The sequence below is a fragment of the Dendropsophus ebraccatus genome, chromosome 8, assembly GCF_027789765.1.
Source record: "Dendropsophus ebraccatus isolate aDenEbr1 chromosome 8, aDenEbr1.pat, whole genome shotgun sequence".
In the NCBI taxonomy this organism is placed as follows: Eukaryota; Metazoa; Chordata; class Amphibia; order Anura; family Hylidae; genus Dendropsophus; species Dendropsophus ebraccatus.
In genome coordinates this window covers 80,311,956-80,456,134 of record NC_091461.1, presented here as the reverse complement: position 1 = coordinate 80,456,134, position 144,179 = coordinate 80,311,956, and the positions used below count along the sequence as shown (strand labels likewise).

The 144,179-nt window shown below is 45.8% G+C and overlaps 2 protein-coding genes and 1 non-coding gene across 6 annotated transcripts; 1 reads left to right on the top strand and 2 right to left on the bottom strand.

The window, feature by feature from the left end:
- Positions 1-16,381: 16,381 nt before the first annotated feature.
- TRNAE-CUC (transfer RNA glutamic acid (anticodon CUC)) lies at positions 16,382-16,453 on the bottom strand. Its single transcript has one exon. It is a non-coding gene; the product is annotated as a tRNA-Glu (tRNA).
- A 20,880-nt stretch (positions 16,454-37,333) lies between these two features.
- Positions 37,334-98,628, bottom strand: LOC138799483 (zinc finger protein 154-like). 2 transcript variants are annotated; one of them, XM_069980730.1, is made up of 7 exons: positions 98,590-98,628; positions 50,886-51,025; positions 49,231-49,413; positions 46,234-46,309; positions 46,060-46,157; positions 40,652-40,760; positions 37,334-39,573 (listed from the first exon to the last, which is right to left on the bottom strand). In XM_069980730.1, the coding sequence occupies exons 2-7, from the start codon at positions 50,961-50,963 to the stop codon at positions 38,636-38,638; spliced, it is 1,482 nt and encodes a 493-aa protein (XP_069836831.1). In that variant the 5' UTR covers positions 50,964-51,025; positions 98,590-98,628; the 3' UTR covers positions 37,334-38,635. The 2 variants fall into 2 exon arrangements, with proteins under 2 accessions (XP_069836831.1, XP_069836832.1); XM_069980731.1 differs by lacking the exon at positions 98,590-98,628 and adding an exon at positions 68,082-68,177.
- On the top strand, positions 96,182-131,903 carry LOC138799488 (gastrula zinc finger protein XlCGF66.1-like). Of its 3 annotated transcripts, none has more exons than XM_069980745.1 (6): positions 96,182-96,303; positions 124,909-125,039; positions 129,016-129,204; positions 129,290-129,413; positions 129,504-129,601; positions 131,496-131,903. In XM_069980745.1, exons 1-6 carry the CDS (start codon positions 96,183-96,185, stop codon positions 131,595-131,597), a joined length of 765 nt encoding a protein of 254 aa, XP_069836846.1. In that variant the 5' UTR covers position 96,182; the 3' UTR covers positions 131,598-131,903. The 3 variants fall into 3 exon arrangements, with proteins under 3 accessions (XP_069836846.1, XP_069836848.1, XP_069836847.1); XM_069980747.1 differs by lacking the exon at positions 96,182-96,303 and adding an exon at positions 109,912-110,021; XM_069980746.1 differs by lacking the exon at positions 96,182-96,303 and adding an exon at positions 110,239-110,282.
- The last annotated feature ends 12,276 nt before the right edge of the window (positions 131,904-144,179 follow it).

The following is a 144,179-nucleotide window of genomic DNA, read 5'->3' as shown; positions in this document are numbered from 1 at the left end:
TTCCTGACTCCGCCAGAGATGTCAGTAGAGAGCACTGTTTCTGAATGTAAACAAACACCACTTCCTGCAAGATATATAGTAGCTTATAAGGATGGGAAGACTTGAGAATTCATCTTGTTTGTATATTACCCTCAGTGTTTCTTGTTTGCAGAGGAACTACAATCACCAAAATATCTAGCACAAGTCATAATTGGAAAAAAAAAAAAAAAGTTCACTGATGGGATGTGAACCCTGGTCAGTGTGCATGGTAAACCTGTCACTTACCACTGCACTATAGTGGGAAGCTGATGAAGCAAGAGGGAAATAGTCTATAAAATAGATCTAATTCTGAATAAATAAATAAAAAAGGGATGGTGAACCAGGTGGTGATGATTTCTATTTGAAAGAAAAAAACACAGAAATAAGATGTGCAGAAGTCATCTGTGGCTGTTTCTGCTGCTGCCAAGAGTGCTCCCCCCAGCTGCTTCAGCTCTATGTACATGAAGGTTTCCCCTGACGGCTTCTCTGTGTGTGGGGAGGGGGGGAGGGGGTTAGGACGGCAGAGGAGATGATTTATGTGTCAGGGAACAGTGTTGTGTCACACAGAAATCATCTCCCCTGTCCTGACCTCCTCCCCTCCCCCCCAGCTGCTTCAGCTCTATGTACATGAAGGTTTCCCCTGACGGCTTCTCTGTGTGTGGGGAGGGGGGGAGGGGGGGTTAGGACGGCAGAGGAGATGATTTGTGTGTCAGGGAACAGTTGTGACAGAACCAAGTGTTGAAGCGATCAGAACTGCAGCAGCGCAGACAGCATTCTCCCCTCTCAGGATGACTCAGACTCACTCTGGGGATGAGGAGACACTGCCTGTGCTGCTGCCGAGAGTGTGATCTGCTGGGACCTGCCTGACAGAAATCAAGCCCCTCCGTCTTCACAAGTCCCCCTCACGCTTGATCTGCACAGGCTACTGTGTAGCCAATCAGGCTCAAGTACTCTGCAGCCAATAAGAAGAGGGAGAGGCTGGCACAGGCGCAGAAGAGCTCAGTGCAGCTGACGTCACCGAACCAGAAGCAGAGACAGGAGAAGCTTCCGGTCCGGAGAATGACAGGAAGACAGAAGATCTGAAGCAAGCAAGTCACGTGACCGTCCCAGAGATCTCCCAGAGCAGACATCTAATGACAGGTAAGTATATTAGAGAAGGGTTAACCTTGGTTAACCCTTTCCTAATACAAAAAATCATTTTTCCCTGGACAACCCCTTTAAGTAATGAATTTTCTAATGCATCCCTAGGAAGGAGTCTCCCCGGGAGGGTCCTGCCATACTCAAGGACAAAAATAAACTCACTGTGGTTGAGGGCAGTCCACCCTATATACTCCTGGGAGGGGGAGTGTCTTTCTATTGTTTATTTGGTTTACTATTAAAAATTCCTTTGTCCTGCCAAGCTCACAGGGGCGAGAATACCCCATTATTGTGCCGCTGTGGGACGTAAGGGAAATAGCTGTATACCTGTGTATACATGTTCAGGTCTCTGCTGAAACTACTAATAATAACAAATAATAATGACAATAGACTATATTGCCCTGCCTTGTGTTGCTGCTCAGTGAGTTCTTTTTTTTTTTTTCCCTTCACTTTTTAGAATCAAAATATAGCCAATTTGGCATGTCATATCAGTATGTTTTTGGGTGTAGGAGGAAACCCACGCAAACACAGAGAGAACATACAAACTCTTTGCAGATGTTTCCCTTGGTGGGATTTGAACCCAGGACCCCAGTGCTGCAAGGCTACTGTGCTAACCACTGAGCCAACGTGCTGCCTGTGTCAGAATTATTGTTCAATTATTGTTAATGCGGCTACGTGTGCGATTAACTGCTATATTGATTTAGCCCAATATCGCCCAGCCCTACCTCATAATCATGCTGTGTAATACTGCCCGCTCAGTGAAAAGCTCAGAGGAGAGGATACGCTCAGAGGAGAGGATACGGACTAGACATTTCAATACTGAATCAGAGTCAGGAACTCAGAGAAAAGGGAACATTCTAGACCCGAGGTGTCAGCAGTTGCAAAACTACAATTCCCATCATGCCAGGACAGGTATGTCCTGATGGGAAATGTAGTTTATAACAGGTGTCAGACTTTGGCCCTCAGCTGTGTTCTAGACATTACAGTACTAAACATGCTAGAATATATGCCCTCTCAGAGGAGAGGATACACCTGGTGGTGAGGATCTACTTATACCAGCCCCAGTCAATGCAGAAGCCATGAACCTACCAGGAGCCACTCCATTCTAGCTGCCTCACTACTGACCTGACTAGAATGGAGTTGATCCTGGTAGGTTCATGATTTTTGCACAAACGAGCAGGTGTAAGTAGGTCCTCCATACGCCAACTCCATTCTAGCTGTCTCACTGCTGAACTGACTAGAATGAAGTTGCTGTAAGGAGAACCTACCAAAAGCAACTCCATTCTAGCTGTCTCCCTCCTGAGCTGTCTAGAATGGAGTTGCTCCTGGTAGGTCCTCCCTACAGCAACTCCATTCTAGTCAGTTCACTAGTGAGGGGACTAGAATGGAGTGGCTCCTAGTAGGTCCTCCCTACAGCAACTCCATTCTAGTCAGTTCACTAGTGAGGGGACTAGAATGGAGTGGCTCCTGGTAGGTCCTCCTTACAGCAACTCCATTCTAGTCAGATCACTAGTGCGGGGCCTAGAATGGAGTGGCTCCTGGTAGGTCCTCCTTACTGCAACTCCATTCTAGTCAGATCACTAGTGAGGGGACTAGAATGGAGTGGCTCCTGATAGGTCCTCCTTACAGCAACTCCATTCTACTCAGATCACTAGTGAGGGGACTAGAATGGAGTGGCTCCTGATAGATCCTCCTTACAGCAACTCCATTCTAGTCAGATCACGAGTGAGGGGACTAGAATGGAGTGGCTCCTGGTAGGTCCTCCTTACTGCAACTCCATTCTAGTCAGATCATGAGTGAGGGGACTAGAATGGAGTGGCTCCTGATAGGTCCTCCCTACAGCAACTCCATTCTAGTCAGATCACTAGTGAGGGGACTAGAATGGAGTGGCTCCTGGTAAGTCTTCCCTACTGCAACTCCATTCTAGTCAGTTTACTAGTGAGGGGACTAGAATGGAGTGGCTCCTGGTAGGTCCTCCCTACAGCAACTCCATTCTAGTCAGATCAGCAGTGAGGCAGCTAGACTGAAGTGTCTCCTAGTAGGTCCTCCCTACAGCAACTCCATTCTAGTCAGGTCACTAGTGAGGGGCCTTGAATGGAGTGGCTCCTGGTAGGTCCTCCCTACAGCAACTCCATTCTAGTCAGTTTACTAGTGAGGGGACTAAAATGGAGTGGCTCCTGGTAGGTCCTCCCTACAGCAACTCCATTCTAGTCAGATCAGCAGTGAGGCAGCTAGAATGGAGTGGCTCCTAGTAGGTCCTCCCTACAGCAACTCCATTCTAGTCAGGTCACTAGTGAGGGGACTAGACTGGAGTGGCTCCTGGTAGGTCCTCCCTACAGCAACTCCATTCTAGTCAGGTCACTAGTGAGGGGACTAGACTGGAGTGGCTCCTGGTAGGTCCTCCCTACAGCAACTCCATTCTAGTCAGGTCACTAGTGAGGGGACTAGAATAGAGTGGCTCCTGGTAGGTCCTCCCTACAGCAACTCCATTCTAGTCAGATCACTAGTGTTGGGACTAGAATGGAGTGGCTCCTAGTAGGTCCTCCTTACTGCAACTCCATTCTAGTCAGATCACTAGTGTTGGGACTAGAATGGAGTGGCTCCTAGTAGGTCCTCCTTACTGCAACTCCATTCTAGTCAGGTCACTAGTGAGGGGACTAGAATGGAGTGGCTCCTGGTAGGTCCTCCTTACTGCAACTCCATTCTAGTCAGGTCAGCAGTGAGACAGCTAGACTGGAGTTGCTCCTGGTAGGTTCATGGCTTCTGCAATAACTGGAGCAGGTATAAGTAGGTCCTCCATACATCCACTCCATTCTAGCTGTCCCCATGATGAACTGACTAGAATGGAGTGGCTGCAAGGAGGACCACTTTTTACTGTACAGTTATATAAAATGTAATGCTGAGTGTTATTGAGGCATACTAGCAGAAATCACATAAAATAACTCAGAACATTTTCAGTTTTTAAAATGATGTATTCTTTCCATTTAGACGACTTTCAAAATACATTTTTTCTGAAAATGGACAAAAAGACCACCAGAATCACTGACAAAAACAGTAACACTGACACCAATGTTACAGAAAAACGGGTTGATTTGATAAAAAAAATATATAAAAATTAATACATATAAATTTACACTAAGTGGAATCTTACTCCATGTCTAGTCCAAATTATTGTGCAGCACTATTTATGAATGAGCTTCCAGAATAATGCACCTACTACAATAGAATCCTATAGGTCTTGTAAACAACTCCATTCTAGTCACTTCTGCGAAGACATGTCTAGAATGGAGTGGCTCCTAGTAGGTCCTCACTTCAGCAACTCCAATCTAGTCACCTCACTACTGAATCGTCTACATTGGAGTTGCTCCTGTGAGGTCCTCACTTCAGCAACTCCAATCTAGTCCCTCCACTAGTGAGTGAGCTAGAATGGAGTTGCTGAAGGGAGGACCTCACAGGAGCAACTCCATTCTAGACGCAACCCTGGTAGATGCCGGCTGAAACATAAGGACCTTTATGTCATGACCACATGGTTAGTCACATGTGTGGGAGGATTCCTGGACCAGGCTGAGGAGAGGGGTGCGGGGATTGTCAGCCTGTGTACCTGAACATATGAGGAAATAGAATTGATTTCATTTTTCTATTGACAATCAACTCATCTGCTGTACACTGTGCACCTTACACTCTGCTGTATACTGCATGGAATGTACATGGCGCAGAGCTGTGTCTGTATACTATGTACAGGATATAGAGCTGTATGTCTGTATACTATGTACAGGATATAGAGCTGTATGTCTGTATACCATGTCCAGGATATAGAGCTGTATGTCTGTATACTATGTCCAGGATATAGAGCTGTGTCTGTATACTATGTACAGGATATAGAGCTGTATGTCTGTATACTATGTCCAGGATATAGAGCTGTATGTCTGTATACTATGTCCAGGATATAGAGCTGTATGTATGTATACTATGTCCAGGATGCAGAGCTGTATGTCTGTATACTATGTCCAGGATATAGAGCTGTATGTCTGTATACTATTGTTAAGGTTAAATTTAGATGTTGACCCCTCTCTATGGAGAAAAAGTCAAAAAGCACGATTACTTACGGGCAGGGCCGGCACTAGGGGGGGGGCAAGCAGGGCAAATGCCCAGGGCCCCCATCCCCCAGGGGCCCCCTCCCGCAGTTCCAGTAGGAGAGCGTCCTGCAGCGTCTGGCAGTGATCCCTGGCTGCTGCTATCAGGGGTCACGCAGAGGCTGCAGGACGCTGCTTGGTGTCTGCTCCGTGTGTGTGTAGCTCCCCCTCCCTCCAGCTCCTCTTACTGCAGGTGACTTCCTCCTCTGGTGTGGAGCTGTCGGGACGATGGAGGAGAGGGCTTCCGGGGAGGATGACAGCCTGCTGCTAAGGAACATGAGGGGGGATGCACCACTACACCCAGCATGCTAGACAGAGTAAGTATACTGTATATGTAGTGTGTAATGTGTATGAATGTAAGTGTATAATGGATGAATGTAGTGTGTTACATGTCATGTGTGTAGTGTGTGGACTGGATGGTTCGTATCTGTATAATGTGTTTTCATGGATGTGTGAGTGTATATATATATATATTAGTGTGTGAGTTAGCACTGCTGACTCCCAAGTGTAGAAGTGAATACACTGTACATAGGAGCTGCAGCCATTCTCTGGCCTCATCAGTCCTATGTAATTGCTGCCGATGACCACTGAGGCCGCTGATTGGCTGCAGCTCCTATGTATATAAGGCAATACGGTGTATTTTATTGAGAAAAATAATAAGGTGGTATTCAGTCCTTAGGTGGTGGTCACTGTATGCTGGTAATATTGGTCTGTATATAGTGTATATATAGTCATTACTGCCATAGATTGACTGCCACATAATGACACTATATACAGACCAATATTACTGCCATACAGTGACCACCACATAATGACTATATACACTATATACAGACCAATAGTACAGCCATAGAGTGATCGCCACATAATATTGGTCTGGATACAGAGTCATTATGCAGTGGTCAATCTATGGCGGTAATATTGGTCTGTATATAGTGTGTATATAGAGTTATGTGGCGGTCACTCTATGGTGGTAATATTGGTCTGTATAAAGTGTCATTATGCAGTGGTCACTCTTTGGCATTAATATTGTTCTGTATATAGTGTATATATAGTCATTACTGCCATAGATTGACTACCACATAATGACACTATATACAGACCAATATTACCGCCATACAGTGACCACCACATAATGACTCTATATATACACTATATACAGACCAAAAGTACAGCCATAGAGTGACAGCCACATAATATTGGTCTGTATACAGTGTATAAAGAGTCATTCATTATACAGTGGAAAGTCTATAGAGGTAATATTGGTCTGTATATAGTGTATATAGAGTCATGCGGTGGTCACTCTATGGCAGTAATATTGGTCTGTATATAGTGTATATAGAGTCATTATGGGGCGGTCACTTTATGGTGGTAATATTGGTCTGTATATAGTGTATATATAGAGTCATTATGGGGCGGTCACTTTATGGTGGTAATATTGGCCTATATAGTAAAGTTTTCTTTAATAACGGTATGGAGGTAATATTTGGTCCTGATTATAGTGATTTTTTTATTTTATTTTTTTAAAGCAATTCATATAAATAGTTCTTGTGTTTACACCACTAGCGGCAGTCCTGGCATGTAGCGGCAGTCCTGGCATGTAGCGGCAGTCCTGGCATGTAGCGGCAGTCCCGGCATGTAGCGGCAGTCCCAGAATGTAGTGGCAGTCCTGGCATTTAGGGGCAGTCCTGACATGTAGCGGCAGTCCCAGAATGTAGGGGCAGTCCTGACATGTAGTGGCAGTCCCGGCATGTAGCGGCAGTCCCGGCATGTAGCGGCAGTCCCGGCATGTAGCGGCAGTCCCGGCATGTAGCGGCAGTCCCGGCATGTAGGGGCAGTCCCGACATGTAGGGGCAGTCCCGACATGTAGGGGCAGTCCCGACATGTAGGGGCAGTCCCGGCATGTAGCGGCAGTCCCAGAATGTATGGGCAGTCCTGGCATGTAGGGGCAGTCCTGGCATGTAGGGGCAGTCCTGGCATGTAGGGGCAGTCCTGGCATATAGCGGCAGTCCCGGCATATAGCGGCAGTCCCGGCATGTAACCTTCTGAACTGAGTAAGGGGCCTAATACATGGAGCGAAAATAGTCCGAATCAGGACGCTATCGCTCTGTGAGGACACTGGGGAACATGATCAGGTAGTATATATCACAGACACGGCCTGAGGACACCGGGGAACGTGATCAGGTAGTATATATCTTTCCCTTACGTCCTAAGCAGCAGCACATAATGGGGAAGATTCTATCTTCCTGCAATGATAGGACAGATGGTAACAAGCAATAAAGAGTTAATTGCCCCGCCTATAAGGCCCTATGCTGACCCAGCCTCCTTGTGTTTTTTTCTGTCCTTCTGTGGGACAGGTGGTAGGAGGAGAGCAGGGAGCAGGCCTATGTGTGTTTCTCTGCTCTCCTTCCAATAATTCTTCTTTTCCACATGGTCGTGTGGAGAGGGAGAGTTTTTTTGTATATGTATTTTGTTTTTATCCTGCTTTGTTGTGTACAGAGCAAAGATTTTATTTTTCTTAAGGAAGCAGCCGCCATCTCAGTGATCGCTCAGCTTCTATGCTCAGGTCAGTAAGTATTATGGCGCCATCCGCTGCCGGGCTGCACGTGGCTGCTAACCATGGCGCTTCCTGGTGTCTGTCCTCACTCTTCAGAGAGGTAAGTCATACTGCCTTTTTTGTGAGGAATTGTATGGTGCCTGTGCAGGCTCTCTGCCTGGAAACCTGACCTGTATTGCAGGAGGCCTGTGTGCAGGCTAATGGATATAAATTACATGATTCCGCTATGTGATCATGCAGTATGGGTCCTGCTATGTAATAATACAGTGAAAGCTATGGATCTGCTATATGTGTATGCTGCCTTAGATAAGAGCTGTTAGTTGTGCGGTCACTGAGCTGATTTCTTGCACTAGTTGCTGGTTGTGTATTGATTGCACCTGGTATCTTTCTTACACTGGCACTGCTTTTTCTTGTTGCATTGAAGCTATGAAACTGCATTGTGTGTACACAAACCTAGATTTGCTAGGTGTGTATTGGTGACACCTGATGTGTGATTCATTACACCTGAGTGTGATTCCTGGCTCTAGTACTGCGATTGAAGGATGCAGTGAAGTTGTGAGACTGCAGTGTGTGAACACAAGCCCAGAGTTGCTAGGTGAATATTGATTCCTTGCTCCAGTTCTGCTGTGGAAGGATACATTGTGTGAACACAAACCTAGAGTTGCTGTTATTGCACCTGACCTCTGATTCCTTGCTCTAACACTGCTGTGGAAAGATGCATTGTGTGAACACAAGCCTAGAGTAGCTTTTTATTGCACCTAATGTCTGATTCCTTGCTCTAGTTCTGCTGTGGAAAGATGCATTGTGTGAACACAAGCCTAGAGTTGCTATTTATTTTTATTTATTTTTTTATTTATTTTTTTTTTTAATTACACCTAATGTTTTATTCAGTACTGCAATTGAATGAGGCAGTAAAGTTATGAAACTTCGTTGTGTGAACACAACCCTAGGATTGCTAGTGGTGTATTGATTGCACCTTACATGTCAGCTATAGCTCTGCTTTTTGTTTGATGCAGTGCAGTTATGAGACTGCATTGTGTGAACACAACCCTAAAGTTCCTGGTTGTGTATTGAGCATCTGGGGTCTTTTCTAGCACGGTTACTGATATTTAATGTTGCATTGAAGCTATAAAACAGAGTTAAAAACTAGAGTTGCTACATGTATAGTACCGCTATTTTTAAAATAGTAAAACGAAGATATTGCAGGGTATGATCACAACTTTAGTTTCTAGTTGTGTACCGAGTATACCTGGTGGCTGTCTTACATTAGTTCTGCTATTGAAACAATGATCCATTGAAGCAAGGAGGCTGCATCGTGTGAACACAGCCTTAGAATTGTTAGTTGTGTATCAGCTGCTCTGAGGTATCTGGTTTTCTTGTACTACACAGCAGTCTGTTGCCTCTTTACCTGGCACAGGTTTATTTATCATTTTATCTCACTTAATGCAGGAATCTAATGCCCAAAGTTTCAGGGTGAGGAAACCTTTGGCAAAGCTCAGTCACTTATGTATGTTATCCTGCAAGATTCCACATCCAGATGGCAGTGGAATTTATTTTTGTTTGTAGATTGTATCTTCATTGTAACCCATTACAGAAGATGCTATATCTTAAGCAGATGGTGCTTACTTCTGAGTATGCGTGTCACTCCACATTTGGCTGCCTGGTCCGTGGCCCCTCCATGCTTGGAGAGGAGCATTAGACTTTGCCAGAGATGGATGTTCTTTCTAATAATACTCTATGTACCATGAGAATCCACCTGAATGGATTGGGGACACTCTGAGGAAGGACTCTTCCTTACAGAAAGGTACAATCTCTGCCCCAGTCTGAAAAGGAGAAGGAAATCCTCCCTTGTTCCCCATTCTATAGAAGTTTCCAGCATGGAAGGTACTGGAAGAAATGATGGATCCGTCACTAAAAGGGATCATCCATCTCAGAGGTCTTGTGGATGGGGGACAAAGAAGCTTGTGACTAAAGCTTCTCTGGCAGCAACCGTGGGTTTACCTTATGGTGCCATATTCTCGACAGTTTCCGATCCAAAGAAGGTAAGTTGTTGGTGAACGTCCATAGATCTACAGTTCTAAGCAAAGAAGGTTCCATATGGAGAACATATGCTCTGTGCTCCCCCTCCTAAAGGAGACTAACCATGCTAGTTGTGAAAGACACATATCTACATGTACCTGGCTACAGAGAAGACTGCATGTACCTAGCTACAGAGAAGACTGCATATTCCTTTGCATCTTTCTGAAATCACCTCCGCTCCCTTTACATTCACTAAGGTTACCTGCCGGGCCTGGAATGACATATATCTATCCTAAGATAAGAAGGGAAGTAGATGGGACACTCTTCTATGTTATGTCAGCTGTAGTCACCATCTGGAGAGAATCCAAGACCACCATTGTCTCCTTCCTGCACGAGTGATTGTTAATTATCAAAAACTTACAGTACTATATTTTCACCTACTCATAACCATTCCTGGGTCAGGATTCCTAGAACTCCCCATTGGTGTATCTTCACCCAATGATGATTGTCAGGTCTCATGACGTCTGCAAGCAACAAATTGAATAGGCAGGTTGGCGTATGTATCCCCTTGCAGCAGATGCTGTCAGTATGGGACCAAAGAATAAACAGCCTACATTGGGTTATGGTTTACACCCACAGATACAAGGGCCTCAACATTTTCTTCAGTCAGTGGCAGACCAATCTCACCCTCAAAGTGGGTGGAGGCAACCACCGATCTATCTAACAAAGGGTGAGACAGGCGAAGAAGACTTTGTTCCTAACAGAAGTGGCTGTCATCCAACATGTGAGAGATGAGTGCAGAAAGTGAGCTCCAGTCCACTTCAGCACATCAATCTATGGGGAAGCTATCGGAGTAAGATCGAGAACACATCTACAGTGGTGCATATCGATCTTCAGAGCTGCATGTGAACAGTAGCCTTACTGTTAAAAGCAGAAGCTGTTTTTTTGCATGGACCAAGAGATCTATCCAGCAACAAGGGAAGTCACAATGCCTTAATGTAAAAGGCTAAAGCCATTATATTACCCTGACAGAAGAATGGTCTCTGGACCAGGAGAAGTTCTGGTGAATCTCCAGATATTACAGCTACCCATTGGTCCCATGGCCATTTCGGGTAAAACCAGGGTGCGTGGTTTTAACTCCCTAAAAACTACTGTGGACAACAATCAGTAGAAGTCTTGTAAAAGACAATGCAGGATCAGTCTCATTAATCCTGAGAGCCACAGATTGGCCCAAGAGGTCATTGTGGTAATTGTTGTTCTCTCCTGAGGAATATGTCCAAAAGGACATTTTGGAGACTTCCCCAGATTCCTCACCTACTGCCCCATGAGGACGGATTATGTCTGGCAAATCACCAGATATTATGGCGACCTTTACGTGGACCTAATGGCCATTTCGGATAACGCCAGAATACGTGGTTTTTACTCCCTAAAACTGCTAGGGACGACAACCCGTAGTAGTCTTGTAAGGACAAGACTGAATCATGCCTCATTACTCCTAATAGCTCAAGAAGGCATGGTTGTTCTCTCCTGATGCATGTGTCCAAAAGGACATTTTGGAGACTTTCCCAGAATCCTCACTTACTGTCACAGAAGGGCAGATTGTGTCTGGGTCTGGACCACCTATGATTGACGGCCTGAAGATTGACAGGCCTGATGAGCTGAGGCTTTTTAGAATTGGTGGTAAACATGATTCTGCTATTAAGAGCAGAACCCACAAAGAGAACCTCCCCGAGGGTGAAGGAGGTTTTCTATCCTGGTGTGAAGAATCGGACTTCTCCCATATCACTGTCTATCAAGGCGATCCTTCGATTTCTCCAGGATGGGTTTGAGAATGGGCTGAAGCTGCGACCGTCAAAGTACATGTCTCTGCTCTTCCAGACAGCTGACTGTCAAAAAAAAAAAAAAAAAAAATCCCTAATACAAAGATTTATTAAAGCTACGCAAAGGATTAAAGCAACTGTAATGGATCCAACTCCCAGGTGGGATCCGGGACTCGTCCTTCATCACCTTGCACGGCTCCGTTTTGAGTTCTTATCTTTAGTTGAATTAAAATACCTGACCCTCAAGGTATGCTTCCTAGTAGCTATTACATCTGCTAAACGCAGGAGTATGTTCAGACATTAGGAGCCACTGAACCATATCTTGTTATCCTTCAGGACTTCGTCTTTTACCCTTAAGGTTCCTTCCTTATCCAACATTACTCCGCAGATTGAGTTACCTGTTTTTGCCTAAATTCCTCCAATGAGGAAGCGTTACAACGGCACTCTCTGGTTGTGGGCGGAGCCTTGGGCCTGCACTCTCTGGTTTAGTGAGAACCAGAGAAGTCAGAAGATTTTATCTGTATCTTTTTCAGGAAGGAACAGTGATTGGAAGTCCTCAAAAGCCACTTTATCCAGATGGATACGGCAGACTCTGTGTGTTACCAAGAGGTGAGAGTCCAAGTACCTGAATCCATTAAGGCCCTTACCACAAGGGCAATGTCTATATCCTGGGTGGAGGAGATGTGCATTCTCATTGATCAGATATACAAAACTGCATTGTGGTCTTCTTATACTTTTGGACATTAGAACCTCTGGGCAACCAATCTTGGTAAACCGGTTCTCATGACTGCTGTATGATTCTCCCACCCTTTATGTGATCTTGCTATATCCCCATTATGTGCTGCTGCTTAGGACGTAAGGGAAAGTGGAATTTTATACTCACCGTAAATTCTCTTTCCTGTAGTCCGAAGCAGCAGCACAAACTAACCCTCCCTATAAAAGTTTATGCATCATACCTTGAGTGTTTTGGCTTATGTTTTCCTAGATCGTTAGAAGTACACAAGGAGGCTGGGTCAGCATAGGGCCTTATAGGCGGGGCAATTAACTCTTTATTGCTTGTTACCATCTGTCCTATCATTGCAGGAAGATAGAATCTTCCCCATTATGTGCTGCTGCTTCGGACTACAGGAAAGAGAATTTACGGTGAGTATAAAATTCCACTTTATTGTTTACTATATACAGCAAGGATTGCACACACATCACTAATGATATACTGTATATATACACATAGGGGGAGATTTATCAAACATGGTGTAAAGTGAAACTGGCTCCGTTGCCCCTAGCAACCAATCAGATTCCACCATTCATTACTCACATTCTAAGATGGTGGAATCTGATTGGTTGCTAGGGGCAACTGAGCCAATTCTTCTTTACACCAGTTTGATAAATCTCCTCCATAGCTTTTGCTGCATCATAAAAGAGCCATGTAGTAGGCTCTCTAAGCGAGCTCCATTCTACCAGATTGGCGCTCACTTCTGCAGAATATCAGGCCGTGTAATACGGCCTTAAAAGTGGCCGTACACTTCCAATAACTGCTGGCTGAACAATCCTTCAGCTGACAATTATCTGTCCCATCCGGTCCTGTCCTCCCCATACACAGAAATTTGGCACATCTGAGTGTTTCTGTGTTCTCTATGAGAGGGGAAAGCCATAGCCATACAGATCTGATGGCGGCTTATCTCTCTGAGAACAAAGAGGTTGGGCGTTGATTTTCCATCAAGCTTGACCCCCTACGTCCACTGATATCATCTGTCAGAGGACTGTCCAGAGAGCCCCATACACCTTACGCTGATGGCCAAACCCACCAGGAGCAACAGGTACCACCAACAAAAGAGTAACATGTATGGGGACCTTAAATTGTTGCTAAAATATTTCAGCATTTGGGGCCCCACCTTCAACTTTGCCCAGGGCCACATCTAGTCTAAAACCGGCCCTGCTTACGGGTAATCTTGTTTTCAATAGCCCATGACAGCACCCCTGGAGAGGACCTCCCACCGCAGGACAGGAAACCTGAGAATATAAAAGCTTGACACACCTTTCCAGCCTCAGTTCAAACAAAAGTACTCCAGCGGAGGTAATAATCAACATAGGTAACATAAAACAATACTTTTAAACAATATTTCAGCAACATCCGGCTATATAGGGCAGGGTATGCATGAGGGGTGCTGTCATGGGCTATTGAAAACAAGATTACCCGTAAGTAATCGTGCTTTTACCCCAACGCCCTATGACAGCACCCCTGAAGATTTAGAATAGAAACTAAATTATTAGGGGGGGGACTACTGCTGACAGAACTTTTCTGCCGAAGGATAAATCAGAGATTGGCCTTAACTGTACCCTGTAGTGTCTAAAGAAGGTGTGGACAGAGCTCCAAGTGGCAGCTTTGCAAATTTGATCTAAGGTAGCTTCTGCCCTCTCTGCCCAGGATGTTGCCACTGATCTCGTGGAATGAGCTGTGAAGAATGAAGGGGGATCTTTATTCTTACTAGTGTAGGCTAGAGAGATTGACTGTTTAATCCATCTACTTTCAGAAGCTTTAGAAGCTGCTTTACCCTTATTAGGTCCTGAAAACTGAACTAACAGGTTCTCAGCTGACCTAAAATCCTTTGTCTTGTCTAAATATTCAAGGAGACATCTCCTGACGTCCAGAGTATGGAAAGACGCCTCCTTCTGGTTCTTAGGGTTGTTACAGAATGACGGCAAAATAATCTCCTGATTTTTATGAAACTAAGATACCACCTTCGGGAGAAAGGTAGGAAGTGTTTTCATAACTACCCTGTCATCTAATATCTGGGTGTAAGGGGGATGTGCAGACAGAGCCTGTATTTCACCTACCCGTCTGGCAGTTGTTATTGCCAGGAGGAATGCCATTTTCAATTTGAGCAACCTAATTGGGATGTCTTCTAGGGGCTCAAAGGGAGTCATAGTTAGAGCCTCCAGGACTAGGTTCAAGTCCCATTGAGGCACCAATGTCTTCTTGGGTGGATTAAGACGAGAAGCAGCAGTTATGAATCTCTTTACTAGGGTATTTTCTGCCAGCTTAAAATTCAAAAAGGAGCTTAGAGCCGACACTTGTACCTTCAAGGTATTCGGGCTTAAGTTCATGTCCATACCAGCCTGTAGGAAGTTGAGCACCAGAGGGATATTGGGCTGGTCTAACGGATCCTGTTTACCTTTGGAAAACCTCAAAAAGGCACGCCAGACTCTAAAATAGATGTTTGTAGTCACATCCTTCCTGCTTGCCAGGAGTGTATTGATTACGCTGTCAGAGAACCCTCTTCTTTTTAGGATGACCCGCTCAGCATCCATACTGTCAAGTGCAGATTCGGGGTATCCGGGTGCTGTACTGGGCCCTGCGACAGCAGATCTTTGGTGTTCGGAAGTACCCATGGCTGTTGTACTGACATCTTCCTCAGGCAGGTTATCCATGGCCTTCTGGGCCAGAATGGAGCTACCAGCAACGTCATTGCTTTGTCTTCCCGAATCTTCCTGATGACCTTTGGGATCAGACGGAATGGTGGGAAGGCATAACCTTTTTCCCTCCCCCAGTCAAGGGAGAAGGCATCTACTTTCATTGGATTGTCCAGGGGATTCAAGGAACAAAACCTGCTTAGTTTTTTGTTTCCTCTTGTTGCAAACAGGTCTATTGAAGGTGTGCCGAACCTCTTTAGTATTAGATGAAACACGCGATCATTTAATGACCACTCTGTCTGCTTTATCTGCACCCTGCTGAGAAAATCCGCGACCTTGTTTTCTTTTCCTTTCAGGTGTACTGCTGAGAGAGATGCCAAGTTTACTTCTGTTTCTTGACTTCCGGAAGGAAGGTCATCTGAAGTGTTGAGTCCAGCAGGTATCCTAGAAAAACACAACTGGGAGAAGGAATCAGGTTGGACTTTTTTAGGTTGATATTCCAGCCAAGCTGTCTTATTATAGCCGAAGCTTGTTGTATTTGGAGCATCAAGGTCTGAGATGAGTCTGCCACTAGAAGGAAGTCGTCCAAGTATGGAATAAGGACTATGTTCTTGGTCCTTATGAAGGCTGCCATATCCGCTACTACTTTTGTGAACACCCTTGGGGCTTGAGAGACCCCAAACGGGAGCGCTTTGTATTGGAAGTGGCACCACCGCCCCTTGATGTTTACTGCCAGCCTCAAATATTTTTGGTGTGAGGGATGGATAGGGACGTGATAGTACGCATCTTCTAAATCTATCGACGCCATCAGGCACCCTGGATAAAGAAGATGGATAGCTGATTTGAGAGTCTCCATACGAAATTTCTTGTATTTCAGGTGGACATTGAGTCCTTTTAGATTTATAATAACTCGATAAGTACTGTTCGGTTTCTTCACCAAGAACAGTGGGGAATAAAATCCCTTCCCCTGTTGATTCACAGGGACTGGGATTATCACATTTTTGTTTACTAAAGAAAGAACTTCTCTTTCTAATGCCAACTGTTTCTCTTGGTCTGACATTAATCTGGTGGGAAGATATCTGTCCGGGGGAAAGTTGTTGAACTCCAACAACAGACCCCAAGTCATGGTACTTAGAACCCAAGGACTGGAGGAAATTTCCTTCCAGGCTGGGACAAAATGGGACAGACGACCTCCCACCTGATGAATATCATTGTGACTCCTTGGGCTTGTCCCTTCCTGAGAAAAGGAAACCTTTTCCTGGGACCCTAAATTTTCTATTGGTTGGTTCCCTGACCGGGAATCGAACCCGGGCCGCGGCGGTGAGAGCACCGAATCCTAGCCACTAGACCACCAGGAACCCATGTTTTGCAATCCTCTTCTTTGAAAGGATACTTCCTTTTAAAGAAGCGTGGAATAAAAAACTTCCTATAAGGGTTCTCCCACTCCTTCTTTATTAGGGACTTAATATTAGCATGGAGAGAAAACGTACGGATCTTTTTAGGTCCTAGACCTTCATATAAGGCATCTTCTGCTGACTTAGGCTGTGTGACTTCTTCTATGTTCATAGACTGTCTTATTGCCTTAATAAGCTGATCCGTATCTTCAGCAGGGCATAATGTATTACTAGCAGAAGAGCCTTCTTCCTCCTCTTCTGCCTGCTGTTCTACTTCCCCTTCTTCTAAATCAACCCAGGTGACCGAAGGGACAGGGGTAGACTCGGTTTGAGTATCCGAGGAAAGGTTGCTCCTGCTGGGGGGTCAGACTTAGATGACCCAGAGAAGCTTTAACCCCTTAACGACCGCGGGCGTAAGTGTACGCCCCCAAAACCCGTGCCTTAACGCAAACGGGCGTACATTTACGCCCGCGGTTTCCCCGATCACTGCGTGTACACATGGCCTGCTATAATGTATAGCAGGCCATCCCTGCTTGTCGGCACGGGGGGGTGATTAACCCCTCCCGTGCTGACGATCGCCGCTATTGGCTGATCAATTCAGATCAGCATATGGCGGCGATCTGCAGCTTTCCGGGTCATCGGTGACCCGATGGCCCGGAAAGCAATGGCGGTCGGTGCTGTCCAAGGACGACACCGACCGCCATTACTGTTAAAAGTAACGGTGGCCACGGTGCCACGTCCTGATCGCGGCGATATAAGTACCCTTATGTCCAGAGCAGGTATTGACCCATACTCACCGGATCCAGCGTCCCGATCGCGTCTTCCGGGTTCCGAACGAGTCCTCGTCTTCGTCGGCGTCTTCGTCTTTTTCCGGCGGTTTCCATCGGTAATCATCGGCTCCAGCGTCGTCAAACTTCGGCTTTTTCCGGAATTGGCGTTCTACTGCCCCCTAGTGGCTGATAAGTGTATATAATACACATATCAGTAGCTATAGCGTTGAAGAAAGATTTTTATTTTTTTTTCTCTATTTTCCGCACCCTATCGCCGCTGAGTGCTGATCAGCATCGCACGTAAGTGCGCCGCTGATCAGCAACTCCTCCTTTTTGGCGTAGAGTGTTTTTTTCCTATATCCTACAGCCACGGTCTGCTTATAAGTGCCGCACATAAGTGGGGCATTTATCAGCAACTCCTTTCTTGGCGTAGTTTTTTTTTTTTATACTTAATGTTAAGAAAACATGTAAAAAACACCATTACACTACACGGAATAAAGTTTTACACTACACCACTACATACCCCATATACCAATCCCCGTATAAAGATGGCCCCCAGGGTGTTTTCGGTGTCGGACGCATACGCTATTATTGCCTCCGACACCGAAACAGCCAGTGAGGATGAATGGGGGGTCCTTCGTTCCTCCATTCATCCTCATCCTCATCATCCAATGACGTATCTGGGGGTAGCGTAGCGTACGCTGCCCCCCAGACACATCTTTTCCGCCAGTACCGTCCCAATAAGAAGAGATTACGGTATGGCGTGAAATTCTACAAACTCTGTGAGAGTACCTCAGGGTACACTTACAGATTTAGGGTACGTGCACACTGCGGAATGGAGAAGGATAACCCTTTGTGCATTCCGCAGCTGGCACCCACCGGCAGACTGATGTGGGCGTGCGTCTCCACCCGTGTCATAGACTGCATGTTATGCTTGGGCGGATTCCATCGGCCGTCCAAAGAATGAACACATTTGACGGATAGCAGAATCCGCCCGTGCATAGAATGGAGTCTATGACACGGACGGAGACGCGCGCCCGCATCAGTCTGCCGGTGGGTGCCAGCTGCGGAATGCACAAAGGGTTATCCTTCGCCATTCCGCAGTATGCACGTGCACTTAGAGTGTATGAAGGAAGGGACACCCGAATCCAGCCCCCAGATGCCCCCTCCCCCTCCATCCTCGGAGTTAGTGGGGAGATCGTTCGGGAACTGATCTTCCCACTGCTGGATAAAGGTTACCACCTGTACGGGGATACTTTTATACCAGCACCCCCTCTTCCGGTCCGTCACTGCCCGAGCTACTGTAGCTTGCGGCACGATCCGAACATATCAGAAGTAGTAATAGCGCCCTAATATTTAGCAGCCATGGAACGGACCCAGCGCTTCTGGATATGTAGGACCCCGTATCGCACCAGGACAACATTTTCCAGGTGACGTCCCCCACACTGGAAAACAGGAGACCCCAGAAGAAGTGCAGAGTGTGGTGTAACAGAGCCTGAAATGGCCTTAATGACAGAGACAAATTTTATGAATATGACCAGTGTCACTTTATTCATTAATAACTTCGGGATGCTTTTACCTATCTGGCTGATTCTGAGATTGTTTTCTCGTGACATATTGTACTTTACATTTCTGGTAAATTGGAGTCGATACTCATAACGAATCTTTATGAAAAAAAAACAAATAATGTGAAAAAATGTGAAAAACTGCATTTTTCCAACTTTGAAACTTTTTTGCGTATACAGAAAGTGGTTTTACCACATAAATTATATATTAAATAGCATTAGCAACATGTCTACTTTATGTTGGCAGCATTTATTAAACGATCTTTCATTTTTTTTAGACAATAGGAAGCTTAAAACATTAGCAGCAAATTTCCAAATTTTCAGTAAAATTTCAAAATCAGATATTTTTAGGGACCTGTTCAGGTTTAAAGTGTATTTGAGGGGCCTGTATGTTAGAAAGCCCCACAAAGCACCCCATTTCAGAAACTGCACCCCCCACACTCTGCAAAAGCATATCCAGAAAGTGTTTTAACCCTTTAGGGGAGTCACAGAAATAAAAGCTAAGTGTGTAAGAAATTTGAAAATTTAAATTTTCTGTGCAGAGATTTTATTGTAATCCAATATTTTTCATAATTATAAACCTATTACCAGAGAAATGCACCCCAATAATTATTGCCCCGTTTCTGCAATTAATAGAAATACCCCATATGTGGCCCTATTGCGCTATTTGATGCAACCACAAGCCTCTGATACAAAGGAGCGCCTAGTGAATTTCAACGCCTCCGTTATATTTGGTCATTTCTGACTGTACCACTTCAGGTTGGCAGAGGCTCTGGGGTGCCAAAACCTAAAAAACACTCCTAAAGGGACACCATTTAGAAAACTACACCCCTCAAGGAATGTAACAAGGGGTGCGGTGAGCATTTGGACCCCACAGGTGCTTCACAGATTTTCCGAACAATATGGCGTGAAAAAAGAAAAATTTATTTTTTACACTAAAACGTTGTTCTAGCCTTCAATTTTTCATTTTCTTAAAGGGATAAGAGGAAAAAAAAGACACAAAATGTGTAGCGCAGTTTCTCCCGAGTACGGAAATACCCCACATGTGGCGATAAAGTGCCAAGGGGGCGCAGGACGAGCCTCCAAAGGGAAGGAGCGCCAATTGGCTTTTGGAAGCTGAATTTCACTGGAAAGGATTTCAAGGGCCATGTCGCATTTACAGAGCCCTCGTGCTGCCAAGACACTGGAAACCCCCCACAAGTGATCCCATTCTGGAAACTACACCCCTCAAGGAATCTAACAAGGGGCACAGTGAGCATATGGACCCCACTGGTGACAGGCACAAATGTGGAACAATGTGACGTAAAAGTAAAAAATTTCATTTTTTCACTTTCATGGCACAAATGTGCCCGTCATCAAGGGGTCCATATCCTCACTGCACCCCTTGTTAGATTCCTTGAGGGGTGCAGTTTCCAGAATGGGGTCACTTGTGGGGGTTTTCCAGTGTTTTGGCAGCATGAGGGCTCTGTAAAAGCGACATGGCGTTCATCATCCATTCTAGCCAAATCCAACCTCCAAAATCCAAATGGCGCTCCTTCCCTTCGGAGGCTTGCCCTGCGCCCACATGGCGCTTTATGTCCACATGTGGGGTATTTACGGACTCGGGGGAAATTGCTCTACACATATTGTGTGTTTTTTTCTCTTTTAACCCCTTGTGAAAATGATAAATTCAAGGCTAAACCAACATTATAGTGTAAAAAATGTAATATTTCATTTTCACGCCACATTGTTCCACATTTGTGCCCGTCACCAGTGGGGTCCATATGCTCACTACACCCCTTGTTACATTCCCTGAGGGGTGTAGTTTCCATAATGGGGTCACTTGTGGGGGGTTTCAACTGTCTTGGCAACACAGAGGCCTTTTGAATGCAACATGGCCCCTCGAAATCCATTCCATCCAAATCCAGCCTTCAAAAACGAAATGGCGCTCCTTCCCTTCGGAGGCTTAACCTGCACCCGCATGGCGCTTTATGTCCACATGTGGGGTATTTCCGTACTCAGGGGAAATTGCTCTACACATTTAGTGTCTTTTAGCCCCTTGTGAAAATGAAAAAATCATGACAAGATTAATGATTTAGAGTAAAAATTTTACAAAAATTACACTAAATGTTGGTCTAGCCTTGATTTTTTCCATTTCCACAAGGGGTAAAAAAAGAAAATGAACACAAAACGTGTAGGGTAGTTTCCCCTGAGTACGAAAATACCCCATATGTGGGCATAATGTGCCATATGGGCACAGGGCAAGCCACCAAAGGGACAGAGTGCCATTTAGAGGCTGGAATGGAGGATGGAGGCCATGTCGCAATTACAAAGCTCCTGTGCTGCCAGGTCAGTAGAAACCCCCGACAAGTGACCCCATTCTGGAAACTACACCCCATAAGGAATCTTAACAAGGGGTGCAGTGAGGATATGGACCCCACTGGTGACAGTCACTTACGTAGAACATGTGCCGAGAAAATAAAAAATACCATTTTTTTCATTTTCACGTCCCAAATGTGGCCGTCACCAGGGGGCCATATCCCCGCTGCCCCCCTTGTTAGATTCCTTATGGGGTGTAGTTTCCAGAATGGGGTCACTTGTGGGGGGTTTCTACTGTCCTGGCCGCACAGAGGCTTTGTAATTGCATCATGGCATCCTCTAATGGGAATGGCGGCCATACCTACTTAGCTGGGGAAAAGGGACCATTATTAATTTATTTGGGGGTATTAGGCCAATTATTGGTTTATAAGGTTGAAAATGACAGGTGTCCATCAAACTCAATCTGTGTTGATCCAGAGGAAGGCAAAAAATCCTCGTGAGGCAGACGACAGTAGCCTCATCACAGGGGAAAAATTCCTTCCCGACTCCATAATGGCGATCAGAATAATCCCCGGATCAACGTGACCCCTGAAATAGGAATAAGGGACAGAATTTAGATAATGTAGAACCCCAGTGACGTGTGGTACGCCTTGAAGCGATCCAGTATGCAGAGGCCGGGGGGATCAGGACAGGTGTCACACTGGAAAATGGTGTCCTTCCTGATCCCCGTTACGCCACACTCTGCACTTCTTCTGGGGTCTCCCTTTCTCCAGTGTGGGGGACGTCACCTGGAAAATGTTGTCCTGGTGCGATACGGGGTCCTTCATATCCAGAAGCGCTGGGTCCGCTCCATGGCTGCTAAATATTAGGGCGCTATTACTACTTCTGATATGTTCGGATCGTGCCGCAAGCTACAGTAGCTCGGGCAGTGACGGACCGGAAGAGGGGGATGCTGGTATAAAAGTTATCCCCGTACAGGTGGTGACCTTTATCCAGCAGTGGGAAGATCAGTTCCCGGACGATCTTCCCACTTGTTCCGAGGATGGGGGGGCATCTGGGGGCATTTGGGGGCTGGATTCGGGTGTCCCTTCCTACATACACCCTAAGGGTACGTGCACACTGCGGAATCGCGACAGATAACCCTTCGTGCATTCCGCAGTTAGCACCCGCCGGCGGAGTGATGCAGGCACACATCTCCACACGTGTTATAGACTCCATTCTATGCACGGGCGGATTCCGCTCTCCGTCCAACGTATTCATTCTTTGGATGGACGACGGATTCCGCCCATGCATAGAATGGAGTCTATGACACGGGTAGAGACATGCGCCCGCATCAGTCCGCCGGCGGGTGCCAGCTGCGGAATGCACAAAGGGTTATCCTTCGCCATTCCGCAGTGTGCACGTACCCTAAATCTGTAAGTGTACCCTGAGGTACGCTCACAGAGTTTGGAGAATTTCACACCATACCGTGATCTCTTATTGGGACGGTACTGGCGGAAAAGACGTGTCTGGGGGGCAGCGTACGCTACGCTACCCCCAGACACGTCACCGGATGATGAGGATGAATGGAGGAAAGAAGGATCCCCCCATTCATCCTCACTGGCTGTTTCGGTGTCGGAGGCAATAATAACGTATCCCTCTGACGCCGAAAACACCCTGGGGGCCATCTTTATATAGGGATTGGTATATGGGGTATGTAGTGGTGTAGTGTCAAACTTTATTCAATGTAGTGTGGTGTAATGTAGTGTTTTTTACGTGTTTTTTTTACAGTAAGTATAAAAAAAAAACCTACGCCAACAAAGGAGTTGCTGATAAATGCCGCACTTATGTGCGGCACTTATCAGCAGACCGTGGCAGTAGGATATAGAAAAAAAAACACCCTACGCCAAAAAGGAGGAGTTGCTGATTAGCAGCGCACTTTCGTGCGATGCTGATCAACACTCAGCGGCGATAGGGTGCGGAAAATAGAAAGAAAAAAAATTTGGAAAAAAAAAAAAAAAAATTTTTCTACATTCTGAACATCCCTGTAGCTGCTGATAAGTGTATTACACATATCAGCCGCTAGAGGGCAGCAGAGCGCAAAATCCGGAAAATGACGAAAATGATGATGGAGCCGAAAATAGCCGAAAGAAGACGACGGGGACCGCCGGAAAGACCCGAAGACCGAACGGAATGACGGAGGACGCCGCGAACCCGGAAGACGCCGATCAGGACCCCGGGACAGGTGAGTAATGTACAAATACCTGCTCTGGACCCCTCCGCTACCTAGCTAAGGGGTCCAGGGCAGGTATTTATTATTTTGTGGGACTCTGATCGCCGTGCCACCTGCCCGATCGCCGTGAACGGCCGGCCGTTCACGGCGATCGGGCCGGTGGCACGGTGACCACCATTACTTTTTACAGTAATGGCGGTCGGTGCCGTCCTCGGACAGCACCGACCGCCATTTTTTTTCCGGGTCATCGAGTCACCGATGACCCGGAAAGGTTCCGATCGCCGCTATTGGCTGATCTGAATTGATCAGCCTATAGCGGCGATCGTAAGTACGGGGGGTGTTAACCACCCCCCGTGCCGAGAAGCTATGATGGCCTGCTATGATTTAGCTTCCCCGATCGCTGTGTGCGAACACGCAGCGATCGGGGAAACATCGGGCGTAAATTTACGCCCTGATGCGCCAAGTACCAGGGTGCGAGGGCGTAAGTTTACGCCCGATGTCGTTAAAGGGGTAATGGCAAATATTTGCTGTTATTTTAAAACAACGGCTGTTGTATTGAAATAATGGCAGTTATTTACTGTTATATGGCGGCCATCCACTCAATTTCAACATTGTGTGAACAGAGCCTTTCTGTGTTTTTAATCCACTCCTGGTTTTGGTTGCAATATGAGGACCACAATACTGACTGAAATATACGTAGTGTGAACCCAGCCTTACCCTGCATCCTGCAAACAGTATAAAAGATCACAAAAAAGTCAAGATGTGCTGGTTACATCGTAGTTAAAGGGGTTATCCAGCGAAAATCTTTTTCTATCAGATCAACTAGTGTCAGAAAGTTATAGATTTGTAATTTACTTCTATTTAAAAATCTCAAGTATTCCCATACTTATCAACTGCTGTATGTCCTGCAAAGCTATACAACTTTCTAAAATCAGTTGATTTAAAAGAAAAAGATTTTCGCTGCATAACCCCTTTAAGCATCAACAGGCAATGCCAAACAGCAGCTGCAAATGGCTATCAATCTATATGTTGCATAATCAGAGGTAAAAGTAGAAATATGAACTGATGGACAGATGTTATTGTGTTAACATGTATTATATATCTGGTAACATTATCATGACTCATAAACCTTTATTACAAGAGATGTGCAAAACAATGGGAGGTCTAAGCTGCATATGGAGGAGGAATGTCTCATCACAACTACAAGCAGGCGTTCTCTACTTTAGAAGTTTAGGCATGGAAGAATCTGCATCATCATCGGATTCAGGAAGCATTAAAGAGGATGTACCACCAGGTACATCCTCTTTAAGCTGAACCCACGTATCAAACGGCGCAGTCACGGGGAAGCCAATACCACGGTCTGTTTTTCGGACCGCGGCCCGGTTCCCGTACATGGCGGCGTTCTATGCACCAGAACCGGCCGGCGCTCAAGCACTGGAGGTAGGCCGGGCCGCCCCCAGTGGGAGGGAATTCCCTCCCCTGTATGACGCAGTTCCGTTAGAATGAATGAAGCATCCTCTTTTTTTTTTTTTTTTTTTTTTTAAATATATATTTATTTGGTTTTCCAATCGAAATTAAGAAAGAGAACACAAAAGGAAAATAGAGCAAACAGATTGCTGGGCACAGAACAAAGTAAATACATTTCCCGCATCCAGGTCCTTACAGGATCCCAAGTCCAAACATTACATATCATGGATTTGGAAGTCGCAAGAGGCCTAGGGACCCAGCTAGGTCTGCTTTGCAATACCACTCCGTGTATCTAAACGGCTTGACTATGTCTACTATGGCAGAGTGATCGAAATGAGTGACAATAAAGGTTTTCCATTTTCGAAAAAACTTCTGTGTTGATTTTTCTTTGTGTCTTTCTGTGTCAACTCTGTCAACGCCTAAATAAATCTTCAGCTGCTCGATCACCATGGGAATGTCAGGAGGGGAAGATGATAACCAGTTAAAAAGGAGACAACGGAGAGCCACCACAAGCACCACATGGACCAACTGGGGGGTGTAACATATTACCTCACTATTGTCAGGGGGCCTAGGCTGATGGAACAGGAGTGCCTGCGGGGTGAGGGGGAGCCTGACCTTCCAGTGAGTGTGAATGTAATCGGCTACCTGCTGCCAGAAGTGTGCTGTGGATGGGCAATTCCATATACTATGCCATAAGTTGGTCAGGGGAAGTTGGCACTTGGGACAGGCAGTGATTCTGTCTGGGAAAGAGGGGGAAGGTAGGATGTCAAAGCCATAAAGGGCGCAGTGGGCAAGTTTGAAATAAGATTCTCTCCACCTCTCATTGATGATGCATTTCCGAACTGTAGCCCATCCCGCCAGAATAGTGTCTGCAATGTCAGGGTCCTGAGTCCACCTCGCCCAAGTTTTAAAAAGTGAAGTTTTATCAGGTCTCTTAGCCTGCGTTTCATTCCGAATCGCGTTGTATAAGGAAGAAATAGAGGCTTTACGCGGTTCAGCGCCAATAATGTCATCAAGAGAATGAGAGCTGGCTTCTTTGGAGAGATCTAGTAGTCTCTTTTTGCAGAAATTGTAGACTTGCCCTGCGAACAGAGACCATTCAGGGGGGAAACTGTATTTGGTGCTAAGTTCAGCCGTAGTCAGCCACCTACGGTGTTCTCGGTCCATGAGATCCCCCGCCACTCTAGGACCCTGGCACGCCTCCCGTCGCAACCATGGAAGCGACTGTCCCTGCGGAAACTCTGGGTGATGCGTCAGGGGCATACGTTTAGACAAGAGAAAAGGGAGACCAAAGGCTTTGCGTATTTCCTTCCATGACACAATAGTGTCCCTCAGAAGGGCAGAGTGCTTGACGGCTGGGGGCAATTTGGCATAAGATGTGTGAAGAAGGGCCTTAACGTCCCACGGCCGCGCGAAGGCCTGTTCCAAGAGAGTGTTGGAAAAAAAGGAGGTGCCATGCACCCAGTCTAACACATTGCGAAAAAGGCAGGCTAGGTTGTAGCCCCGTATATTCGGGAAATTGAGGCCTCCTTCTGCCTTGCAGAGCATTAGCTTCGTAAGGGAAATTCTAGGGCGCCTTCCCCTCCAGAGAAACCGTGTAAATGATTTATTTAAGGCAGATACATCGTTGTGTTTGAGTAGGAAGGGGAGCGTCTGGAGGGGGTATAATAGACGGGAGAAACTAATCATCTTTATCAGATGGCTGCGTCCTGAGAGGGATAAGGGCAAAGTCTCCCAGTTTTTCAGCTCAGAAATTATTTTCTTAAAAAGAGGGGCGTAGTTCATAGTGTATAATGTGTCCGTCGTTTTACCTATATGCAGTCCCAAATACTTCACGGAGGAGGAGGCAACAGCAACTCCCTGTCGCCGGGCATGTTCTAGCCAATCCGGCCTGGCCGTGCCAATAGGGAGAATCTCGCTCTTCTGTACATTAATTTTATAGCCCGAGAAGCTGCCAAAGTACCCCAAAAAGTCCAGGATCCCCGGGAGGTGCGCATCCGGTTTGCCCAAGAAAAGTAAAAGGTCATCAGCAAACATGGTAAGCTTGACCTCCTGGGCACCGACATGCACGCCCTCAAAGACCGTCGACTGAGTGAGGTATCTAGCGAGTGGTTCGATGGCGAGATCGAAAAGGAGAGGAGACAGGGGGCAACCCTGTCTCGTCCCCTTCTCCAGCTTGATGGGAGTTGACAAGAGGCCTCTGGTGTGGATGCGTGCGGTGAGGTTTGAGTACAGGCCACCCAAGAAGGTGCGGAATGCCCCAGTGATGCCAAACCCGTCAAGCACCGAGCCCAGCCAGTCCCAGCGCACGTTATCAAATGCCTTCTCGGCGTCTAAAGTGAAATAGCAGGGCGTTCACCTGGCCGGGGTTGTTGCTGGACACGGTCTAGCACCAGGACCACCTTCCTAATGTTTGTTACTGCCGATCTAGTTCTCACAAAACCCACTTGATGGTCACCTATCAGGCTTGGCAACAGGTCAGCCAGTCTATCTGCCAGGATTTTCGAGATAAGTTTTACATCCTGGTTGATGAGAGATATCGGCCTATATGAGCCAGGGTCTAAGGGGTCCTTCCCTGGTTTCGGGAGAACCTTAATATGGGCCACTTTAGCAGTATTTGGAATAACACCAGTGCGCAATATGCCCGTAAAGTAGTCCGACAGTACTGGGGAGACTTGTGTGGCTAGAATTTTATAGAATTCACTCGGATACCCATCCGGGCCCGGGGACTTGCCATTATGCAGGGCCTTAATGGTCGCAGCTACCTCCGCCTCCGTGACATCTGCATTCAGGACATCCCTCTGCTCCTGAGCCAGGGACGGAAGAGACAAGTTATCTAAAAATCGGACACCCTCTGAGCAATCTGCTGTTTCAGAGCGATAGAGCTTCTTATAAAAGTCTTCCAGTATATCAACGATTTCCTGGGGTTGTTTGTGAGTCACCCCAGTGGGGCCTCGGAGTGCCAAAACATGGGTGGGGGGGACCCTGCCCTTAGCCAGTCCGGCTAGCAGCCTGCCCGCCTTATTGCCTTGCCTGAATAAATCCGTGTCATAATAGCTGCGATGCATGCGCTCCCTCCTGTCGATCCATAGCTCAAAAGCCGAACGAGCACTCTGCCATTTGAGTTTAGCAGCTGAGGAAGGGGATTTTAGGAAGTCAGAATATGTCTCGCGCAGCTGCTGGCTAGCCTTGACATATTCACGGTGGACCTTTTTTTTCATAGAGGTGTGGTAAGCTAACAACTTACCTCGGAGAACAGCCTTAGCTGTCTCCCAATATAAGGGTAGGTCATTTCTGTGTTCCCTGTTGTCAGACGCATACTCTAACCACCACCCTCTAAGTAGTTCATGAAATGCATCATCTTTTGTCAGGTAGGTGGGGAATCTCCAAAGAAAGTGGTCAGTTTTAGGGGAGGATGTGTGGAATTCTATAACAACTGGGGCATGGTCGGAAATGACCAAGTCCTTAATGTCCGCTGTGAGTAATCTGTCACAAATTTGTGGACTGGCTAGCAGATAATCTATCCGTGACCAGGAAGAGTGTGCGTGAGAAAAATGGGTAAAGTCCTGGTCATCTGGGTGCATAAGGCGCCAGCAATCATGTACAGCAGTAGCGGTCAGGACGTGTGGCAGGATCTTGTCCCTAGGTCTTGGTGTCCCAGTCAAGGGCACATGGCTACGTCTATCCACAGTCAAATCTAGCGTAGTGTTAAGGTCACCCCCAATCACCTTCCAAGGTATGGCATCTGCCTGAAGTTTGGTGATCACCCCGTCGAAGAAGGTTTTGTTCTCACCATTAGGGGCATAAACGTTGTAAATGCTATAGGTGTCTCCATTGTGTTCTAAAACCAGGTGTGATAGTCTCCCCTCCTCGTCACTGGAGTGAGAAAGTAGAGAGAAGGGAAATGATCTATGTATGAGAGTGATAACACCAGCTTTGCCGTTTAGAGCAGAAGACCCGAAGATGCGCCCAACCCACATTTTGCGCAACCTGAAGTAATCCTCAGTAGAGAGGTGCGTCTCCTGCAAAAGGGTAATGTCCGGCTGCAGGCGTTTAAGATGACGCAATACCTTAACACGCTTTCTGCGGTGATTTAAGACCTTTTACATTCCAGGTCAGGATCTTTATGGATCCAGAAGTCATCTGGGCAGCGGCAGCAGCGGTGAATCTTGCAGGGGAGCCATATAGGTTGAGAAGCAAGGTTGGCAAAATAGCAGGGTGGGCACATCACTTTGGGATAGGACACAATATCCACCACGAATCGGGAAATGGAAAACCGATCGAACCGGTGGTAGGCTAACACGTTCAGCAACACTCATAACAATAGAACATAACAGTTTCAACAACAATAGTAACAGAAACGGGTGAAATAAACCCTTCCCCCCTCCCCCACAGAGTGTCAGAGATGACCTTCGCATAACACTCAGTAATAGGGTTAGGAACCTCCTTTTTTCAGGGATATAGTACAGGAGATCCACCACATCCCACCCGGCGTATGTTATAAAGCGGCAGTCTCAGGATATACAGGCCCCCGGTAAGGTCCTCCATCAGCTATGCCCAGGAATTAAGGTTCTAGACGGTCACATTTGATCGCATAGCTATCAGCACGTGTATAGAATGTGGTTAACTCAAATTAAGACTACACAAGAGGGTAAAGAAGGGGCGACAAACATTTTACAACAAAGAAGGTTCCTTAATACTCCCTTCTACCAATAATGAGACTGGAGACCCCTCCCTCCCTGTTAAACAAGAGAAATACACTATCCCTATTTTCACCCCTGGGGTAGGAAAAACAGAGTACATAGTCCCTGAGAAGTAGGTATACATTACTCTGGATCTCAGTCAGGAGACGGTGATCTCTCGCTGTCCGTGCGACGAGCGAAGGATCGCCTGCGCTTCTTTCGGTCGAGCTGCGACTTAGGGTTATCAAACCGGTCTCTGCTGCGGGTTGTGGACGTGCGGGCCTCCATCGGCGATATTGAGCGGCTGCGTTGCTGTCGCTGTGAAGAACGAGGCGTGTCTGGGTCCAGGTGCAGGGCTGAGGCTGCTTCCTCCGGGGTCACATAGGTCGAGGTGGAGCCATCATTATGGAAGATTCGTAGTGTCGCTGGGTACTGTAGCTGGAACCGTTTGTTGGCCTTGTAGAGAGACGAGCAAATGGTGCTGAAAGCCCTCCTTCGCTTAGTGACATCTACAGAGAAGTCTTCAAAAAGGAGGATGCGCATTCGGTGCAGGGTGAGTGGCTCGCGCCGTTTACGAAAAGCGCGCAATAATTCTGTTTTGTCATTATAGTCCAGTAATCTGAAGATCACTTGCCTCGGTCTCTGTGGTGTGTTATCTTTCTGCTTGGGATCTTGTGAGGGCCCCAGCCTATGTGCCCTTTCCACCCTACACGGGTGTTGGAGACCCAGCGCTTTGGGGAGATCGCGCTCACAGAAGCGCTGCAGTTCCGCAGGCAATATTTTTTCACTGACTCCCACCAGCCGTAGGTTGTTGCGGCGGGAGCGATTTTCTAAGTCTTCAAGTTTATCTCCTGTTTTGGTCATATCTGCCTCTAAAGCCACAAGCCTGTCTTCCATATCTTTTTTATCATTTTCCAGGGAGAGGACTCTGGTCTCCAGTTCAGTTATACGTGTGGTGTGGTCAGAGAGCTCTGACTGCAAGTGGTGCAGTGCGGCTTTAATGGCAGTTTCCACTGACTTCTGGATTTCCGGCGCCATTAGCCGGGCTACCTCCATGGCTAGCTGTCTGTGGTCAAAAACCCCGCAGAAGAGATGGGAGGCTGATCAGGGGGCACTGACTGTGTGCCTGCAGCATGCGGGGTACCTGTCACGTCTCTAGTACTCACAGGCTGGGAGCAGGGTACAGCGTCCTGTGTGAGCGGAGCTTGAGTGTCCATAGCCGGATCAGCGGGCGCCATATTTGCAGCGGCGTGCCGCGCGTCCCCCTGTCCCGCCGCCAAGGGTTGCTGGCGGGGAATACCTTTCTGGACAAACTTGTCCATTCTCCGTGGCAGCCGGGACCCAGTGCTATAGCGGAGGCTGCCGGTCAGTCGTCCCAGAGGGACGGTTATCGCTGTTCGGGTCGGCGTGTGCGGGAGCTCCTGCCTGGCGCTGCTTACATCCCCGCGCCGGAACCGGAAGTCCCGAAGCATCCTCTTTAAGGGGAATGTATTCCTATAGATGTATATACCGATTAGATACAGAAAGATGTTCTGGCCCTTGTGGCCAGAATGAAAAAGGCAAGATTTCAGGATTATTTTATATTGTATATTCTTAAATGTAAAATGAGAAAGCACATCACTAAAAGTTCTTAAAAAATGTTTAACAAAAGAACTTTAAATAAATGGTCATACTGTAATGTTGGCGACATAATAAAACATCTTTTTTATTTTTTTCTATTTTTTTATTATTTAAAATAGTTTTATTGTAATTTTTTGTGCACTATTATGGAGGCAGTCATATTGCCTAAGCTTCTGCTATGCATTTAGAGAGGTTTTACAGCTGCCATGTGGACCATCGTAAACAGTCTGGAGCTGGCTCACTGACATCTCTTGGGGAATGTTCTGGGCATGCTGTGTGACCTATGCAGAGGTTGGTGTACAGGGAGGTGAAAAGGTAAATTGTGTTTCTCACCTACTGTATCCTGAACTGTCTATATTCTAGTGTCTTATTGTATTATAAAGTGTCTTACTGTATTAAAAAAATCATGTAGCTCAAAAAATCATGTAGCTCAATGTAATCTTGTAGCTTGCATTCTGGCTTTTCATTTTTTAGCAGATTCCATCTCCTTATCAACCACCGCGGACACTTTCGAAACAGTCTCTGCACTGATAGGCCAACAGGGACAGAGCCCCAGCCAGTGATTGGCTGAGCAGTCTATCACTGCAGAGAAAGGTTCAGACGTGTCAGTGTGGCTAAGGTCAGTAGGGTATCCCAGAGACAAGCCAAGAGGATACTGTGGTAGCGTGGACAGGTAAGTATAAAACATATTATTTTACCATGTTAAAGCAATGGCTGTACAGACATTGCTAATGATGTCTGTGCTGCCCTGCTTACATGATTATCAAGTTGTGTCATAGGCTTGGTAAGCTAGCTTTAATCTAGCAGATTGGTGCTCAGATTGGTGCTCATTACAGCAAATGTTGGGCTGTCTAGTAAGGCCTTGAAGAGGGCAGATGGTTAAAATTCCCTCTTCCCTGGAATGAATCCTGCTATTAGCGCCCCTCTTTTTGCCACCCTGTAGACAAAGCATTTCCCCCCCCCAACCTATGTACACTGACAAAAAAAGACATGACAGATTGTTGCAAAACTTGGCATGCAGTTACGTCTCAGGCAGATATGTGAACGATTATAATAAAATAATATAATAATTATAGGTGTGGTCTGATAAGACACTTGGACTAGCCACCAAGGAGTTTCCCCCACTGCGAAGACTCCCCAAGGCTCTGCCTGGACCCCTTTACCCACTTAGCAGAAAGAAATGAATGAAAAACCTGGACTGGTAAGGACTGGAACCATATTAAATTCTGTTTGGGATCCCATGACATTTGTGTTTGAGTACAGAAGCCTTGTGGTAAGTTTTTTAATCATAATTTTTAATGTGCACACTGCCTTAACTGCTGGTGTAATGACCACATATGACAGTCAGTCACCCCTAGTAGGCATATGAGGGACACTTAAGGGGACATTTATGAAAGTTACACCTGAGGCGTACACGAGGGAGAAGACACATGTTCGCAACTTCTCCGTGGCGTACGCCTGCCATAACGCACCAAGGCTGGGAAGAGGCGTGACCTCCTCCTGCGCCTGATTTATCAAGAGATGTAAATCACGATCCAAATCTACACCTGTTGGAAGCAGGCGTAGATTTGTTGTGCTGGGCGCACGGCGGGACGAATTAACTAAGAGGCGTGCGTCTCTTAGTAAATCTGGCCGGGGGAAGAGGCGTGGCCTAATTTAAGACCGCCGTACCAGAATGCCGGTCTTGATAATCCACCCCCCACAAGCTCATCAACAAATATAAAAAACCCATGTCTCTGAATGCAGAATTGGATGCTTTAGGTGTACACTGAGCAAATCGCCTGCCAATGAAGCAAGGCACTTTGTTTGATCGGCAAGTGGCTTATCAGGCTGTCTGGCTTTCAACTCTGTTGCGCTCCCTGACGCTCACCAGGTGCCGGGAAAAGCTAGATCCAGTCCTGGGGAACTTCTCCCAGTTTTTCTTCTTGTTTTAGTAGTCTAAATTTTTTTTTTTTTAATCATTTATTGCATCACTAACAGCTGTAGTTAACCACAATAGTTTCCTCCTATTTCTACTATTTTTTTTCCTCATAGGGGATGTGTTGTTCAGAAGATCTACTAAGGATGCTCTAAAAAATGTTTCAGGGTACAAACCCACACACCGTATACACAGCAGATACGCAGCAAAAACGCAGCAGATTTGAAGCAGATTTGGTGGTGCAGATTTGATGCTGTGTCCAGTTATTTAGATCTAATCTGCTGCGTGTTTGTTGCGTGTTTGTTGCGTATTTGCTGCGTATCGCAGCAGTAAATAAGCTGCGTATACGGTGTGTGGGTTTATACCCTCAGTGCACTTTTATTTCTGAAGGCATTGTCCCTGTCTATGTCACCAAGGTCCTCTCTTAGTTTTTGGAAGTAAGCCTTCTTGAAGTTTAATGTTTTGTAGCTCTTCTACTAAGCATTTTATTGAAGGAAAAATGAAAACTTATTGTGTTGTGGTTACAATTACCTAGATGACCCCCTACCTCTATCTTCTGTCTGGCCTATTGGTTAAAATCAGGTCCAGAAGTGCCTCCCCTCTTGTTGGTTCCTGTACTAGTTGGGAAAGGTAATTGTCTCTTATTATTTCCAAAACCTTAATTTTTTTGCTGGAGCTGCAGGTTTGTGCTTTCCAGTTTACATTGGGGTAGTTAAAGCCCCCCATAATAATGACTTCTTTCTGTTTTGCTGCCTCATCTTTTTGTCTTATTAGGAGATTCACTCATCTCCAGCTGGGGGCCTTGTGAAAAATAGCAAGCAAGCTATAACCCACTATCCTACACTCGCATTCACTCTCCCGGTTTTCCAGTCCTCTTGGCTTCTTCCTGGTTCTGGTGAAGTCAACAACATGCAGGAACTGACCCATTCAGCCAACCAGTGGCTGCGGTGATGTCACACTTCACTCACTGATTTACTGAGTGGGAGTTGACATGTAAATTGGAGGGGAGTGGAACGTAAGAATAGCTTGTTTGTTATGTTTACAGGATCCCCAGCCCTGGAGATCTTTGTTTTACCTGGACAACCCATTTAAAAGGCTTATCTTTTAGAATTTTTGGCCTATCCTTGGATAGAACATTTAAATTAGATTGCGGTGGTGTGACACTCGAAACTACAGATGATAAACTGCTAACAGTATTCAGGTATTCAAATGAATGGGGCAGTACAGTAGTACTTTCCATCACAGCTAATAAAAGTACAATAATTAAAGAAGATGCTGCAGCTCTTTCAACTCTGCAAGGGAGGTTTGACCCCTGCCAATCTGATATTGATGGTCACTCCAAGGATAAGCTATCAGCTTTAACAGGTCAGATAGCCCTCTTTAATGTTTTTTTAGAGGGGAATTTTGAGCTGCATTATCACAAGAATGAATTCTCTACTAATCCATAATTCCAAATTTATTCTGTTGTAGGGATGAGTGCCCACCGACCTGCTCAACAACTCACTATCCTGAAGTAACTTTCCCCAGTTTCTGTGCCTCTGCAGTTAAAGAAGCTGAAGATATGGAATAATGGCAATTTATTAACCCCTTCGCATCAGTAATATGTATATATACGTTCCTACTGGACATACCGCGTGCAGCGGTACCTCCGTCCTGTCGGTATCCATGTATAGAGTCTGCTGTCAGGCAGGCTCTATGCATAGATCGCCCATAACACTGATCTATGCTATGCAATGGCATAGCAAAGATCAGTATATGCAATCTAATGATTGCATATTTTACTGTGAATAAAAGTGTAAAAAAAAAAAAAAGTAATACAAAAAGTATTAAAAAAAAAACCCTTATAAAACCCCTCCCAATAAAATTTAAAAAAACCCTTGCCGATTATAAGAATATAAAGAAACATATTACATATCGAGCGTGCGGAATTGTCCGATCTATTAAAATATAACATTATTGTTCCCACACGGTGAACGGCGTAAACGGAAACAACAAAAATAAAACGCACCAGGATTGCTGATTTTATTAAATTATATATCACAAAAAAAATTAATAAAGAGAAATCAACATTTTTTTGTTACACCAATATGATATTAATAAAAACTAGAGATCATGGTGCAAAAAATTACACCCCAACCAGCCCTGTAGGTGGAAAAATAAAAGCGCTATGGCTAAGGCGGGAAGGAACATTGTATTAATTTGACCTGCACTTTTGTGCATCTGTCTTGAAGGGGTTAAAGTAGAAGTCTGGCCAAAATTTTTATTTAAGTTTAGTATTGCCTCCCAAAAGTTATACAAATCACCAATATACACTTATAACGGGAAATGCTTATAAAGGGCTTTTTTCCCTGCACTTAGTACTGCATCAAGGCTTCACTTCCTGGATAAAATGGTGGTCACGACCTGACTCCCAGAGCTGTGGCTGCTGGAGAGGAGGATGGCAGGGGGACACTGAGGGACACAGGGCACTGGAGGGACAATGAGCATCCCTCTGCCATCCTCCTCTCCAGCAGCCACAGCCCGCACAGCTCTGGGAGTCGGGTCGTGACATCACCATTTTATCCAGGAAGTGAAGCCTTGATGCACTTTATAAGCATTTCCCGTAATAAGTGTATATTGATGATTTGTATAACTTTTGGGGGGCAATACATTACTTAAAAATTTTCCCCAGATTTCTCCTTTAAGTGCCTTCTTAGTGTTGTACTTACACCACAACAAAACCCAAGGTTGGCTTCACACACAGCAATTTGCAGAAAAACGCTTTTCTAAGGCTTTTTTTGTGCGACAAAAACAAAAAAAGCCAGATGTAACAAAGTCTGTAAAGAAATTTTAAATAAGTTATGTACAAAGAGTCTTAGTTTGTGGCTCTTTTTTGGGTCAGTAAAGTATATTTCAAGGTACAACATGCTCTCAGTATTTTTACTTTAGGCTTCTCTATAGGATTTAAAATACACAAGGAAAAATTCATTCAGATAAAGCCAATGGAAAAAAAAGCACCATAAAATGCATGTTACATAAAAAAAAAATGTTTTAAATGTTTTCCATGCAGTATAAAACATCATTTCCATATCTTCACCTTTCTTATAAATCACACGATTATATTCCTGGATGGGCAGCCATTCCATTATTGCATTATTGTTTCTAGTGCCAACTAGATGTCGCCAAGTTTTCCCAGGCTAAGGGTACATTCACACTGAGAAAAATTGTAGGGAATTGGCAGAATCCCGCCTACATTAGTGTGTCTATGGGAGGGCTCACGCACATGTCAATTCTTTGAGCAGAGGTGCATGAGCCCTCCCATAGACACACTGTTTACTGAGGCAGGCCAATTTTGCTCAGTGTGAACATACCGCAATAGTAGAACTGCCTTGTTCAGTGGAGCAGGTATCACTAGCAATCAATACCTTTTTTTAATAATAATAAGTTACATTGCCAATTAGTACATATATATAACTGAATGGGAGAGTGTGCCCGCAGCAAACACCATGCATAATGGAGACACACATCGGTATACACTCATATATAATAAGTAGATTATGAAGACAGCATTTTTAATTGTTTGCAGTTTAGTTAAAGTCCATGGCTTCATATTAAGGCTATGTTCCCACACAGTATTTTTGCTCAGTATTTTGCAACTAAAACCAGGAGTGGATTAAAAACACAGAAAGGCTATGTTCACAAACTGTTGAAATTTAGTGGATGGCCATCATTTAATTGCAAATAATTGCCTTTAAAAAAAAAAACAAAAAAAAAACCCAACACTTTATTTGCCATTATCTACTAAATTTCAACAGTGTGTGAACATAGCCTTTGGCTTTGTAAAAACAACGGCAGCTGTTATGCAAACAATGGCCGTTATTTCTAAAACAATGGTTGTTGTTTGCACAACAGCAGTTATAAAATACGTCTGTTTTTACACAGTGTGATCACAGCCTGTGTTTTCAATCCACTTCTGGTTTTGAGCAAAAATACTGTGTGTGAACATAGCTTAAAGGAGTATTCCAATCACTGTATTCTTGGGATATGCCATTATTTTATGATCAGTGGGGTGACCTCTGGGCCCACAATGACACTGCACTCCCTACACCGGACACTGTGGCCACTCAATGTGTATGGGGAAGTGCAGAACAGCTCCATTCAAGTAAAAGAAGCCAGGATCTGTGGGTGTCAGAGGTCAGACACAAAAAAACAAAAAAAAAAAAATGATGGCCTATTCTAACGGTATTCTATAACTCTACTACATGGAAATATCTTTTTAAGGGTGCCATCGCACACAAATTTTTGTCTGGCATTTTTCATGCAAACCAACCCCCCCCCCCCCCCCCCCAAAAAAAAACCCCAAAAAAACAGCAATGCTGTGCAAGGCGGTTTGTTTTGTTTTTGTTTTTTCTTGCATTGGTGTTTTTTTCTGGATTTATTTTCTAGCTTTTTTTGACTTTATGTGTAAAATGATTTTTTTTGTAGTTGAGGAGTTTTTGCGTGCTGAACTTTTTTCCCTCTGCCATCACATGACCACAGCAATAGTGTGTTTGAGACAACCAGAACAATCCCATTCAAGTCTATGGTTAAAAAAAAAAAAAGGTCAAAGTTTGCCGAAAAAAAATGCCTCGGCCTGCTGCAATTTGGAAAAACTGCTACAGCGTTTTTCCAAGAAAGGGAACCAATCAATATGGATTCCTGGAGCACTGTATAAAGCTTCTGAGCAGCCCACGGCACATACTGGCCGCAGCTGCAGCAGAAGCTTTATACCAAGGGAATGATTGACAGGCAGATAGGCCCATTACTGGCCTCTCTGCCTGTAAACCATCCTCTCCAAGCACGCTGACAGGAAGACAGAGCGGTGACTGCACACAGGCGGGGAGCTGCCCAGATGACTACCTGCCCACCTCTGCCTCCTGTGTGCCTGGGTAATAAAGCTTTATTTTCTTTGGTATAAAACTTCTGCTGCAGCCGGTACGTGCCACGGGCTGCTCAAGAGCTTTATACAGTGCTGCAAGGATCCATATCAGCCCAATTGGGCTGACTGCTTCCCTTTAAGGCAGTGTGAAGTAAGCCTAAAGATAAAACTTTAAATATGTGTGGGACTGTTTTCTTCCACTGACCCCAATCTCCTTGAATTATGATTAGGAACTAGGCAAAAGCCATAACCGATTTTGGGAAAAAGAATTGAGGAATTAAGAAGCAGATCTGATAATGGTTATACATAGCAAATACAAGGTCCCAAGTATCTAAGACAAGTCCATCTTTGAGACGTCTAATCACTTGATTTACAGCCAGTAAGAAGCTGAATGTTACTATGTGTACTGTCTACTCAGCAAATGTTGTACTTGTTCTGCCAAAGGACTAAATGATTGTGGTCACCAAGTAGTTATCAAAACCATTTCCACTTTAAGTGAGGCCTGACAGCTAAGTCTCATGTCTCAGGAACCAAGTGGAGATTATTTGATTAATGTTCCGATGCAACACTGTAGTTGTGTATACTGATGCTTCCACAACAATCCTCCTTGGGAGGCCAAATGTAAAGTAAGATTCTTAAGAGGCCTTCTTGTGGATTCTGATGCACATTTCCTTAAGAAATAATGCTTTGGTTGTGTAAAATACTATGTTTTTTTTACTAGTCTACCGATGCTGCATGAACCTTTCGGTGTTTGTCGAGAATGGATTTTTGTGTAAAGCATTTCCCACAATGAGGGCAAGGAAAGGGCCTCTCGCCATTGTGGATCCTCTGATGCTGAATAAGAACAGATTTATATGTGAATGATCTCCCACACTCTAAACAGGGGTAAGGCTTCTCTCCCGTGTGAATTTTTTTATGTCGAATAAGATCCGACTGAAACCGAAAACATTTGCCACATTCAGGACACAAAAACGGCTTCTCTCCTGTATGAATCTTTTGATGTTGGGCAAGATGGGATTTCTGAGTAAAGGATTTTCCGCAATCAGAGCAGGTGTATGGTTTGTCACTGGAGTGGATCAGAAGATGTTCACCAAGAGATGATTTTTGGTTAAAACATTTCCCACACTCAGGACAGGAATATGGCTTCTCACCTGTGTGAATTCTCTGATGTTTAAAAAGAACAGATCTCTGTGCAAAACTTTTTCCACAATCCGTACAGGAAAACGGCTTTTCGCCATTGTGAATTCTCTGATGCTGAATAAGAACTGATTTATAGGTAAAACTTCTTCCACACTCGGTACATGTGAAGGGCTTTTCTCCTGTGTGAATTCTTTCATGTCGAATAAGATCCGATTTATAAGAAAAGCACTTCCCGCAGTAAGAACATGAAAACGGCTTTTCACCATTCAGGACTCTCTGATGAATGGACAAAGGCTTTGTTCTGCCACGGCCTGTGGTACCAGAGGTGCCTGTGCTTGACAAACACTGTTCAGGTTTATAGGGGGAGGGTGATGGGTATGCATTGTGGGCTGAGTGGATATGGATAATGGAATCTTCTCTTATTGAAACTTGTGTGGTTTCATCATCTTCTATTTTACACTGTGTACTTAAGGAAAACTGTTCCTTTGAGGTATCCCTGCTGCTGTGTGCATATGCTAAGGGAGGAAAAAAAATAAGATGTATAAATATGCATTATGTCAGTGTACAGGCATGGCAGCACGATAGGCTCAAAAAATAAGCAGACAACATAATGACTGCAGTAGTCTTGTTGGGCTCTAAACCGTCATGTACAACCTTCACATAACTTTGTGACGAACAGGATTTTAAAACAATGCAATAAAACACAAGTTTGTTTCTTAGTCACATTCAGGAAGAGTTTACACACGAAAACATTATTAACACAATAGATTAAGGTGTGCAAAATTCATATATACCACAGCCTTCTACATTAACAGCAACTTGCTCTCCAAAACTCTGAAACGGAGACCCTGTAATTTTAAGCTGTAAGCCACAGATGTACAAGTTATTTTAAGAAACTCTGTAATAAGTTTTATTAGGCAAAAAGCCCCTTTCTGTACACAAAAAGCTGTTTCCCAGCGCCCCCCTCACTTCTTATCTGCTTATTATCAGGCAAATCCGTCTTCATTACAGAGGAGCAGAGTGAGGACGGGTCTATTATAACCTATGAAGGGGGAGGGGCCAAGGGGGATTAGTGAGCAAGAAGAGCAGAGAAGCAGCCCAGCTGTTTGGAGCCTGTCTGGGCAAAACTGGATCAAAGGATCAAAACTGATGTACACCAATGTATCTGTTTTTCAATAAAAAAGAAAAAGGAATGCAAAAATACAGTGTGAACCCAGTCTAAGGATCAAAAAGCATCTTTTTTTTTAAGCATACATAAAAAAATGTGGTCAACTACGGTTTTGTGTACACAAAAAAAAACACATCGTTTTGATAATTTGTTTCCTTTTTTAATCCTTTTTTAGAGGGGAAATCAATGGAAAACGGATCAAAATGTATGCAGACAAAGACATCTGTTTTTTCATCCATTTTTTTGCATAAAATGTATGAAAAAAACTAATTGCAAAAACGCAGTGTGAACCCAGTCCCAAAGAAAGATTAAAAAATATATATACAATTTTACAAAGGGACTTGTAAATAGGGACGTGTAAAGAACATCAAAGTCAACTTAGTTTGCACCACAGACAAAAGGTGTAGAGTTGTGGAGTTTATTACCTGGGCTCATATCTGCAGGAATCTCCTCATCTGTACACACCTGGTCATCCCTCATATATGCCTCATCTTCATCTATAACTTCCACTTTAATATTAAGCAGGCCTTCATCCTGAACAACAATAAACATTGTCACACATACTATATTTTTGTTGAAAGAACACAAGGACTGAAGAAATACATAATTTATTTGCAGATTGCAGAGTTTAGTGTTAGTCCTGTTATTTCCTATTACTATAAAACTAGCAGTGTGTCTTTTCATTCTGTGTAGGTTCCTTTCTTACCATTGATGGCCTGGCATCTTATCTATATAACTTCTTGCTACTATATATTCTTCTGTAGCACGTATAATAAACATGTTCCACCTTGACAGGGTGGCAGAGTGGTTCTTCATGCGCATATATATATATATATATATATATATATATATATATATATATATATATATATTATATATATATACACACACACACACACACACACACACCAGGCCCGCTCCTGCCATGAGGCAGACTGAGGCTTCAGCCTCAGGCGGCAGCTCCTGTGTTCCTGCAGGGGGCGGCACAATCTTCTCTGCCACTGTCATTTTAGTGAAGTTTAACTTCACTAAAATGACAGCAGTCCCGACCCCTATCAGTGCTGAGTGCCTGGCCGCCCCCTGCCGCCCTCCCCAGGAACTGCCGGGCTAAGTCTCTCCGATGTGTGACGTCACCTGGCAGTCTTCCTGAGGATTGGGTAGGAGCCTGCACAGCCGGCCACAGCGGCTCCACATGCTGATCCCTCCTCCTCCCCAGTACTAGTGAGTATAACAACGAGGGAAAGGGGGGAGGCTGGTGGCTGAGGGTCATGATTGTTTGTAAGGGGGAAGGGGGAGGGTCTGGAGGGGGGGTCCCGACAATTGGGGGTGGGGGAGCAGGTCTCAGACCCAGGAGGGAGCCATGTGCCAGGTCTGTAGCTCTGGGATTACAACTGTGTGGTGCTCTGTGTGGATGTGTGAGCTACAGGCAGTGCAGTGTGCTTATAGGAGAGTGTGCACACTGAAGAAAGCACATAATCCGTCTTTGTGACAACAGACTGATAATAGCAGCAAACACAAGATTCGGCTCCTCCAGCAAGTTGTATCCTGTCAGTGTGTGCTCCCCCTCCTCCTGCCTGTGCTGGACTCCAGCCCCTTCATTACTATAGTGTACAGACTGGGGCACAGTGCTGGAGGTGGTGGTATATAGCAGCACATGTGATATATACTGTATATGTACAGACTGGGGCATAGTGCTGGAGGTGGTGGTATATACTGTATATGTACACTGGGGCATAGTGCTGGAGGTGGTGGTATATAGCAGCACATGTGATATATACTGTATATGTACACTGGGGCATAGTGCTGGAGGTGGTGGTATATAGCAGCACATGTGATATATACTGTATATGTACACTGGGGCATAGTGCTGGAGGTGGTGGTATATACTGTATATGTACACTGGGGCATAGTGCTGGAGGTGGTAGTATATAGCAGCACATGTGATATATACTGTATATGTACTCTGGGGCATAGTGCTGGAGGTGGTGGTATATACTGTATATGTACACTGGGGCATAGTGCTGGAGGTGGTAGTATATAGCAGCACATGTGATATATACTGTATATGTACACTGGGGCATAGTGCTGGAGGTGGTGGTATATACTGTATATGTACACTGGGGCATAGTGCTGGAGGTGGTAGTATATAGCAGCACATGTGATATATACTGTATATGTACTCTGGGGCATAGTGCTGGAGGTGGTGGTATAAAGCAGCACATGTGATATATACTGTATATGTACACTGGGGCATAGTGCTGGAGGTGGTGGTATATACTGTATATGTACACTGGGGCATAGTGCTGGAGGTGGTAGTATATAGCAGCACATGTGATATATACTGTATATGTACTCTGGGGCATAGTGCTGGAGGTGGTAGTATATAGCAGCACATGTGATATATACTGTATATGTACTCTGGGGCATAGTGCTGGAGGTGGTGGTATATACTGTATATGTACACTGGGGCATAGTGCTGGAGGTGGTGGTATATAGCAGCACATGTGATATATACTGTATATGTACTCTGGGGCATAGTGCTGGAGGTGGTGGTATATACTGTATATGTACACTGGGGCATAGTGCTGGAGGTGGTAGTATATAGCAGCACATGTGATATATACTGTATATGTACTCTGGGGCATAGTGCTGGAGGTGGTGGTATATACTGTATATGTACACTGGGGCATAGTGCTGGAGGTGGTGGTATATACTGTATATGTACACTGGGGCATAGTGCTGGAGGTGGTGGTATACAGTATATATCACATGTGCTGCTATATACCACCACCTCCAGCACTATGCCCCAGTGTACATATACAGTATATACCACCACCTCCAGCACTATGCCCCAGTGTACATATACAGTATATACCACCACCTCCAGCACTATGCCCCAGAGTACATATACAGTATATATCACATGTGCTGCTATATATGTACACTGGGGCATAGTGCTGGAGGTGGTGGTATATACTGTATATGTACACTGGGGCATAGTGCTGGAGGTGGTGGTATATAGCAGCACATGTGATATATACTGTATATGTACACTGGGGCATAGTGCTGGAGGTGGTGGTATATACTGTATATGTACTCTGGGGCATAGTGCTGGAGGTGGTGATATATACTGTATATGTACAGACTGGGGCATAGTGCTGGAGGTGGTGGTATATACTGTATATGTACACTGGGGCATAGTGCTGGAGGTGGTGGTATATAGCAGCACATGTGATATATACTGTATATGTACTCTGGGGCATAGTGCTGGAGGTGGTGGTATATAGCAGCACTTGTGATATATACTGTATATGTACTCTGGGGCATAGTGCTGGAGGTGGTGGTATATACTGTATATGTACACTGGGGCATAGTGCTGGAGGTGGTCGTATATAGCAGCACATGTGATATATACTGTATATGTACACTGGGGCATAGTGCTAGAGGTGGTGGTATATAGCAGCACATGTGATATATACTGTTTATGTACACTGGGGCATAGTGCTGGAGGTGCTGGTATATAGCAGCACATGTGATATATACTGTATATGTACTCTGGGGCATAGTGCCGGAGGTGGTGGTATATAGCAGCACATGTGATATATACTGTATATGTACAGACTGGGGCATAGTGTACATGTATATCCACTTGCGCTGCTATATATCACCTGAGAAGCTGAGGTGTGTATGATGAGGTCCTGCAGCAGCTGAGGTGTGTATGATGAGGTTCTGCAGCAGCTGAGGTGTGTATGATGAGGTTCTGCAGCGGCTGAGGTGTAGTATGAGGTCCTGCAGCAGATTGGGTGTAGTATGAGGTCCTGCAGCAGATTGGGTGTAGTATGATGTTCTGCCGCAGATGGGGTGTATGATGAGGTTCTGCAGACCATCATAATACACAATGTGAAAATAATTAATTTACCAATAGTACACAATTGATGAATTGATGGGGGGGGGGGGGGCGCCATTTATTTTTTTTGCCTCAGGCAGCAGAAAAGCTAGAAACGGCCCTGACACACACACATACACATATACACTCACCGGCCACTTTATTAGGTACACCTGTCCAACTGCACGTTACCACTTAATTTCTAATCAGCCAATCACATGGCGGCAACTCAGTGTATTTAATCATGTAGACATGGTCAAGACAATCTCCTGCAGTTCAAACCGAGCATCAGTATGGGGAAGAAAGGTGATTTGAGTGCCTTTGAACGTGGCATGGTTGTTGGTGCCAGAAGGGCTGGTCTGAGTATTTCAGAAACTGATGATCTACTGGGATTTTCACGCACAACCATCTCTAGGGTTTACAGAGAATGGTCTGAAAAAGAAAAAACATCCAGTGAGCGGCAGTTCTGTGGGCGGAAATGCCTTGTTGATGCCAGAGGTCAGAGGAGAATGGGCAGACTGGTTCGAGCTGATAGAAAGGCAACAGTGACTCAAATAGCTAACCGTTACAACCAAGGTAGGCAGAAGAGCATCTCTGAACGCACAGTACGTCCAACTTTGAAGCAGATAACAACAGCAGCAGAAGACCACACCGGGTGCCACTCCTTTCAGCTAAGAACAGGAAACTGAGGCTACAATTTGCACAAGCTCATCGAAATTGGACAGTAGAAGATTGGAAAAACGTTGCCTGGTCTGATGAGTCTCGATTTCTGCTGCGGCATTCGGATGGTCAGAATTTGGCGTCAACAAGATGAAAGAATGGATCCATCCTGCCTTGTATCAACGGTTCAGGCTGGTGGTGGTGGTGTCATGGTGTGGGGAATATTTTCTTGGCACTCTTTGGGCCCCTTGGTAATTATTGAATATCGTTGCAACGCCACAGCCTACCTATGTATTGTTGCTGACCATGTCCATCCCTTTATGACCACAATGTACCCAACATCTGATGGCTACTTTCAGCAGGATAATGCGCCATGTCATAAAGCTAGAATCATCTCAGACTGGTTTCTTGAACATGACAATGAGTTCACTGTACTCAAATGGCCTCCACAGTCACCAGATCTCAATCCAATAGAGCATCTTTGGGATGTGGTGGAACGGGAGATTCGCATCATGGATGTGCAGCCGACAAATCTGCGGCAACTGTGTGATGCCATCATGTCAATATGGACCAAAATCTCTGAGGAATGCTTCCAGCACCTTGTTGAATCTATGCCACGAAGAATTGAGGCAGTTCTGAAGGCAAAAGGGGGTCCAACCCGTTACTAGCATGGTGTACCTAATAAAGTGGCCGGTGAGTGTACATATACACATACATACACACACTCCTAATTTGGAGCAGACAACAGTTTGGTAAGATAGAAGACATACTCGCAGCAGGAAGTCACTGCTCCGGTGTGGCCTGTCGCAGCATACTAATTGGCTGAGCGGGACGTCCAGACGCTCCCCCCCCCCCCCCCCCTCCCCCCTCCGAAGCAAGCCAGAGCGTGGAGCAGGTAATGTATGCTCCAATTGGTGGGAAGTTAAGGGGGCTGTCACTTACATACTCTCAGACGGATGTCAATCCCGCTGCGAGTATGTCTTCTTATTGAAATTGACAGGCAAGTGATCCGCAGCGGAATTCGCTGTGTGAAATCCACTGCACATCAGTTACTTGTGAAACTGGCCGTAAGCACACTTACAGCAGTCACTCCATGTGCAACTGAGACAGACTTTTATAGAAAGTCAGTGGGACTATCTCCTGTCACGCACATAGAACAGAAAGAATCAGTGTTCATCTGTGCACTTCTCCCCCTATTTTCACCAATTAGTGGGGGTCTGAACAACCAGATGCCCACTGACAAGAACTTTTGACACGTACCCTTTAACTAACCTTCATTCTACCTACCTGATGTTCTTGAGGGTGGTCACTGTTTTCCTCAGTACAATCCTTGGAATACATGGGACTGGAACTTCTTTCTTGTGAATTCCTGTTACTGGATCCCTCTGGAAAAAACACACTCACAAAATGAATGACACTTAAAACCACTATCCTTTACAATCAATGCACATCTTATTTTACCTGATTTGATGGACTGGTGATTCTTAATTGTAGTCTCCTTGTACTGATCCTTGTGGTCTTCTAAATAATTCCATTTCTGAGTAAAAAAAAAAAAAAAAAAAAAGACATTAACATCATGACACAGAAAAGATACAGTCAATGATTTAGTTTTACTACATAAATAGTCAAAAACAATGGAACTGCTTTTGTAAAAGTAAAATAATGAACTTGGGGAAAAGAAATCCTCTGAGTACTATTATCTGAGTATCATATCAGTAGTTCAGTGTTAGCAGAGACTTCAGAAGGGAGGGATCTGAGGTAGTGAATTTTGGCAGTCTTGAAGTCATAAGTGCAGCCAGGCGGTAAGGAAAGCAAATGGCATGCTGGGCTGTATAGCTCGAGGTATAACCAGTAGGAAGAGGGAGATTGTGATCCCGCTGTACAGAGCTCTAGTCAGACCACATCTGGAATACTGTGTCCAGTTCTGGAGACCTCACCCACAAAAAGATATTGATATAATAGAATAGATTCAGAGATAGGTTACAAAAATGGTAGAAAGTGTGAAGCAGAAAAAAAAGAAGAAAAAAATCAGGAAAGATTTTAATCTGTATAGTCTGGAGGAAAGAAGGGAAAAGATAGAAACATTTAACCCCTTTGCCTCCACAGCCACTTTTGGTGTTACGCACCAGACCACATTTATGACATTTGGTACAAAATGGAATTTCAGGAATTTTTTTTTTTCAGATCAACTGGCATCAGAAAGCTATAAAGATTTGTAATTTACTTCTATTTAAAAATCTCAAGTCTTCCCTTACTTATCAGCTTCTGTTTAGCTTGTTTATTAATGATATTGAGAGTGGAATTAACAGCAATGTTTCTATCTTTGCAGATGACACCAAGCTTTGTAGTACAGTACAGTCTATGGAGGATGTGCAGATGTTACAGGATGACTTAGACACTCTGAGTGTTTGGGCGTCCACTTGGCAAATGAGGTTCAATGTGGATAAATGTAAAGTTATGCACCTGGGTACTAATAACCCACATGCATCATATGTCCTAGGGGGAGTTACACTGGGAGAGTCACTGATGGAGAAGGATCTGGATGTACTTGTAGGTAATAGACTACAGAACAGCACACAATGTCAGTCAGCTGCTTCTAAGGCCAGCAGGATATTGTCATGCATTAAAACAGGCATGGACTCACGGGACAGGGATATAATATTACAGCTTTATAAAGCTTTGGTGCAGCCTCATCTGGAGTATGCTGTTCAGTTTTGGAACCAGATTCATAAAAAGGATGTTCTAGAGCTGGAGAGGGTACAAAGACGGGCAACTAAACTAATAAGGGGAATGGAGCATCTTAGTTATGAGGAGAGATTAAAAGAATTACATTTGTTTAGTCTAGAGAAGAGACGTTTAAGGGGAGATATGATTAACTTATTTAAATATATAAATGGCCCCTACAAGAAATATGGGGAAAAGATGTTCCAGGTAAAACCCCCTCAAAGGACAAGGGGGCATTGCCTCCGTCTGGAGAAAAAAAGGTTCAATCTCTGGAGGCGACAAGCCTTCTTTACCATGAGAACTGTAAATCTGTGGAACAGTCTACCGCAGGATCTGGTCACAGTAAAAACAGGAGAGGGCTTCAAACAGGCTAACAAGTTCTTAGACCAAAATTAACCGTATTAACTATGTAACTATGTATGTCCTGCAGAAAGTGCTGTTTTCTTTCCATTCTGACACAGTGCTCTCTGCTGCCACCTCTGTCTGTGACATGGAGTGACCAGAGCAGAAAAGGAATTCTATGGAGATTTGCAACTTCTCTGGACAGTTCCTGACATGGAAAGTGCTGGGAGTAGAGATCATTTTGTCAGACTGGAAAGAACACACCACTTCCTGCAGAACATACAGCAGATGATAAGTACTGGAAGACTTGAGTTTTTTTAAAAGTAAATTACAAATCTATATAAGTTTATGAATCCAGTTGATTTGAAAGAAAACCTTTTCTACCAGAGTACCCCTCCAAACTTATCCAAGTGATTTCTTGTGTAACAAAGAGGGTTACACAATACAAATTAAATAATATTTCACACTTACAACATATTTACTTGAATATGTACAGTAACAAGAGGATGACAAGGAAGACTATCAGGATACAAGGGGTAGGAGAATATTAGTCACAGGGACAGGAGACAGGGATGACTGTTAGGTAAAGTAACAGTGGACATGGGTGACAATTAGATACAAGGTCAGAGGGGCAACTATAGGATACAGCTACAGGGCAGTGATGACGATTGGGAAGAAGGAAGGGCTAAATGTATATGTGCTTACTGTAACTGCACCGGCTATGCTGTTCTTTCCTGCCTCTGGAATCCTCCCACAGGAGTAAAGGGACCCGCCATATATTTGTGGGAAGAGGTTAATGTTACAGGCTCAAGAGGGAAGTGTATTTAGTAGGAAAAAGAACAAGGGGGCACAATCTGAGGCTAAGTGTGGGACAGATTAGAAGCAACACAAAATACTATTTTACTGAAAGAGTAGTAAATAGTTGGTACAAACTTCCAGCAGATGTGGTAGGTTAATCCACAGCAACTGAGTTTAAACAAGCCAGGAATCAACATATATCTGTCCTAAGCCAATAAAGTAAATAATGCAGGGTGGAATAGTTGGGGGGGGGGGGGGGGGGGGCGGGGGGCTTTTTCTTCTGACAATGTTTCTATTAGGGTTGGTCCGAACCTGCCGAGGTTCGGGTTCGTACAAACCTGAACTCTTGGCAATGATTCCCGCTGTCTGCCCGCTCCGTGGAGAGGGTGGATACAGCGGGAGGACCGCCTGGAAAACTGGGATACACCCTGTGACTATGGCTGTATCCCAGTTTTCCAGGCGGTCCTCCCGCTGTATCCACCCTCTTCACAGAGTGGACAGACAGCGGGAATCCTTGTCGAGAGTTCAGGTTTGTACGAACTCAAACCTCGGCAGGTTCGGACCATCCCTAGTTTCTATGTCTTCATTGCTCACCTTTCCAGTCAAAAGATGGATGATCTTGTATGTGAGTGCTAAGATCTTTTCATCATTGTTCCTCCCATGCATTAATGAGTGAGGCAGATGCACTGTTATGCGGTTCTGGGTCTTGCTCCATTGTCCAGATCCACGTTTGCTGTGTGAGACACCCTGATCGGTTTTCTTCATGATTATACAATCCTGTACATTGACACAAAGAAAAAAAAATCATCATCATGGGGTCCTTGTAAGTTGTGTTTGCTGAGCTGTACCAGGTTTTATGAAAAAAGCAAAGTCATGAAATTCCCAAAAGAGCCTTACTTTTTCAGTCGCAAGATTACAGCCCAAACTCAGGGTTAGTGCTATTTTGTTTAGAACCAAATATGGTCAATATAAATTGATTTTTTTTTTAACAGGTCTAGAGGATAAATCCTCAAATTTCTGATGGTCAACTGAGTAATATCCTAAACAAGCTTGGTATCCTGCACCTCACTGGAAAGGCCGCACTTATGGAAGCTCCCCAATCAGCCTATCCATGGAGAAATAACACAGATGCTATCTATATTGCTTTCCTCTCAATGAGATGCTGCTCACTGCAAAGGTAAATACTGTCAATGGGATGTAACAGTAGTATTATAGCCAACCAGTGTAAGGCCACCACTGATTTTATATACTATAATTTTTACATAACATATATACAGTACATGTATTAACTGTATTTTGACCCCTGGCCATATCTACACAGCAGCCCTTACACATACCATCACAATCTGTATACCACAATATGGTATACTATCTGATGAAGGGATATATACTTATCTCGAAAGGCATCATTGTTTTATGTACTTTTACCTACCTGAAACCTTTTATTGTTATTATTGGTTTTATTTGCTAATGAACTAGGTACTATACTACCTGGAGAACTCTTTTGCCACAGAGCCAGGATACTTTCCAGACCATTTTTCTCCCCTACCGTCTATTTGAAAGGGCTGATGACGCGGCCACGTCATCAGCTGCTCAGCCGCGATTGGCTGAGCACAGTTATGCTCAGCCAATCGCGGCTGAGCTTCGGATGACGCTGCAGAGGGCTGCCGACACTCGGGAAGATCCGCCGGCCTCCCGAAGAAGACGTCACTGCTGAGGATCGGAGACCGTGGACGACACGAGATGCGGTGAGTATAATGCACCACACTTCCGGGTCTAGCGTGGGTGGGGGGAAACACGGGGAAGGGGGCCATTCACAGACATAACATACATTACAAAGTTGTATAACTTTGTAATGTGTGTTATTCTGTGAATAATTTTTTATCGCCGGACAACCCCTTTAAGGCTAGGTTCACACTGCATTTTTGCAATCCGTTTTTTCAAAAAGCGGATTAAAAAAACGGATGCATTTGTGTGCATCCGTTTTGATCTGTTTTACCATTGACTTCCATTAAAAAAAAAAAAAAAAAACGGCTCAAAATGGATGCGTTTTTTTTTTTACGGACACAAAAACGTAGCTGACACTACTTTTGTGTCCGTTAAAAAAGAACAGATCTGTTTTGATCCGTTTTTTTACAATGGAAGTCAATGGAAAAACGGATCAAAACCGATGCACAAAAATGCATAAACGCAGTATGAACCTAGCCATAGTCACCAGTGATGCCTCTGTTCCATATACATATCCTCACCTCTCCAGTAAGGAGACTGATGATCTCCATGGTGAGGTCCAATATTCTCTCTGCCATTTGAGATTTATCAACTTCCATTCCAACTGTAGAAAGGTGGATGTAGATAGTTGTCCGTGATTGCTTCTATTCGTTCTAAAAACCTTCAGGAGAGAAATAAAAAATAAACAACGAGGTAGAAACTGTTAGAACTTCATCTACTGCTTGTCAGTGTGTGATAATAAACACAAGAAAGATGGCAGAATAAGAAACTTTCTAAAATATCTTACAGACAAAATGCTTACTTCTGTTACCTAGCATCTTCCATCTAAACCCCCTCCCATGCTACACTGTCATCTACCCTAAGAAGTTATCTGTCCTGTAGCTAGCTCAGCAATTAAACTACAGGACAGATACACTGACAGAGCTAAGAAACAGTCCAACTAGTAGAAGCAACTCGGCACTACAGCTCCTGTGTTAGTAGAAGTTGTATAGACACACTCAATACACGTCCGTGTGGTGCTCAATGATAGTTAGATGATATCCATAAATATATAGAATGAGAAAAAAGGTCAGGCACTCACCCATCAACGTGTCAATTTTCTTCTTTATTATTGTTCATAGAGAAATCATAAAAACGCAGGGAGAGGGAGCATGGCAAACAGGTCTCAGCGACGCACGTTTCGTGTCAAACAAACACTTCCTCTAGCTGATGATCATCAGCTAGAGGAAGTGTTTGTTTGACACGAAACGTGCGTCGCTGAGACCTGTTTGCCATGCTCCCTCTCCCTGCGTTTTTATGATTTCTCTATGAACAATAATAAAGAAGAAAATTGACACGTTGATGGGTGAGTGCCTGACCTTTTTTCTCATTCTATATATTGTGGACAGGTCACTGGTAAAGTGCTCGAGGGGATGTACATCTCACCCAGGTTAATACATAGCGTGAGATGGTGAGTCCAGGAGGCATCTGTGCTCAGCAGTGTTATGCTGCTGAGCTATTATTTATTATTGCCGGGCCTGGACTTACATGGAATGGCAGGTAGGTTTTGGTAGTGGGACTTGCCATTCCCTTCCCCCCGATCCAGGTCAGGTTTTGGGGTCAGGTGTTTCTGACCCTAATCAGCCTGACAAGGTAAAAGCCCTGCAGAGGATCCAGTGTTTGCTCTCAGCCAGGAGTGATCAGCCTGGGTGTCTGTTTGGGAGCAACCTGGGAATAAAGCCTCTGCTGGAGCATATATATACCCTGCGGTATCCAGGTGAAAGACGCACTGTGATAAGTGTTAGATAGGTGAGCTAACCTGTTAGTAAGCGCCCAGACGGGCAAGACCTTTTTGTTTGTTTTATTCTTAAATCACGGTGCTGCTGTATTTTGTTTGATGGACTGTTTATGCTGCAAATAAACGCCAAGCTGTTATTTTACAAGTCCAAGTCTGCTGTGAACTGTGTCCAAACACACCATCCCCCGGGAAGATCCCTACAATATTTAGAGCTAAGAAACATATCTGTAAGTAAAAATAAGGTGCTCAAAAACAGCATATCCAAGTGAAGTGTTTCTCCTTATTCACACCATGACGTTTCAGCATAGAAGCCTTTCTTAAGCTTGTATGCTGAAACGTCGCATGATGTTATTAAAGGGAAACACTTCGATTGGATGTACTGTCTCTAAATATATTAATCAGAATTCAGAAGGACCTTTCTGGGCTACTATATCCTCGGTGATAGCTCTGTAAGTAAGCAAATTCACCCAGGGCTTTATACACAATTACACAGTGCGTAGAAGTGCATGATCTCCTCCTCTGTGTACTAGGGATGCACGATGCAGCGAAATATCAATACTACTATCGATATTTCAAATGAAAAAACGGTTCAGTACCAGGATTTCCTGGTATCGATACTTTATGTTACGCTGCATAATAGCGCAGCTTAACATAAAGTACAGTGCAGAGAAACTGCGCTGTAACCGGCCGTGTTCTCTGCAGTACCGGTCAGGATGATCTTTTCAAAGACTGGCCGTTCCGTGACCGTCTCATACAGCTTGTGAACATGGCCTTAGGCCATAAAAAAACGGAAAATAGAAATTTTCCAATAATATATTTGTTTAGATTAACCCCTTAGTGACCGCCGATACGGCTTTTTACGGCGGTCACTAATGGTCCTTATTCTGCTGCCATCAGCTTTTTACGGCGATGGCAGAGAATAAGGCTGCGGGGCCGGGACGGCCCCCACCCCATCGCCCCGGCTACCGGAGGTAGCTGAGGGGTTGGGGCAGTGTGTGGGGTCCGTCCCGGCCCCCCCCCCCTTACCGACGATCGCCGCTATTAACGTTATAGCGGCGGCCGTCGGTAAAGGGGATTACCGATGCTGCCGCCGCCTTTCATCTCCCCCCGCCGTGAATCTACGGCGGGGGGAGATGAAATAAATGTCCCCCAGACCTCAGATCAGCCCCCCCTAGTAGGGCGATCTCTAACCCCCCTCCCCCGGCGGCCATCATTTCCAAGATGGCCGCCATCGCTGTGAACCGACTAATGTCGGTTCACAGCGATGGAAAAGTTAAAATGAATGAAAGCCCCATGCTCTCCGCCACCGGAGGTAGCGGAGAGCATGGGGCAGTGATCGAGGACCCCCTCTGTGGGGTCCCGGTACAAGCGATCAGCGGTATATACTATATACCGCTGATCGCTTGTACCATGTGCTCCCGGCACTTTTTATCCCCGTCACCGTCACCATAAATGATTGGTGACAGGGGATAAAAAGTGATGTCCCCCCACCCCCCAAGTCGCCCCCCCACCCCCCCTGTCACCCCCGTCCCCCAGTCACCCCCCTTCCCCATATACTCACCTGCTCCTGGAGCTCCGTCCTCCTCGACGTCCTGGCTGGTTATGAAGTGCGCATGCGCTTCACAACCAGCCAACTCTGAAAATTTAAAGTGACAGAGACCAATTTGGTCTCTGTCACTGAACTATGATTACTGTGATAGAAAATATCACAGTAATCATAGTAATACAGTGAAAATGAATGTATAAAGTACAAAAAGTGACAAACATACAAAAAAATAAAACATACACTTTTTATTATAGTAATAATTGCAGTTTACTCCCAAATTACCCCTAACCCCTCCCCAGATTACCCGTAACCACCGCACGTTGCCCGTAACCACCGCACGTTGCCCGTAACCACCGCACGTTGCCCGTAACCACCGCAAATTGCCAGTGACCCCCTCCCGATTGCCCGTAACCACCCCAAATTACATGTACTCACCCCAGATTACCTATAAGCACTTCAGTTTATCAGTAACAATCCCAGATTGTCTGTAACCCTTCCAGGTTGCACATAACCCCCCCCAGGTTCCCCGTAATCATGCCAGATTACATGTAACCCCCCCCCCAGATTGCACGTAACCACCGCGCGTTGCCTCTGCCCACGCCACGATGCCTCTGCCCACGCCACGTCGCCTCTGCCCACGCCACGTCGCCTCTGCCCACCGCACGTCGCCTCTGCCCACCGCACGTCGCCTCTGACCACCGCACGTCGCCTCTGACCACCGCACGTCGCCTCTGACCACCCCAAATTGCCAATGACCCCCTCCAGATTGCGGTGCCCATGCCAGATTACAGGTATCCACCCCAGATTGCCTATAAGAACTTCAGTTTATCCGTAACCACCCCACATTGCCTGTAACCACCCCACGTTGCCCGTAACCACCCCAGATTGTCTGTAAGCACTGCAGGTTGCCCGTAACCACCCCACGTTGCCTGTAACCACCCCAGGTTGCCGTAACCACAGCAGGTTGCCCGTGACCACCCCATGTTGTCCGTAACCACCCCAGATTACCTGTAACCACCTCAGGTTGCCCATAACCACCCCTGGTTGCCCGTAACCACCCCACATTACCTGTAATCTCATTTTTATTTTATTTTAGTAACTGCGCTATTCTAATAACCATTACTAGCTGCGGTTTTGCTCCTGTAAATTGGCGCTCCTTCCCTTCTGAGCCCTGCTGTGTGCCCATACAGTGGTTTATGCCCACATATGGGGTACCGTTGTACTCAGGAGAACCTGCGTTACAGATTTTGGGGTACGTTTTCTCTCCCGTTCCTCGTCAAATTGAGAAATTTCAAACTAAACCAACATATTATTGGAAAAATTAGAGTTTTTCATTTTTACTGGCCAATTTTGAATACTTTCCTCTAATACCTGTGGGGTAAAAATGGTCACCACACCCCAAGATGAATTCTTTGAGGGGTGCACTTTCCAAAATGGGGTGACTTTTGGGGGGAATCTATTCTGCTGACACTACAGGGGCTCTGCAAACGCACCTGGCGCTCAGAAACTTCTTCAGAAAAATCTGCACTCAAAATGCTAATTGGCGCTCCTTCCTTTCTGAGCCCGTCTGTGTGCCCATGCAGTGGTTTATGCCCACATATGGGGTACCGTTCTACTCAGGAGAACCTGCTTTACATATATTGGGGTGACATTTCTCTCCTGTTCCTCGAGAAATTGAGAAATTTCAAACTAAAGGAACATATTATTGGAAAAAATCGAGTTTTTCATTTTTACTGTCTACTTTTGAATACTTTCCTCAAACACCTGTGGGGTCAAAATGCTCACCACACCCCAAAATAAATTCTTTGAGGGGTGCACTTTCTAAAATGGGGTGACTTATTGGGAGATTTTACTCTGCGGACACTACAGGGGCTCTGCAAACGCACCTGGCGCTCGGAAACTTCTTCAGCAAAATCTGCATTGAAAAAGCTAATTGGCGCTCCTTTCTTCTGAGCCCTCCTGTGTGCCCATGCAGTGGTTTATGCCCACATATGAGGTACCTTTTCACTTAGGAGAACCTGCGTTACAAATTTTGTGGTACTTTTTTCCTCTTGTTCCTCATAAAATTGAGAAATTTCAAACTAAAAGAACATAATATTGGAAAAATTTGAGTTTTTCATTTTTACTGTCTTCTTTTGAATACTTTCCTCTAATACCTGTGGGGTCAAAATGGTCACCACACACCAAGATGAATACTTTGAGGGGTGCACTTTCCAAAATGGAGTGACTTATGGCGAGATTTTACTCCACTGGCACTACAGGGGCACTGCAAACGCACCTGGCGCTCGGAAACTTCTGCAGCAAAATCTGCATTGAAAAAGCTAATTGGCGCTCCTTCCCTTCTGAGCCCTCCTGTGTGCCCATGCAGTGGTTTATGCCCACATATGGGGTACCATTGTACTCAGGAGAACCTGCGTTACAAATTTTGGGGTACTTTTTTCCTCTTGTTCCTCGTGAAATTGAGAAATTTCAAACTAAACGAACATATTATTGGAAGAATTCGAGTTTTTCATTTTTACTGTCTTCTTTTGAATACTTTCCTGTAATACCTGTGGGGTCAAAATGGTCACCACACACCAATATGAATTCTTTGAGGGGTGTACTTTCCAAAATGGGGTGACTTATGGGGTTTTTTCTCTCTGCTGACACTACAGGGGCACTGCAAACGCACCTGGCGCTCAGAAACTTCTTCAGCAAAATTTGCATTGGAAAAGCTAATTGGCGCTCCCTTCCTTCTGAGCCCCGCTGTGTGCCCATACAGTGGTTTACGCCCACATATGGGGTACCGTTGTACTCAAGAGAACCTGCATTACAAATTTTGGGGTGCTTTTTGTCTCATATTCCTTTAGAAAATGAGAAACTTTAATCTAAACGTATATATTATTGGAAAATTAAAATTTTCCATTTTTTTACTGCCTAATTGTGAATACTTTCCTCCAGCCCCTGTAGGGTTAAAATGCTCATTATACCCCTAGATTAATTCTTTAAGGTGTGTAGTTTCCAAAATGGGGTCACTTATGGGGGTTTTCAGGATACCAGATTTCTAAATCCATTTAAAAAAAGAACTGGTCCCTAAAAAAATCTGTTTCACGAAAATGTGATAATTTGCTGATAAATTTCTAAGCCCCATAACACCCTAAAAAAGTAAAATATGTTTACCAAATTATGCCAGAATAAAGAAGACATATTGGTAATGTGACTTAGTAACTAATTTATGTGCTACGACTTTCTTTTTTTAGAAGCAGAGAATTTCAAAGTTCATAAAATGCTAATTTTTAAAATTTTTCATGATATTTTGATGTTTTTCACAAAAAACACACAAAGTAGTGACCAAATTTTGCCACTAACATAAAGTGCCATATGTCACGAAAAAACAATCTCGGAATCGCTAGCATACGTTAAAGCATCACTGAGCTATAAGAGCATAAAGTGAGACAGGTCAGATTTAGAAAAATTAGCCTGGTCATTAAGGCCCAAACTAGCTGCAGCACGAAGGGGTAAAAGAGTCACTGTCGTATTTTTTTTTTTTTTTTTGCAGAAATCAATAGTCCAGGCGATTTTAAGAAACTTTGTAATTGGGTTTATTAGCCAAATCTGCCATTATCTGCATGTAAAAAGCCTTTTCCCAGGTCCCCCCCTCCTTCCTCTTTTTCATCCACTCCAAAAAATCTGAAAATTGTGACTTGTTGCAGGAGACGTACCCTGTCTGCTCTAGGGAGAGGGGAGGGGGGAGGAGGAAGGAGGGAGTTAGCCGGCAGCAGAAAGCAAATAACAGAGGATTACAGGCACGGAGCTGGGTGACAGCTGTAATCTGAGCTCAGACAGGTCACTGGTGACTGTCACAGGAGATATCCTGTGAGGGATTTGTAGATTAACTCTTTGTTGTCCTGTTTTGGTCTTTTCTTTAGCTCTCTCCATAGGAGAACAATGAAGACAGGGGGGAGAGCTTCAAACTGCTTTTTCATGATAAAAATGCATTTTTCGGATAATAAACCCAATTACAAAGTTTCTTAAAATCGCCTGGACTATTGATTTCTGCAAAAAAAAATTTCACGACAGTAACACTTTAACCTCTTAAGGACCCATGACGTACCGGCACGTCATGGATCACTGTCACTTAAGGACCCATGACGTACCGGTACGTCAGCCCTTTAAACGGGCGCCGCGGCCGGCCGGGTCCCGATCGGGGGAGATAGCCTGCTATAATACATAGCAGGCCATCTCTCCCTGTCGGCATGGAGGGTTGTTAACCCCCCCCCATGCCGACGATCGCCGCTATTGGCTGATAAGCCCATAGCGGCGATCGGAACCTTTCCGGGCCATCGGTGGCCCGATGACCCGGAAAAAAATGGCGGTCGGTGCTGTCCGAGGACGGCACCGACCGCCATTACTGTAAAAAGTAATGGTGGTCACGGTACCACCGTCCCGATCGCCGTGAACGGCCGGCCGGCCGTTCACGGCGATCAAAGTCCCCACAAGTAATAAATACCTGGTCCGGACCCCTCAGCTAGGTAGCTGAGGGGTCCGGAGCAGGTATTTGTACATTACTCACCTGTCCCGGGGTCCTGATCGGCGTCTTCCGGGTTCCCGGCGTCATCTTCCTCTTGACGGGACTTCGGCTTCTTCCGTGAGTCCCGATCGTCTCTTTCCGGCTCCAGCGTCGTCTTTTTTCGTATTTTTCCGGCTCCAGCGTCGTCTATTTTCGGATCTTGCGCTCTGCTGCCCCCTAGCGGCTGATAAGTGTAATACACGTATCAGCCACTACAGGGATGTTCAGAATGTAGTAAAAAAAAATTTTTTTTTCCCAATTTTTTTTTTTTCTATTTTCCGCACCCTATCGCCGCTGAGTGTTGATCAGCATCGCACGAAAGTGCGCTGCTAATCAGCAACTCCTCCTTTTTGGCGTAGGGTGGTTTTTTTTTATATCCTACTGCCACGGTCTGCTGATAAGTGCCGAACATAAGTGCGGCATTTATCAGCAACACCATTTTTGGCGTAGGTTTTTTTTGTATACTTACTGTAAAAAACACGTAAAAAAACACTACATTACACCACACTACATTGAATAAAGTTTTACACTACACCACTACATACCCCATATACCAATCCCTATATAAAAGTGGCCCCCAGGGTGTTTTCGGTGTCGGACGCATACGTTATTATTGCCTCCGACACCGAAACAGCCAGTGAGGATGAATGGGGGGTCCTTTGTTCCTCCATTCATCCTCATCCTCCTCATCATCCAGTGACGTGTCTGGGAGTAGCGTAGCGTACGCTGCCCCCCAGACACGTCTTTTCCGCCAGTACCGTCCCAATAAGAGATGACGGTATGGCGTGAAATTCTACAAACTCTGTGAGAGTACCTCAGGGTACACTTACAGATTTAGGGTACGTGCACACTGCGGAATGGCGAAGGATAACCCTTTGTGCATTCCGCAGCTGGCACCCGCCGGCGGACTGATGCAGGAACACGTCTCCGCCCGTGTCATAGACTCTATCCTATGCATGGGCGGATTCCATCATCCGTCATTCCATCAACACGTTGGACGCAGAGCGGAATCCGCCCGTGCATAGAATGGAGTCTACGACACGGACGGAGACGTGCGCCTGCATCAGTCCGCCGGCGGGTGCCAACTGCGGAATGCACAAAGGGTTATCCTTCGCGATTCCGCAGTGTGCACGTACCCTTAGAGTGTATGAAGGAAGGGACACTCGAATCCAGCCCCCAGATGCCCCCTCCCCCCCCATCCTCGGAACAAGTGGGAAGATCGTCCGGGAACTGATCATCCCACTGCTGGATAAAGGTCACCACCTGTACGGGGATAACTTTTATACCAGCACCCCCTCTTCCGGTCCCTCGCTGCCCGAGCTACTGTAGCTTGCGGCACGATCCGAACATATCAGAAGCAGTAATAGAACCCTAATATTTAGCAGCCATGGAGCGGACCCAGCGCTTCTGGATATGAAGGACCCCGGATCGCACCAGGACAACATTTTCCAGGTGACGTCCCCCACACTGGAGAAAGGGAGACCCCAGAAGAAGTGCAGAGTGTGGGGTAACAGGGGGATCAGGAAGGACACCATTTTCCAGTGTGACACCTGTCCTGATCCCCCCGGCCTCTGCATACTGGATCGCTCCAAGGTGCACCACACGTCACTGGGTTTCTACATTATCTAAATTCTGTCCCTTATTCCTATTTCAGGGGTCACGTTGATCCAGGGATTATTCTGATCGCCAATATGGAGTCGGGAAGGAATTTTTCCCCTGTGATGAGGCTACTGTCGTCTGCCTCACGAGGGGTTTTTGCCTTCCTCTGGATCAACACAGGTTGAATTTGATGGACACCTGTCATTTTCCAACCTTATAAACTAATAATTGGCCTAATACCCCCAAATAAATTAGAATTGTCCCTTTTCCCCAGCTAAATAGGTATGGCCGCCATTCCCATTAGAGGATGCCATGATGCAATTACAAAGCCTCTGTGCGGCCAGGACAGTAGAAACCCCCCACAAGTGACCCCATTCTGGAAACTACACCCCATAAGGAATCTAACAAGTGGGGCAGCGGGTATATGGCCCCCTGGTGACGGCCACATTTGGGACGTGAAAATGAAAAAAATGGTATTTTTTATTTTCACGGCACATGTCCTACACATGTGCCCATCACTAGTGGGGTCCATATGCTCACTGCACCCCTTGTTAGATTCCTTATGGGGTGTAGTTTCCAGAATTGGGTCACTTGTCGGGGGTTTCTACTGTTCTGGCAGCACAGGAGCTTTGTAATTGCGACATGGCCTCCATCCCCCATTCCAGCCTCTAAATGGCGCTCTGTCCTTTTGGTGACTTGCCCTGTGCCCATATGGCAAATTATGTCCACATGTGGGGTATTTTCGTACTCAGGGGAAACTACCCTACACGTTTTGTGTTCATTTTCTTTTTTAACCCCTTGTGGAAATGGAAAAAAATCAAGGCTAGACCAACATTTAGTGTAATTTTTTTTAAATTTTTACTCTAAATCATTGATCTTGTCTTGATTTTTTCATTTTCACAAGGGGTTAAAAGATAAAAAAAAACACAATGTGTAGAGCAATTTCCCCTGAGTACGGAAATACCCCACATGTGGACATAAAGCGCCATGCGGGTGCAGTTTAAGCCTCCAAAGGGAAGGTGCGCCATTTGGTTTTTGAAGGCTGGATTTGGATGGAATGGATTTCGAGGGGCCATGTTGCATTCAAAAGGCCCCTGTGTTGCCAAGACAGTTAAACCCCCCACAAGTGACCCTATTATGGAAACTACACCCCTCAAGGAATGTAACAAGGGGTGTAGTCAGCATATGGACCCCACTGGTGACGGGCACAAATGTGGAACAATGTGGCGTGAAAATGAAATATTAAATTTTTTACACTATAATGTTGGTCTAGCCTTGAATTTATCATTTTCACAAGGGGTTAAAAGAGAAAAAAAAACACAAAATGTGTAGAGCAATTTCCCCCGAGTCCGTAAATACCCCACATGTGGACATAAAGCGCCATGTGGGTGCAGGGCAAGCCTCTGAAGGGAAGGAGCGCCATTTGGATTTTAGAGGTTGGATTTGGCTAGAATGGATGATGAACGCCATGTCGCATTTACAGAGCCCTTGTGCTGCCAAAACACTGTAAACCCCCCACAAGTGACCCCATTCTGGAAACTACACCCCTCAAGGAATCTAACAAGGGGTGCAGTGAGGATATGGACCCCTGGATGATGGGCACATTTGTGCCATGAAAGTGAAAAAATGAAAATTTTCACTTTCACGTCACATTTTTCCACATTTGTGCCCGTCACCAGTGGGGTCCATATGCTCACTGCACCCCTTGTTAGATTCCTTGAGGGGTGTAGTTTCCAGAATGGGGTCACTTGTGGGGGGTTTCCAGTGTCTTGGCAGCACGAGGGCTCTGTAAATGCGACATGGCCCTTGAAATCCATTCCAGTGAAATCCAGCTTCCAAAAGCCAATTGGCGCTCCTTCCCTTTGGAGGCTCGTCCTGCGCCCGCTTGGCACTTTATGTCCACATGTGGGGTATTTCCGTACTCGGGAGAAACTGCGCTACATGTTTTGTGTTTTTTTTTTCCTTTTATCCCTTTGTGAAAATGAAAAATTGAAGGCTAGAACAACATTTTAGTGTAAAAAATACTTTAGTCTTTTTTCAAGCCATATTGTTTGGAAAATCTGTGAAGCACCTGTGGGGTCCAGATGCTCACCGCACCCCTTGTTAGATTCCTTGAGGGGTGTAGTTTTCTAAATGGTGTCCCTTTAGGGGTGTTTTTTAGGTTTTGGCACCCCAGAGCCTCTGCCAACCTGAAGTGGTACAGTCAAAAATGACCAAAAATAACGGAGCCATTGAAATTCACTAGGCGCTCCCTTATATCTGAGGCTTGTGGTTGCGTCAAATAGCGCAATAGGGCCACATATGGGGTATTTCTATAAACTGCAGAAATGGGGCAATCAATATTGGGGTGCATTTCTCTGGTAATAGGTTTATAATTATGAAAAATATTGGATTACAATAAAATCTCTGCACAGAAAATTAAAATTTTCAAATTTCTTACACACTTAGCTTTTATTTCTGTGACTCCCCTAAAGGGTTAAAAAACTTTCTGGATGTGCTTTTGCAGAGTTTAGGGGGTGCAGTTTCTGAAATGGGGTGCTTCGTGAGGCTTTCTAACACACAGTCCCCTCAAATACACTTTAAACCTGAACAGTTCCCTAAAAATATCTGATTTTGAAATTTTACTGAAAATTTGGAAATTTGCTGCTAATGTTTTAAGCTTCCTATTGTCTAAAAAAAATGAAAGATAGTTTAATAAATGCCGCCAACATAAAGTAGACATGTTGCTAATGCTATTTAATATATAATTTATGTGGTATAACCATTTTCTGTATAAGCAGAAAAGTTTTAAAGTTGGAAAAATGCATTTTTTCACAATTTTTCACGCTATTTTGGGTTTTTTCATAAAGATTCGTTATAAGTATCGACTCCAATTTACAAGAAATGTGAAGTACAATATGTCACGAGAAAACAATCTCAGAATCAGCCGGATAGGTAAAAGCATCCCGAAGTTATTAATGAATAAAGTGACACTGGTCAAATTCATAAAATTTGCTCCGGTCCTTAAGGCCATTTCAGGCCCGGTCCTTAAGGGGTTAAAGTATCTCAATTTCACGAGGAACAGGGGAGAAAACTCACCCCAAAATCTGTAATGCAGTTTCTCCTGAGTACAATGGTACCCCATATATAAACCACTGTATGGGCACACAGCGGGGCTCAGAAAGAAAGGCAATTAGCATTTTCAGTGCAGATTTTTCTAAAGACGTTTCTGAGCATCAGGTGTGTTTGCAGTGCCCCTGTAGTGTCAGCAGAATAGAACACCCCCAAAAGTCATCCCATTTTGGAAAGTACACCCCTCAAAGAATACATCTTGGGGTGTTCAAAAGTAGACAGTAAAAATGAAACCATTGATTTTTTCCAATAATATGTTTGTTTAGTTTGAAATTTCTCAATTTCACTAGGAACAGGGGAGAAAACGCACCCCAAAATTTGTAAGGGAGGTTCTCCTGGGTACAATGGTACTCCATATATGGGTATAAACCACTGTATGGGCACACAGTCAGGCTCAGTGGGTGTTTACTGGCTATCTGGGGTGGTAATGGACAATCTTGGGGCATTTACTGGCTATCCAGTGTGGTGACAGGCAATCTGGGGTGGTTACGGGCAATCTGGTGTGGTTATGGGCAATCTGGGGGTGTTTACAGGCTATTTAGGGTGGTTACAGGCAATCTGGGGTGGTTACGTGCAATCTGGGGTGGTTATGGTCAGTCTGTGGCAATCTGGGGTGGTGACAGGCAATCTGAGCAGTTACAGGTAAACTGGAGTGGTTATGAGTAATCCGGGGCACTTGACTTTGGTGACAGGGGATAAAAAGTGCCGGCAGCATTTGGAACAAGCAATCAGCGGTATATAGTATATACCACTGACCGCTTGTACTGGGACCACACAGGGTGGTCCCAGATCTTGCCTCCTGCTCTTTGCCACCTCCGGTGGTGGAAAGAATGAGGCTTTGATCATTTTTAGGAACCCATCACTGTGAACAGAGTCTGTTCACAGTGATGGCGGCCGCCATCTTGGATCAGATGGCCGCTCAGGGAGGGGAGGGGTAATCCTGGGGACAGGGTGGGGGTACATGTTTTCACGGTGAGAAGAGATAAAAGCGTTCAGCTGCGCCGGCAATGCCCATTACCAGTGGCCACTGTTATTCTGTTAATCAGGGCTGTGGAGTCGGTAAGCCGCAGCTCCGACTCCAACTCCGACTCCTGAATTTTATCAGGACCGACTCAGACTCCCGACTCCTTCATAAATGGCCGGTCATATACCAGGGGAGTTATTTATCACACTGGCTCAGCAGCTTCTCCCTAATGTCCTACATGATCCTGGGGCGACTTCTGAGGGAATAAAGGAATACTGTATATACAGCAGATTCTCCTGTGTGTGCAGTGGATGCAGCCAGTCTCCAGTCTTCATGTCCTGAACAACTCACAACTAGACTAGATGGAGCAGGTGGTCTTTTCCTGCTGACAATCTTCTATGTTTCTAACCAAATATTCATCATACTTAAAGGGGAGAGTCCAGCGCTCCGTCATTCTCTATGAGCGTTGGACTCATCTCTCAGCGCGCGCGCCGGGCTGCAGCGGCTGAGATCTTCATCACCCGACCACCTCCAGAAGCGGGACCCGGCGGGATTAGGTAAGTATAGGGGGCTCTAACGGGGGGTCGGGAGCCTGTCACCCCGGCATGGGGGGTGACAGGTTCCCTTTAACCCCTTAGTGACCGCCGATACGGCTTTTTACGGCGGTCACTAAGGGTCCTTATTCTGCTGCCATCAGCTTTTTACGGGGATGGCAGAGAATAAGGCTGCGGGGCCGGGACAGCCCCCACCCCATCCCCCCAGCTACCGGAGGTAGCTGAGGGGTTGGGGCAGTGTGTGGGGTCCGTCCCGCCCCCCCTCCCCTTACCGACGATCGCCGCTATTAACGTTATAGCGGCAGCCGTCGGTAAAACGGATTACCGGTGCCGCCACCGCCGCCTTTCATCTCCCCCCCCGCCGTGAATCTACGCCGCCATCGCTGTGAACAGACTAATGTCTGTTCACAGCTATGGAAAAGTTAAAATGAATGAAAACCCCATGCTCTCCGCCACCGGAGGTAGCCGAGAGCATGGGGAAGTGATCGGGGATCCCCCTGTGGGGTCCCGGTACAAGCGATCAGCGGTATATACTATATACCGCTAATCGCTTGTGCCACGTGCATCCCGGCACTTTTTATCCCCTGTCATCATAAATGATTGGTGACAGGGGATAAAAGGTGATGTCCCCCCCAACCCCCAAGTCGCCCCCTACCCCCCCCCCCCCGTCACCCCTGTCCTCCAGTCACCCCCCTACCCCTTTTACATTACCTGATCCTGGAGCTCCTTCCTCCTCGACGACCTGTCTGGTTTTAAAGTGCGCATGCGCTCCACAATCAGCCAGCTCTGAAAATTTAAAGTGACAGAGACCAATTTGGTCTCTGTCATTGAACTATGATTACTGTGATAGAAAATATCACAGTAATCATAGTAATACAGTGAAAATGAATGTATAAAGTACAAAAAGTGACAAACATACAAAAAAATAAAACACACACTTTTTATTATAGTAATAATTGCAGTTTACTCCCAAATTACCCCTAACCCCCCCCAGATTACCCGTAACCACTGCACGTTGCCCATAACAACCGCACGTTGGCCGCAACCACCGCACGTTGGCCGCAACCACCGCACGTTGGCGTAACCACCATACGTTGCCCGTAACCACCGCACGTTGCCCGTAACCACCGCACGTTGCCCGTAACCACCCCAAATTGCCAGTGACCCCCTCCAGATTGCCCGTAACCCCCCCAGATTACCTATAAGCACTTCAGTTTATCAGTAACAATCCCAGATTGTCTGTAACCCTTCCAAGTTCCACGTAATCTCGCCAGATTACATGTAACCCCCCAGATTGCACGTAACCACCGCACGTTGCCTCTGACCACGCCACGATGCCTTTGACCACCGCACGTTGCCTCTGACACGCCACAATGCCTCTGACCACCGCACGTCGCCTCTGACCACCCCAAATTGCCAATGACCCCCTCCAGATTGCGGTGCCAATGCCAGATTACAGGTACCCACCCCAGATTGCCTATAAGAACTTCAGTTTATCCGTAACCACCCCACATTGCCCGTAACCACCCCACGTTGCCCGTAACCACCCCAGATTGTCTGTAAGCACTGCAGGTTGCCCATAACCACCCCACGTTGCCCGTATCCACCCCAGATTGTCTGTAAGCACTGCAGGTTGCCCGTAACCACCCCAGATTGTCTGCAAGCACTGCAGGTTGCCCGTAACCACCCCACGTTGCCCGTATCCACCCCAGATTGTCTGTAAGCACTGCAGGTTGCCCGTAACCACCCCACGTTGCCCGTAACCACCCCAGATTGTCTGTAAGCACAGCTGATTGCCCGTAACCAGCCCACGTTGCCTGTAACCAGCCCACGTTGCCTGTAACCACCACAGGTTGCCGTAACCACAGCAGGTTGCCCGTGACCACAGCAGGTTGCCCCTGACCACAGCAGGTTTCCCATGACCACAGCAGGTTGCCCGTGACCACGCCACGTCGCCTCTGACCACGCCACGTCGCCTCTGACCACGCCACGTCGCCTCTGACCACGCCACGTCGCCTCTGACCATGCCACGTCGCCTCTGACCACCACACGTTGCCTCTGACCACCCCAAATTGCCAATGACCCCCTCCAAATTGCGGTAACCATGCCAGATTACAGGAACCCACCCGAGATTACCTATAAGCACTTCAGTTTATCCGTAACCACCCCACATTGCCCGTAACCACCCCAGATTGTCTGTAAGCACTGCAGGTTGCCCATAACCACCACACGTTGCCCATAACCACCACACGTTGCCCGTAACCACCCCACGTTGCCTGTAACCACCCCACGTTGCCGTAACCACAGCAGGTTGCCCGTGACCACCCTATGTTGTCCGTAACGACCCCAGATTACCTGTAACCACCTCAGGTTGCCCATGAGGTACCGTTTTACTCAGAAGAACCTGCGTTACAGATTTTCTGAGCCCGGCTGTGTGCCCATGCAGTGGTTTATGCCCACATATGGAGTACCGTTCTACTCAGGAGAACCTGCGTTACATATATTGGGGTGACATTTCTCTCCTGTTCCTCGTGAAATTGAGAAATTTCAAACTAAAGGAACATATTATTGGAAGAATTCGAGTTTTTCATTTTTATTGTCTTCTTTTGAATACTTTCCTGTAATACCTGTGGGGTCAAAATGGTCACCACACACCAAGATGAATTCTTTGAGGGGTGCACTTTCCAAAATGGGGTGACTTATGGGGGTTTTTCTCTCTGCTGACACTACAGGGGCACTGCAAACGCACCTGGCGCTCAGAAACTTCTTCAGCAAAATCTGCATTGAAAAAGCTAATTGGCACTCCCTTCCTTCTGAGCCCGGCTGTGTGCCCATACAGTGGTTTACGCCCACATATGGGGTACCGTTGTACTCAAGAGAACATGCGTTACAAATTTTGGGGTGCTTTTTCTCTCATGTTCCTTTTGAAAATGAGAAACTTTAATCTAAACATATATATTATTGGAAAATTTTAATTTTCCATTTTTTTACTGCCTAATTGTGAATACTTTCCTCCAGCCCCTGTAGGGCTAAAATGCTCATTATACCCCTAGATTAATTCTTTAAGGTGTCTAGTTTCCAAAATGGGGTCACTTATGGGGGTTTTCAGGATACCAGACTTCTAAATCCATTTTAAAAAAGAACTGGTCCCTAAAAATATCAGTTTTGGAAACTTTCACGAAAATGTGATAATTTGCTGATAAATTTCTAAGCCCCATAACACCCTAAAAAAGTAAAATATGTTTACCAAATTATGCCAGAATAGAGGACATATTGGTAATGTGACTTAGTAACTAATTTATGTGCTACAACGTTCTTTTTTTAGAAGCAGAGAATTTCAAAGTTCATAAAATGCAAATTTTTTTAATTTTTCATGATATTTTGATGTTTTTCACAAAAAACACACAAAGTAGTGACCAAATTTTGCCACTAACATAAAGTGCCATATGTGACGAAAAAAAACAATCTCAGAATCGCTAGCATACGTTAAAGCATCACTGAGCTATAAGAGCATAAAGTGAGACAGGTCAGATTTTGAAAAATTAGCCTGGTCATTAAGGCCCAAACTAGCTGCAGCACGAAGGGGTTAAAGAAACACTGCTAACAATGCCAGATACCTGTGATATAGAGGTCAGCCATAGTGATATAGAGAGGGGTCACACATAGTGATATAGAGAGGGGTCACACAGTGATATAAAAGTCTGTCCTTCTGTCTGTCTGTCCCAAATGGACTTCCAAACGCTTGAACCGTTTGACCCCAAATTTGGCACACAGATACATTGGGTGCCCGGAAAGGTTTTAGCGAAGGTCCCGTCCCCGCCAGATGTACAGGAGGGGAGGGGGAGGGGAAAGAGCGCCCCATAAAGATGAATGGGAAAATTTCCTCACTGCAAACACAGGTGATATAATTAGCTGCAGCTTTGCCCAGTGAAAACGGCAGTTGGAGCCTTAGCAACCAATAGGATTACAGCTTTCATTTTCACAGGGAGTTGTGGTTGCTAGGTAAGCTGCCTCACAACATCCACAGTAATAACTGGTAGACCCCCTACTCCATCTATACAGTACATGTATATACAGGGCCCCCTACTCCATCTATACTGTACATGTATATACAGGGCCCCCTACTCCATCTATACTGTACATGTATATACAGGGCCCCCTACTCCATCTATACTGTACATGTATATACAGGGCCCCTACTCCATCTATACAGTACATGTATATACAGGACCCCCTACTCCATCTATACAGTACATGTATATACAGGGCACTACAGGTATACCAAACTGTGACTGGGTAACATTGCCACACCAGACCTGACCAATACAGCCATACTGTGCTCGATAACACTGCCAAACCAGACCTGACCAATACCGCCATACTGTGACTGGATAACACTGCCATACCAGACCTGACCAATACCGCCACACTGTGTCTGGATAACACCGCCATACTGGATCTGACCAATACTACCATACCGTGACTGGGTCACACCGCCACACCAGACCTGACCAATACAACCATACTGTGACTGACTGGATAACACCATCATATCAGACCTGACCAATACCGCCATATTGTGACTGGATAACACCGCTATACCAGACCTGACCAATACCACCATACCATGACTGGATAACACCGCCACACCAGAGTTGACCAATACTACCATACTATTACTGGGTAACACTGTCATAACACACCTGACCAATACCACCATACTATGACTGGAAAAAAATGCTATACCAGACCTGACCAATACCGCCATACTGTGACTGGATAACACTGCCAGACCTGACCAATACCGCCATACTATGACTGGATAACACTGCCATATCAGACCTGACCAATACTGCCATACTATGACTGGATAACACTGCCATACCACACCTGACCAATACCGCCATACTGTGACTGGATAACACCACTATACCAGACCTGACCAATACCGCCACATTGTGACTGGAGAACACCGCCACACCAGACCTGACCAATACTGCCATACTGTGACTGGATAACACCTCCATACCAGACATGACCAATACCGACACACTGTGACTAAATAACACTGCCATACCAGACCTGACCAATACCGCCATACTGTGACTGGGTAACACTGTCATAACACACCTGACCAATACCACCATACTATGACTGGAAAAAACTGCTATACCAGACCTCACCAATACCGCCATACTGTGACTGGATAACACTGCCAGACCTGACCAATACCACCATACTGTGACTGGATAACACCATCATATCAGACCTGACCAATACCGCCATACTGTGACTGGATAACACCGCTATACCAGACCTGACCAATAGCACCATACCATGACTGGATAACACTGCCACACCAGACCTGACCAATACTACCATACTGTGACTGGGTAACACTGTCATAACACACCTGACCAATACCACCATACTATGACTGGAAAAAACTGCTATACCAGACCTGAGCAATACCGCCATACTGTGACTGGATAACACTGCCAGACCTGACCAATACCGCCATACTATGACTGGATAACACTGCCATACCAGACCTGACCAATACTGCCATACTGTGACTGGATAACACTGCCATACCACACCTGACCAATACCGCCATACTGTGACTGGATAACACCACTATACCAGACCTGACCAATACCGCCACATTGTGACTAGAGAACACTGCCACACCAGACCTAACTAATACCGCCATACCAGACATGACCAATACCGACACACTGTGACTAAATAACACTGCCATACCAGACCTGACCAATACCGCCATACCCCCCTCGAAAAGACACCAGATTTTCTGGCAAGTCTGAACGGGGGGGTACTGCCCCTCTGCAAGGTGCTACCCTACACACCAGACCATGGGTGCCTAATGGTAAATTACGACCCTGCCGGTATACAGGACACTACAGGTATACAGGACCCCAAAACTATACAATACAGGTGCATGGGACCTCCACCAACTATATACTACAGGTATACAGGAACCCAAAACTATACACTACAGGTATACAGGACCTCCACCAACTATATACTACAGGTATACAGGACCCCAAACTATACACTACAGGTATACAGGCCCCCAAAACTATACACTACAGGTATACAGGAACTCCACCAACTCTATACTACAGGTATACAGCACCTTCACCAACTCTATACTACAGGTATATAGGACCCCAAACTATACACTACAGGTATACAGGACCTCCACCAACTCTATACTATAGTTATACAGGACCTTCAAACTATGCACTACAGGTATACAGGACCCCCGAACTATATACTACAGGTATACAAGACCTCCACCAACTATACATTACAGGTATACAGCACCAACTATATACTACAGGTATACAGGACCCCCAAACTATACAGTACAGGTATACAGGACCTTCACCAACTATACACTGCAGGTATACAGGACCTCCCTCAACTATACACTACAGGTATACAGCCCCCCAACTACACATTACAGGTATACAGGACCCCCCCAACTATACACTACAGATATGCGAGACCCCTAAAAACTATACATTGTGGGTATACAGAACACCTCCAACTATGCACTACAGGTATACACTAATTTCACTGATTAACTCAGATGAAACAATACCTTTAGCTTGGCCTCCTGGGCACCTTAGAACAAATCTAATTAACACACTGACACTTTATACCCGGGTAGCGCCGGGTACATTTTCTAGTCTATATAATAAAAATGAAAGTCTGTCTGTCTGTCTGTCTGTCCCAAATGGACTTCCAAACGCCTGAACCGTTTGACCCCAAATTTGGCACACAGATACATTGGGTGCCCGGGAAGGTTATTGCGAATGTCCCGTCCCCGCCAGATGTACAGGAGGGGAGGGGGAGGGGAAAGAGCGCCCCATAAAGATGAATGGGAAAATCTCCTCACTGCAAACACAGGTGATATAATTAGCTGCAGCAGACACGGCAGTTGAAGCCTTAGCAACCAATAGGATTACTGCTTTCATTTTCATAGGGAGTAATGGTTGCTAGGGAAGCTGCCTCACAACATCCACAGTAATAACTGGTAGACCCCCTACTCCATCTATACAGTACATGTACACAGGACCCCCTACTCCATCTATACTGTACATGTATATACAGGGCCCCCTACTCCATCTATACTGTACATGTATATACAGGGCCCCCTACTCAATCTATACAGTACATGTATACAGGACCTCCTACTCCATCTATACAGTACATGTATATACAGGGCACTACAGGTATACCAAACTGTGACTGGGTAACACTGCCACACCAGACCTGACCAATACCGCCATACTGTGCTGGATAACACTGTCATACCAGACCTGACCAATACCACCATACGGTGACTGGATAACACTGCCATACCAGACCTGACCAATACCACCATCCTATGCTGAATAACACTGTCATACCAGACCTGACCAATACCGCCATACTGTGTTGGATAATACTGTCATACCAGACCTGACCAATACCGCCATACTGTGACTGGATAACACTGCCATACCAGACCTGACCAATACCCCCATACTGTGCTGAATAACACTGTCATACCAGACATGACCAATACCGCCATACTGTGACTGGATAACACTGTCATAACACACCTAACCAATACCACCATACTATGACTGGAAAAATCTGCTATACCAGACCTGACCAATACCGCCATACTGTAACTGGATAACACTGTCATACCACACCTGACCAATACCGCCATACTGTGACTGGATAACACTGCCATACCAGACCTGACCAATACCGCCATACTATGACTGGATAACACTGCCATACCATACCAGACCTGACCAATACTGCCATACTGTGACTGGATAACACTGCCATACAACACCTGACCAATACCGCCATACTGTGACTGGAGAACACCGCCATACTAGACATGACCAATACCACCATACTGTGACTGGATAACACTGTCATACCAGACCTGACCAATACAGCCATACTGTGACTAAATAACACAGCTATACCAGACCTGACCAATACCGCCATACCCCCCTCGAAAAGACACCAGATTTTCTGGCAAGTCTGAACGGGAGGGTACTGCCCCTCTGCAAGGTGCTACCCTACGCACCAGACCATGGGTGCCTTATGGTAAATACGACCCTGCCGGTATACAGGACACTACAGGTATACAGGACCCCAAAACTATACACTACAGGTGCACGGGACCTCCACCAACTATATACTACAGGTATACAGGACCCCAAACTTTACACTACAGGTATATAGGACCCCAAACTATACACTACAGGTATACAGGACCTCCACCAACTATATACTACAGGTATACAGGACCCCAAACTATACACTACAGGTATACATGACCACAAAACAATACACTACAGGTATACAGGAACTCCACCAACTATATACTACAGGTATATAGGACCCCAAACTATACACTACAGGTATACAGGACCTACACCAACTCTATACTACAGGTATACAGCACCTTCACCAACTCTATACTACATGTATACAGGACCCCAAAGCTATATACTATAGGTATAAACGAACTCCACCAACTATATACTACAGGTATATAGGACCCCAAACTATACACTACAGGTATACAGGACCTCCAACAACTCTATACTACAGTTATATAGGACCCTCAAACTATGCACTACAGGTATACAGGACCCCCGAAATATATACTACAGGTATACAAGACCTCCACCAATTATACACTACAGGTATACAGGACCCTCAAACCATAAACTACAGGTATACAAGACCTCCACCAACTATACATTACAGGTATACAGCACCAACTATATACTACAGGTATGCAGGACCCCCGAACTATACAGTACAGGTATACAGGACCTTCACCAACTGTACACTGCAGGTATACAGGACCTCCCTCAACTATACACTACAGGTATACAGCCCCCCCCCCAACTACACATTACAGGTATACAGGACCCCCCCAACTATACACTATAGGTATACAGCCCCCCCAACTATGCACTACAGATATGCTAGACACCTAAAAACTATACATTGTGGGTATACAGAACCCCGCCAACTATGCACTACAGGTATATACTAATTCCACTGATTAACTCAGATGAAACAATACCTTTAGCTTGGCCTCCTGGGCACCTTAGAACAAATCTAATTAACACACTGACACTTTATACCCGGGCAGCGCTGGGTACATTTTCTAGTAATATATATTCACGAGCAAAACTTGTAAAATTCATATCAAAATTAAATTCTACATTTTTTAAAGATTTTTTTTAAACTGGAGTCGGTATATTTTTTTTTCCGACTCCAACTCCAGCCAAAACTAGCTCCGACTCCACAGCCCTGCGGTGTGGGGACCAACCGGGACTGACCCCACCACACTCTGCGGGCCTTACTGGCACCGATGCACTATTCTGTGCCATCTCCATAAAGAGCTGATGGCAGCAGAATAGAGCCCATTAGTGACTCCCGTAGAAATCCGTATCAGCGGTCACTAATAACATAATACATGTATTCTCTGGGTCATTATGGTTACGGCGATACTAAATTTGTGTAGTTTTTTTTTTAACTATTACCACTTTGGCGCAATGGAAACTATCTTCGTAGCAAAAACTGTCGCCACATTGCAAGATCCATATCATTCTTATCTTTTGCGCAACAGAGCTGGTTTTGGGCTTATTTTTTGCGGAAAGATGTGTAGTTTCTATTGATACCTAGTTTTACATATATTTAACTTTTTGATCTCATTTATGACGTATTTTCTTTTTTTTTAAATTCTTTATTTTTGGGATCAACAAGAGTGGAGGTGCGGGGACAACCCCCCCGCCTCCCGGAGACGTACAATGACAATCAAGACAGAGCGAGAAGAAAAATGAAAGAAACCATATTTGTTACCTAAATTAAACAATGTCCAATAGGAGACTCGAACTGTGTACACCAATCTGCATCGTGTTTATAGCAATGCCCCCTACAAGTGCCCTGTCACTATTACTATTCGTGATGGTCGTCCCCAGGTTAGGAGGCCCATCCCGACCCCCACCCCGGATCCACCAAGTTTTTCCAAATAGATTCCCTCCGAGGAGGGGCCCCCCTGTCCTTAAAGGAAGAACATAGGGGGAGAAGAGAAAGCATAGGTGCTAGACGGGGAGGGAAGAGAACAGTGAGAAGAGCAAGAAGGGTGGAGGAAGGAGGGAGGAAAGAAGGGAGGAGGGATGGGGATGGGAAAGGTAGGGGAATGGAGCGTAGCCTCTCCCGCCCCACCACCCAGGCAGGCCTAGTCCGAGTGGTCCAAAGCTATCGGCCAGACCGGGCATTTCGGGGGGGGGATCGTCTATCCAGTGTCTGGAGTGTCATCACTCACCAGCCTCAGATAATCATGGGAACCCCTAAATTCCAACCAAGCGAACCAGGTTGTTGTGAATTTGGCATTCTGTTCGTGAAGGGAAGATGTTAAGTCTTCCATGTGCATAATGTCATTCACCTTCGTTATCCACAAGGATGTCGGGGGTGCCGAGGGTTTCTTCCAAAGCAGTGGGATACAAGCTCTGGCAGCCATGACCAGAAATCTTAACAAGGACTTCTTGTAGAGATGAATGGGAAGCGGGCAATGATGCAGGAGGAAGAGTGCCGGAGAAAGCTCAAAGGAGGTCCCCGTCACCTTCTTGATTACCTGTCGGACCGTACTCCAGAAAGGAGATAAAACCGGACAGGACCAGAAGATGTGTAGGTGTGTACCAATGGCAGAGCCGCATCGCCAGCACAGAGGGTCAACATTCGGCCAGATAGCATGAAGCCTGGCTGGCACCCGGTACCAACGGGTAAGTATCTTGTACCCTGCTTCTTGGAAGTTGGAGCACACTGAGGACCTATGAACTAAGGTGAGTATTCTGTCCCGTTGGGGCTCGGACAGTGTAAGGTTCAAATCTGCCTCCCACTTAAGCAAAAAGTCAGGGGGGGGAAGGGTCAGGAGGAGAGATTAGCAAGGAGTAAGTCAATGACAAAGTATGCCGCAGCGGGCCTTCCTCTACACATAGGAGTTCAAAGGCAGTGTAAGAAGTCGCAAATGTTGAAGCCAAGGGGAGGGTGTGCAGGAAGTGACGGAGTTGATTAATGCGCCAGATCCCCAGTGCAGCCGGGGTCATCCACTCCGAACCCGAGCGGAAAGAGGTGATCCGGAACCTGCCCGCCCTCGCCCAGGAGCGGAAAACCGAGTCCTCCAGGCTCGCAGGGAAGGCGGGGTTGCCAAGCACCGGGAAACAGGCGGATCTGTGGGGGAGCAGAAAAGACCGACTCACGGAACACGCACACGCCTGGACAGTGGGCCCAATAGTAGGGTGGGAACGCAATGCTGGCAGATTGGGTGGGTGTAGCCAAGGAAGGCAGGCCAGTGGAATGGGCGTGAATGATTGCTCCACTGTAACCCAAGGTTTGCTATCAGCGTGTCTGCACCAATCCACTGCCCTGGTTAACAACGCTGCCCGATGGTACAGGCGGAAGTCTGGGAGTCCCACTCCCCCTTGTGATTTGGGTCTACACAGCATTGTCCGTTTTAGTCGGGCAGGTTTGTTATTCCAGATAAAGCGTATTTGTAGGGACGTGAGCGCCTTAAAAAAGGAGTTGGGAATGTTGACCGACACGCATTGGAATAGATAAAGGAGACGGGGTAACAAGGAAATTTTGAAAATGGCACATCTACCAAACCAGGAGAAGTACCCCCTGGTCCACACGGCACACTGTGACTGCAATTTGGATAACATTGGTGGAAAATTTAGGGAGTATAGCTTACGCAAGTCGGAAGGAAGCAAGATCCCTAGGTATTTAATCGCCTCTCTGGCCCATTTGAAACTAAAGGACTCGCGCAGCGCCACTACTGTTCTGTCTGGGAGCCCCACATTCATCGCCTCGGATTTAGCAAAATTTATCTTAAAGTTGGAAACATGGGCATATTCCTCCAGTTCCCTCATGAGGGAGGGGAGGGACACCGACGGGTTGGACACAAAAAACAGTAAATCATCTGCGTAGGCAGCAATTTTGTGAGTGTGTCCACCCACCGGTATCCCCCCACATCCACATTGGATCGTATGTGGCAAAGGAGTGGTTCTAGCGTAAGTATGAAGATGAGCGGGGAAAGCGGGCACCCCTGTCTGGTGCCGTTTTTAATGGGGAATTCATCAGACAGGAGGCCGTTCACCCTGACCCGTGCAGTAGGGCCACTATACAATGCCGAGACCCATTTCAGGAATTTTGGGCCCAGGCCCAAATATCGCAGGGACTCCACCATGAAGGACCAATTGACTCTATCAAACGCCTTCTCTGCGTCCGTAGACAATAGCATTAAAGGCATGTCAAGAGATTTGGCCCTATGGAGAAGAGCAATCGCCCTCATGGTGTTGTCCCTGGCTTCCCTTCCGGGCATGAAGCCCACCTGGTCAGGGTGAACGACCGTCCTCAGTGTCTGCGCCAGTCTAGAGGCAAGGATTTTTGTGAACAGTTTTAGGTCTACGTTGAGAAGGGAATTTGGGCGGTAATTACTACATAATGTGTTATCCTTTCCTTCCTTCGGAATGACTGATATGTGTGCACGTGTGGAGTCCATGGGCACCTCCCCCAGCTCGGAGACTGTGTTGAAGGCTTTAGTAAAAAAAGGGGCCAATTGGGACTGGAATCTCTTATAATAGGCTAGGGTGAACCCGTCAGGGCCAGGGGCCTTCCCTGTCTGGGTTTCTTTGATTGCCGAGATAAATTCCTCGGTAGAAATGGGTCTCTCAAGGGTCTCAGTTATCGACTCATCTAGTCGGGGCATTCCCGACTCAGTTAGATATCTTTTAATGCGGCCTGCAAAGTCACTACTCTCCGTAGCGGGATTGGCATCGTCCACTGAATAGAGCTTGGCATAGTACGCCCGAAACTCTCCTGCAATGCCGGAAGGGACGTGTATGGGGGTCTGGGACTCCGACCGTATTACCGGGACGTAGGAGCGAAGTTGTTGTGTGCGCAGCGCCCTGGCTAAAGCCCTCCCTGGTTTGTTGCCATGTTCATAGTAATAGCGTCTGCATTTAGAGAGGGTAGCCTTGGCATTGTGAATAAGATGTGCTCTGAGTTCTTCTCTTTTGGACAGAAGCTGTCCTTTAGAATCAGCTGACAGAGCACTCTTATGGGCTGTTTCCAGGACTTTCAGTTGAGCCAAGAGGCGTTCCGTTTTGAGCGACCTCTCTTTTTTCATCCGTGCCCCATGCTTCACCAATACTCCCCTGATAACACATTTGTGCGCTTCCCATACAGACATTGGGGAGACCTCAGGTGTGTCGTTTTCGGGAAAGTAGGAATCCAATCTAGTCTTAATCTCCTGCTGCACCACCACGTCCTGTAGTAACGAACCATTGAGACGCCACTGCCACTGTGGTGACCGTAGGAAAGGTAGCTCTAGAGACACAACCACTAAGGTGTGGTCTGAAAAAGTTATGCTATCTATGTGTGTCTGTAGAAGGAGCGGAAGGTTGCCGTGGCGCAGCAGGAAGTAGTCCAGCCTGGAATATGAGTCGTGGGGAGCGGAATAAAACGTGAAGTCTTTGTCAGCGGGATGGCAAATGCGCCAAACGTCGACTAGCCTGTGTTCATGTAGAGTCAGTCGGATCCGTCTTAGGGCAGACTTGCTTATGTGGGAGGACCCCGCGGAGGTATCTAGTCTGGGATCCAGGGCGATGTTCAGATCCCCCCCCAGCACTAAAGTCCCCTCAGCAAAGTCCTCTAGTGTGTCCAACATCCGTGTCAGGGCTGATCCCTTGTTTACATTGGGTAGATAGAGGGTGGCGAATGTGAAGGTGTGTGTCGCGATGCGGCCCTTAAGGAGCACCATCCTACCTGCATCATCACAAGAAGTCTCCATATGTTCCCACGGCAAATTTTTGGATATCAGAATACAGGAACCACATGCTTTGGGATTCGGTGAAAAACTGTGATACGAAAAAGGAAAGGAAGAGTTAGCGAAAGTGATTTGATTAGTGGCAGTAAGATGAGTCTCCTGTAAGAAGACCACCTGTAGCTTTTGTTTCCTCAGGAGGTTCATGAGGATAGATCTCTTCCCCGGGTCATGGAGACCTTTTACATTGAGGGTGCCCACTCTGAGAGGTGCGGCCGGAGAGGCCATCACTGGTGGGTGGGGGGTCGCAAGGGAAGAGGGGATAGGGGAGAATGTGAGGAGAGAGGAAGAGAAAGGAGGGGGCAAGAGAGGGGAAGGAGAAGAACGTAAGAGGGGGGGGGGTATAGAGGGAGAAGTAGGTCAGGGGAGAGGGAAAGAATAGAAAGAAAGAAGACTGAGAAGAGGGCTATGCCCAGAAGAAGTATCCACTAGGGGGCCCAAAAGGAACCCTAGATGGAGTTGAAAGTGAGGTGGTGGAAAACCATGGGGGAGGTCCGTGGCCAGGGACCGTCTTACTGAACCATAAAAACTCTGCCAGGATTAGGTCCGTCTTCCCCTTAAGGTCAGGGAGAAGCTGTCCCCAATTCCCGGCAGGGCACCATACTTAAACCTTGGGTCAACATCAATATGCTAATAACAACCAGAGGAAAGAACAATAAGTCACACTTAGGAGATCAGCTATGGGGGTGTTGGCAAGATGGGGGATAGGAGGGGACACAGGACACAGCATGACATAACATAACAGGGGGGTTGTAGCCACTCCGGGTAGGAGCGTTCCATGAGAAAGGCTTTTCTCGCGTCCTGAGGGGTGAGGGGGGAGGGGGGGGGGTACTGCTGGCCCTCGTCAACTCTAGGGGTGACACGGGAGGAGTCCCCGCCCCCTACATGGAACGGGCGTAGGGCACTGTCAGGCAGCTAGGTAGAAGTAATTAGGGAGGGGGCCGGATAACAGTCCCTGGGCTACAGTAGATAACACAGGGCAATACAATGTCCAAACCCCTTAAACCCTCTCAAGCCGTCCAATGACGCTGGTCACTTCCCGCGGATGGTCAGTTGCCCGAGTCCTCTCTAATCCCCGAGTAATGTGAAGCCGCCTGCCTCCCAAGCAGAGATCAGCTTCCAGCGGTTAGGCCTCCTGCGGGAGACCGACAGACAGGTCAGGGCCCATGGGAGCATCCCTTTGGGGAGATGAGGAGCTGTTTCGCCGGCGTCGGGTGCCCCCTCTAGTGCGGGATCTCTGTGGAGGGGCAGGAGCGCGGTCCACCGCGAGCCAGTTGGGACGGATACAGGTGGAATGTTAAGGAAGGTAAACAGACCCGGCAAGTCGTCAGGCGTACGGATGACGTAAGTGCGTTCCTCCCTCCGCACCACTACGTGAAATGGGTGGCCCCAGCGGTAGGAGGCGCTTTGCTCCCTGATACAAGCCAATAGGGGTTGAAGGAGTCATCTCATGTAAAGTGTCCTGGCTGAGATGTCCGGGAACAGTCTAATCACAGTGTCCTCAAACACAATGTCCCCCTCCATTTCCCTGGCAGCTTTAAGTACCGCTTCATTCTCAGTGAAATAGTGCAAGCGACATAAAATGTCTCTCGGGGTACCTGAGTCTTGTTGGTACCTGGCCACGCGGTGTACCCGGTCCACAGTGAACGTTGCTTCCGTGGGGCGCCCCGTAACCTGGTTGAACAGAGCAGTGACTCGGGGTAGAAGGTCCTCTCGGGGGCCCCTGTCCGGCAGACCCTTGATGCGGACATTGTTCCGCCTGCCCCGGTTCTCCTGTTCGTCCAGGAGCAATGTTAGGGTCTGTGCTTGGCGTCTCCCCTGCGCCGTCTCCGTTTCGAGCTCCGAGACCCGCGTGGTCAAAGCTGCAATGGCGTCCTCCGCGGCTGTTGTTCTGGCGGCCACGGCGTCAACCTCCTCACGCACCTCAGTCAGGGCCTGTCGTTGCGCCGCTTCTATACGCTGTACCACCGCGTCCAGGTCCCGTTTAGATGGCAGAGCCTGGATCAGGTTGCGGAGGAGCTGCAGCTCTGACTGGACCACACCGGCTGGTGAGTCCCGTTGCACCAGGGGCTGCGTCATTGAAGAGCTGGCCAGGAAGCTATTTAGCAAAAGATAACACGCACTATAATGCTCATGAGCACCCTCCACACTTCCGAACTCCACCAGTCCGGATAAAGCATCCAATGTATACAATATTAGTGAAGGAAAAAAAGTGATTTGCTCACCATGTAGCCGCCAACTTCGGGTAATGAAACCCACTGTGCTCCAATTATATGGAGCAATATACTCACAGAGTCGATATGACTGGAATCTTTTTTATTTTTTTCTCTTTAAAGTAAATGCAGCAAAAAGTTAATATGCTCACAGCTGATGTTTCTCTCAGACTCGGACGCCCAAATACGTCCTCCTCGCGGACGTTTCGGAGGATACAGACTCCTCCTTCCTCATGCGCGAGGACGTAAGGGAGAGGGCGGGATTATAATGAATCAACATTTAACCCTATAGATATCGCTAGTAAGTAGTATAACATACAATATAACACAATGCTACAAATTCATTATAATACGCATGAAAGTTTGGTGGGACTAAAGGTAATAACTATTCGTACTCTATATTTACAAAAATGCACTGAAGCTACATATTTCATTGAGTCCGTTAGGACTCAATGTTTCTAATTTGGAAATCCAATATGTCTCACAACGGAGTAACCGCTTGCGGTTCTCCTCTCTGTCTGCACACAGTTCAACCTGCTCCACAATTTGCCATCGTAAATCACAGATATTATGTCGGTTTTCGGAGAAGTGTCTCGCAACCGTTGTCTCACCAAACGGTCTCTGCTCTTCATTTTTTCTACTATCATGTTTAATGTCAAACTTACGTATAGCCATTTTATGTTCGTTGAGGCTAATTTTTATCGGGCGGCTCGTCTGTCCGACATACCCTAGTCCACAGGGACATTTTAGAAGATACACCACGTTTTTATCATTACATGTAAAAAAACCTTTCACTGGGTATTTAGTACCTTTTCTAGGATGGCTAATGTACTCCCCTTTTATGATGGCACTACAGTGTTGGCAGGATAGGCAACTAAATGTGCCTTTACGTTTACTAGCTAGAAATGTCTGTTTAGAAATTTTCTTTTTAGCTATATCGCCTCTAATTAATTTGTTACACAATGACTTATTTTTTCTATAGCAGAAAATCGGATTCTCTCTAAAGATGTTATTGTACTTCGGATCACTTTTTAGCAGATCCCAATGTTTCAAAACACTTTTTCTGATGATATCAGCATGTCGGTCATAAGTAGTACAGAATACCAATTTTTCTTTTTTGTCAGTTCTAGTATGTTTTTTCCTTATTTCATCTCTCTGTAATTTTCTTACTTCTTTTTCTGTTCTTTCAATCTCATTTTTATTATAACCCCTCTCTTCAAATTTCACCTTAATTTTCTCTGCATTTTTCTTATACTCGTTCTCAGTACTAGCTATACGTCTTGCTCTAATGAACTGTGATTTAGGTAAGCTTTTGAAGACATGGGGGGCATGTTGGCTTTCACGATGTAACATATTATTACGATCGGTTGGTTTGGAAAACATCGTTGTCTCAAACCCTGTTTCCTGTTTTATGATCTCTACATCCAAGAAATGGATTTTAACAGAGCTATATTCCAATGTAAATTTTATAGACTCGTGGCATTTATTCAAAGTCTCTACGAATGCCAATAAGGAAGATTCGTCCGACGTCCAGAGCAGGCACACGTCATCCAGAAAAAGTGTTTTGAAACATTGGGATCTGCTAAAAAGTGATCCGAAGTACAATAACATCTTTAGAGAGAATCCGATTTTCTGCTATAGAAAAAATAAGTCATTGTGTAACAAATTAATTAGAGGCGATATAGCTAAAAAGAAAATTTCTAAACAGACATTTCTAGCTAGTAAACGTAAAGGCACATTTAGTTGCCTATCCTGCCAACACTGTAGTGCCATCATAAAAGGGGAGTACATTAGCCATCCTAGAAAAGGTACTAAATACCCAGTGAAAGGTTTTTTTACATGTAATGATAAAAACGTGGTGTATCTTCTAAAATGTCCCTGTGGACTAGGGTATGTCGGACAGACGAGCCGCCCGATAAAAATTCGCCTCAACGAACATAAAATGGCTATACGTAAGTTTGACATTAAACATGATAGTAAAAAAAATGAAGAGCAGAGACCGTTTGGTGAGACAACGGTTGCGAGACACTTCTCCGAAAACCGACATAATATCTGTGATTTACGATGGCAAATTGTGGAGCAGGTTGAACTGTGTGCAGACAGAGAGGAGAACCGCAAGCGGTTACTCCGTTGTGAGACATATTGGATTTCCAAATTAGAAACATTGAGTCCTAACGGACTCAATGAAATATGTAGCTTCAGTGCATTTTTGTAAATATAGAGTATGAATAGTTATTACCTTTAGTCCCACCCAACTTTCATGCGTATTATAATGAATTTGTAGCATTGTGTTATATTGTATGTTATAATACTTACTAGCGATATCTATAGGGTTAAATGTTGATTCATTATAATCCCGCCCTCTCCCTTACGTCCTCGCGCATGAGGAAGGAGGAGTCTGTATCCTCCGAAACGTCCGCGAGGAGGACGTATTTGGGCGTCCGAGTCTGAGAGAAACATCAGCTGTGAGCATATTAACTTTTTGCTGCATTTACTTTAAAGAGAAAAAAATAAAAAAGATTCCAGTCATATCGACTCTGTGAGTATATTGCTCCATATAATTGGAGCACAGTGGGTTTCATTACCCGAAGTTGGCGGCTACATGGTGAGCAAATCACTTTTTTTCCTTCACTAATATTGTATACATTGGATGCTTTATCCGGACTGGTGGAGTTCGGAAGTGTGGAGGGTGCTCATGAGCATTATAGTGCGTGTTATCTTTTGCTAAATAGCTTGATTTCCACCCGTTTGTTGAAAAAACGCACTGGGACCATTGTTCAATGTGAACTATGTCTTTTGATGAAATCTCTAAGCTCACAGATAGTAAAGCTGATGTATTCTCATTCTCGGAAAGTGATCGTGCTAACATCCTCAGCCAGGCAACATCTGCAGGATTAACACTAGCTTCAGCTAGGGATAAATGCAAAACTGACTTTGTGAAATCATTGGAAAACCTAAAGAAAAAAGAACTAAGTCTTGTGTTGCACGCCTCCACACTTACTGAATACCTAAAAGTTCAGCGAATCCCAAGGGGGTTACGTTGCAAATTATTCCCCATTCTATTACATGACGATGTAGAGTATCATCAGAAATGGTATGCTCTTAATAATCAACATTCACTGGACTTAATGTTTCTCACAGTCCAGCGACTACAAGTCGCCATTGAAAAATCTAAAGAAGAAATTAGAGACGTAGAAGAAAAAATTAAACAGTCTAAAACTATACAAGAAAGTGGGAAAATACATGATGATTTGAACGTGGCCATTGATAAATTACGCAGTGTGATCTTACAAGGAAAAGTGTCTAAATTCGAACGCGATATGCGTGATTATTTACTTAATCGCGTATATACGTGGGCGGATGAACGTAGACAAATAAGACGGGACAGACAACAGAGAGGCGATAAACCGGGAGAGTCTACTGACTACTCATCAGAAACATCTGTGGAAACTAACAATAGATATAAACCAAAGAAAAGAGCGATTCGTTTTTTAGAGAAGACAACCTCAGGGGAGGAGACTACAGAGGATTCAGAGGGAATAACATCATCAGAAGGGACAATAGTTCCAAAGAATACCATAGGAAAAGGAAAAGAAAAACGCATTGTGAAAGAAAAAAAGAAAAAATAAACACTATGTGTTTTTCTAAAGAAAAAAATCTGGTCGTGAACTTATCGGACCGGACACTTAGTGATAATGAAATCAAAGTGTTAAATAAGGGTTTGGGGTTTGTCCCCACAAAGGACATTACCGAATTTGATTTTCAGGTTGACTTTTACAAATTTTGCAGGCAACTGCGTTTGAAAATCCATTTTTTTGATGTAAAGAGGTCTGAGAAAGGTTACACTTCTCCCCTAGATATAATACCTAGTGCCCTATACCAAAGAAGCTCCTTTGATCCTGTTGTACAGAATGATTCTTTAAACATGTTTGAACGGATGGTGTTGCAGGATGCCCATGTTTTATGGGATCATGCGATTGCCAAACAAGTTAATCTGACCAAAGATGAAATGGAAGCTTTGAATATTTTGCAGAATGACGCCTCCATAGTTATTAAAAGGGCAGACAAGGGAGGTGCGATTGTAGTTCAGAATCGCACCTCCTACGTCGCTGAAGCCCTACGCCAACTAGCAGATGTAAAAACATACCGTAAACTACCGGGGGATCCCACAATACGGTTTAAAACAGAGGTAGATTCCTTCATCAATGAAGGAGTGATAGGTGGCGTCATTCAGCAAAAAACAGCTGATGCCCTATATGTAGAGACCCCTCGTGTCCCTATTCTGTATCTCCTACCTAAGATACACAAGGACTGTAGCAGCCCACCCGGGCGGCCTATCGTTTCAGGCTCCGGGTCGCTGCTACAGTCCTTGTCAGTATATGTTGATTCCTTTTTACAAGAAATTGTGAAGAAATTGGACAGATGTCTCGTGGATACATGCCATTTCCTCAATGCGATGGAACAAATAAATAGTAAGGATGTCACTTACCTCTGCACACTTGATGTGCAGAGTTTATATACCAACATTCCGCAAGATGAGAGCATGGCATGTATCAGAGAACAACTAAACAAAGATATCAAGTGGAGTAATAATATGATAAATTTCCTTATGGGATTGCTAGAACTCGTCTTGAGTAAGAACTATTTTAGATTTGATGACGATTTTTTTCTGCAGACCCATGGCGTTTCCATGGGATCGTCGGTAGCCCCAAGTTTGGCCAACATCTTTATGCATGCCTTTGAGGAGACGTTTGTCGTCCCGACCATGCCCACGTCGTCCACGTGGCTGAGATACGTGGATGACGTGTGCCTGCTCTGGACGTCGGACGAATCTTCCTTATTGGCATTCGTAGAGACTTTGAATAAATGCCACGAGTCTATAAAATTTACATTGGAATATAGCTCTGTTAAAATCCATTTCTTGGATGTAGAGATCATAAAACAGGAAACAGGGTTTGAGACAACGATGTTTTCCAAACCAACCGATCGTAATAATATGTTACATCGTGAAAGCCAACATGCCCCCCATGTCTTCAAAAGCTTACCTAAATCACAGTTCATTAGAGCAAGACGTATAGCTAGTACTGAGAACGAGTATAAGAAAAATGCAGAGAAAATTAAGGTGAAATTTGAAGAGAGGGGTTATAATAAAAATGAGATTGAAAGAACAGAAAAAGAAGTAAGAAAATTACAGAGAGATGATCTAAGGAAAAAACATACTAGAACTGACAAAAAAGAAAAATTGGTATTCTGTACTACTTATGACCGACATGCTGATATCATCAGAAAAAGTGTTTTGAAACATTGGGATCTGCTAAAAAGTGATCCGAAGTACAATAACATCTTTAGAGAGAATCCGATTTTCTGCTATAGAAAAAATAAGTCATTGTGTAACAAATTAATTAGAGGCGATATAGCTAAAAAGAAAATTTCTAAACAGACATTTCTAGCTAGTAAACGTAAAGGCACATTTAGTTGCCTATCCTGCCAACACTGTAGTGCCATCATAAAAGGGGAGTACATTAGCCATCCTAGAAAAGGTACTAAATACCCAGTGAAAGGTTTTTTTTACATGTAATGATAAAAACGTGGTGTATCTTCTAAAATGTCCCTGTGGACTAGGGTATGTCGGACAGACGAGCCGCCCGATAAAAATTAGCCTCAACGAACATAAAATGGCTATACGTAAGTTTGACATTAAACATGATAGTAGAAAAAATGAAGAGCAGAGACCGTTTGGTGAGACAACGGTTGCGAGACACTTCTCCGAAAACCGACATAATATCTGTGATTTACGATGGCAAATTGTGGAGCAGGTTGAACTGTGTGCAGACAGAGAGGAGAACCACAAGCGGTTACTCCGTTGTGAGACATATTGGATTTCCAAATTAGAAACATTGAGTCCTAACGGACTCAATGAAATATGTAGCTTCAGTGCATTTTTGTAAATATAGAGTACGAATAGTTATTACCTTTAGTCCCACCCAACTTTCATGCGTATTATAATGAATTTGTAGCATTGTGTTATATTGTATGTTATACTACTTACTAGCGATATCTATAGGGTTAAATGTTGATTCATTATAATCCCGCCCTCTCCCTTACGTCCTCGCGCATGAGGAAGGAGGAGTCTGTATCCTCCGAAACGTCCGCGAGGAGGACGTATTTGGGCGTCCGAGTCTGAGAGAAACATCAGCTGTGAGCATATTAACTTTTTGCTGCATTTACTTTAAAGAGAAAAAAATAAAAAAGATTCCAGTCATATCGACTCTGTGAGTATATTGCTCCATATAATTGGAGCACAGTGGGTTTCATTACCCGAAGTTGGCGGCTACATGGTGAGCAAATCACTTTTTTTCCTTCACTAATATTGTATACACTGGCCAGGAAGCTCCCATCCTCTCCGAACGGGTCAGGGGGTGATCCCAGCATGGCCCCCGTGTCGCGATGCACCCCCACTTCTTCCACGCGGCCGGTTCCGCGCTGGTCTGTCGCTCTTTGCTGTGAGGAGGTTGTGGGCGCCATATTGCTCCCGGTCTCCGAGACTCCCGCCGGTCTGAAAAAGCGGTCTATGCTGCCGGAGGACGCCACCGAACGGGTCACTGGACGAAGAGGGCTGTCTACTGCAGTCTTCTGGCGGGTGGGCATCACATAAGAGTTAGGTAAGCCCCGGTTTTAAAGGCTGAAACGGCCACTGGCACGGAGCTCCTGCGAAGTACGTCTTCACAGCTCCATAGCTAAGCCACGCCCCATGACGTATTTTCTAAAGTGGATTGATAAAATACAGCTATTTTGGTACAGTTTTTAAATTTTTTTTTTTTTACTGCATGAGTCGTGCGATATAATTATTGATAGTTTTATAGATTAGGTCATAACGATCTGTTTTATGTAACGTTTTTTTGTGTATAGAGAATGTAATGCATTTTTATTATGGGGGGTATTTTGGTGCACTTTTTTTTTTTTTACTTTTACACTAGCGTACATTACTGTGCACTAATGTAAATACTGAACAGTGATCTCTGATCACTGATATAATACACTGCACTAATATTGTAGTGCAGTGTATTGTATTATGCATCATGCTGACAGGCAATGAGCTCAGCCATGCCTGTCAGCAAAGTGCATGGAGACAATCAGGGGACCGGACAGCGTCGCAGGACCTCCAATCACGCGAGTATCACACGGCAGCCACCGGAACCCATTAGATGCCGCTGTCATGATACAGCGGCATTTAACGGGTTAAACTATGCGGAGCGACTGTTAGATGGGAACCAGGTCGACTGTTTAAGGACCCTGAAGGTAGAGCCTTATTTGTTCAAGGATGGTTGGAGACACAGCCAGTGGTTATTATTGCACTATACCTGCCTCCCCCGGCGAACCTGCAACTTTTGCACGATGCCGCTAACTTTGCTGCAATGTATCCCCAATCTCTGTTTCTGTGCATGGGAGACTTTAATATGCTATGGGACGTCAGCCGTGACAAGCTATATCCATCCCAGCCTGCCCCTTCCCCCTCTCAACCCTCTCCCTTTCAACAGTTCACTGAGGAACTTGGCTGGATAGATTTGTGGCGATCCAGAGATCCGCATGCCTCTGAATATACCTGCCACACACCGGGTAGAAATTCCCTATCTAGATTGGATTATATGTTTGGAAATCCAGCTATCAATTCTGTTCTAGACTCCATCTCCCACCTGCCGAGAGGTATATCAGACCACTCACCTCTATTGGCGGATTTCAATATCTTGCCAGGTATGGCGAACAGAGGCCCGCGTAAAATACATCCTTTCTGGCTGTCTCTCATGCAGGAAAATGATAGAATACCTGATCAGCTACAGATGTTCTTAACTGATAACAGGCTTGATGATAATCACTCTGCTTTTTGGGACTCCCTGAAGGCATACCTTCGGGGCTGTATCCAATCCTCTATATCTTACATCAAAAGAGAGACAGCCAGACAGGAGGATGACCTCGCTTCTCGCTGTAGGCATAGGGAGGAGATATTTATTGCCCAACCCACAGATAGTAACAGACTGGAGTGGTTACAGGCTGGTAGAACCTATATGTCACACCTCCATGATAAAACTAAACCAAGAATGTTCTTTCTTTCCCAAAAATACTTTGAACTGGGTAACCAATCAAGTAGCCTCCTTGCTCAGCTAATCCATCGCAATAGTGCCTCTCCAGCAGTACTCAAAATACGATCCTCCCAGGGTACGATCCTGACCGCTAGTGTGGATATAGTGAGCAGATTTGCATCCTTTTATTCTGACCTTTACACCTCTCATCTTGTACCCTCTACAGAGGAAATAGCCCAATTCCTGTCTAACATCCCGTTACCTGAGCTTACGGAGGAGACCCGAACCCAGCTTGATGCTCCCATTACGCTGGAGGAATTGCAGGAGGCACTGAAGGCGACGGCGAGAGGTAAGGCCTCAGGTCCGGATGCAATCCCTATAGAGGTGTATGCCCAATACTCCGATCACCTTCTGCCCGCCTTCCTAAAGGTCCTTAACGCATCTCTGGAGTTAGGTAGGCTTCCCGATTCTTGCTTTAACGCTAACATAGTGCTCATTTTGAAGCCAGATAAAGATCCACTTGATTGTGGCTCATACTGCCCAATCTCGTTGGTGAATTCTGACTATAAATTGCTCACTAAAGTGCTAGCACTCCGCCTTAACAAAATAGTTCCACATCTCATTCACAGCAACCAATCAGGTTTTGTGCCTGGCAGGAGCACTTCAGATAACTTGCGTCGTGCTCAGATAGTCACACAGCTTGGAGTGTCTCTTGGGCGGGACTGGGCCTTGGCCTCGCTGGACGCGGCCAAGGCCTTTGATTCGGTCGAGTGGCCATTTTTAGTGGAGGTGCTACGGAGATTCCGATTTGGTGACACTTTTATCTCTTGGGTCTCTATATTGTACCATCACCCTGAAGCATCCATTGCTCTGAATGGCTTGCTTTCCCCGTCCTTTCGGCTGGGGCGCGGGACGAGACAGGGCTGCCCCCTGTCCCCCCTCCTCTTTATCCTCTCCATGGAACCCCTGGCAGCCCTACTCCGGAGGGATGGTGACCTGTCTGGTATTCCACATTCCCTGGGAGAGGAGCGAGTTAGCCTGTACGCTGACGATCTATTGTTGACATTGTCAGACCCTGATAGATCTTTACCCAGAGCCATCACTATTATTAATGACTACGGCCGCTATTCCGGTCTGACCATTAATTGGTCTAAGTCTGCTCTCATGTACCTTAGTCCTACTAGAGATGGCCTGGAGGGCTCAATGGTGGCGGGATTGAAGGTGATCCGCACATTTAAATACTTGGGCATACACATATGTAAAACACCCTCGGAGACTATAACCCTGAATGTGGATCCTCTTCTGATCCATTTTAGGGACAAATTCCGGATCTGGGGCTCGCTGCCTCTCTCTGTCGCCGGACGGATAAATTTGGTTAAAATGGTTACCCTCCCTAAGTGTCTTTATGATCTGCAACATGTTTTTGTTCCACTAACCCAATTGTTTTTTAAATCCTTACACTCGGCTGTAACTTCCTTTATTTGGGGACCATCCCGCTCCAAGCTCCAACTAGCTAGGCTGCAAAGGCCAAAAGACTTAGCAGGCATGGCCCTACCCGATATTTTCCTATATTATCTTGCAGGCCAGCTTAAATACCTGGCGCAATGGACCCACGTTGACCCCCCTACCCCCCCTGAGGTGATGCTCCTTGACTCTTTCCCTCCCCCTTCACTATGGTCGCTTCTCACGGCTGACGTCCTCCCAAGGGCAGACTACCTTCCTGTGCACAAAACGGCCCGTAAGGTCTGGTCCCTTGCTCGTACTACCATTCAGTACGTTGATATCCCGTCCGAGTCCGGTCTCTGGCAGAACTCATTGCTTACACATTTATGTGGTCTCCCTGATTGCCAGTTTTGGTCACGGTTGGGGGTCAACACCCTAGCAGACGTCTTTGTAGATGACACAGTGGTCTCCTTTGAATATTTGCGAGACAAGCATGAAATTCCACACTCTCAGTTCTACCGCTTTTTGCAACTCAGGCATGCATTGAATGCCCAGTTTGCTCCACCAAGAGCTCGGATTTCCTCCTATCCACTCATAGGCATCATCAGATCCCAGGGTCCGGGAGGCCTGGTTTCCTTTCTGTATGATTATCTAATTCGTGCTAAAGCCCATAATCATCCTCTCCCCTCTCTGGGACAATGGAAAACGTATATTCCCTCTCTTACTGACGAGGATTGTGAAGAACTGTTGGAATCCCACTTACATGTCTCCCCCGCAGTAAATAACAAAATGACCCAACTCTATTTTATACACCAAAGTTACCTTACACCCGTCAGACTGTGTAGAATGGGTAGGATTCCAGAGCCAACTTGCCCTAAATGTACCCATCTACCAGCAGATTTCTGGCATATGGTCTGGGCCTGCCCCCACATACATAGTTTTTGGAAAGAGGTGACGGACCTACTATCAGAGGTGGTTCAAACACCTGTCCCGTTAGATCCCGCTATTTGTTTACTTGGGCTTCTAGATGAGGAGACCTGGCCTCACCATACCCGTATATGTATAAGGGAATCGCTATTTATGGCACGTAAGAGTATTGCCCTGAGGTGGATGGACAGACGACCCCCTAAAACTAGAATGTGGATATCATTGGTTAATAAAATAGTGGAATATGAAAGAGTGGTGTTCACTCATAGGAAATGCCTCAAGAAACATGATAAGGTATGGGGTTTGTGGAGTGCCTCTCCACTCACTATGACTTCTGACCATGAAGGGAGGTCCTAATTGACAGTTTATTATTGTTTTTTCTGTGACTGGGTACTGGTCCCTGTTGGACCGTTAAGTTGGATTTTGTTATCCTATTGATGTATGTAACATGATACCACACTGTTATCTTTCACCGTGTTCATGCCTTTATGCTTACACTTGTGATTCTGTGGCACTCATTCTAATAAACTGAGTTTAAAAAAAAAAAAACTATGCGGAGCGGAGAATCTTCCACTCCGGGTAGTTTCAGGGGGAGATCAGCTGTCACATGCCCTGCGGCGGCAGAGCATTCCGATACATCCGCCGTTAAAAGGTGTATGTATCCGAATAAAGCCCATTATGTGAATGAGCCCAGTACTGTAGTCCTAAATATTCATGAGAAGCAGAAAACTCCGCCCACTAGCTGCTGATTGGCAGTTATCTATATGTTGCAGTGAAATGACAGAATCAGGTATTTATTCAAATCGCTGAAAATGATGAAATGACCATGCCATTCTATCATTTCCCTGAAGAAAGTCAGGGATTTGATCAAATCCCTGATCCCTTTAAGGGAAATCATGGAATGAATTCTATGATTTCTCCTGCAGCATAAAATTTGCTTACTGTATCGCCTCCCTGCTCCCCCAGCCTGTTGGCTTTGCTCCCTGTCCGCATCTGCCGCCATGCCTGCCGCGAAGGAGTTACAGCGACATCTTGGTCCTCCTCGCAGTCCGCTTGCTGCTGTGGTGCCTGCTGGGAGGTGACAGGATGCCGGTGCACTATCATGGGCCCTCCTGCTACTGCTCCTGCTGTGGTGCCTGCCAGGAGGTATGTCGCAGGGGGAAATGGAACGGCTTGGTCATTTTATCATTTCCCGGGATTTGATCAAACCCTGATTCTATCATTTCACTGATACATAGGGCAGCTATTGGTCACTGCCCGCAACTCTGCGGAAGTTATCAGCCAGGACGAACAGATGGAGGAAGTGGCACAAAGGTAGGACCTTTCCTGCTCTCTGGAAATCCTCTTTAAGGGTCCTATTCCACGGGCTAAGGAGGGCCCGATCAACTATGTAAACGAGCGGTGATCTGCTAGATCGCCGCTCGTTTACTGGGCCTATTCCACGGCCCGATGATCGTTGAGCGAGGGCTGCGAGGGCTGCAAGGACATCGTTACATACATTACCTGTCAGATCTTCTGCGCACTGTCTTCATCCCCGGGTCCCGGCCTGTGATTGGCAGAACGCTCCGTCAGCTGCCGGCCATTCTGAAGAGAGCGCGCGGGACCCGGGGATGAAGACAGTGCGAAGAAGAAGCCTGGACAGGTAATTTATGATGCTGCTGCTTGTTAAATTGTCGCCCACCGCGCACCGCTATTCAACCGTAGCGATGCGCGGTGGGGGAACGATGATTTTAGGTATGGCCCTAAATAAACGATCAGCCGATGACACGATCATCGGCTGATCGCTCTCTCTATTTCACCGAACGATAATCGGACGATTATCGTTACTGTGGAATAGGGCCCTAAAGGGGTAGTGCGGCGCTAAACAATTATTCACAAAACACACATTACAAAGTTATACAACTTTGTAATGTACGTTATGTATGTGAATGGCCCTCTTCCCAGGGTTTCCCCCCCACCCAGGCTAGACCCCCGCCCACCATCTTGGGACAATGACATAGTCTTCGGGAGGCCGGCCGAACGGCTCCATCTGTCCCTCATGCCGGCCCCTCTCTGCCGCGTTATCAGCAGCTCAACCGCGATTGGCTGAGCGTAACATGGCTGGACATTGGTTGAGTGCAAGCCAACAGGAGGTAGCCGCCACCCCCCCCCCCCCCACATTCAACAGAAAAAAAGGGAAATTTTGGCAGCACATCTATGACTCTGTTCACACTGCAGGTTGCACGCTGCTTGTGGCTTAAGTACAGACAAAAAAAAGGTTCAACAGCAACCCACAGGTGCAAGGGCCTACCGTGTATACTCCTCCCAGCGTACACACCCATGTCCCAAGGCTGCTATAAAAGAGATCATTTGGCTCCTATCTGCCGAGTTGTAGGCTTATTCAGCCCAGTAGAGGCCATTGCTAGTGTGAAAATGCTAGAGTAGGGACCGTGTCTCTGGAGACGCCTTAACGTGGCGACATGGTACACTCAGTTTGATCAAATAGTTTGCTAAGATCCTCACTTTTGTAAAAAAAAATGTTTACATTTTAATTTTTAATATCTACAGAGCAAGGTGTTTACCGTGTGTACGCTGGGAGGAGTGTACACGGTAGGCCCTTGCACCTGTGGGTTGCTGTTGCACCTTTTGTTTTTTGTCTGTACTTAAGCCACAAGCAGCGTGCAACCTGCAGTGTGAGTCATAGATGTGCTGCCAAAATTTCCCTTTTTTTCTGTCAAAATAAATAGTTATGTCTCATAGTGGGTTTAGACAGAGATTTATCTGACAGATTTTTTAAGCCAAAGCCAGGAATGGATTTGAGAAGAGGAGAAATCTCAGTCTTTCCTTTATAACCTGTTCTCTGTTTATAGTCTATTTCTGGCTTTGGCTCTGTCAGATAAATCTCTCTGTGTAAACGTACCATTAGGCAGTGGTCTCATTAAACACTGGGTTTTACCACAAGGGGGCATTAAAGGGGTTATCCACCTAAGGGTACAAACACACACACCAGATACGCAGCAGATTTGATGCTGTGTTCAGTTATTTAGATCTAATCTGCTGCGTATTTGCTGCGTATTGCAGCAGTAAATACGCTGCGTATACGGTGTGTGTGTTTGTACCCTAAATGCTAAAAAATGTAATGCTAGTTGGTCTTACTCACCAAGTCCCCTGAGTATTTTGAGCCATTTCCTGACCTTCTAGCTGCTGCTGCTCCAGAGTTACAAGTTTTTCTAAAAGCTGATCAATAACAAAGAAGGTGCCAGCCAGGAAACTACATTTCCCATTATGCAGGGGTGGGCTGGGCCGGGGGGCAAGTGCCTCCCGGGCCGGTCTTCCCCACCAATAAGTGGGCCGCGACCCGTGGCCGACCCTCTGCTATAATTGAGACTGAAAGAATAGCGCGGCCGGCCGCCGCACTATTCCCTCAGTCTCTTCCGGGCTGCCTGATCCCCCCAGGAGCCGCAGACGTGCCGCGCGCAGGCACGTCTGCAGGCACCTACATCAGGTCCCCAGCAGTGACGTCACTTCCCTGACGCGCCGCTGAGGACCTGAGAGCTGAGAGAGGAGCCGTCGTGCTGCAGCAGCAGGGAGAAGCTGCTGCAGACTGAAGATCCGGCCCGAGGAGAGGTGAGTTGTTTTTCTTATTTTTTTTTTAAACCCCTCACATGTGGCCACACGGGGGGGGGGGGGGGGGGGGTATTCTATAAAGGAGAATGCACAGGGGGGCTATTCTATGAGGGGGGATGCTTAGGGGGGCTGTTTTATGAGGAGGGATGTACAGGGGGGCTATTCTATTAGGAGGATGAACAGGGGGGCTATTCTATTAGGGGGATGCACAGGGGGGCTATTCTATAAGGGGGGATGCACAGGGGGGCTATTCTATTAGGGGGGATGCACAGGGGGGCTATTCTATATGGGGGGGATGTACAGCAGGGGGGCTATTCTATATGGGGGATTGCACAGGGGGGCTATTCTATAAGGGAGGATGCACAGGGGAGCTATTCTATAAGGGAGGATGCACAGGGGGGCTATTCTATAAGGGGGGGGCTATTCTATAAGGCAGAATGCACAGGGGGGCTATTCTATAAGGCAGAATGCACAGGGGGGCTATTCTATAAGGGAGAATGCATAGGGGGGGCTATTCTATAAGGGGGAATGCACAGGGGGGCTATTCTATAAGGGGGGTGCACAGGGGGGCTATTCTATAAGGGGGATGCACAGGGGGGCTATTCTATAAGGGGGTGCAAAGGGGGGCTATTTTATAAGGGGGGATGCACAGGGGGGCTATTCTTTAAGGGGGGATGCACAGGGGGCTATTCTATTGGGACTGCACATGGGGGGCTATTCTATAAGGGGGGATGCACAGGGGGGGCTATTCTATAAGGGGGGATGCACAGGGGGGACTATTCTATAAGGGAGGATGCACAGGGGGGCTATTCTATAAGGGGGATGCACAGGGGGGCTATTCTATGAGGGAGGATGCACAGGGGGGCTATTCTATGAGGGGGGATGCACAGGGGGGCTATTCTATTAGGGGGGTTGCACAGGGGGGGGGCTATTCTATAAGGAAGGAAGCACAGGGGGGCTATTCTATAAGGGGGATGCACAGGGGGGCTATTCTATAAGGGAGAATGAACAGGGGGGCTATTCTATGAGGGGGGATGCACAGGGGGCTATTTTATAAGGGAGAATGCACAGGGGGGGGCTATTCTATATGGAGGGATGTACAGCAGGGGGGCTATTCTATATGGGGGATGTACAGCAGGGGGGCTTTTCTATATGGAGAGATGTGCAGCAGGGGGGGGGTATTCTATATAGGGGATGTACAGCAGGGGGGCTTTTCTATATGGAGGGATGTGCAGCGGGGGGAGGTATTCTATATGGAGGGATGTACAGAAGGGGGGCTTTTCTATATGGAGAGATGTGCAGCAGGGGGGGTATTCTATATGGGGGATGTACAGCAGGGGGGCTTTTATATATGGAGAGATGTGCAGCGGGGGGGGGGGGCTATTCTATATGGGGGATGTACAGCAGGGGGCTTTTCTATATGGAGAGATGTGCAGCGGGGGGAGGGGGGGGGCTATTCTATATGGAGGTATGTATAAATGAGGATGTTGCTGGAGCAAAAAGCCTAAAATGTCTGTCTGGCAGATCCCGTGGAGAGGAGTCATGGCCAGAGAAGCCTTCATGATGGCCGGAGCCAGATGGAGAAGAAAAAGAAAAGTGGACGTCTCTTCATGCAGAGAAGACGCCTACTGTGAGTCACTGAATGTAACTGCACTATAATCACTTATAAGGTCTTATAACTTATCAGGGGTGTCAAACTCCGTCCCTCCAGGTGTTGCAAAACTACAATTCCCGTCATGCTTTCTCTGTCCATTCATGATGGGATTTGTAGTTTTGTAACAACTGGAGGGACGGAGTTTGACAAGTGTGCTCTATTGTCTGTGTTCTTATACCTGAGATAGATAGATAGATAGATAGATAGATAGATAGATAGATAGATAGATAGATAGATAGAAGTGGCTATCTAGCAGCTCATTATGTATCTTCGATTACACATGAGATCACAACCAGCTGACACATTTTAATAATGAGAACCTTTTATGGGGATGATCCTGGTATTTGTACAGTGGATGTTAGTAAGTAATGGCGGCGGTGGTGAAGGGGTTGTGATATTTGTTTCTTTTATACTGGTATTATTGGTCTGGGTATACTGGATCTTAGTTATGGTTTGGTGGTATTAGTTAGTATAGGGTGGTAATGGTTGTGGTCACAGTGATAATATATGCTTCTTATATACTGGTGTATTTGATTTGGTCAGTAACGGTATATAACGGTATCAGTTCTGTTCTGGGGTCTCATCCACATACTGAGCCCCCACAGAACTATGTATTCTGATCTCCCACAAAGCCTACAGTATACAATACACCAATAATCCTCCAAGTACAACAGCTGCAAACACTACAACTTCCAGCATTTACTGACAGTCTGCAGCCCTCAGGATATGCTGGGAGTTGTAGTACCTCCTCTGATAACAGCTGGTGCTGTAGAGATTCAGGGCTGATGGATTTAACAAGATAAGAGAACCAGAAGGGCAATGTAAATGATTACAGCGCTGATAACAGGGTCACCAGGTACACAGCATGGTACCTTAACCCAGGTGCATTCACAGACAGATTTAGCTGACAGATTTTTTAAGCCAAAGCCAGGAATGGAGTTGAAAAGAGGAGAAATCTCAGTTTTTCCTTTATTAACTGTTCTCAGCTTATAGTCTGTTCCTGGCTTTGGCTTCAAACATCTGTCATATAAATCTCTCTGTGTAAAGGCACCCTAAGGTACTATGCTGTGCACCTGAGCTAGGTTCCCTTTAATCCAATAGATATATATCCTGGGATAGCTCTCATTACATACTATATAGCATGTGAGAGACCACTAGGTTTAAAAAAGTACTCAGGGGCTTGAGACATTTCATCCGGAGGTAAGACAATTACAAGGGCTTTTCGTGGCAGGGAACACTGGCCACAATACTATAATTCTGTGGCGCATGTGGTATCTTCCTTTCCCGCACTTATTTGGGGAGGGTAATACCAGGTAAGGGCCAGAGTGGTCCTTGAAGGATGGGCTGCTAGCCTGCCAATCAAGGGCCAGTGCTGTGTCCTTGCCGCCCAGGCTAAAATCTGCCAGCCAGCCCCTGCCATTATGCATCTCCCTTATTGTTCCGTTTGCATACTTCCCCTCAGCTTTCTTTTCTGCCCATTGCTGTCATTACTATTGCACAGTAAACACAGGATTGTTTTTTCACTGATTTTGCATCACATCACCCCGGTATGTATGTATTTACCTAGGTTTAGATCTCTGCTTGCTAACTGTGAATGAAAACATTATAGTTCCAGCCAAACTCTAAGAACATCTATAACACAATATACAGAGCTGACACACAAAGACAGGTGCATATACCTGATTCACTGACAGTAAGCAGAGATAGCACTATATTGTAGCTTTTCATATTAGAGAAACCTAGGCTCAGGCTTGTTTTTTTCCTTAAGAGTCCCATGATTTCTTTGAAGTCGATGGAAGATGGTAACCTGGTGGGTTTTGCCCATAGCCTGGCGAGGCGTCTCTCACATGCAGAGGTGGCACACAACTAATCCCATAAGGCAGATGTGTGCCAGTAACATCAGCCCTGCGATATACAATAGAGCCCAGTCCAGTTGTTATATACACCACCCCGTGCTCGGTCTTCACTCAGTACAGATGGGACACCATCACTCCCTTCCCTTTCTACAATCCCGTTACACTGTTTTTACAAGTGTTCTCTTCTTTCCACTCTGTACATTAGATCCCAGTCCCCTCGGTATGCACAGTATAGATGGCCGCACCGTCTGCAGATATACCATATATACAGGCAGCCCTAACACGAGATGGCACACGCAGAACGTACACTCTGACAGACGTGGAGAACACTCCAGTAACATCGCGGCAGGGAGTGAAGTCTACGGACGATCACACATAACAAAGGAAACGCCGCAGTTCTACTCACCTCTACTCCGCTGCTCAACTAGGCGCGTAAAGATGACGTCACCGCCCCAGGCCGCTGCGGATTTTGGGGGATGTAGTTTCTCAGGCGTTGGCTACACCTGGGTGACGTTATTTACTTCAGGAAACGCAGACGTTGTATCTAGATATAATCTCCGGTTATCCAGTGGCGCCTAGCGTCTCCTTCTGCTGGCACATGTATAGTAGGCATGAATACTTATTGCAAGCACCCTGGCCTCAAATAGCGTTAGGAAAGAAAACAGGGCCTTTTTTAAGTGAAAACGCCAATAAAAACGCAATGCAATCAGCGGCTGAGCAGGGACACTGCTTCAGCTACTGTTTGGCTGAGATGACGCTCGTGCATCATCATCTCAGCCAATCAGCTGCTGATTTGTCACGAATTTGAAGAGCCAGAGCCTGGCACACTTGTAGCTCAGTGTACCAGGCTCTGCTGAAGAAAGAAGACATCTGTGGTGAGTATCAATAGTGCCCCCATTTACCCCCCAGCACTGCACCCATCCCAGCAAGAAAGGGGGCAATTAAACCTCATCCTTGTTGGGATAGGTGCAGTGTAATACCAATGTGGCCACCATGGGGTTAAGTGAGGATGGCATGTATCCTCACTTAACCCCATGGGTGCCACATTGTTCTCTGTGGCACACAAACAGTTAAGTGTTGACCTTAACCTCGCGTGTTCCATACTGTAAGCAGCGTCTGCCAAGATGCTGCATACTGTAAGGTGAAGAACACCTATCAAAATAGTCAATCAGTGTAGTCTATCGAATCTGACGCAATGCTCTGAATACCCATATCTGAAAATCAAAAAAATTAAAAAAGCCCATCATTTTGACTGGTGTTCTGCACCTCACAGTATGCATCATCTTGGCAGATGCTGCTTACAGTCTGCCACACAATGAGTTAAGTGAGGATGCATGGCATCCTCACTTAACCCTACGGAAAACAGACAGAAATACCAAGCGGAACCCCCACCCACGGACTCCGTTTGGAGTCCCGCCTGCTATCTGTTTGAATGGGATGCCTCACGCGCTGCGGACGGGGGGGTTCCACCTGGAATTTTAGTTTTCCGTAGTGTGAATGGTCCCTTCCACTGTACCCATCCCAGCAAAGAAGGGGGTTAGGTGCCTTCCTTCCTTGCTGGAATGAGAGCAGCGCTGGGGGGGGGTGTCCGTATTTATACTCATCACAGATGTCTTCATTCTTCACCAGAGCCCGGGCTCTCGCTCCTTAAAGGGGTATTCCCCTCAAAATTATTTTTGCATTAATACTTTGCTCACCCGTAGCTTTCCATCTTTCCAATATAAATTTATTACGGATTATGCACAGTTTTGCTGTTATCTAGGTGCCCCCACCCCCACGGATTGCATAGAATCATCAGCTCTCAGTCCACTCCGACAAGCTCCCTGCTCCTGGCCTGCACCCTCCGAGACGGCATCACGTGTCTTTAGTCTCTCCAATGGGCCGGGTTAGTGCTTCTAATCCAGCGCACTGAAGAGAGGGAGGACACTGAGACAGTGACAGCAACTGCTGCTGAGCACTGTCACCCTCTCTGACAGCAGAGAGTGCATGATGGGAAATGTAGTTTCCTATCTTGAATATAAAACATCTTTTAGAAAAGGTTGGGAGCTAGGTTTGGGAGCATTTCATTTTTTTAGCTCTTGGGGGGAATACCCCTTTAAATGTGAGAACAGCAAATCAGAGACTGCAACCAGGACATTGCTGCGGCTGCTGGTTGGCTGAGATGACAAGGCACAAGTGTCATCTCAGCCAATCAGCGGCTAAAGCAGTGTTCCCACTGACTGCAAGAAGACTGGGGTGGCAGTAAGTTAACCCCCGCCCCCCCAACAGTGTGCAGGTATACTCTTGTTGTAGGGCTGGGCGGTATACCGTGAAAATATGTGCGGTATTTCACATATTTTGTATGTGCAGGGACGCTGGGCAGACAGGACATGGCTGTAGCTGATAGGATGAGGGGAGTCTTATCCCAGGCCCGAGACAGAAGGGCGATCACTGTTCCGAGACTACAGTCCGGGATCCGGATTATCGCTCCCCGTCCCAAGACGCAGACGCTGAGCCTGGGGAGCCCGGCAGGTGAGTGCAGCCTCGGTGTGTCCTGCGGTCCCCGCCTGTATCTCTCTGCCCGGGAAGCACAGGGCAGACGCCTGCAGGCTGAGGACTGGACTGCTGCTGCTGCACCGTGACCGCTCAGCCCCCTCCTGTCTCTGCCGGGATCCGTCCTGTCAAAAAGGGCAATTGCCGTGCAGAGCAGTGACCTGGAGCAAGAGCAATTCCGAGGCTCCAGTCACTGTGCGCTGCCACAACTATCCCCCGCATGTAACAGCCAGCAGCCTTCAGGAGGTAAGCTACTACTGTGCTGCTGCCGTCCACACAGCCCTCCCCTCCCCCGTAACTCACAGCCGGCACCGGTCTCCGGGAGGTCCCCGGCCAGATAACGATCAGCTGGGATAGGGACAGTGAGTGTAGCGGCAGGTTACTGCACAGACCAGCCAATTTCTTCTTTAGCTTTACTGCACTGCCTCTTATCACTCACTTATACAAGTTTTTGCCCCAGTCTTCACGCTATATGTCTATGCTCAAATACAATGTTTATCCAACTACTGTCAAGACTCTAATAATAAAACTTAACTTTTATTGTTAATAATAGTAAAAAGTGCGATAACTGAAGTTAAAACTGTGGATGCAATGCGGCTGGACCTACAGTGATAGCATTCATTCAGTTCATTATATATCCAAAGATATTGTAATACTGCTATAAAGATATGGGGGAGATTTATCAAACATGGTGCAAAGTGAAACTGGCTCAGTTGCCCCTAGCAACCAATCAGATTCCACCTTTCATTTTCCAAAGAGTCTGTGAGGAATGAAAGGTGGAATCTGATTGGTTGCTAGGGGCAACTGAGCCAGTTTCACTATAAACCATGATTGATAAATCTCCACCATAGTCTATGTGCTAGGATCTACACCGCCTGTGTCACTGTGAGCTACTTTATGATGATGGTTTAGTCAACTGACTTTTATCCCAGCACCAGTGTAAATCAGCGTCCTGACTTAGTGTCTAATGATCGTAGCTACTATTATAGCCGAGCAATGTAATAAATCAACAGATGTAGCCGTCTCTGGGGTGCTCAGCATATAGCCGGCTTAGCCTAAGCACAACCCAATAGCTGTATCACTCTCTAATTGCCACTAGTTTTGATATATATGGCGGGCCTGTTACATCACAACCGTGATTTAAAATCTCACAGACACCCTCCACCCACCCGACGTTTCACCACATAAATCGTGGCGACAGTCCCCCTTCCTCCAGTGTGTACATAGTGTATATATATATATATATATATAGACTTGTCCCTTCCTGTGTGTATGTAGCTGTATAACTCTGCTAATAATGACAAATAATAATGACTACAGAGTAAATCCACAGCCTTGAGTTGCTGCTCAGTGAGTTTCTTTTTACTTTTTTTAAACAAAATATCCCCATTTTGGCACGGGCAAGTGGGTGTGGCTTGCAAAAGGGGCGTGTCATAATTATCGTTCAATTATCGTTACCGCAGCTACTTGTGCGATAAACCGCGATATTGATTTTGGCCAATATCGCCCAGCCCTATCTTGTTGACATTTTGACCCGAACATGGACTACAGCCCAAAGTGCAAAAAAGACATTAACACATACAGTGAAAAATAAGTTCCAGAAAAAAACGCAACCGCATGAAAAAAAGCCACGCATTACATTTGCGAACCTGTTAAAATGTTCAGGTTGGGCCACTTTATCCAAACCCGAACACTTTGCTTTTGATGCCCTGCGGCTTCAGAGATTGGATAGCTGTGGTTGTATCCATGTTTTGCAGTTCTCCCTAGGGCGGCATCCAACTTACTTTAAGACCCCCTGGGCCCATCCAAGTGGTAAAATGAAAGCTGAGCTTTTGTTGTTATGAACAACAAAGAACATTGCTACTGGTAGTCTGTTCCCCCCCCCCCCCAATATTTATAGCAATTTATTCTTTGTACTAGGGCTGGGCGATTAATCGAATTAATTCGATTAATTCGCCCAGAATTTGAGAATCGATTTGATTTTTTTTTTTAAATCGAAAATTGAATTAAAAAAAAAAATCATTGGATGCGTGCGGCCGCGAGGGAGGCACGTTCGTTGCGGCCTCCATCTACTGAAGTCTGCCTGAGGAGGGAGAGCGCCCAGCAGCGTCCTCTGTCCCCGCTGCTGACCCTCCCCCATAGCAGGACGAATACACGCGCTCCCTCCCGGCCGCACATGGAGGTCCCTGGAGGAGGCTGAAGAATCGGGTGATAGTGTCGCTGCTAGAGCTGTACAGCCAAATTGGGGGTCTGCACTGCGCCCCCCGATCCGGCTGTATCACCCGATTCTTCAGCCTCCTCCGGGGACCTCCACGTGCCGGCGGGAGGGAGCGCGTGTATTCGTCCTGCTATGGGGGCGGGTCAGCAGCGGGGACAGAGGACGCTGCTGGGCGCTCTCCCTCCTCAGGCAGACTTCAGTAGATGGAGGCTGAAGGGTCCGGTGATAATGTTGCTGCGGGTGCTGGAGCCGTACAGCGGGATCGGGGGGGCGCAGTGCAGACCCCCGATCCCACTGTACAGCACCTGCACCGACACTATCACCCTCCACACCCGATTTTTCAAACTCCTCCAGGGACCTCCATATGCTGCCGGGAGGGGATATTCGGCTCAGCGGCGGGAGGAGGAGCCCAGGCCCATGCTCCCCCCCCCCCAGTGTGCCCCATGCTCCCCCCCAGTGTGCCCATGCTCCCTCCCCCTCCCCCCCAGTGTGCCCCATGCTCCCCCCGTGTGCCCCATGTTCCCCCCCCCCAGTGTGCCCCATGCTCTCCTCCTCCCCCAGTGTGCCCCATGCCTCTCCCCCCCAGTGTGCCCCATGCTCCCCCCCCAGTGTGCCCATGCTCCCTCCCCCCAGTGTGCCCCATGCTCTCCTCCCCCACAGTGTGCCCCATGCTCCCTCCCCCCTGTGTGCCCCATGCCTCTCCCCCCCAATGTGCCCCATGCCTCTCCCCCCCAAGTGTGCCCCATGCTCTCCTCCCCCACAGTGTGCCCCATGCTCCCCCCCCCCCCAGCGTGCCCCATGCTCCCTCCCCCCCAGTGTGCCCCATGCCCCCCCAGTGTGCCCCATGCTCCCCCCCAGTGTGCCCCATGCTTTCCTCCCCCCCAGTGTGCCCCATGCTCCCTCCCCCCAGTGTGCCCCATGCTCCCTCCCCCCCAGTGTGCCCCATGCTCCCTCCCCCCCCAGTGTGCCCCATGCCTCTCCCTCCCCCAGTGTGCCCCATGCTCCCCTCTCCCCCAGTGTGCCCCATGCTCCCTCCCCCAGTGTGCCCCATTCCTCTCCCTCCCCCAGTGTGCCCCATGCCTCTCCCTCCCCCAGTGTGCCCCATGCCTCTCCCTCCCCCAGTGTGCCCCATGCCTCTCCCTCCCCCAGTGTGCCCCATGCTCCCTCCCCCCAGTGTGCCCCATGCCTCTCCCTCCCCCAGTGTGCCCTATGCCTCTCCCTCCCCCCAGTGTGCCCCATGCTCTCTCCCCCCATGCTCCCCCCCCACAGTCACCAAGGTTTCATGGGGCCCCATGCTCCTAGCTATGTCCCTGCCCCTCATCTATTCCTGTACTACTACACCTCTCATCTGTTCTTGTACTACTACTACACCACTTATCCACTATGCCTCCACAATACACTTGTCTCAAACATCATTAAAATAGTATCTGATGCTGCAAATAGAAAAATTTGCCCAGGCCCATGCTCCCCCCCCCCCCCAGTGTGCCCCATGCTCCCCCCCCACCCAAGTGTGCCCCATGCTCCCCCCCAGTGTGCCCATGCTCCCTCCCCCTCCCCCCCAGTGTGCCCCATGCTCCCCCCGTGTGCCCCATGTTCCCCCCCCCCAGTGTGCCCCATGCTCTCCTCCTCCCCCAGTGTGCCCCATGCCTCTCCCCCCCAGTGTGCCCCATGCTCCCCCCCAGTGTGCCCATGCTCCCTCCCCCCAGTGTGCCCCATGCTCTCCTCCCCCACAGTGTGCCCCATGCTCCCTCCCCCCCGTGTGCCCCATGCTCCCTCCCCCCTGTGTGCCCCATGCCTCTCCCCCCCAATGTGCCCCATGCCTCTCCCCCCCAAGTGTGCCCCATGCTCTCCTCCCCCACAGTGTGCCCCATGCTCCCTCCCCCCCCAGTGTGCCCCATGCTCCCTCCCCCCCAGTGTGCCCCATGCCCCCCCCAGTGTGCCCCATGCTCCCCCCCAGTGTGCCCCATGCTTTCCTCCCCCCCAGTGTGCCCCATGCTCCCTCCCCCCAGTGTGCCCCATGCTCCCTCCCCCCCAGTGTGCCCCATGCTCCCTCCCCCCCCAGTGTGCCCCATGCTCCCTCCCCCCCCAGTGTGCCCCATGCCTCTCCCTCCCCCAGTGTGCCCCATGCTCCCCTCTCCCCCAGTGTGCCCCATGCTCCCTCCCCCAGTGTGCCCCATTCCTCTCCCTCCCCCAGTGTGCCCCATGCCTCTCCCTCCCCCAGTGTGCCCCATGCCTCTCCCTCCCCCAGTGTGCCCCATGCTCCCCCCCCAGCGTGCCCCATGCTCCCTCCCCCCAGTGTGCCCCATGCCTCTCCCTCCCCCAGTGTGCCCCATGCCTCTCCCTCCCCCAGTGTGCCCTATGCCTCTCCCTCCCCCCAGTGTGCCCCATGCTCTCTCCCCCCATGCTCCCCCCCCACAGTCACCAAGGTTTCATGGGGCCCCATGCTCCTAGCTATGTCCCTGCCCCTCATCTATTCCTGTACTACTACACCTCTCATCTGTTCTTGTACTACTACTACACCACTTATCCACTATGCCTCCACAATACACTTGTCTCAAACATCATTAAAATAGTATCTGATGCTACAAATAGAAAAATATTGTTTATTTAGCAAAAAATAAATAAATCGAGATTTAAATAGAGAATCGTCCAAAAAAGAATTTAAATCGAGATTTTATTTTTTGCCCATATCGCCCAGCCCTACTTTGTACCATTTGGGGCTTTTTTTTTTCTTTATTCTAAACTATGTAATTATGTATTGAATACAAAATATTGCACTTCTTTAGTAGCCACACACATTACAGTGTATAGCTACTAACAGTAAGTTGAAGGCAGAACACAGTCGTGCTAGTGTACTGACACAGCCATGTGGCTGTGGTATCGCCCGGATCTATTTCTTTTAATCTCCAATTTGCCATAGACTACTATACAGGGTGTATATACTACAGCCGTGGTTCCATAGACTGCTATTCAATTAAGCAGAGATGGCCTTAGGGTATGCGCACAATTCGTAAGCGGTGGATTCTGCAACGGACTTTGCGTCTATTTTCCAAAGTGTGCACATAAACTGGATTCACACAATGAGACTGCGAAATACAGGCCATGCCCACATGAGATGGCCAATGGGCGCACTATTTTGCTGGTAACATGAGCATAGTCTTGCCTGCCTAAGGATATGTCCTCACCTACTTAACCCCTTAAGGACCAGGCCTGATTTGGCCTTAAGGACCGGAGCAAATTTTATGAATATGACCTGTGTCACTTTATTCATTAATAACTTCGGGATGCTTTTACCTATCCGGCTGATTCTGAGATTGTTTTCTCGTGACATATTGTACTTCACATTTCTGGTAAATTGGACTCGATACTTATAACCAATCTTTAAGAAAAAAAACAAAATAGCGTGAAACATTTTAAAAAATGCATTTTTCCAACTTTAAAACTTTTCTGCTTATACAGAAAATGGTTATACCACATAAATTATATATTAAATAGCATTAGCAACATGTCTACTTTATGTGGCGGCATTTATTAAACTATATTTCATTTTTTTAGACAATATGGCACAAATGTGGAAAAATGTGACGTGAAAGTGAAAATTTTCATTTTTTCACTTTCACAGCACAAATGGGTCATCAAGGGGTCCATATCCTCATTGCACCCCTTGTTAGATTCCTTGAGGGGTGTAGTTTCCAGAATGGGGTCACTTGTGGGGGGTTTCCACTGTCTTTGCAACACAGGGGCCTTTTAAATGCAACATGGCCCCTCGAAATCCATTCCAGCCAAATCCAGCCTCAAAAAATCAAATGGCGCTCCTTACCTTTGGAGGCTTACCCTGCGACCGCATGGCGCTTTATGTCCACATGTGGGGTATTTCCGTACTCAGGGGAAATTGCTCTACACATTTTGTGTTTTTTTTATCTTTTAGCCACTTTTGAAAATGAAAAAATTATGACAAGATCAATGATTTAGAGTAAAAAATTTTAAAAAAATTACACTAAATGTTGGTCTAGCCTTGATTTTTTTCCATTTCCACAAGGGGTTAAAAAAGAAAATAAACGCAAAACGTGTAGGGTAATTTTCCCTGAGTACAAAAATACCCCACATGTGGACATAATGTGCCATATGGGCACAGGGCAAGCCACCAAAGGGACAGAGCGCCATTTAGATGCTGGAATGGAGGATGGAGGCCATGTCGCAATTACAAAGCTCCTGTTCTGCCAAGACAGTAGAAACCCCCCACAAGTGACCCCATTCTGGAAATTACACCCCATAAGGAATCTAACGAGGGGTGCAGTTAGCATATGGACCCCACTGGTAACAGGCACATATGTAGAACATGTGCCGTGAAAATAAAAAATACAATTTTTTTCATTTTCATGTCCCAAGTGTGGCCGTCACCAGGGGGCCATATACCCGCTGCCCCCCTTGTTAGATTCCTTATGGGGTGTAGTTTCCAGAATAGGGTCACTTGTGGGGGGTTTCTACTGCCCTGGCAGCACAGAGGCTTTGTAATTGCATCATGGCATCCTCTAATGGGAATGGCGGCCATATCTATTTAGCTGGGGAAAAGGGACCATTCTAATTTATTTGGGGATGTTAGGCCAATTATTAGTTTATAATGTTGAAAAGGACAGGTGTCCATCAAATTCAACCTGTGTTGATCCAGAGGAAGGCAAAAAAAAACCTCGTAAGGCAGACGACAGTAGCCTCATCACTGGGAAAAAATTCCTTCCCGACTCCATAATGGCAATCAGAATAATCCCTGGATCAACGTGACCCCTGAAATAGGAATAAGGGACAGAATTTTAGATAATGTAGAACTCCGATGATGTGTGGTACGCCTTGAAGCGATCCAGTATGCAGAGGCCGGGGTGATCAGGACAGGCATCACACTGGAAAATGGTGTCCTTCCTGATCCCCCTGTTACGCCACACTCTGCACTTCTTCTGGGGTCTCCCATTCTCCTGTGTGCGGGACGTCACCTGGAAAATGTATGTGCGATATGGGGTCCCTCATATCCAGAAGCGCTGGGTCCACTCCATGGCTGCTAAATATTAGGGCTCTATTACTGCTTCTGATATGTTCGGATCGTGCCGCAAGCTACAGTAGCTCAGGCAGCGAGGGACCGGAAGAGGGGGGTGCTGGTATAAAAGTTATCCCCGTACGGGTGGTAACCTTTATCCAGCAGTGGGAAGATCAGTTCCCGAACGATCTTCCCATAACTCAGAGGATGGGGGGGGAGGGGGCATCTGGGGGCTGGATTCGGGTGTCCCTTCCTTCATACACTCTAAGGGTACGTGCACACTGTGGAATGGGGAAGGATAACCCTTTGTGCATTCCGCAGCTGGCACCCGCCGGCGGACTGATGCGGGCGCGCGTCTCCGTCCGTGTCATAGACTCCATTATATGCACGGGCGGATTCCACTCTCCGTCCAATGTGTTCATTCTTTGGACAGACGATGGAATACACCCATGCATAACATGGAGTCTATGACACGGGGGAAGATGCACGCCTGCATCAGTCCATCGGCGGGTGCCAGTTGCGGAATGCACAAAGGGTTATCTTTCGCCATTCCGCAGTGTGCACCTACCCTAAATCTGTAAGTGTACCCTGAGGTACTCTCACAGAGTTTGTAGGATTTCACGCCATACCGTCATCTCTTATTGGGACGGTACTGGCGGAAAAGACGTGTCTGGGGGGCAGCGTACGCGACGCTACCCCCAGACACGTCACTGGATGATGAGGATGAGGATGAATGGAGGAAAGAAGGATCCCCCCCCATTCATCCTCACTGGCTGTTTCGGTGTCGGAGGCAATAATAACGTATGCGTCTGATACCGAAAACACGCCGGGGGCCACTTTTATATAGGGATTGGTATATGGGGTATGTAGTGGTGTAGTGTCAAACTTTATTCAATGTAGTGTAGTGTAATGTAGTGTTTTTTACGTGTTTTTTTACAGTAAGTATAAAAAAAAAAAAAACCTATGCCAAAAATGGTGTTGCTGATAAATGCTGCACTTATGTGCGGCACTTATCAGCAGACCGTGGCAGTAGGATATAGAAAAAAAACACCCTACGCCAAAAAGGAAGAGTTGCTGATTAGCAGCGCACTTTCGTACGATGCTGATCAACACTCAGCGGCGATAGGGTGCGGAAAATAGAAAAAAAAAATTGGGAAAAAAAAAAGACTTTTACTACATACTGAACATCCCTATAGATGCCGATAAGTGTATTACACTTTTCAGCCGCTAGAGGGCAGCAGAGCGCAAAATCCGGAAAAAGACGACGCTGGAGCCGAAAAAAGCCGAAGGGGACCCCACGGAAGAAGCTGAAGACGAGAAGACAAGGACGCCGCAAACCCGGAAGACGCCGATCAGGACCCCCGGACAGGTGAGTAATGTACAAATACCTGCTCTGGACCCCTCAGCTACCTAGCTGAGGGGTCCAGAGCAGGTATTTATTACTTTTGGGGAGTTTGATCGCTGTTCATGGCGAACGGGCCGGCGGCACCGTGACCACCATTACTTTTTACAGTAATGGCGGTCGGTTACGTCCTCGGACCTCGTCCTCGGGTCACTGATGGCCCGGAAAGGTTCCGATCGACGCTATTGGCTGATCTGAACTGATCAGCCAATAGCAGCGATAGACGGCATGGGGGGGGAGGTTAACAACCCCCCATGCCGACAGGGAGAGATAGCCTGCAGTGTATTTCAGCAGGCCATGGCTCCCGATCGCATGTCCGCGGCGCCCTCTTAAAGGACCCGCGTACCAGTACGTCATGGGTCCTTAAGTGACAGTGATTTCTTCAGCAACTGCAAAACTACAACTCCCATCATGCTCTTACTGCCTGGACTAGAGAAAAAAATAAATTGCACTTTAGGTAAAGTACACAACACGACCACTAGATGGAGGCAATACACAGCACAGAGGTCTAACCATCTTAGACCACACAATACACAGCCAGGACTACCACCCCTGCAGCCCTCATACCACGATCGTCATTGCAGATGCAAGATGCGAGAAAAGTGACATGGATACGCTGAAGCCGTCACAATCATACTCCTTACTGAACGACAATAGAAGGTAAAGATGACGTCATTATATCTACCAAGAGCAGCTAGTGATGTCACTACATCCAATTATGGTAACTTCAGGCTGCCCAATTAAACTGACCAATAAGAGAGAGGAGGCGTGGCCAGCGACAGATCCTCACTGAATCCAAGAGGTCCAGCTGAATGTATGGAAGAAAGTTCAATAATATAATAACATCCAGGTCAGAGGTCATAAGGGGGCGGGGCACAGGACCGGTACAAAGGAGGGGATCACTGATGAGACTGACAGCGGGTAATGTATCAGAGGAGGTCAGCCTGTCATATACAGGAGGAGCAGACTCTGGTGTCCTGGCTGTGTGATGTATAATACAGGTGGAGCAGACTCTGGTGTCCTGTGTGATGTATAATACAGGAGGAGCAGACTCTTGTGTCCTGGCTGTGTGATGTATAATACAGGAGGAGTAGACTCTGGTGTCCTGTGTGATGTATAATACAGGAGGAGCAGACTCTGGTGTCCTGTGTGATGTATAATAAAGGAGGAGCAGACTCTGGTGTCCTGGCTGTGTGATGTATAATACAGGAGGAGCAGACTCTGGTGTCCTGTATGATGTATAATATAGGATGAGCAGACTCTGGTGTCCTGTGTGATGTATAATACAGGAGAAGCAGACTCTGGTGTCCTGACTGTGTGATGTATAATACAGGAGGAGCAGACTCTGGTGTCCTGTATGATGTATAATATAGGATGAGCAGACTCTGGTGTCCTGTGTGATGTATAATACAGGAGGAGCAGACTCTGGTGTCCTGGCTGTGTGATGTATAATACAGGAGGAGCAGACTCTTGTGTCCTGGCTGTGTGATGTATAATACAGGAGGAGTAGACTCTGGTGTCCTGTGTGATGTATAATACAGGAGGAGCAGACTCTGGTGTCCTGTGTGATGTATAATAAAGGAGGAGCAGACTCTGGTGTCCTGGCTGTGTGATGTATAATACAGGAGGAGCAGACTCTGGTGTCCTGTATGATGTATAATATAGGATGAGCAGACTCTGGTGTCCTGTGTGATGTATAATACAGGAGAAGCAGACTCTGGTGTCCTGACTGTGTGATGTATAATACAGGAGGAGCAGACTCTGGTGTCCTGTATGATGTATAATATAGGATGAGCAGACTCTGGTGTCCTGTGTGATGTATAATACAGGAGGAGCAGACTCTGGTGTCCTGGCTGTGTGATGTATAATACAGGAGGAGCAGACTCTGGTGTCCTATGTGATGTATAATATAGGAGGAGCAGACTCTGGTGTCCTGTGTGATGTATAATACAGGAGGAGTAGACTCTGGTGTCCTGGCTGTGTGATGTATAATACAGGAGGAGTAGACTCTGGTGTCCTGGCTGTGTGATGTATAATACAAGAGGAGCAGACTCTGGTGTCCTGTGTGATGTATAATACAGGAGGGGCAGACTCTGGTGTCCTGGCTGTGTGATTTATAATACAGGAGGAGCAGACTCTGGTGTCCTGGCTGTGTGATGTATAATACAGGAGGAGCAGACTCTGGTGTCCTATGTGATGTATAATACAGGAGGAGCAGACTCTGGTGTCCTGTGTGATGTATAATACAGGAGGAGCAGACTCTGGTGTCCTGGCTGTGTGATGTTTAATACAGGAGGAGCAGACTCTGGTGTCCTGGCTGTGTGATGTATAATACAGGAGGAGCAGACTCTGGTGTCCTGTGTGATGTATAATATAGGAGGAGCAGACTCTGGTGTCCTGTGTGATGTATAATACAGGAGGAGTAGACTCTGGTGTCCTGGCTGTGTGATGTATTATACAGGAGGAGTAGACTCTGGTGTCCTGGCTGTGTGATGTATAATACAAGAGGAGCAGACTCTGGTGTCCTAGTTGATGTATAATACAGGAGGGGCAGACTCTGGTGTCCTGACTGTGTGATGTATAATACAGGAGGAGCAGACTTTGGTGTCCTGTGTGATGTATAATACAGGAGGAGCAGACTCTGGTGTCCTGGCTGTGTGATGTATAATACAGGAGGAGCAGACTCTGGTGTCCTGTGTGATGTATACTACAGGAGGAGCAGACTCTGGTGTCCTGTGTGATGTATAATACAGGAGGAGCAGACTGGTGTCCTGGCTGTATGATGTATAAAACTGGAGGAGCAGACTCTGGTGTCCTGTGTGATGTATAATACAGGAGGAGCAGACTCTGGTGTCCTGTGTGATGTATAATACAGGAGGAGCAGACTCTGGTGTCCTGGCTGTGTGATGTATAATACAGCAGGAGTAGACTCTGGTGTCCTGTGTGATGTATAATACAGGGGGAGCAGACTCTGGTGTCCTGTGTGATGTATAATACAGGAGGAGCAGACTCTGGTGTCCTGGCTGTATGCTGTACAGTATAATACAGGAGGAGCAGACTCTGGTGTCCTGGCTGTGTGATGTATAATACAGGAGGAGCAGACTCTGGTATCCTGTGTGATGTATAATACAGGAGGAGCAGACTCTGGTGTACTGTGTGATGTATAATACAGGAGGAGCAGACTCTGGTGTACTGTGTGATGTATAATACAGGAGGAGCAGACTCTGGTGTCCTATGTGATGTATAATACAGGAGGAGTAGACTCTGGTGTCCTGTGTGATGTATAATACAGGGGGAGCAGACTCTGGTGTACTGTGTGATGTATAATACAGGAGGAGCAGACTCTGGTGTACTGTGTGATGTATAATACAGGTGGAGCAGACTCTGGTGTCCTGTGTGATGTATAATACAGGAGGAGCAGACTCTGGTATCCTGTGTGATGTATAATACAGGAGGAGCAGACTCTGGTGTCCTGGCTGTGTGATGTATAATACAGGAGGAGCAGACTCTGGTGTCCTGTGTGATGTATAATACAGGAGGAGCAGACTCTGGTGTCCTATCTGATGTATAATACAGGAGGAACAGACTCTGGTGTCCTGTGTGATGTATAATACAGGAGGAGCAGACTGGAGTCCTGGCTGTGTGATGTATAATACAGGAGGAGCAGACTCTGGTGTCCTGGCTGTGTGATGTATAATACAGGAGGAGCAGACTCTGGTGTCCTGTATGATGTATAATATAGGATGAGCAGACTCTGGTGTCCTGTGTGATGTATAATACAGGAGAAGCAGACTCTGGTGTCCTGGCTGTGTGATGTATAATACAGGAGGAGCAGACTGGAGTCCTGGCTGTGTGATGTATAATACAGGAGGAGCAGACTGGAGTCCTGGCTGTGTGATGTATAATACAGGAGGAGCAGACTCTGGTGTCCTGTGTGATGTATAATACAGGAGGAGCAGACTCTGGTGTCCTGTGTGATGTATAATACAGGAGGAGCAGACTCTGGTGTCCTGTGTGATGTATAATACAGGAGGAGCAGACTCTGGTGTTCTGTGTGATGTATAATACAGGAGGAGCAGACTCTGGTGTCCTGTGTGATGTATAATATAGGAGGAGCAGACTCTGGTGTCCTGTGTGATGTATAATACAGGAGGAGTAGACTCTGGTGTCCTGGCTGTGTGATGTATAATACAGGAGGAGTAGACTCTGGTGTCCTGGCTGTGTGATGTATAATACAGGAGGGGCAGACTCTGGTGTCCTGACTGTGTGATGTATAATACAGGAGGAGCAGACTTTGGTGTCCTGTGTGATGTATAATACAGGAGGAGCAGACTCTGGTGTCCTGTGTGATGTATAATAAAGGAGGAGCAGACTCTGGTGTCCTGGCTGTGTGATGTATAATACAGGAGGAGCAGACTCTGGTGTCCTGTGTGATGTATACTACAGGAGGAGCAGACTCTGGTGTCCTGTGTGATGTATAATACAGGAGGAGCAGACTGGTGTCCTGGCTGTGTGATGTATAATACAGGAGGAGCAGACTCTGGTGTCCTGACTGTGTGATGTATAATACAAGAGGAGCAGACTCTGGTGTCCTGTGTGATGTATAATACAGGAGGGGCAGACTCTGGTGTCCTGACTGTGTGATGTATAATACAGGAGGAGCAGACTTTGGTGTCCTGTGTGATGTATAATACAGGAGGAGCAGACTTTGGTGTCCTGTGTGATGTATAATACAGGAGGAGCAGACTCTGGTGTCCTGTGTGATGTATAATGAAGGAGGAGCAGACTCTGGTGTCCTGGCTGTGTGATGTATAATACAGCAGGAGTAGACTCTGGTGTCCTGTGTGATGTATAATACAGGGGGAGCAGACTCTGGTGTCCTGTGTGATGTATAATACAGGAGGAGCAGACTCTGGTGTCCTGTGTGATGTATAATACAGGAGGAGCAAACTCTGTTGTCCTGGCTGTATGATGTACAGTATAATACAGGAGGAGCAGACTCTGGTGTCCTGGCTGTGTGATGTATAATACAGGAGGAGCAGACTCTGGTGTCCTGTGTGATGTATAATACAGGAGGAGCAGACTCTGGTGTCCTGTGTGATGTATAATACAGGAGGAGCAGACTCTGGTGTCCTGTGTGATGTATAATACAGGAGGAGCAGACTCTGGTGTCCTGTGTGATGTATAATACAGGCGGAGCAGACTCTGGTGTCCGGTGTGATGTATAATACAGGAGGAGCAGACTCTGGTGTCCGGTGTGATGTATAATACAGGAGGAGCAGACTCTGGTGTCCTGTGTGATGTATAATACAGGAGGAGCAGATTTTGGTGTCCTGTGTGATGTATAATACAGGAGGAGCAGACTCTGGTGTCCTGTGTGATGTATAATACAGGAGGAGCAGACTCTGGTGTCCTATGTGATGTATAATTCAGTAGGAGAAGACTCTGGTGTCCTGTGTGATGTATAATACAGGAGGAGCAGACTCTGGTGTCCTGTGTGATGTATAATACAGGGGGAGCAGACTCTGGTGTCATGGCCGTGTGATGTATAATACAGAAGGAGCAGACTCTGGTGTCCTGGCTGTGTGATGTATAATACAGGAGGAGCAGACTCTGGTGTCCTGGCTGTGTGATGTATAATACAGGAGGAGCAGACTCTGGTGTCCTATGTGATGTATAATACAGGAGGAGCAGACTCTGGTGTCCTGGCTGTGTGATGTATAATACAGGAGGAGCAGACTCTGGTGTCCTGGCTGTGTGATGTATAATACAGGAGGAGCAGACTCTGGTGTCCTGGCTGTGTGATGTATAATACAGGAGGAGCAGACTCTGGTGTCCTGGCTGTGTGATGTATAATACAGGAGGAGCAGACTCTGGTGTCCTGGCTGTGTGATGTATAATATAGGAGGAGCAGACTCTGGTGTCCTGGCTGTGTGATGTATAATACAGGAGGAGCAGACTCTGGTGTCCTGTGTGATGTATAATACAAAGGGAGCAGACTCTGGTGTCCTGTGTGATGTATAATATAGGAGGAGCAGACTCTGGTGTCCTGGCTGTGTGATGTATAATACAGGAGGAGCAGACTCTGGTGTCCTGTGTGATGTATAATACAGGAGGAGCAGACTCTGGTGTCCTGGCTGTGTGATGTATAATACAGGAGGAGCAGACTTTAGTGTCCTTGCTGTGTGATGTATAATACAGGAGGAGCAGACTCTGGTATCCTGGCCAGCTCCTTTGTTAAGACGAGAAGAGCTGCCATGTTGTCAGCTGTTTGTTGACCAATGTATTTAGTTATGGGAGACAATATTCTCATGTGATTAGTGAAAATGTAAAACATTGAAAAAAACAGGATTAGCCAAGTTTGATTCCAATAGGTGTCTGATTTGTAATGTATGCCGCATGTATGAGATGAGACATGAACACCTTATATAAAGTGCTGGGCTCTCATACAATACACACGTGTCAGTGAGCGGTTACTGTCCCTATGGCCATGGGCTGAACTCTCCTCTGTATTCACTCAGAATGTAGCTATAATAATAATCGATTTGTTATAAGAGGTGGTCCAGTGAGGAGCAGTGGGGTGGTGCGCTATTCTACACAGAGTGAAAATGACTGACACTGGGTTCACACTACATTGTTGGAAAAAACAGATGCATTTGTGTACATCCATTTTTCCATTGACTTTCATTATAAAAAAGAACGTATCAAAATGCTTTTTTTTCTTTTTACGTAATGTGGTTGGTTACGTTTTTGTGTACATTAAAAAAACAGATGCATTTTAAGCCCTTTTTTTTAAAGGGTTAGTGCGGCGCTAAACAATTATTAACAAAATAACACACATTACAAAGTTATACAACTTTGTAATGTATGTTATGTATGTGAATGGCCCCCTTTCCCGTGTTTCCCCCCAACTACGCCACCCCTGGAAGTGTGATGCACTATACTCACCTGATTCGTGTCGACCCCCAACTGCCATCTTGGGACAATGATGTCGTCTTCGGGCGGGCGGCCGAACCGTTCCATCCATCCCTCGTGCCGGCCCCCCTCTGCCGTGTCACCAGCTGCTCAGCCGCGATTAGCTGAGCACAGTTATGACGTGGCAGAGGGGGATCGGCACGAGGGACTGATGGAGAGGTTCGGCCGCCCACCCGAAGATGACATCATTGTCCCAAGATGGCGGACGGGGGTCGACACGAATCAGGTGAGTATAGTGCATCACACTTTCGGGGGTGGCGTGGGTGGGGGGAAACACGGGGAAGGGGGCCATTCACATACATAACATACATTACAAAGGTGTATAACTTTGTAATGTGTGTTATTTTGTGAATAATTGTTTAGCGCCACACTACACCTTTAAAGGGAACCTGTCACCCCCCGTGCCGGGGTGACAGGCTCCCGACCCCCCGTTAGAGACCCCTATACTTACCTCATCCCTCCGGGTCCCGCTTCTGGATTCGGTCGGGTCCCGGAGATCTCAGCCGCTGCAGCCCGGCGCGCGCGCTGACAGATGAGTCCAACGCTCATAGAGAATGACGGAGCGCTGGACTCTCCTGTCATTCTCTATGGGTGTTGGACTCATCTCTCAGCGCGCGCGCCGGGCTGCAGCGGCTGAGATCTCCGGGACCCGACCGAATCCAGAAGCGGGACCCGGCGGGATGAGGTAAGTATAGGGGTCTCTAACGGGGGGTCGGGAGCCTGTCACCCCGGTACGGGGGGTGACAGGTTCCCTTTAATTGAAGGAAGTCTATAGAAGACTGCATTTTTAGCATAGCCTTAGGCTAATGTTCCCATACAGTAGTTTTGCTTAGTATTTTGGTCAGTATTTTGCAACCAAAACAAGGAGTGGGTTGAAAACACAGAAAGGCTATGGTCACACACTGATGAAATTTTTTTATTTTTTATTTTAATCTTTATTTTTATTTTTTTCTATAATACAATAATAAAGGATGCCAATATAATCCTGATACAATTTTCCTTATTTCTTTACCTCCATTACCCCAACCCCAACATTGGGAGTAAGAGATTCTAGGTACATCACATTTATACACAGTTATCTTCTTCAGAGGGGTGGCCCCTCCGGTACCCGAGCGCCCAAAATAAGTTATCTTCCATACTAATCCCGTAGTCCCCTTCCCTATCTGCCAACTACTCTATCTACCCTAACTATCCTAGGCTAGGGTGCCGGGCGATCCTCCCAGCAGTGACGCACAGAGCCCATACAACTGGAGAGCCACCAATGCACAACCAAATTCTTCTTTTCATCCTTCCTCCTGTTTTCTTTCCGAATAGAATTATACCTTGTCATACCATATTTAAGAAAACAGCCAGTTTTACACTACCTTCTTATTTCAGTCATCACCCAACCCTCTCCAGGGCATCCAAGCCAACTGAATGGCATTTTCCGCCCCAGAGGTAAAGTTTTACACAACACACACACTTGTGGTTTATCCCATATCTATAATATTGGACTCACCACTTCCATTTCCACACAAACCGGTAGTGAATTTCTGTTATTCCTTTCTATAATGCTGCATTTACACAGACAGATTTATCTGACAGATTTTGGAAGCCAAAGCCAGGAATGGATTTAAAAAGAGGATAGATCCCAGTCTTTCCTTTATGACCTGTTCCCTGTTTATAGTCTGTTCCTGGATTGGGCTTCAAAGATCTGTCAGATAAATCTGTCTGTGTAAACGCACCATAAGGATCTTTACTTTGTCATATAGCACCATTGGCTGATTACTCAACCCAGACCAGCCGAGTTCCTCATACTTCTCATTACTTCTCGGACCATAATCCTATCTTCTCTCCTTTTTCCCACCTTTACTTCTGTTATATTTTACCTATGCGTCCACCGCCGGGGGGACCCCCCCCCCCACCACCCAGCCCTCCCTTCCAACTAACGCCTAACTCCCATTCTGACTAGCCGTTATACCGCTCGGGCCCCAGAGGGATCACCCCCTGTTACATATGACATTTAATCTTTATCTTATAACTTTCTACAAGCATTCCTCTAACCATTATTACCCAATTATCCTTTCTCCTCCCCCTCACCCCCCCCCCCCCCCCGAGTCCGGAAAAAAAAAAAAACCTCATCCTACATATTTCCTAAACAGTGTAATTGCATTCTCCCATTCCTTGATCGTTGGAGGTAATGTTGACATCCATTTTTTAACTATTTGCAGCCTTGCCACAAAAAGACTTTCATTCATTTCTTTCCTTTTTTTTACCCCTATATATTGTGAATCTTCACCTAGCAGACATGTGGCAGGCGAGAACGGACCCTTAATGCCTATATCATTTTCTATCTTCTGAAACACACTCACCCAATACTCCTGTATGTGAGGACATTCCCACATCAGATGTAACCATCCCGCCTGCTCCCTGCCACATCTCACGCACTCTGACGTATCTTGCTTCTTTATCTTAAACAAAAATTCCAGTGTGTAATATACTCTTCTAACAATATTGAATTGTACCATACGATGACTAATGTTTTTTGAGATCTTCGTTCCATTTACCTTCATCTAATCCTTTAATCTCCTCCTCCCAATGATGCCTGCCTCTATTTAGATTTTCCTTCTCTAATACACATTCCCTGAGTTTACCATATATTTTGGATAACCCTCCCTTCCGCACTGAGTCTTCCTTTATAACTTTAATAATATCTGGCATAGTTCCCACCTTAAAAACCTCCATATTCTCTGTATGTTTCACTGCATGGTAGAGATTTAAGTATTCTAACCAGGCCCTATCATCCAACCCAAACTCTCCCTTCAAACTATCCCATGTTTTCAATTGACCCAGATGAAACGCATCACTTACTTTACTTATCCCTGCCTTTCCACACCACCTTAGTCTCTCCATTTTTCCTATCGCTACCAGGTTCTTATTATACCATAGGGGGGTAAACTCTAAAGATGTTCTTATTCCACTGATGGTCTTGAGTTCCTTCCACGTCTTAGTTAGTGTTTGTACCGATGGATATGACTCCCATTTCTTATCTTCCAGGAGACCAGTCTCCAGTATCTCCAACAAATCGTCCTGCTGTCCCTCTACCTCCCCCACCAACCATTGCAATAAATCAAATTTACCCCTACACCTTAACAAATTTAACTGAGATGCCCAAAAATATCATCTAATACACGGAAACGAAAAACCACCCTTATTTGCTGGTAAAGAAAAATAATTAAGCTTTATCCTTACTCTCTTTCTCCCCCAAATTAGGCGGTTCATTAGGACATCTATTTTTTTAAAAATGTGTTTCTCAATCCATACTGGTGTTGCATCAAATATATATAATATTTTTGGGAGTATGACTGTTTTGGCTAGCATCATTCTATTTACCCTTGTTTTTATTAAATCTATCCATATCTCTATTTTATTTTTTAGAGATTGAATTAAAGGTTTTACATTTCTTTCCTGAAATTCAGAGGCCTTATTAACGTTTATGCCTTGATATTTGAAACTGTCCCCTTCCTTCAAAACCTTCACATCTAGATAAGTTGCCCCCGATAGCGAGCACAAAGGACTCGACAGAGGCATTAAAATGGACTTCTGCCAATTTATCAATAGCCCCGAGGTCTCCGGGGTTTCCAGAAAGATTAACATATCATCCGCATACATATTCAATTTATCCTTTCTTCCCTTTACCCCAAAGCCCCTAATCTGCTCATCTTCCCTTATGAGGATCACTAGAGGTTCAAGTGCCAATGCAAATAACATAGGTGACAGAGGGCACCCTTGCCGGGTGCCCCTCCCCAACTTAAATCCCTCCGTGCGCTCTCCATTCACCAGAACCCTAGCAACCGGCTTATTATACAGCAACTTTATCATGTTTATAAAACCCTCCCCCAAACCAAACTTCCTTAAGGTTTCCCACAGAAACTCCCACTCCACCCTGTCGAACGCCTTAGCTCCGTCCAATGACAGGATGGAGTGGGAGCTCGCCTCTGACCCCCTCTGCAAATTGTGGAACACTCTCAGAATATTTTGCCGAATCACGCGCCCTGGCATAAAGCCACACTGGTCAGGATGAATTAAGTCAGATATAACTTTCTTTAGCCTGTTTGCCAACACCCTAGCATACAGTTTTATATCTACATTTAATAATGAAATGGGTCTATATGACTCTACCATTGTTGGGTCCTTCTCTGGCTTCCTTATTAAGATTATATCAGCCTCTTTCATAGAGTTTGACAACTCCTTTACTTCTATAGCATTTTGCATTGTCCTCAACAAAGCCGAGAGCAACTGCTCCTCATACCTCCTATAGACTTCGTTGGGCAACCCATCTGGTCCTGGTGCTGTATTCCCTTTTACCTCCTGCAGTGCCCTCTTAAACTCTCCCAATGTTAGATTTCCTTGCAACATATCCTTCTGCTCTGCGCTCGCAGTCGGAAAACTAATACCATCTAAGTATTCCCTTATCTCCCCCACGTCACATGTTGTCCCTTTAGTATACAAATTCTTATAAAACGCATATAATTCTCCCATTATACTTTGTTGTACCTTTACCTCCTCTCCCATACTATTAGTTATCACAGAGATATGATTATGTTCTTTCTGGTTTTGGATTAATGATATAATCTGTTTCCTTGGCCTCCTACCCCCCAAAAATTCTTCCTTTCCTAAAAAATATATCTTATTCCTAGACTTCTTATTTAACAATTCTTTATATTCTTCTTGAACCTCCTCCCACTTCTGTTTATTAACCTCGGTAGGATCCACTACATACTCCTCCTCACTTGCCTTTACTTGGTTTTCTATCTCCTGCCCCTCCTTCTTAAACTCTCTTTTCTTCCGTTGTACCTCTTTGTTTAACATCCCTCTCATAAATGCCTTTAAGGCATCCCATACCATTCCCTCCGGGGCCGAATTCCAATTGAAATCTAGGAACTCTTTTATTTTTCCTACCGCTATATCCTGAATATCTAACAATTTAAACCAATGAGGGTTGATCCGCCAAGACACATTCCTCCTAACCTCTCCGGATAGCACTTCCACATACAACGGGGCGTGATCCGATACTGATCTAGCCAGATACTTTACAGTCCTGATATAACTTAGTATCTGCTGACTCCCTAATGCCAAATCTATACGCAACTCGTGTCACTGGTTTTATTGACACACGAAAAACAGACATCCTCCGGGTGTAACTTCCTCCATATATCAATTAACCCTATCTCCTCACATGTTCTTGCTAATGCTGTAACCTTAGGAATATTTTTTACCACTCTATTTCTTTTCCTGTCCGCTTGCTCATCCATTACATTATTTAGATCACCCATAGCAAGCACTGGACAATTATTTCTACTACTCACATATTCAAACACCGTTTTTAATATGGAGGACGTATACGGGGCGGAACATAAATAAAAACAAGTATACACCTTAAATTCCCCAAAGTGCAATAAAGAATAACGTATCTTCCTTCATTATCTATTTTACTTTCTAGTAAGTCCCATTTAACATTCTTGTGTACTAATACTGTCACCCCCCTTGCAAAAGAGGAAAAAACTGAGTGACACTGATATTGCCACCACTTCCTGTTTACCCAGTGAATCGTGTCATGTGTTAAGTGTGTTTCAGTAAGGCAAATTATACCTGGAAAATGTTTTTTTATTACCTGAAAAATAACATGCCTTTTCAATCTATCACTCATCCCCCTTACATTCCACATTACCAACCTTGTAGTCATCTCTCCCATCAAACCACTAGTTTTACCAATAGCCTTAAACTCCTCCCGTCCTCACTGAAAAGGTGACGAGTGTTGCATCCAAATACTTACACAACCTAAAGTGATACCCTATAGTCAGAACCCTATGTGAATTATTATATATTTTATTATAATTATTATGTGAATTCATGTCGCTTGTTGTACTTAGTTACTTTCCACCATACTATCCCCGCAGCCAATCCCCACCTGAACATGCCATAGAGAGAAAGAGAGCAAGTCCACCCAACATAACCAATAAAGCAGAGGAGGAAAGAAAGGAAAAAAAAAACAAAAAACACACTGATGAAATTGAATGGCCGTCATTTAAATGGTAAATAAGGCCGTTATTTCAAATCAACATTGGTTGTTTTAAAATAACAGCAATTATTTGCCATGAAATGGCGGCCATTTATTTAATTTTAACAGTGTGTGAACATAGCCTTTCTGTGTTTTCAACCCACTCCTGCTTTTGGTTGCAAAAAACTGAGCAAAAATACTGTGTGGCAACATAGCCGTAGACTAGAGCTATGTGGGTTTTTTTTTCCTGCACAAGGGGTACAAAGATCACTGTGTTTATCTTTCTGGATTGTGTTCTGTCACGGCTAAACAAAGTAAGTGGGGTTCTGTTGCCACCCACCCACAGTTGCAAAAAAAAAACTGTTTTAATGTCAGGTTGTGGTTGTTGTAGGTCGCAATGTGACCCCATTTCTTTGCTTAGTCACTAAATCTCTTTGTAACCCTAGACTGATCAAGCCATGATGTTTTTTAAATAGCAAGTTCCCCTCAGAGGGGGTCAACTAAAAAAAGGGGGGGTCAACAAACATGAAAAAACATATATATCACAGTATACTTTACTCTGATGCCTACTGTCTGCAGTAGATACTGTAGTGTCCATTCAGTACCCTACTGAATAGGCTGTGCCAATCTGGTTAGTCACACAAGGTAGGTGTGAGGTTAGTGGACTGGGTAATCTCTGGTGTCTTATGAACAGAGATGGACTAAAGGGGTTATTAGAAAAACATAGGTAATTTCTCCCAGAAACAATGCCACTATTGCCATCAGTTTGTGTGTTCCATTGAAAAACATGAACCTGATACCACACACAACCTGAGGATAGCTTTGATGCTGTTTCTGGAAGAAAGCAGACCTGTTTTTCTAATCCTGGATAACATTTTTGAGTTTAGCAATGTGGAAGTAGCTGTATAACATGTCTAGGGTTGCCACTAGAGATGAGCGAATCTCGAGCATGCTTGAGTTCATCCGAACCCAATCGTTCGGCATTTGATTAGTGGTGGCTGCTAAACTTGGATAAAGCCCTAAGGCTATGTGGAAAACACGGATCTAGTCACTGGTTGTATCCATGTTTTCCAGACAACCTTAGGCCTTTATCCAACTTGAGCAGCCACCGCTAATCAAATGCCGGTGAACTCGAGCATGCTCAAGGTTCACTCATCTCTAGTGGCCACCCCTTATAATACCTGTCCAGTGTGTCACATCTGGTGGCTCCACAGTTTCCATAAAGCATGCACCACTGCCGTGGCCACTGGGTGGCTGAACAGGCAACTGTGAGGGAGTTTCAGTGAAGAGAAGATACCATTTCTGGTGCTGTTATATAGAGTAGAAATAGAAGATATGTAAAGATTTGAATTGTAATCAGGGATTGTGGTCTTGTTCAATGGACATGTAAGTGGATGAAATCTTGAAATTGTGAAGGGCTGTGAGATGGTTCTCCAGCAACCTTCTAAATTCACTGGGTACATGCCAATAGGAAAAAAGAGGATTATGGAAGAGTTACATCGTGTAGCTTATATTGAAATAAATTGTGGACTGCATTACAGACTTTTTTTTATGTAGTTGTTCACAATGCACGGACCTCCACCATAAAGATAAAGACATCTCAGCACAGATCTTGGCTTATTCACGGATCCACAAAATTGAAGACTTGTGAATAGGCACATAGAAACCTATTGGCTTTATATTTGTCGGTAATTGTAGATCCGCAATTACAGACAAATTTTGAGAACCTGTGAATGAGGCCTAATGGTACTTTTACACGGAGCGATAATTTGCCCGATCGCACGATTAACGATTTTGAATGAACAATTTTTTTTTTATAACGATCAGCGTTTAGACGGAACGATATATCGTACGGAAAATTCGGTAGGCGATCGTTTTGCGATCGTTTAAGCCTATCTCACACATAGGTGAAATCGTTGAAAGACTGTTTACACGGAACGATCTGCGAATTTTTTGCGAACGATCAACGATGATTTGTGAACATGTTGAAAGATCAAAATGAACGATTTATCGCTTGTCGTTTGATCGCTCGCTGCGTTTACACGTACGATTATCGTTCGAATTCGATCGCTATCATGCAAATTCGAACAATAAATCGTTCTGTGTAAAAGGACCATTAGGGTTCTTTACGTGGTCCAAAATGTGGCTATATATGAGGTCGGCGCTCGTTTGCTGTGCCTTTACAAGGCACAATTACTCGCTGCATCATTCCTGTGGCCACCTCAATACATTATTATCGGGCGAACATCTCCTATGAACGATTATTGGCGATAATCGTCCGTGTAAAGGGCCTTTAGTGGAGATGTAGGCTTTAGGGCTATAGGGAGAGATCTGGCAAGGTCATTAGGCTGCTGATGGTGTAGGTAGCTAAAATCTATCTGATTCCAGAGAGACCCACCTGTGCTCAGTTATATTTGATAGGGCAAAGTGCTGTACTATACAAGCTGCTTCAGTACCTGAAGAGAGTCCTCCTGTTTTTATGAATGAACGTGCAGAATCTTGTTTTGTTTAGTTTTTTTCGTGATTTTGCAGCTTTTGGGGTCAGGATGAAATACACTATGGCTTATGAGACTGATTCACTGAAGATGGATGAGCAAGAGAAGAATACCACTGAGATGATACTAAACCTTACTCTGGAGATTATACACCTGCTGACTGGAGAGGTGAGGGATTCTGGAAAGACTAGGGTGAGAGTTGCAGGGTATTTAAGGGACTCTGTCACCTCCAAACACCCGTTAAACTTAAAGCGTAACTGTCATTTCATGGTAATTTTTCAGAAAAAAAAATATTTTTTTTTATTTTTTTTTACTATTAAAAATTTTCCTTTATTATCAATTTAAAATAACAACAATAAAAAATGTCATGTGTCAAGAGATTCAAAATGATGTACTGCGAGCACACCACCAGATTTACTGTATAACATTCATTGCCAATATTGTGAGTCACAACAACAATTGTTACCTGCATACATATGGGGGGAGTGTAAGCAGGGCATCCTAACTAGGATTCAACATAATTGTGGCCACCCATTCACTATACAACAAAGTCTAATATAACAGCAATGACTCACCCATGGCAGTGTGATGGCGTTCACCCCTACGCTGAGGAAGCGTAGCAAATGCGAAACGTGCATATAATTAAATATTTTAGTAGTAAAAGCCTCTTGGTTGTCTCTTTTGGTACAAAAAAGGGCTAAAATCAATGTGTGATTCTAGTCAACCAATGGAAGAGACACCTGCCCCACCCACTTAAAAATTTGCAGATTGTTTTGTGTAAACAGTCGTTCACCTATTTTACCTATGTGCGAGATAAGCTTAAGTGATCGCAAAACGAATTTTCCGTACGATATATCGTTCCGTCTAAACACTGATTGTTATAAAAGAAAAATTGTTACTTCGAAGTCGTTAATCAAACGATCGGGCGAATTATCGCTCCGTTTAAACCCAGCATTAGGGTCCATTTACACAGAAAGATTATCTGACAGATTATCTGCCAAAGATTTGAAGCCAAAGCCAGGTTTGGATTTGAAAAGAGGAGAAATCTCAGGCTTTCCTTTATGACAAGATCTCTGTTTGTAGTCTGTTTCTGGTTTTGGCTTCAAATCTTTGATAATCTTTCTGTGTAAATGGACCCCGCAGCCCCCTGCACCGCCCCGATCGCCACCCAGTCGCTCCGATCGCCGCTCCGATCTCGCCCCCCCCCCGTGCGCCGCTGCCGCTCCGATCGTCCCCCCCCTCGCCGCTGCTCCAATCGCCCCTTCCCCGCTGCCGCTACGATCGCCCCCGCCGCCCCGGACACGAGCATACATTACCTGCTCCACGTAGCAGGTCTTCTAAATCCCCGGCTCCCCTCTTCACTGCATTGATTGGCTGAAGGACCACCTCCTGTCTTCTTCGAGGTTCACCATCGCCCATATAAGATGAACCATGGGACCCCCCCATAAGAAAACATATGCATATGTCCGCTGTTGCCGTTCCCGCTAAATAACACTGTTAGATGCAGCTGTCAAACAGTGTTATTTGCAGCCCATCCCTGGCGTCTAGTGCCGGGATCCCGGAGGGGGGATCCCTTGGTCTTACCGAACCAAGCCTCATCGTCGTAATGACGCTGATCCCGCCTCGGTATTCTATTGCAATGGTCTGCAGCAGACCATAGCAATAGAACACCGATCTGATGGATCGGTGCTGTGTTATACAGCCAGGGCCGGCGTCAGCACCCGGCTAAGTAGGGCAAATGCCGGGGCCCCCAGCTCCTCTAGGGGCCCACTCCCGTTTGTTACTACATTTTTTTTGTTCGTAAAAAAGAAAAAAAAGTGTAGTAACAAAGAGGACTGGGCCCCTAGAGGCCGCATGTGACAGTTAGGGGCCCGCCGATCCATACTGGGGCCCCCGAGCACCTGTCTTCCATCACAAATCTTCCCTACAGCCGAGTAGGAAAGAGGACCTTTGAGTCTGAAGGACCTTTGATGATGTCACGGGTCATGTGATCGGACACATGACCTGAGGGCAGCAGGTAGGCTCTGCAAACTAAGTGTCCTGTATGTGCTGGTTCTTCTACTTGTTTTGTGTATAGAGGTCCTGCTGTAATATATCTATATCTATTACAGCAGGATATATATATATATATATATATATATATATATATATATTACAGCAGGACCTCTATACACAAAACAACTAGATATCTGTATCTATCTATCTATCTATCTATCTATCTCTTATCTATCTATCTATCTATCTATCTATTTCCCTATCTTCTATCTATCTATCTATCTATCTATCTATCTATCTATCTATCTATCTCCTACCTATCTCCTATCTATCTCCTATCTATCTCCTATCTATCTATCTCCTATCTATCTCCTATCTATCTATCTATCTATCTATCTCCTATCTATCTATCTATCTATCTATCTATCTATCTATCTATCTATCTATTTCCCTATCTCCTATCTATCATATGAACATGGTGAGACCTCTAGTTCTCCTATATTCAGGCCCTGCAGTGATATACAGTGTGTGTGTGTGTGTGTGTGTGTATATATATTTATTTATAATATGAACATGGTGAGACCTCTAGTTCTCCTATATTCAGGCCCTGCAGTGATATACAGTGTGTGTGTATATATATATATATATATATATATATATATATATATATATACACACACACACACACACACACTGTATATCACTGCAGGACCTGAATATAGGAGAACTAGAGGTCTCACCATGTTCATATTATAAATAAATATATATATATATATATATATATATATATATATATATATATAAAATGCTGGTGCTGCTAGTTCTCTAGTATACAGCTCCTGCTCTGTGTGTATGTATATATATATACACACACACACACAGAAGGAGCTGTATACTAGAGAGCTAGCAGCACCAGCATGATATATATATATAATCCTGTGACTGGGTCTGACTCCTCCAGAGTCCTGACTACTGCAGAGATCAGGAGATACAGGAGGAGAAAGATATGCAGCAGCCGCATGTTTCTTCTGCTGCAAATCTTTCCTCGCCTGTCTCTCCATGATTTGCTCCTCAAAGGGGCCCGCCGAGGCTCTGTCGCCCAAGGGCCCACAAAAAGCTGGAGCCGGCCCTGTATACAGCTACATTGATCTCTATGAGAGATCAGTGTAGTTGTATTAGAAGTCCCCCAGGGGGACTTTTAATTAATGTATAAGTGAAAAAAAAAATGTCTTCATTAATAAAAAAAACCCTCCCTTAATAAAAGTCTGAATCACCCCCCTTTTCCCATTTTATAAATAAAAATAAACATGTTTGGTATCGCCGCATGCGTAATCGCGCAGACTATTAATTTATCCCATTCCTGATTTCACACGGTAAACGGCGAAAGCGCAAGGACCCACCAAACTGCAAAATTGCACATTTTTGGTCGCATCAAATCCAGAAACATTGTAATGAAAAGCGATCAAACAATCGCATATACCCAATCAAGGTACCGATAAAAAGAACACATCATGCGCAAAAAATGACACCTCAGTCAGCCCCATAGACCAAAGGATAAAAGCACTATAAGCATGGGAATAGAGCAATTTTAAAAGTCCACAAATGAGGGAGTCTAATGCTGCGTTTACACGAAGTGATAATTCGCCCAATCGATCGTTTAACGATTTTGAAGTAACAATTTGGTTTTTATAACGATCAGCGTTTAGACGAATAAATCATTGGAAAAATCAAAAGAAATTATTTTTAGCGAACGATGAACGACGATTTGTAAACATGTTGAAAGATCAAAATGAACGATTTTTCGCTCGTCGCTTGATCGTTTTCTGTGTTTACACAGAACGATTATCGCTCAAATGCGATCGTTATAGCGAAAATTCGAACGATAATCGTTCCGTGTAAACGCAGCATAGGTAGTCCTCTCCATTATATTGTTGTGCTAAGTAGTCCTCTCTATGCGTCAACATGCCCAGTTTGTAGGCTAACAACGGTGAAATACAAAGAAGTAGAAAGCAACAAATTACAGATTTGGAATCAGCATCTTATATCCTACTTACAGACGATTTAAGGGTTTTGAGGAGGGTGGGTTGGAGGTGACAGAGTCCCTTTAAGGACATTTTGTGTGTACAGTACTTTCTGTTTGGTAATTTAGAGTTATGGACCTGTGAAGAAATCGGGGAAACACAGGAAATCCATGCAGGAATCGCATGTATCAGGCGGATGGAGCGGGACCCATACATCATCTATGCCACCAACATCTTGTCTGCTGATACATGAAAGAAATAGTGAACAGAAGATCCTAGAACTTACAAACAAGATCATTGAGCTGCTGACTGAAGAGGTGAGCTCTGCAGGGAATGCTGGGACATTATAAAGTATTGACAGGGGACGGTCTAGATGATAAATTGTATCATTGTGTGTGTCAGGTTCCTGTAAGATGTCAGGATGTCACTGTCTATTTCTCCATGGAGGAGTGGGAGTATATAGAAGCACATAAGGATCTGTACCAGGACATCATAATGGAGAAACACCAGCCTCTTACATCACAGGGTAAAAGGGCATCAGGGTCACTTAGATATACCCATCTTCTGGTAATCACATATACACGGTGACTGAATACATTGTATATGTTTCCTTTAGATGGAACCTGTAGGGAAAATTCACCGGAGAGGTGTCCCAGTCCTCTGCATTCCCAGGATTGTCCAGAGGAAACACACCATGTCTCAGATGATCCTCAGGTAGCTAAACATTAGCTCTTACCAAATGCCATAATGTCATTGTATATGAAATCAGGAGATACAGGAAGTGATAGGGAATTGAAACCTAAGACTTTTCTAATTATAAATACATCTCAGTGTAATATAGACACCCAGCATTGTCTTACCAATTACATCATTGTTGAAGATTGTGTTTTGCAGCATAGATTAAACAAATCAAAGTAAATATTTTAATTAATTGAACCATTTTTTTCAGATCAAGTTGAAGGACAAAAAGAAACTAGACTCACCCTTAGGGTACAAACCCACTTGCCGGATCCGCAGCGAGTTTCCCACTGCGAATTTGCAGCGAGACTCGCTGCGGATCCCAGCCCTGTTTACTCAATGGCAGACAAACAAGGATGTATGTCCCTGCTGCGAGTTTGTCTGCCATTGAGTAAATAGGGCTGGGATCCGCAGCGAGCTTCGCTGCAAATTCGGGTCCGGCAAGTGGGTTTGTACCCTTAAATTTCCAGCCGCAGTGAGGGTCACTCTGAACAAATCTGTTGGTAGTAAATGGGGAGGGCTCCATACATGCTAGACTGATGGCCGAATCTACCGTGACCTGTGGGTTCTGTTCAGGGGCGGATTAACTTTACCTTAAGCCCCAGGCTGTTCACCAAGCCTGGGCCCCCCACCCCACTGTAACTATGGAAGCACTAGCCTGGCGTTCATAGTACAGTATAGATAATGTCATGATGTCCTGATCTGTGCAAAATTGGCATAAAAAACTGTGATTTTTTTTGCAAATCATGGCAGAAGTGTAGCCAGGAGACAGAACACCACTGAAAGTATAAGTCTTTTTTGGGTGGTCATGGGCCCCCCAGGAGCTCAGGGCCCCGGGCTGCCGCCCGAAACGCCCCTATTATAATCCACCACTGGTTCTGCTGACGAAAGCCTGAAGTGCATAGGGACCTTAACACTAGCCGTATGCAAATTAGGCCTCAGTTAAAAGGGAGAATGCAGACCTTCCCGCCTCTGCCACTGACTGAAACGCCACGGCTCCAGCCCGCATCAGAGAACAAGAGAGCGGGTTGGAAATGGCTGGCCAGCACGGACTGGAGCAGTGCGATTGGGGACCCGGCGATGGAACCGGGGAGGTAAGTGGACGTTGTTGGCCTCATCCACCTCCTCCTCGGCCACAGCCAGAAAAGGTTTTTGTATATACATATGTTTGTTTATTATTATTATTATTATTATTTATATTTAAAGCGTCCTTGATTCCAGACCACTATACATGTGATAAGGGATTAACTTACAGAATGTAACATAAAAATCAAGAAAACATAAATAAAGTAAGTGACAGACTGGCACATAGGAAGAAAGCACCCTGCCTGTGAGGGCTTACAATTTACTGGCTTTTATTATATAATATGTTAGGAATTTTATTTTATAGTTTTTATAGCAGTAGATAATGTTTAACCCTTTCGTTAAGGGTTGTAAATTTTGCACTTCGAGCAGCCAGGATAACTTTCATACTTTTGACATGTACAAATAAACCAATTATAACAACAACAAAAAATTCTTCTAACCTCGCTATGTATTTTGTAAGGGTTCAGTCACATGTACGGTATTGCAGCAAATTCTACGCTGGAAATTTTGCAGTGAAATCCGCTTCAATACTGATTAAATTCCATGGCACTTGCAGCATGAAATCTGTATGTGTGAATAGACCTTTAAAGTAGACACCTTGCACATTATTAAAGTCCTGCCCTGTGCTTTATATACCCAAGCACTTTGTGCACTTGTGGCAAAATGTAATTTTTAATATAAATTTTTTTAATGTTTTGATCTTCTTCTTCTTTAATAGCATCCTTAATAGTAAAAGACTTGATTAACAAAAACCTAAAGTTTAATCGGTTACACTGTTATTTAGGAAGAAGACTTCATCAAGATTAAAGTAGAGGACACAGATGAAGAGGAAGATTGTCAGAGGTATAGAGATGATATTTCTACAGATTCCAGTCTAGGTAAGTAATGGACAGTAATCCCAGCCTAAAGGTTCATATAGAAAAGGCTTGCATTGTGTTATGAGGACCTTCCAACCTCCCCCCTGCATTAGGGATCTGGCATCTAGTATTTCAGCATACCTGTTTTTTTTGTTCGCATGAGGTATAAAACTGAGGAAGGAATTTAGTCATATGTCACATACAACCCCAGCAAAAGCCCTGCCAATAGTATCCTAAAGTGCAACAACATCCAAAACGACCAAAGAAATTGCACAAATAGATAGAAAATATATGACAAAAAATTTATTTCAGTAATCAATTCATAAAAGCACCAACGTCATGACGTGCCCAAAACCACGTGTTATGTGCGCCAATCAGAATACACTATTCCCATAATGGGAGAAGTGATCCTCCCATTATGGGAATAGCGTGTTCTGATTGGCACACATAACACATGGTTTTGGGCACGTCATGACGTCGGTGCGTCCCACGCCCCTATGACACGCATCCCACTATGGGAATGATGTTGCCCACATCCTGTATACGCATGCGCGTGCGTCCGTAGCGCTTAGACACCATGACGCATATGCCGTGTACTCTTATTACATGATGGTAGACATGGGCGGCCCTACATACCCAGGAAGCCGTTTTTATGTCACACTCTTCCCCCCTCTTTAACCCCATTGGTCACCATCATGTTGTTTGCTCCTCTTCCGGTAACCTCCGCCATCTTGGCACGCCAAATTCAGCTGTTTACATGCTGTCAGTGTAACTAGTTAATTTATGGGTGTATACTAGGAATGCATTTGTGTGTGTATATATATCTGTGCTTAATGACTTGAGTCCATTAGGTCCTAATGAAGTGAGCGAATTGTACGTCGGGCTGTTGTGCCAGACGGGATGGTAAGATTTTAGTGTTTGTTTTGTGTTCACCTGGTTATTTTAATTGTATGGCTGCACATGGACTAATCTTGTTCATCTAACTTTGTCATTTAGTTTCCTATAAGCCCTACTGTGATTTTCTCTGACCCACTGTCGTAGGGGTTACATACAGTTCCCCTCTTTAGTTCAGGTTACTTTATTTATTAAAATTTGTACTGGTCTTAATCACAAATTGATTATGGGCATTTTAGGTTGTCATACTACCAGTGACCACTAGATGGTGGTGATGTACCTACACCTACCATAGCATGATAATTGTGTTTCCTAATACCACACTGATGTCTTCCTCCCACTCTGGTTTTGACCTCTGTGTTCTATCCCATATCTCATGTATCTCACGCAGGTCTCGGTAAACTCCACCCCACTGACTTAATTGGCAGATCTAGTAAGGAGTGCTGGCTTACTCTGCTCCCGCTCCACACAGAAAAAATTCATGCCAGGTCTGAGTTGGCATAAATTGCCACTTATTTTTGCTAGGTCGCTTGTGTAAATCATAGTAAAACTGGCAGGCTGCCATGGCCTCACCCCTTTAATACACTTTATTATGAGTGGTGAGCGCAGTATAAATCTCCTCCACCTGACTCCTAACTGATTCGTAAAGGGGTACTCCGGCCCGGCCGTATTTTTTAGATATGGCTGGGGAGGGGGTGGTTATGGATGCCGGAGCCCACTTACATCCCCGGTTCCAGCGCCGGGTCCCGTACTCCCGTCCCGCGGCCGCTTCCTGGTCTGCGCTGCCGCACGAGACGTGATGTCTCCAGGCAGCTCAGCCATTCGGCGGCCATAGCGGAGTCCCGTCTCGGAGTGACATACATCTGGCACCAGCTCTAGAGCAAGGGAGGTAAGTGCACTTTTTTTTTTACCCACCCCTCCTCGACAAGTTTGAAAAAAAATATCCCTGCCTGGACTTCCCCTTTACCCAGACATTATACCCTCCCTATCAGGGGCGGATTAACTTTACCATAGGCCCCGGGCTGTTCACCAAGCCTGGGCCCCCCCCACCCCACTGTAACTATGGCGGCACTAGCCTGGCGTTCATAGTACAGGATAGATAATGTCATGATGTCCTGATTTGTGCAAAATTGCCATAAAAAAAAACTGTGATTTTTTTTTGCAAATCATGGCGGAAGTGTAGCCAGGAGACAGTACACCACTGAAAGTATAAGTCTTTTTGGGTGGTCATGGGCCCCCCAGGAACTCAGGGCCCTGGGCTGCTGCCCGAAACGCCCCTATTATAATCCACTACTGCTCCCTATCATTGTTTTATCTGTAAGTGTAAGCATTTGAGGGAATATGTCACTACCCTTAGCATAATGTAATGTCATGCTGGTATTATGTGCCTGTCATGTAGTATTTTGGTTGGTTAGTGTTTGGTCCTCATTTTTAGGTAAGTCCAAATCACAGAAAAAGGTACAAATCTTTTTATGGTTATGCTCTTGCCTATGGTTTTGACTTAAAATTAGAACAAAATACCTTATGTGAATTTACATACTGTACATACAGCCATTACTGTGCCTAGAGAGGAGCTGTCAGTCAGCAGGGGGTGGGGGAAGCCGATAGTACTTCTGAGCTTGTGCATATCAGGAAGGACTCCCATCTCACAGATCATTGCAAGTGCAAGAGTAGGCTTTTTCGAGTTGTAATACTCCCAACTTTAGCAGCTCCATAGGCAATGAACACGGTGATGACGCACATCTTCAACTCAAGACTCAATTCTCCCAAAGCTGTCCGAAAGGCTGCTGTCAGGGATTGGGGCAAGTACATATGTTTTGTTTTTTTATTTTTGTAACCCTTTCAGTTTAAGAAAAATTGCCATGTTGGACCTCTTTAAAAAATAAAAAGTACACAAATTTAAAAATATAGTTAAAGGGGAACTCCAGGTCGAGGTAAAAAATGGCATTACTTACCTATTACCTATTATTTTGGGGGGGTTTGTTCTGTATTGTGTCTTCCTGGTTGAGCAGTTGTACACAGTACTACAGGTTCCAGAATGCATTGCTTTCCCTCAGAAGTCCAGCACAGTCCTCCACCCTGCCCATTCCCCACCCAAAGCTGTTGCAGAACATCTAGGCTGTGTTCACACATTGCAGTTTCATTGTGTTACTGAATTATTTGCAGTACTTTATCATTTCATTGTAGTCCCACCCACACACGACACTGTATTCTCTACCTGTAACGCAGATCTTGGAAGTAAGTAAAGAACTTTTTGAATTTAATTTTTTTTTTTTTAATTCTTTTCATCTCCATGCATGTATTATGATTGAGCATCTTTTATCTTTGAGGTTCAGGCCCACAATTAGGACTTTATTCGATATTATCTTACATGGGATATACTTTTTATGCCTTGTTTTTTCTTCAGGTGGGATCGGCAGTGCAATACTCTCTGCCTTTTAGCATAATTTAATTGTGTTACTGCATAATCTTTTTTAATACGCTGCAGTACTGCAATGGAACTCCAACATGCGGGAACACAGCCCTAATTTCACTGCACACTTCTGCACAATCCATGAAGTTGCAGCACCTGCTGGCTGGTCATACCTGGGACCTTTGGTTGAGGTGGAACTGAACTGCTTCGGCGTCTACTCACAGTTTTTTTCTTCTGTGCAGAAGACATGATCTCTGATGGAGCTTTGTTGTGCTTCTGGCTCTGTCTTGTTTTAGGACGGGAGCCATCTTGAAAATCCCCAGCTTCTTTAACAACAAAGAAATCTGGAAGCTTAGAGATCTCTGAGGACTTCTTTGTATTCCTTCTGGTTCCTGAAGACATCCTGAGTTGTCAAGGGTCTTTCCAGCCGATTTAAAGCAGGAGGAGAGGTCCAAAATGCTGTATTTACTAGTTGCTGAGCAGGAGCTCTGAGTTCAAGCAGCCATCTTCCTCCAGTGCCAAGCCACGCCCCCTCAGGTGGATTTTCTCTGCCGGCTTAAGAGATACACGTGAAACTAAAGCCGATCCTGGGTGCCTAGGGTGCCTGTCATCCAATCCGCACTGAATTTCATTTCTAGCACATAGCCAAAAAATCGCCCCATTGACTTACATTGGAGTGCAGAAAAGGTCATTTTTTCTCGGTCCCTTTAAGAGGTAGGAGTTTAAACAAGCTTAGGTCTGCGGTGCCCAGGGGGGACCCCATCCAGCCCGCACTGAGTTTCATTCCTACCACCTTAGGAAAAAAAGTCATTATTTTGAGGCTTAGAAGTCATTTCTGCAATTCCCATAGAAAATCAACGGCGTCTCTAATTCAATTGTGTGGAGCGCATATCAGGTGGGTTTTCTCTGCCGGCTTAAGAGATACACGTGAAACTAAAGCCGATCCTGGGTGCCTAGGGTGCCTGTCATCCAATCCGCACTGAATTTCATTTCTAGCACATAGCCAAAAAATCGCCCCATTGACTTACATTGGAGTGCAGAAAAGGTCATTTTTTCTCGGTCCCTTTAAGAGGTAGGAGTTAAACAAGCTTAGGTCTGCGGTGCCCAGGGGGGACCCCATCCAGCCCGCACTGAGTTTCATTCCTACCACCTTAGGAAAAAAAAGTCATTATTTTGAGGCTTAGAAGTCATTTCTGCAATTCCCATAGAAAATCAACGGCGACTCTAATTCAATTGTGTGGAGCGCATATCAGGTGGGTTTTCTCTGCCGGCTTAAGAGATACACGTGAAACTAAAGCCGATCCTGGGTGCCTAGGGTGCCTGTCATCCAATCCGCACTGAATTTCATTTCTAGCACATAGCCAAAAAATCGCCCCATTGACTTACATTGGAGTGCAGAAAAGGTCATTTTTTTCTCGGTCCCTTTAAGAGGTAGGAGTTAAACAAGCTTAGGTCTGCGGTGCCCAGGGGGGACCCCATCCAGCCCGCACTGAGTTTCATTCCTACCACCTTAGGAAAAAAAAGTCATTATTTGAGGCTTAGAAGTCATTTCTGCAATTCCCATAGAAAATCAACGGCGTCTCTAATTCAATTGTGTGGAGCGCATATCAGGTGGGTTTTCTCTGCCGGCTTAAGAGATACACGTGAAACTAAAGCCGATCCTGGGTGCCTAGGGTGCCTGTCATCCAATCCGCACTGAATTTCATTTCTAGCACATAGCCAAAAAATCGCCCCATTGACTTACATTGGAGTGCAGAAAAGGTCATTTTTTCTCGGTCCCTTTAAGAGGTAGGAGTTAAACAAGCTTAGGTCTGCGGTGCCCAGGGGGGACCCCATCCAGCCCGCACTGAGTTTCATTCCTACCACCTTAGGAAAAAAAAGTCATTATTTTGAGGCTTAGAAGTCATTTCTGCAATTCCCATAGAAAATCAACGGCGTCTCTAATTCAATTGTGTGGAGCGCATATCAGGTGGGTTTTCTCTGCCGGCTTAAGAGATACACGTGAAACTAAAGCCGATCCTGGGTGCCTAGGGTGCCTGTCATCCAATCCGCACTGAATTTCATTTCTAGCACATAGCCAAAAAATCGCCCCATTGACTTACATTGGAGTGCAGAAAAGGTCATTTTTTCTCGGTCCCTTTAAGAGGTAGGAGTTAAACAAGCTTAGGTCTGCGGTGCCCAGGGGGGACCCCATCCAGCCCGCACTGAGTTTCATTCCTACCACCTTAGGAAAAAAAAGTCATTATTTTGAGGCTTAGAAGTCATTTCTGCAATTCCCATAGAAAATCAATGGCGTCTCTATTCAATTGTGTGAAGCGCATATCAGGTGTATTTTCTCTGCCGGCTTAAGAGATACACGTGAAACTAAAGCCGATCCTGGGTGCCTAGGGTGCCTGTCATCCAATCCGCACTGAATTTCATTTCTAGCACATAGCCAAAAAATCGCCCCATTGACTTACATTGGAGTGCAGAAAAGGTCATTTTTTCTCGGTCCCTTTAAGAGGTAGGAGTTAAACAAGCTTAGGTCTGCGGTGCCCAGGGGGGACCCCATCCAGCCCGCACTGAGTTTCATTCCTACCACCTTAGGAAAAAAAGTCATTATTTTGAGGCTTAGAAGTCATTTCTGCAATTCCCATAGAAAATCAACGGCGACTCTAATTCAATTGTGTGGAGCGCATATCAGGTGGGTTTTCTCTGCCGGCTTAAGAGATACACGTGAAACTAAAGCCGATCCTGGGTGCCTAGGGTGCCTGTCATCCAATCCGCACTGAATTTCATTTCTAGCACATAGCCAAAAATCGCCCCATTGACTTACATTGGAGTGCAGAAAAGGTCATTTTTTCTCGGTCCCTTTAAGAGGTAGGAGTTAAACAAGCTTAGGTCTGCGGTGCCCAGGGGGGACCCCATCCAGCCCGCACTGAGTTTCATTCCTACCACCTTAGGAAAAAAAGTCATTATTTTGAGGCTTAGAAGTCATTTCTGCAATTCCCATAGAAAATCAACGGCGTCTCTAATTCAATTGTGTGGAGCGCATATCAGGTGGGTTTTCTCTGCCGGCTTAAGAGATACACGTGAAACTAAAGCCGATCCTGGGTGCCTAGGGTGCCTGTCATCCAATCCGCACTGAATTTCATTTCTAGCACATAGCCAAAAATCGCCCCATTGACTTACATTGGAGTGCAGAAAAGGTCATTTTTTTCTCGGTCCCTTTAAGAGGTAGGAGTTAAACAAGCTTAGGTCTGCGGTGCCCAGGGGGGACCCCATCCAGCCCGCACTGAGTTTCATTCCTACCACCTTAGGAAAAAAAGTCATTATTTTGAGGCTTAGAAGTCATTTCTGCAATTCCCATAGAAAATCAACGGCGTCTCTAATTCAATTGTGTGGAGCGCATATCAGGTGGGTTTTCTCTGCCGGCTTAAGAGATACACGTGAAACTAAAGCCGATCCTGGGTGCCTAGGGTGCCTGTCATCCAATCCGCACTGAATTTAATTTCTAGCACATAGCCAAAAAATCGCCCCATTGACTTACATTGGAGTGCAGAAAAGGTCATTTTTTCTCGGTCCCTTTAAGAGGTAGGAGTTAAACAAGCTTAGGTCTGCGGTGCCCAGGGGGGACCCCATCCAGCCCCGCACTGAGTTTCATTCCTACCACCTTAGGAAAAAAGTCATTATTTTGAGGCTTAGAAGTCATTTCTGCAATTCCCATAGAAAATCAACGGCGTCTCTAATTCAATTGTGTGGAGCGCATATCAGGTGGGTTTTCTCTGCCGGCTTAAGAGATACACGTGAAACTAAAGCCGATCCTGGGTGCCTAGGGTGCCTGTCATCCAATCCGCACTGAATTTCATTTCTAGCACATAGCCAAAAAATCGCCCCATTGACTTACATTGGAGTGCAGAAAAGGTCATTTTTTCTCGGTCCCTTTAAGAGGTAGGAGTTAAACAAGCTTAGGTCTGCGGTGCCCAGGGGGGACCCCATCCAGCCCGCACTGAGTTTCATTCCTACCACCTTAGGAAAAAAAGTCATTATTTTGAGGCTTAGAAGTCATTTCTGCAATTCCCATAGAAAATCAACGGCGTCTCTATTTAATTGTGTGGAGCGCATATCAGGTGGGTTTTCTCTGCCGGCTTAAGAGATACACATGAAACTAAAGCCGATCCTGGGAGCCTAGGGTGCCTGTCATCCAATCCGCACTGAATTTCATTTCTAGCACATAGCCAAAAAATCGCCCCATTGACTTACATTGGAGTGCAGAAAAGGTCATTTTTTCTCGGTCCCTTTAAGAGGTAGGAGTTAAACAAGCTTAGGTCTGCGGTGCCCAGGGGGGACCCCATCCAGCCCACACTGAGTTTCATTCCTACCACCTTAGGAAAAAAAAGTCATTATTTTGAGGCTTAGAAGTCATTTCTGCAATTCCCATAGAAAATCAATGGCGTCTCTATTCAATTGTGTGGAGCGCATATCAGGTGGATTTTCTCTGCCGGCTTAAGAGATACACGTGAAACTAAAGCCGATCCTGGGTGCCTAGGGTGCCTGTCATCCAATCCGCACTGAATTTCATTTCTAGCACATAGCCAAAAAATCGCCCCATTGACTTACATTGGAGTGCAGAAAAGGTCATTTTTTCTCGGTCCCTTTAAGAGGTAGGAGTTAAACAAGCTTAGGTCTGCGGTGCCCAGGGGGACCCCATCCAGCCCGCACTGAGTTTCATTCCTACCACCTTAGGAAAAAAAGTCATTATTTTGAGGCTTAGAAGTCATTTCTGCAATTCCCATAGAAAATCAATGGCGTCTCTATTCAATTGTGTGAAGCGCATATCAGGTGTATTTTCTCTGCCGGCTTAAGAGATACACGTGAAACTAAAGCCGATCCTGGGTGCCTAGGGTGCCTGTCATCCAATCCGCACTGAATTTCATTTCTAGCACATAGCCAAAAAATCGCCCCATTGTCTTACATTGGAGTGCAGAAAAGGTCATTTTTTCTCGGTCCCTTTAAGAGGTAGGAGTTAAACAAGCTTAGGTCTGCGGTGCCCAGGGGGGACCCCATCCAGCCCGCACTGAGTTTCATTCCTACCACCTTAGGAAAAAAAGTCATTATTTTGAGGCTTAGAAGTCATTTCTGCAATTCCCATAGAAAATCAACGGCGACTCTAATTCAATTGTGTGGAGCGCATATCAGGTGGGTTTTCTCTGCCGGCTTAAGAGATACACGTGAAACTAAAGCCGATCCTGGGTGCCTAGGGTGCCTGTCATCCAATCCGCACTGAATTTCATTTCTAGCACATAGCCAAAAAATCGCCCCATTGACTTACATTGGAGTGCAGAAAAGGTCATTTTTTTCTCGGTCCCTTTAAGAGGTAGGAGTTAAACAAGCTTAGGTCTGCGGTGCCCAGGGGGGACCCCATCCAGCCCGCACTGAGTTTCATTCCTACCACCTTAGGAAAAAAAGTCATTATTTTGAGGCTTAGAAGTCATTTCTGCAATTCCCATAGAAAATCAACGGCGTCTCTAATTCAATTGTGTGGAGCGCATATCAGGTGGGTTTTCTCTGCCGGCTTAAGAGATACACGTGAAACTAAAGCCGATCCTGGGTGCCTAGGGTGCCTGTCATCCAATCCGCACTGAATTTCATTTCTAGCACATAGCCAAAAAATCGCCCCATTGACTTACATTGGAGTGCAGAAAAGGTCATTTTTTTCTCGGTCCCTTTAAGAGGTAGGAGTTAAACAAGCTTAGGTCTGCGGTGCCCAGGGGGGACCCCATCCAGCCCGCACTGAGTTTCATTCCTACCACCTTAGGAAAAAAAGTCATTATTTTGAGGCTTAGAAGTCATTTCTGCAATTCCCATAGAAAATCAACGGCGTCTCTAATTCAATTGTGTGGAGCGCATATCAGGTGGGTTTTCTCTGCCGGCTTAAGAGATACACGTGAAACTAAAGCCGATCCTGGGTGCCTAGGGTGCCTGTCATCCAATCCGCACTGAATTTAATTTCTAGCACATAGCCAAAAAATCGCCCCATTGACTTACATTGGAGTGCAGAAAAGGTCATTTTTTCTCGGTCCCTTTAAGAGGTAGGAGTTAAACAAGCTTAGGTCTGCGGTGCCCAGGGGGGACCCCATCCAGCCCGCACTGAGTTTCATTCCTACCACCTTAGGAAAAAAAGTCATTATTTTGAGGCTTAGAAGTCATTTCTGCAATTCCCATAGAAAATCAACGGCGTCTCTAATTCAATTGTGTGGAGCGCATATCAGGTGGATTTTCTCTGCCGGCTTAAGAGATACACGTGAAACTAAAGCCGATCCTGGGTGCCTAGGGTGCCTGTCATCCAATCCGCACTGAATTTCATTTCTAGCACATAGCCAAAAAATCGCCCCATTGACTTACATTGGAGTGCAGAAAAGGTCATTTTTTCTCGGTCCCTTTAAGAGGTAGGAGTTAAACAAGCTTAGGTCTGCGGTGCCCAGGGGGGACCCCATCCAGCCCGCACTGAGTTTCATTCCTACCACCTTAGGAAAAAAAGTCATTATTTTGAGGCTTAGAAGTCATTTCTGCAATTCCCATAGAAAATCAACGGCGTCTCTATTTAATTGTGTGGAGCGCATATCAGGTGGGTTTTCTCTGCCGGCTTAAGAGATACACATGAAACTAAAGCCGATCCTGGGAGCCTAGGGTGCCTGTCATCCAATCCGCACTGAATTTCATTTCTAGCACATAGCCAAAAAATCGCCCCATTGACTTACATTGGAGTGCAGAAAAGGTCATTTTTTCTCGGTCCCTTTAAGAGGTAGGAGTTAAACAAGCTTAGGTCTGCGGTGCCCAGGGGGGACCCCATCCAGCCCACACTGAGTTTCATTCCTACCACCTTAGGAAAAAAAGTCATTATTTTGAGGCTTAGAAGTCATTTCTGCAATTCCCATAGAAAATCAATGGCGTCTCTATTCAATTGTGTGGAGCGCATATCAGGTGGATTTTCTCTGCCGGCTTAAGAGATACACGTGAAACTAAAGCCGATCCTGGGTGCCTAGGGTGCCTGTCATCCAATCCGCACTGAATTTCATTTCTAGCACATAGCCAAAAAATCGCCCCATTGACTTACATTGGAGTGCAGAAAAGGTCATTTTTTCTCGGTCCCTTTAAGAGGTAGGAGTTAAACAAGCTTAGGTCTGCGGTGCCCAGGGGGGACCCCATCCAGCCCGCACTGAGTTTCATTCCTACCACCTTAGGAAAAAAAGTCATTATTTTGAGGCTTAGAAGTCATTTCTGCAATTCCCATAGAAAATCAACGGCGTCTCTAATTCAATTGTGTGGAGCGCATATCAGGTGGGTTTTCTCTGCCGGCTTAAGAGATACACGTGAAACTAAAGCCGATCCTGGGTGCCTAGGGTGCCTGTCATCCAATCCGCACTGAATTTCATTTCTAGCACATAGCCAAAATTCGCCCCATTGACTTACATTGGAGTGCAGAAAAGGTCATTTTTTTCTCGGTCCCTTTAAGAGGTAGGAGTTAAACAAGCTTAGGTCTGCGGTGCCCAGGGGGGACCCCATCCAGCCCGCACTGAGTTTCATTCCTACCACCTTAGGAAAAAAAGTCATTATTTTGAGGCTTAGAAGTCATTTCTGCAATTCCCATAGAAAATCAACGGCGACTCTAATTCAATTGTGTGGAGCGCATATCAGGTGGGTTTTCTCTGCCGGCTTAAGAGATACACGTGAAACTAAAGCCGATCCTGGGTGCCTAGGGTGCCTGTCATCCAATCCGCACTGAATTTCATTTCTAGCACATAGCCAAAAAATCGCCCCATTGACTTACATTGGAGTGCAGAAAAGGTCATTTTTTTCTCGGTCCCTTTAAGAGGTAGGAGTTAAACAAGCTTAGGTCTGCGGTGCCCAGGGGGGACCCCATCCAGCCCGCACTGAGTTTCATTCCTACCACCTTAGGAAAAAAAGTCATTATTTTGAGGCTTAGAAGTCATTTCTGCAATTCCCATAGAAAATCAACGGCGTCTCTAATTCAATTGTGTGGAGCGCATATCAGGTGGGTTTTCTCTGCCGGCTTAAGAGATACACGTGAAACTAAAGCCGATCCTGGGTGCCTAGGGTGCCTGTCATCCAATCCGCACTGAATTTCATTTCTAGCACATAGCCAAAAAATCGCCCCATTGACTTACATTGGAGTGCAGAAAAGGTCATTTTTTCTCGGTCCCTTTAAGAGGTAGGAGTTAAACAAGCTTAGGTCTGCGGTGCCCAGGGGGGACCCCATCCAGCCCGCACTGAGTTTCATTCCTACCACCTTAGGAAAAAAAGTCATTATTTTGAGGCTTAGAAGTCATTTCTGCAATTCCCATAGAAAATCAACGGCGTCTCTAATTCAATTGTGTGGAGCGCATATCAGGTGGGTTTTCTCTGCCGGCTTAAGAGATACACGTGAAACTAAAGCCGATCCTGGGTGCCTAGGGTGCCTGTCATCCAATCCGCACTGAATTTCATTTCTAGCACATAGCCAAAAAATCGCCCCATTGACTTACATTGGAGTGCAGAAAAGGTCATTTTTTCTCGGTCCCTTTAAGAGGTAGGAGTTAAACAAGCTTAGGTCTGCGGTGCCCAGGGGGGACCCCATCCAGCCCGCACTGAGTTTCATTCCTACCACCTTAGGAAAAAAAGTCATTATTTTGAGGCTTAGAAGTCATTTCTGCAATTCCCATAGAAAATCAATGGCGTCTCTATTCAATTGTGTGAGCGCATATCAGGTGTATTTTCTCTGCCGGCTTAAGAGATACACGTGAAACTAAAGCCGATCCTGGGTGCCTAGGGTGCCTGTCATCCAATCCGCACTGAATTTCATTTCTAGCACATAGCCAAAAAATCGCCCCATTGACTTACATTGGAGTGCAGAAAAGGTCATTTTTTCTCGGTCCCCTTTAAGAGGTAGGAGTTAAACAAGCTTAGGTCTGCGGTGCCCAGGGGGGACCCCATCCAGCCCGCACTGAGTTTCATTCCTACCACCTTAGGAAAAAAAAGTCATTATTTTGAGGCTTAGAAGTCATTTCTGCAATTCCCATAGAAAATCAACGGCGTCTCTAATTGAATTGTGTGGAGCGCATATCAGGTGGGTTTTCTCTGCCGGCTTAAGAGATACACGTGAAACTAAAGCCGATCCTGGGTGCATAGGGTGCCTGTCATCCAATCCGCACTGAATTTCATTTCTAGCACATAGCCAAAAAATCGCCCCATTGACTTACATTGGAGTGCAGAAAGGTCATTTTTTCTCGGTCCCTTTAAGAGGTAGGAGTTAAACAAGCTTAGG

What these genes read in the sequence shown, in the direction of transcription:
- LOC138799488 (XM_069980745.1), top strand. Translation starts at nt 96,183, where the DNA reads ATGTCTGTCTGGCAGATCCCGTGGAGAGGAGTCATGGCCAGAGAAGCC. An exon ending in ATGCAGAGAAGACGCCTACT is followed by an intron (nt 96,304 to 124,908) that starts GTGAGTCACTGA and finishes GTGATTTTGCAG; the next exon opens with CTTTTGGGGTCAGGATGAAA. An exon ending in TACACCTGCTGACTGGAGAG is followed by an intron (nt 125,040 to 129,015) that starts GTGAGGGATTCT and finishes TTGGTAATTTAG; the next exon opens with AGTTATGGACCTGTGAAGAA.
- LOC138799483 (XM_069980730.1), bottom strand. Translation starts at nt 50,963, where the DNA reads ATGGAAGTTGATAAATCTCAAATGGCAGAGAGAATATTGGACCTCACC. An exon ending in TCACCAGTCCATCAAATCAG is followed by an intron (nt 46,158 to 46,233) that starts GTAAAATAAGAT and finishes TGTTTTTTCCAG; the next exon opens with AGGGATCCAGTAACAGGAAT. An exon ending in TCCTGCAGATATGAGCCCAG is followed by an intron (nt 39,574 to 40,651) that starts GTAATAAACTCC and finishes TTCCTCCCTTAG; the next exon opens with CATATGCACACAGCAGCAGG.